Genomic DNA, 144,179 nt, shown 5'->3' with positions numbered 1-144,179 from the left:
ACTCCTCTGTGCCTCAGTTTACTCATTTTTATCAATTTCTTTTTCAGTCTTGTTCCTTTATCTAGTCCTAATCCTAGAACGAGTCATCTACACTTGCTGCTTAGAATTCCTTAACTCCCATTCTCTCCTGGACCCCATCCAATCTGGCTTCCATCCCCTCCACTCTACCGAGACTGCTCTCTCTAAGGTCACCCATGACCTCCTTCTTGCCAAAGCCAATGGCTCCTACTCCATTCTAATCCTCCTTGACCTCTCAGCTGTCTTTGACACTGTCAACCATCCACTCCTCCTCCTCACCTTATCTCACCTTGGCTTCACAGACTCCGTCCTCTCCTGGTTCTCCTCTTATCTCTCTGGCCGGTCATTCTCGGTCTCCTTTGCAGGCGCCTCCTCCCCCTCCCATCCTTTAACTGTTGGAGTTCCTCAAGGGTCAGTTCTTGGCTCTCTTCTGTTCTCCATTTACACTCACTCCCTTGCTCTCACGGCTTTGACTACCATCCCTACACAGATGACACGCAGATCTACATCTCTGCCCCCGTCCTCTCCCCCTCCCTTCAGGCTCGCATCTCCTCCTGCCTCCAAGACGTCTCCACCTGAATGTCTGCCCGCCACCTAAAACTCAACATGAGCAAGACTGAGCTTCTCATCTTCCCTCCCAAGCCCGGTCCTCTCCCAGACTTCCCTATCACCATGGATGGTATGACCATCCTTCCCGTCTCTCAGGCCCGCAACCTCGGTGTCATTTTTGACTCGTCTCTCTCGTTCACCCCACACATCCAATCTGTTACCGAGACCTGCCAGTCTCACCTTTACAATATCGCCAAGATCCGCCCTTTCCTCTCCACCCAAATGGCTACCTTACTGCTACAGGCTCTCATTATATCCCGGCTAGACTACTGTGTCAGCCTGCTCTCTGATCTCCCTTCCTCCTCTCTCGCCCCACTCCAGTCTATTCTTCACTCCGCTGCCCGGATCATCTTCCTGCAGAAATGATCTGGGCATGTCACTCCCCTTCTTAAACACCTCCAGTGGTTGCTTATCAACCTCTGCTCAAAACAAAAACTCCTCACTCTAGGCTTCAAGGCTCTCCATCACCTTGCCCCTTCATACCTCTCCTCCCTTCTCTCTTTCCACTGCCCACCCCGCACGCTCCGCTCCTCTGCCGCCCACCTCCTCACCGTCCCTCGGTCTCGCCTATCCCACCGTTGACACCTGGGCCACGTCCTCCCGCGGTCCTGGAATGCCCTCTCTCCTCACCTCCTACAATCCAATTCTCTTCCCCTCTTCAAATCCCAACTTAAAGCTCACCTCCTCCAAGAGGTCTTCCCAGACTGAGCTCCCCTCTTTTTCCCTCTGCTCCCTCTACCCCCCCTTCACCTCTCCACAGCTAAACCCTCTTCTCCTCCCTTGCCCTCTCCTCCTCCCCCTCTCCCATCCCACCCCCTCAGCACTGTACTCGTCTGCTCGACTGTATATATCATCATCACCCTATTTATTTTGTTTATTTTGTTTAATGAGATGTACATCACCCTGATTCTATTTATTTGCCATTGTTTTTATGAGATGTTCTTCCCCTTGATTCTATTTATTGCCATTGTTCTTGTCTGCCTGTCTCCCCCAGTTAGACTGTAAGCCCGTCAAAGGGCAGGGACTGTCTCTATCTGTTGCCGACTTGTACGTTCCAAGCGCCTAGTACAGTGCTCTGCACATAGTAAGTGCTCAATAAATACTATTGAATGAATGAATAGTCCATATTTTGCAATTTCTTCTATTCATCTTCCCCAAAAGTTTAAATCATAATAAGTTATGGTATGTGTTAAGAGCTCACTATGTGCCAAGCACAGTAATAAGTACTGGGATAGATACGAGATAATCCATTCCTATATGGGGTTCAAGGTCTCAGTAAGAGGGAGAAATGGATATTGAATCCCCATTTTACAGATGAAGGAACTGGGGGACAAGGAAGTGAAGTGACTTTCCCAAGGTCATGCAGCAGGTATGTGGTGGAGCAGAAACCAGAACGCAGGTCCTCTGATTCCCAAGCCCATGTTCTTTCCACTAGTTCTTTCCACTGCTTCTCTAACATGGCCTCAGAGGGTAGGGTTCTGTCTTTTACTCCTGTTATTTTTCTCTCAATTCTGAATATAATACCTTTCATTCAATAAATGATGATAATGATGTGAAAAAAACACAGGACTGGGAGTCAAGGTGACCTGGATTCTAATCCTGGTTCTAACAATTTCCTATTGTATGATTTTGGGCAAATAACTTATTTGTGCCTCAGTTTCCTCATCTGTGAAATGGAGATTGAATACTTAATTCTTAATGCTTAATATTAAATACTTATTAAATGGTGGTATTTGTTAAGCGCTTACTATGTGCAGAGCACTGTTCTAAGTGCTGGGGGATACAAGGTGATCAGGTTGTCCCACGTGGGGCTCACACTTTTAATCCCCATTTTACAAATGAGGGAACTGAGGCACAGAGAAGTGAAGTGACTTGCCCACAGTCACACAGCTGGCAAGTGGCAGAGGCGGGATTCGAACTCATGACCTCTGACTCCCAAGCCCGGACTCTTTCCACTGAGCCACGCTGTCTCCCTCCTACTTATGTGGGAGAGGGATTGTGTACAACCTGATTATATTGTATCTAACCCAGTGGTTGACATATAGCAAGTGTTTAACAAATACCACTATTATTGTCAGTATTGTGATTATTCTTATGCCTATTAGTATTACTGTAAGGCATGAAGAATTAAGTAGAAACGGGAAACTAAGAAAGAGCTGAGGAAACATGGCCTTTAAACATATCTTACATGTGTTTTCTATCAATCTTACATGTGTTTGTTTTGTATCAATACTGGATACAATCATAGAACTGCCAGCTCTGCCACTTGTCAGCTGTGTGATTGTGGGCAAATCACTTAACTTCTCTGTGCCTCAGTTACCTCATCTGTAATATGGGGATTAAGACTGTGAGCCTCATGTGGGACAATCTGATTACCCTGTATACCCCAGTGCTTAGAACAGTGTTCTGCACATAGTAAGCACTTAACAAATACCAACATCATTATTATTATTAGAACTGTACCTGTTTAGAAAGTTGAGGGCTTCTTAAAGGATAAGCATATCAAACAAAAAGAAATTATGCTATAAAAATTTGACTGTCAAATTCCATGATATTGCTTGTGGTATATGGGGTGAATTTTAAACTCAATTCAGTCATGTGAATACCAAGGCTACTGGAAATTCCACTTGATTGAAAAACCAAGAAAACTTCACATTCTCGAGGGGCATCAGTGAATGAATTATATTTAATTCAATTATTTTCATATAAATAGATGACACTCATTCTAAAGAATATGATGGAGCTTGAACTGAATTCTACTAATTAAATAGTTTAAACCAATACAATGATTTTTTGACAAAGGAGTAGCATTTTTAATATTAGTGACGCTTATTGGAGCCCAGTTTGTGTGGTGTACTGTACCATACATTGGAAAGTTCAGAATAAAGAAATGATGTTCTCTATCCACAAGGAGCTTACATTATAACAGGGAAGAGAAACATAAAAGTATTTACAAAGTGCTCAAAATAAAACAGGATTTCACACAACACCTTCCCTCATGCACCTCAACAAGAACCAATACTCAGTTCATCAGAGTGTTGCTTTCTTCTTGGAATACCCATCTTGGAATTAAGCAGTATACATATGAGCAACCAAGTGTCCATATTCAAGATTTGGGGAAGGTATGTTTCTCTTTGAACTGCAATCATGTTGCAGGGAAATTCACAACTTTATCTTTTCCAAAATATCTGTACCTTTTGTCATTTAAAGAATGAATGAGTCAATGTTCTATGGTGATGTGACAAGAAATTTCTTTTATGACTTTGCAACGGTCCAAATGGCTAAGTGGAATGCTTTATAAAGCTTGGAAGGTAAAAATGTTCCCATCAATTTAAGAAGCCTGGAGTTTCCTTAATGCCTTTTTAAGAAAAGAGTCAACGGCCTTTTAAAACAGAATAACAAGGGCAGATTACTTATCTGGAAAATTCATCCATTTTTCTTATTCAATATAAAAATAATTTTGCACTTGGATTTGCAGCCTTTATTTACCCCTCCATCAGCCCCACAGCACTTAAGTACATATCCATAATTCTTTGTTTATATTGTCTGTCTCCCCCTCTAAACTATAAACCCGTTGTGGGCAGGGAATGTGTCTACTAACTCTGTTTTATTGTACTCTTCCTGTGCTCAGTACAGTGCTGTGCACACAGTAAGCTCTCAATAAATACCACTGGTTGACTGAGTGATTTTTTTTCATGAAGTCCAGATGCTAATGGTTTTGGGGTTGCTTGCTTCTTTTCAGTTTAGAGTAATAAATTACAAGTCAAGATTTGTTCTGTGTGGCTATGAGGTTACTGGAAAGAGCAGATTCCTCCAGCTGCAGTTCTTAAAAGAGCAAGACTCCACAAGCTATTTCCCTTTGCAATAGGAAATGCCTACTTCTTGAGCAAGAACTAATGGACGATATCATTGCCCAGATTATTCTAGTATTAATAATAATGGGAGACCATTAAGAGGTAACTTCAGTAGAGGGGAAAAAAGGAGGGTGTTTTGGTTCCCCCCGCTCCCACTCACAGGAATTGTTCCTGGACCTATTTTGGTAAGCTGTAAAATGATTTCAAAGGGAGAGAGAGAGAGAGAGAGAGAGAGAGAGAGAGAGAGAGAGAGAGAGAGAGAGAGAAAGTAGGTCAAAGTGCACCGACATCTATTTTCAATTATTGAGACACGCAGCCAGATTCAGCCAGAATTATCTGAGACCTGGGGAATCATAATGAGAATAACTTATAGGCAAATGTATTCCCTATAGGTTTAAAAGGAAAATGAGAACCTAACTTTTTATTGCCAGTTAAATGAAATGTGCAGTCTTTTTCCCCTTTTAAGGTCAAGTATGCAGGATTTTGGAAAACAAACCATAAAAACATGATTAGAGTGAGAAAAGGAAGCCATTATTTTCTTCAGTCATAAAGAACGCACGTCGTTCTATCAATCTAACGTATCTCTGTAAGAGCTCTGGCAGCATGTGGCAAAGCTTAAATTGCAAATCCAGTATTTAAGGGAGAGCGTGGATTAAAAGAATATTGCAGTGAGTTGGGGAATATTCATTTGGTTTAGATTATCTGCACTGCACTGCCCTTCATAATGTCCGCTTAACTGTATATCTATCATTGCATATGCCAGCAGTCTATGCAGAGAGACATCGTTTACTGCGAGCCCTAAATCAAATCCCAAGGGAGGTGGCCAGAGGACTAAATGTCCTTGAATTAATTTGCCCAAATACTGACTGGGAGTGTGCAGTTTCAGAGAATACAGCACCTTCTTTGGAAGGCTTTTAAAGATTTTATTGTGGTCTCCCGAACATCCAGGTCAGTGAAGTTCAGGGCTACCATGTGCCTAAAACAGTCCTCTGCCCTCAGTAGGCACCCCATACAGGGACCTGCACTTAAGTGTCTAGCACAGCACTATGGTAGGGAAGAAGCATGGCCTAGTGGATAGAGCACAGGCCTAGGAGTCAGAAGGACTTGGGTCTTAATCTTGGCTCCACCACTTGTCTGCTATGTGACTTTGGGCAAGTCACTTAATTTCACTGTGCCTTAGTTACCTCATCTGTAAAATGGGGATTAAGACTCTGAGCCCCATGTAATGTGGGACAGGGACTATGTCCAACCTGATTAGGTTGTATCTACCTCCAGCACTTAGAAAAGCATTTGACACATAGTTAATGCTTAACAAATACTATTATCATCGTCATTATCATTTGTCCAATCAAACATTCTTCATTCAGTAGGAATTCAATACTGTGAAGACTGTGAGCCTTATATGGGATAGGGACTGTGTCTGGCCTGATTAACTTGTACCTACCCCAATGCGTAGAACAATGCTTGGCACATAGGAAGCATTTAACAAGTACCATAATTATTATTATGAATTAATGATTAAGCCAAAGATAAAAAGAGGTGCCTTCTAAATGCTATCAACAGCTTAGCCTGCTGTAAGATTGAAATGAAAATTATTAAAAAAAAAATTCAGAGGAGTAGCTTGCCCTAAATCTCATTTCTATCCTTAAAGAGACAGATCCAATACTCTGTCCGATTTTCAACAACAGCTGTTAGCTATCCGTCTTATTAGGGACAGTTATGCCGCTGATATATTACCGCTGGAGCAGCTGGATCAACTTGAAACCAATTTGAAAAACATGTTTAGAAAAGCTTAGGAAATGACCCGGAACAATATAAATACTCTGTTTTCCACGCCAGAAGTCCCTGCAGCCACCTTGGCCTCAGGCTATTCTGGGAGGGTTCACTTTGGAAACAACCACTCAGATTCCGGGTTCTCACTCCGGTGGAGGGAGAATCAAGGCCTCCCTAGCCAATCTGTCTTCTTGGTTGTGCAGCTCAGGGCCAGAGGAGAAGATTCAACATTCAGAGCAGCAGTCTTCCTCACATTCCTGACCTGTGCTGCTGAGAAGTAGATCCAGAATAAAGCAAGGGTTCCTTTAGACTATTGGGCATTTGCATCTTCCTGGGAATAGAGGTTGTAAGCTTGCTGTTGCCAGGGAATGTGTCTGTTTATTGTTAAAATGAATTCTCCCAAGTGCTTAGTACAGTGCTCTGTGCAAAGTAAGCACCCATTAAATACAATTGACTGGCTAGTACCATGCCAGTACATTTCCCGAGACTTAAAATCATTTGATATTTGACCCAATTTGGACTCTCAGAGGTCAGCGCATGATAGAAGTTACTGTTTCCCCTTCATAGAAGTGTTACCCACAGTGAGCTCAATAAATCTTCAACATCTATAGTGACCCTATGGCTAAGGATAAATTTCTGTGCATGTGTGTGCACATGTGTGTGTGTGTTTTTGTGTGTATGCATTTGTGTGTGTGTGTGTGTGCCCATGCACACATGCTCTATTCTGGAACATTTAGGCCAACATTGCTTTAGGCAAAGGTCACAGAGCAGATCTTACTCTCAGAAGCCAGCTCCGTGTCCATGGCAGCCGAGGAAAACCCAAGTTTCAATCAAAAACAACCTGGATCCAGATTCCTTCTAGACATCAGTGGAAGCAGTGTCTGCCAGCAGAATAATAAATCACCCAAAATTGATTCCTTAAGGTCAATCATTGACAAATCCCCTGGCAAGTAGCCACACATCAGTGGCAGTCTGATGATAGAGAGGAGCAGCATGACATAGTGGATAGAGCATGCGCCTGGGAGTCAGAAGATCATGAGTTCTAATCCCCACTCCCCCATTTGTCTGCTGTGTGGCCTTGGGCAAGCCACTTCACTTCTCTGTTCCTCAGTTACCTTATCTGGAAAATTTGGATTGAAACTGAGAGCCCAGTGTGGAACAGGGACCGTGTCCAATCTAATTTGCTTATATCCATCCCAAAGCTTAGTACTTTGCCTGGCACATAGTAAGCACCTAACAAATATCATAATTATCATCTGTATTTTCCACGAGACAGATCATAAACCAGAGGGGCTAGAGAAATGGCAGAACCTCTGCCTAGCATCAGGCTGGACGTCGGTGGTGCAGGAGATAAAAATCTCACCTTCTGGAGCCTAACCCGATGATAGCGTTAGAGACCCCCGACCCAGATTGAGAAGGGGAGTGGGGGGCTTTACTGAAATGGCCTGCTCCCTTTCATTCAATGGGTTCCAGGCACAACTGCAATGGCTGGAGCAAGCAACCTTGATAGTTCTTTCAATCATATTTATTAAGTGCTTACTGTGTGCAAAGCATCCTACTAAGTGATCATTCCCACAGATGCGGTTTTAGATGGGCTTTGGAAAATGCAGATAGTGGAATTACTAAATCTATTACTGAGAAGCAACGTGGCCTAATGGAAAGAGCAGGAACCTGGGAATCAGAGCACCTGGGTTCTAATCCCCGCTCCACCACACGTCTGCTGTGACCTTGGGCAAGTTGCTTAACTTTTTTTTATTTTTTTTTAATAAGTGCTTACTATGAGTCAAAGACTGTTTTAAGCGCTGGGGTAGATACAAGTGAATTAGTTTGAACACAGTCTCTGTCCTGCATGGGGCTCACAGTATAAATAGGAGGAAGAAAAGGAGAACTGAGGTGCAGAGAAGTTAAGTGACTTGCCCAAGGTCACACAGCAAACATTTGACAGAGCCGGGTTGAGAATCTAGGTCCTCGGATACCCAAGGTCTGTGTTCTTTCTGCTAGGCCATGCTGCTTCTTCTCTGTGTCTCAGTTACCTCATCTTTAAAATGTGGATTAGAGCTGTGCGTTTCATGTGGGACATGGACTGGCTATGACCTCTTCACCTTTAATCTACCCCGTGACCTTGTACAGTGCCTGGGACATAAAAATGGATTGTCAACAGCTTACTTTTAGTTCTTTGTCTCTCCCCATCTCTACACAATCAAAGGGGTTTAACAACCAGGTCTTTTGGTCCTAAATGACTTGTAACAGATGAAGACGGCCCAGTAGAGGTCAAGCTGACGGGATTTCGTTTGGGATGCTGTGAGCTCTGATGTATCTCCTGATTGGCCACTGTTGAAGCCAACTCACAGTTGCCTCCAGTGGACAGACAGCCAATGCCTGGTTTTCCACTGCTTGACTTAGAGTGCCATCCCATGCCTTTCTCTTCATCTAAAGCCCTGCTGCCTTGAGACCAGCCCTGCGAAAAGGGGGCCAAGAGCATAAAAAATGGCCTGAGAGGCAAAAGGTATATTGCAGCAGCCTCTTCCTGCCTATGGAAAGCCAGGTTCCAGGTAATAGAGTACTTCTCCCAGAATCCTCTGGGATGGGCAATAGTGACAGGAACACTTGAAAACTAACCAGAGGCAGAGGTATTGTCTGAGTTCTTAGTTTGACGGTCCTCCTGGGTATTTCCTGAGATCTCACTATAAACAGCAGTGACATTCCTTAAATGTTTGTCCTGTAGTTAGCTGAAGAAGAAGAATAATAATGTTGGTATTTGTTAGGCGCTTACTATATGCAGAGCACTGTTCTAAGCGCTGGGGTAGATACAGGGTAATTAGGTTGTCCCACATGAGGCTCACAGTCTTAAACCCCATTTTACAGATGAGGGAACTGAGGCACAGAGAAGTTAAGTGACTTGCCCACAGTCACACAGCTAAGTGGCAGAGAACAAGGATCATATTCAGCAAGTACCTCTTAAAGTGGGTATTCAACTCGGACTCTAAGAGATTCATTGCTAAAATGGAGTCTGGGAGTGCCAGACTGTGGTCAATAGAAATAGCCTGGTAGTTAATAGAAAAGGAAAAGGTTAAGGAAGGAGGTGTCTCTTATTTATTCATATTAGTACCTCTAAACCCCTCTAGATCATAAGCTCCTTGTGGGCAGGGAACATGTTTATAGACTGTGTTGCACTCAACTCTCTCAAGCACCTTATACAGTGCTCTGCATACAGTAAGCACTCATTAAATGCCAATGATTGAAAGATCATTGATTCCTTTTTCCTGTACAGTTCTGTTTCCTCAAACCTGGGTATTTCCTGAAGGATAGTGGTATTCATTCATTCAATAGTATTTATTGAGTACTTACAATGTGCAGAGCACTGTACTAGGCGCTTGGAACGTACAAGTCGGCAACTGATAGAGACAGTCCCTGCCCTTTGATGGGCCTACAGTCTAATCGGAGGAGACAGGTAGACAAGAACAATGGCAATAGAGTCAAGGGGAAGAACATCTCATAAAAACAAAGGCAAATAAATAGAATCAGGGTGAAGTACATCTCATTAAACAAAATAAATAGGGTGATGAAGATATATACAGTTGAGCAGACGAGTACAGTGCTGAGGGGGTGGGATGGGAGAGGGGGAGGAGGAGAGGGAAAGGGGGGAGAAGAGGGTTTAGAGAGTGGCATTCTCCGTAAAGTCTGGTTCAGAGGCTGGGAAGTTCAAAGCAGGAGCTGAAAAGACATGCTGGCTGTTTTCTCTCTGAATTTGGGTTTGCTCAACAAGGGTAACACTTGCCTCTTGAAGAACGAGGTCCAGGACCTGTCAGTTTCCAGGCAACGAGGCAAGGTTGGGGTGTATGCTACAACTCTCAATCAAAGTCATGCTAGAGGTCAAGGCTGAGGGAGGACCTGGGAAATGGGGTGTGGGGAAAGAGCTCTGAACATCTAGTTAGGGGTGGATGGGCAAGGTGACTCATCATCAGAGGTATTTATTGGGTTCCTATTGTGTGCAAAGCACTGTACTAAGTGCTTGAGAGAGTACAGAGTTGGTAGGCACGTTTGGCAGAATTTGTGGCTCAGTGGAAAGAGTGCGGGCTTGGGAGTCAGAGGTCACGGGTTCGAATTCCAGCTCCGCCGCTAGTCAGCTGTGTGACCTTAGGCAAGTCACTTAACTTCTCTGTGCCTCAGTTACTTCATCTGTCAAATGGGGATTAAAAAACTGTGAGCCCCATGTGGGACAACCTGATCACCTTGTATCCCCCAGCGCTTAGAACAGTGCTTTGCACATAGTAAGTGCTTAACAAATACCACAAGTTAAGTTATGAGTTTATAGCCTAGAGGGGAATTTAGTCATTCAAAACCTTTTCTATCCACTGACAGGACATCTGGCCGGATGGGGGTGGCAGGTCAAGCTGGCACTGAGCCAAGGTCATTAAGTTTGGCTAACTTAGTTCAGAGGGTTCCCCAGTTAAGCACTGAACTAAATACTGGGGTAGATACAAAATCATCAGGTTGGATACAGTCCCTGTCCACAAGGGGTTCACAGTCCAAGTAAGAGTGACTAAGATTTAATCCCCATTTTAAGATGAGGAAAGTGAGGCACAGATAAGTTAAGTGACTGCCCAAGGTGACAGAGCAGCTAGGTGGAAGAGTCAGGATTAGAATTAAGGTCATCTGACTCCCAGGCCCTAGCTCTTTCCACTGGATCATGCTGCTTCAAATCCCATAAATTATTCATTGTATTTATTAAGCACTTACTGTGTGCAGAACTCTGTACAGAGAACTTGGGAAAGTACAATGCTACAATAAACAGTGATATTCCCAGCCCACAACAAGCTCACAGTAAAGAGAGGGGAAGATAGACAACAATACAAATAAATAAAATTGCAGATATATACATAAATGCTGTGAGGCTGGAGCAGGAGGGAAGAGCAAAGGAAGCAAGTCAAGGCAACGCAGAAGAAAGTGGGAGATAAAGGAAAGTGGGGCTTAGGCTGGGAAGGCCTCTTGGAGGAGATGTACTTTCCATAAGGCTTCGAAAGGGTGGGGAGAGAGAGAAATTGTCGGATTTGAGGAAGGGGCTGCTCCAGGCAAGAGACAGGACATGGGGTAGGGGTCTTCAGTGAGACAGATGAGATCAGGGCAAAGTGAGAAAGTTAGTGCTAGAGAAGTGAAGTATGGAAGTATGCGGGCTGAGTTGTAGTAGAGAAGCGAGGTGAGGTAGGAGGGGGCAAGGTGATGGACTGCCTAAAGCCAGTGGTGAGGAGTTTTTGTTTGATATGGAGATAGAAGGGCAACCACTGGAGATTTTTGTGGCGGGGGAGAGAAATGACCTGAATGTTTTTGTAGAAAGATGATCCGGGCAGGTGATCAGGAGGTTGGGAGGTCAGCAAAGAGGCCAATGCAGTAATCTAGGTGGGATAGGATGAGTGACTGTATTAATGTGGTAGAAGTTTGGATGAAGAGGAAAGGGCAGATTTTAGCAGTTGTGAAAGTGAGACTGGACAGGATTTGGCCATGGATTGAATATGTGGGTTGAATGAGAGGAGTCAAAGATAATGCCACGCTTATGGACTTGTGAGATGGGAAGGATAGTGGTGCCATCTACAGTGTTGGGAAAGTTCCCCTTTTTCATATTTTTTCCTTCTTCACCATGTTGCATGCCATTCCCTCTAGATTGTAAGCTCATCATGGGCAGTAAATGTCTCTAGAAACTCCCAAGCACTTTGATCAGTGCTCTGCACACATTAAGCCCTCAATAAATCTGATCGATTGATTGATGCCATCCCATCAGTTAACTCAGAACCTTAATAAGCTAATGCTTCCATCACTTAGAACTATTCTCTCACTCTGACAGCTCTTCTCTCAATTATCATCACTTTATTTCATTTTGCCCCCATTATACCATAAGCTCCCCGAGGGCATTCAAACTGGCACAGCTGCTCAGTACACAGTAAGTGCCCAGGAAAGACGGGCGATGCTGCTGCTGGTACAAACCCTGCCAATTTGTAATCTGGGTCTCCTCTCTTTCTGAGGAAGCTTGGGCCAGGCTGAGGCCTCTGCACACAGCTCCCAGTCCCGGGAGATAGAAACAAACAAAGAGGATTTAATTCTTTGTTTACCTTTCTCTTCACTCCTGCCGCTCTCTATTTAACTTCTCCTTCCCTTAAGGTTTAAGGCAGCCAAGTTGCTGAGAGAGTGGTCCCTGCAGGCATCTGTATGCAACCACAACCAGAGTGGAATCACCCAGGGTGACACCCCCTTGAACCAATCAGTTAATCAGTGGTATTTGAGCCCTTGCTAGGTGCCAAGCCCTTGCTAGGTGCCGAGCCCTGTCCTAGGTGCTTGGGAGAGACATGTTCCCGTCCCACAATGAGCTTACTATGGGTGGTAAATTCAGGGCCTGGTCAGTTTGGAGTCCCATTTTTGTTAAAATTGTCCATGGTGGGCTGGCCTCAGACCAAATCTGGTTGTAATTTCACAATCTGGCCAATTCAGAGCCCCATTGTTGCTTTTCTCCCAACCTTCATGACTGGCTTCCTACTCCACATGACAAGGATTCCCCCTCCCAATCTTTAGAGCCCAGAGCCATGTGCCCTACTTTCCTTCAGAAAAACATATCCTACACAAGAGATGAAGGGTTTAGCAGACAAAACTGGCATTTTAGGAAGGGAAATCCTAAATTAAATGTGGTATTTGTTAAGTGCTTACTATGTACCAAGTACTGTACTAAGTGCTGGGGTAGCTACAAGATAACCAGGTCAGACACCACCTCTGTCCTACAATATAAAAAGGAGGGGAAAGAGGGATCCATCCCCATTTTACAGATGAGGTAACTGAGGCACAGAGAGGTTAAGTGACTGGTTCAAGGTCACACAGCAGGTTGAACTGGGACTAGAACCCAGATCTCCTGATTCAGCACTGATATCTCTCATAGTGATATTTGTTAAGTGCTGACTATGTGCCAGGACTAAGCAATGGGGTAGTTACAAGATAATCAGGTTGGATTCCCTCCGTGTTCTACATGGGGCTCAAAGTCTTAATCCCCATTTTACAGATGAGGGAATAAGGCCAAGAGAAGTGAAGCAACTTGTTCAACGTCATACATCAGACAACTGATGAAGCTGGGATTAGAACCCTTGTTCTGACTCCCAGGCCTGTGTACTTTCCATTAGGCCATACTGCTTTAATTTAAAGACTTATTGGTAGAATTATGTCTACTAACTCACCTTCCTGTTAAATATAAAACTGCCAATACACCCCTGTCAGGCAAGCTGCAGAAATAAGCACTCATCTCCACAACCTGCATGCACAGTCAATCAACCCTGAAAACTTCCACAACATGCGAGTCTGAGGATGGAAACAGCAGTACTTTATAACATGGTTTCGGGGGAGCTAGCCTTCTGACTCTTCAACCAGCAACGGAAACATGAGTCTTCCAGGCTCCCACTACACACAAACCCCTCCCACATCTTCCCTCCAGATATTCCATTCGATTTAACAGTCAATTTATCTTCCCATCTTCAAAATCCTAGTAAAATCATGTTCTTTCCAGGAAGCCTTCCCTGACTAATGGGGATGATCATGGCGATGATGGTATTTGTTAAGTGCTTACTATGTGTCAAACACTGTTCTGAGCTCTGGGGTAGGCACAAACTAATTCATTCATTCAATAGTATTTATTGAGCGCTTACTATGTGAAGAGCACTGTACTAAGCGCTTGGAGTGAACAAGTCGGCAACAGACAGAGACAGTTCCTGCCGTTTGACGGGCTTACAGTCTAATCAGTTTGGACAGAGTCCCTGTCCCACATGGGGTTCACAGTCTTAATCCCCATTTTACAGATGAGATAAATGAGGCACAGAGAAGTGAAGTAACTTGCCCAAGGTAACATGGCAGACAAGTGGCAGAGTTGGGATTAGAACCCAAGTCCTTCTGACTCCCAGGCCTGTGCTCCATCCTCTAAGTCATGATGATGTTCCTACTGATAATGCTCTCAACTCTTCCACCAGATTTTCCCTCCAGCCAATTGTAGACATTCTCATCCTCAAAGCACTTAGACTCTCATCCCACCCTCACAGCACTTTTGTGCATCTCCTTCCATTCAGTTGCTTCCCCTTCAAGACTGTAAGCCTGATGTGGGCAGTGATTGCCTCTCTTTATTGCTGAATTGTACTTTTCAAGCACTCAGTACAGTGCTCTGCACACAGTAAGCCCTTAATAAATATGATTGAATGAATATATACTAATACATTAATTCATGGGGCTTAGAGTCTAAGGAGGAGGGAGACCAGGTATTGAATCCCCATTTTACAGATGAGGGAAGAGATGCAGAGAAGTTAAAGACTTGCTTAAGGCCACACAGCAGACAAGTGGTAAAGCTGGAATTAGAACCAGGTCTTCTGACTCCCAGTCCCATGCTCTCTCCATTAGGCTGGGTTACTTCTCATAATACACAAAAATGCTAAGTGAGGATGTTAGGTTGACACAACCAGATGTTAATAGGGAAGGGTCGGGGAGCTTCCCAGAAGAGGCGGTATTTTAGGAGGGCTTTGAAAATGGGTGGTATTGTGCTTTGGTGGATTAGTTGTGGGAGAAAGTTCTGGGGGGAAGAGGGGAAATAGAATGAGTGAGGGGTCAGATACAATGCAGTTGTGAGTGGAGTACAGTTTGACAGTGAGCTTGGGAGGAATGGAAAGTATGAGTAGGAGAGCCATAAAGAAGCTTTGACCCTTCAATTGCTCTAAAGGCATTCAGATGGGGCTGAATCTTGAACCACCGCCTCTGTCTTCCAAAGGACAGTAAGTGCTAAATAAATATGATTGATAAATCGACTGATTGACATACCGGGATTTTATTTTTGTCAGTCCTTGCACCATTGGACAATATAATGCCCAAGAAGTGAAATTTGTGGACAAAGTTCAACTTGTCACTCCTTAGCTATGTAAAGAGTTTGCCAAGTACAAGCTGATAACCTCCTTCTTCTTCAGGCTAATTGCCCATCCATAGCACTCCGCTAACTCTGAGAAACATATCCTAATCAGTGGCATATCTTCTTGGGTGTGTGCTTTTAGAACTCATTTTTTAGATAAAGGAGTTCCTGGAACCATGATTCAAGTATTTTCAATGATGCTATTGAATCTGTTGAGCTGAACGAGATCTGAATCATAGTCTAAGGCCAGTTTGCCGAATTTCTCATTTTGTCTTTGAGCATGACCGGTTAGTGTAGCAGAACAGGATAAAAGAATCACTGGAAAAAACAGAGGCAGCAGACCATCAAAGGGTATTAAGCTTTTCACACAGTGCTCTGCACCCAGTAAGCACTCAATAATTGACTGAATAATTATATTTTATATAATTATAATTATAAGGTCCATTATAATAACTGACCATTGACTGAAAGGGTCATGAGAAGAACAACACAGAGAAGTAGAGAGAAAGAGATGAAGCGGCATGGCCTAGTGGAAAACGCCCAGGCCTGGGAGTCAGAGGACCTGGTTCTAATAATAATAATAATGATATTTGTTAAGTGTCTACTATGTGCCAAGCACTTTCTAAGTGAATGGGAAGATACAAGGTAATCAGTTTGTCCCACATGGGGCTCACAGTCTTAATCCCCCTTTTACAGATAAGCTGAGGCACAGAGAAGTGAAGTGACTTGCCCAAGGTCATACTGCAGACAAGTGGCGGATCTGGGATTAGAACCCATGTCCTCTGACTCCCATGCCGGTGCTCTTTCCACTAAGCCATGCTGCTTCAGCTCTGCCACATACCTTCTGTGTGACCTTGGGCAAATCACTTCATTTCCCTGTGCCTCAGTCCCTCATATGCAAAATGGGGATCCAGTACCCTGTTCTCCCTCCTACTTGGACTATGAGCCTCATGTGGGACTTGATTATCTTGTACCTACCCCAGAGCTTAGTACAGTGCTTGACTCTCATAGAAAGTAATTAACAAATACCAATCTGTGTGCAGAACCCTGTACTAAGAACTTGGGAGACTACAATATAACAGGGTTGGTAGACACTTTCTCTGCCCTCAAGGACCTTACAGTCTAGGGGATGCCACGATTATTATCATGAAATGGACAGGTAGGGAGGATGTGAAATCTCAGCATGAGTGACAATCCCTGTCTGTTCGATTATGGTTCGATAGAGAAGCAGCGTGGCTCAGTGGAAAGAGCCCGAGCTTGGGAGTCAGAGTTCATGGGTTCGAATCCCAGGTCTGCCACTTGTCAGCTGTGTGACTGTGGGCAAGTCACTTCACTTCTCAGTGCCTCAGTTACCTCATCTGTAAAATTGGGATTAACTGTGAGCCTCACGTGGGACACCTGATTACCCTGAATCTACCCCAGCGCTTAGAACAGTGCTCTGCACATAGTAAGCACTTAACAAATACCAACATTATTATTATGGTGATTATGGAATGGGGTTCCATCCCATTGCTCTGAGAAGAGAGAGGAGCAGGGCAAATTTGAGAGGGGAGGAGCAGACCTGAGGAAGCTTCTGCCCTGCCCTGCCTCAGCCTCTACTTTCTCTGTAGCCTAGGTGTGCTGCACTGAATGGGTTTCTTAAGACCCCAAAGCATCCAACTGGTCTCCCAGAACCAAGAACAATCTCAGAACACCAGGAGGAATGGTGAAATAAAGTAGAGAAAGAAGTGGAAAGAAAGAGTAGAAGAAAAGAGTGGAGAGCAGGAGGCTGTAACATGACATAGCTGTAAACCGACTAGGGCTCGCACTCCCCAAGTGAGACCTTCATTGGTGGTCTGAACTGTGGGTGACCCTCAAGGCTCTGTTCTGGATCCCCCAACTCTTCTACCCTGCACTGACCCTCTGTTGGAGCTCATCATTCTCAAGACTAAAGTGGTTTTTCCAGTGCTTATAACTTCAGCTACCTCCCCTATCTATGTGAAGCAGTGTGGCTAGGTGGATAAAGGCCTGGGAGTCAGAAGGATTTAGTTTCTGATCCTAGCTCCCTCACATGTCTACTGTGTGACCTTGGGGAAGTCACTTCACTTCTCTGTGCCTCCATTACCTCACCTGGAAAATGGGGATTAAGACTATGAACCCTATGGGAGACAGGGACTGTTTCCAACACAATTACCTTGCATCTGCTCCAACACTTAGTACTGTGCCTGGCACATAGTAAGCGCTTTGAAAAAATGCCACAATTATTATTATGTGGATGACTCCCAAATCTACTTCAACCCCTCAAAACTTTTCCTGCCTCTAGGACAGCTCCAGAACTATGACCCATCAGGTTCTTAAAATCAATAGGGAAAAATATGAATACCTAACCTTCCCTCCTAAGCCTATTGCACCTTCCTTTCTCAACAACATGTCCCCACTTCCTGACCCAGAAGCGTACATCATTGACTCCTCTCTGACTTTCACTTCCCACATTCAGTCTGTCTCTAAATCCTGCTGTAGTTTTCCTCTGTGATATTTTCAAGATCTGCCCCTTCCTCTCCACAATTGCAACTATCCCCTTAGTCCAAGCCCTGATCAACTCTCAGCTAGATTACTGCATTAGCCTCCTTAATGGTCTTCCTGCTTGAAAATGAGTGAATAGTCTAAAGGGGGAGGCAGACATTAAAATGAAGTACATATATGTACCTAAGTGATGTGGGGCTGATGCTGGGGTGACTCTCAAGTGCTTTAAGGGTACAAATCCAAGCACAAGGGTAACACAGAAGGGAGAGGGAATATGGGAAAGAGAGTCTAATCCAGGAAGGCTTCTTGGAGGAGTTATAATTTTAGTACATGCCTAGCTTTTCTAAATTCTCAGAAAAAAATACATAGGTGAGAATTAGACTTGGTCCCTGGCCTTTCAGGGTAACACAGTCAAAAAATCAGGTGGGATTGGATTTGGTGATAGGCACAGTAGGAAAGATGATGTAATATAAAAAGAGAACGACCTAAAAGACAATGGTTAGGGTCCAATAGATCCAGTAGCTGTCCTGAGGTCTAGCCACCCAAGTCATCAGGGGCCCAATGCCATTGTCTTTCCTACGTTCTGAAAGTTGGAGAAGCTCCCCACTGCTGCACCTTCAATCCCCAAAGTTGTCACATGCAAATGATGCAAAATCCAACTCCAACCAAGTCCTCACACTTAGCTCCTCAAACGCCAACCTACTCACTGTACTTCGATTTTGTCTGTCTTGACTCCAACCTCTTGCCCACGTCCTCTCTTTGTCTTGGAACTCCCTCATTCACATATGACAGACCACCACTTCCCTCACTTTCAAAGCCATCCTCAAATCACAGCTCCTCCAAGAGGTCATCCCGAACCCCTCATTTCCCGTACTCCCTTTCCCACAGTAATAATAATAATAATAATAATTTGTGGTATTTCTTAAGTGCTTACTTCTGCATCAACTATGCTTTCCTCAGATCCGTACCATTTAAGCCCTTGTCTGTCTCCCCCGCTGGGCTTAAGCTCCTTCTGAGTGAGGAACATGTCTAACCAACCCTGTAGTATTGTTCTCTCTTCCAATTGTTTAGTACAGTGCTCTGTATCCAGCACTCAATACTACTGATTGATATATTCCAGGCCTGGGCAGCATTCTGTCCATTTTCAATCACTCTCTTATTGCTCAGAAGGGATTTTTCTTCCTACCCCAGTGTAATGTCAATATCCCTTTCATTCCTTGTATGCTGAGATGTGTCTTCTTTGGAAAACTAGCCAGGTTGTATTTACCAAATTAAACTGTAACAAGCTCTGTTCTTCAACTAGGGGTCCATTAGATTATGCAAATGCCTTGCTTCTGTTCTACTCTCCCAAGCACTTAGGACAGTGGTTAGAACTCAGTAGATATTCAAAGAATGATCCACTGATTGCTTTACTGGTTTATTGATTCAACTGCTTTGCTCCAAGTATTTCATACCAGTGCATTGGACCCAGGAAACACTAAATAAATACCATTATTGTGGCAATAATAATTATGGCATTTGTTAAGCACTTATTATATGCCAGGCACTGTACTAAGCACTAGGGTGGATACAATATTATTAATACTACTTCTTTGCCCTCTGCACTGCCAACTCCCCCTGCCCAAGTCGTTAACTTTTAGGATGTTTATAGATTATCCTTTTTTTTAATTCATTTCCAGAGGTGAAATTCCTACAAGACACTTCCCAAACTCAGATGAGGGAGTTAGAGGACCACAGGATTGAGTCTCTGTAAAGATAAATTACAAAGGTGAGAAGCTTTTTTCTTCCCATGCATTGATGTTTCTTTTAAATGTGACATTGGAGGAGACCAATCCTTGATGAAGAAGATTTAGAATCCAATTCACTGTACTGAAAACCTCTTATTTGAATTTTTGTAACTAAATTCATTATTCTTATGCTAATTCCTATAGAACCTTCTTTTCTGACAAACCATCTCTATTTTTCCTCTCATAAATCAAGCTGCTAAGTGCTAATAAAGCAAGTAATAAAAAGGTAAATGGCCTCTATATTAATCTTAAGTGGTGCCACATGGAATATGATTTTAAAACTACATTCTCAAATTACATAGGCCCCTTGAGGCTGATTGTCAAGGCTGTTATGCATTAAAAAATTCACTCGGATTCTGCCATATAACTTATAACATGCCCATTTTATTTTTTAGCTTTGTTCTAAAAGATTTTTAGCAAAATGTATACTAATGAAAAGTGCCTGATTGACAGCTCTGAGGAACCCTGTTTATACACAGAATGAAATGGGGGGAGGAGGGACTATATTCTACCAATATACTTGAATCCTGTCCCAGAAAATACATATGCTCTTATTCCTGCCTCCCTACCTGCCAGTTCATAAGTTTCTAGGTATTGCCAATTTACAATTATTTTGAAGCAGAAACATTAATCTGAATTGAGTTATTTTTTCCATAGGCTACAGAACAACCTTCCCTTCTTCTAGCAATAGCTGAGAGTGGCATGTTTTACAATGTCCTTTATACCTTCAGGACTCATAAATCAAAGCGCAGGCCTGAGAATCAGAGGATCTGGTTTTTAATTTTGACTCCTCCACTGGTCTACTGTGTGACCTCGGGAAAATCATTTAACTTTTCTGCACCTCAGTTTCCTTATCTGTAAAATGGGGATTAAGACTGGGAGCCCCATAGGGAACAGGGACTGTGTTATCTTGTATTTACCCCCAGTGCTTAGTACTACCTGGAATATATTAAGTGCTTAACAAATACTATTATCAGTAGTAGTAGCAGTAGTAGTAATAGTATTAGTAGTATTAGTATTATTAGTATTAGTATTATTAGTATTAGTATTATTAGTATTAGTAGTAGTAGTATTGAGAAGCAGCGTGGCTCAGTGGAAAGAGCATGGGCTTTGGAGTCAGGGCTCATGAGTTCGAATCCCAGCTCTGCCACTTGTCGGCTGTGTGACTGTGGGCAAGTCACTTAACTTCTCTGTGCCTCAGTTCCCTCATCTGTAAAATGGGGATTAAGACTGTGAGCCCCATGTGGGACAACCTGATTCCCCTATGTCTACCCCAGCGCTTAGAACAGTGCTCGGCACATAGTAAGCGCTTAACAAATACCAACATTATTATTAGTAGTAGTAGTAGTAATAATGATAATAGGTTACTGGTACTACCCCTTGCAATTTGGAAAATGTCACTTAGAAAACTGAAATAACTGGATGAATTTCACACAACATTTTCAAGGCAGAGACTACATCAATACTTCTCATTCCGTGTTTTGTTGCTTAAAGCCCTCTATACAATAAATAATAATGCTTGTGGATTATTTGTCAATCACAAACTATATGCCAAGCACTGGGCTAAGCGCTGGACTGCATTCAGTGCAATCAAATTGGTCACAATCCCTGGTCATCCATTGGGCTCACAGTCTAAGGGGGAGGGAGACCAGGTATTTTATCCCCATTTTGCAAATGAGGAAATTGAGGCTCTAACAAGATAAGTGGTACTTCCAAGGTCACATTCCATGAGAAGCAGTATGGCAGAGTGGATAGCGCTCAGGTCTGGGAGCCAGAAGTTCATGGGTTCTAATCCCGGGTCCACTACTTGCCTGCTGTGTGACCTTGAGCAAGCTACTTAACTTCTCTGGGCCTCAGTTACCTCATCTGTAAAATGGGGATTGAAACTGAGAGCCCATTGTGGGACAGGGACTGTGTCCAACCTGATTTGATTGTATCTAACCCAGGGTTTAGTACAGTGTTTGGCACATAGTAAGTGATTATTAATAATAATAATAATGCTGGTATTTGTTAAGCGCTTACTATGTGCCAAGCACTGTTTTAAGTGCTAGGGTAGTCACAAGGGAATCGGATTGTCCCACGTGGGGCTCACAGTCTTCAACCACATTTTACAGATGAGTGAATGGAGGCACAGAGAAGTTAAGTGACTTGCCCAGAGTCACACAGCTGACAAGTGTCGAGCTGGGATTAGAACCCGCAACCTCTGACTCCCAAGCCTGGGCTTTTTCCACTCAGCCATGTTGCTTCTCATGCCATTATTATTATTTTCATTAGTAGTAGTATATGAACCACCCCCAAATCTACTTATCCAACCTTTATCCATCCGGCAATCCCAAATATCCTCTTTCTCACAGGACAACTCCACTTGGATGTCAAACTCAATATGTCTGAAACAGAAGTACTTGTCTTTCGCCATAAACCCATTCCTCCTCCTAACTTTCCCATCTCAGTAGATAACCCCATCGTTCTCCTTCCCCCAGAAGACTGCAAACTCAATGAAATCCTTGCTTCTTCACTGCCCTCTCCATCCTTCCTACATGACATCTGGACCCGCCCCTTCTTCTCTGCCCAAACAGCTACCAACCTGGTTTAAGTTCTAATCACCACACAGCTAACCCCTCTATTATGTCAATCTCCTCACTGGTCTCTCTGACAATCCAGTCTTCTCACTATACCTCGAGCCCATCTATCTCACCACCAACCTCCCACTTCTGTTCTGCCTCTGGCCTGGGATGCCCTCCCTCTTCATATCTGACAATTACTTCCCCCTTTTCAAGTCTACTGAAGGCTTATCTCTTCCAACAGGTCTTTCCTGACTAGCCCAATTTTCCTTTTCTTCCACTCCCTTCTGCATTGCACTGACTTGCTCCCTTTATCCATGCCTCCTCCATCCCCCACAGCATTTAATAATGTTGGTATTTGTTAAGCGCTTACTATGTGCAGAGCACTGTTCTAAGCGCTGGGGAAGATACAGGGTAATCAGGTTGTCCCACTTGAGGCTCACAGTTAATCCCCATTTTACAGATGAGGGAATTGAGACACAGAGAAGTTAAGTGACTTGCCCACAGTCACATAGCTGCCAAGTGGCAGAGCCGAGATTCGAACCCATGACCTCTGACTCCCAAGCCCAGGCTCTTTCCACTGAGCCACCCTGCTTCTCAATGCATATACCTGTAATTTTATTTATTTATATGAATTTCTGTCTCCCCACTAGACTGCAAGCTCATTGCGGGCAGGGAATGAGTCTGCTATATTGTTGTATTGTACTCTCCCAAGCACTTGTATATGGTAAGTGCTCTATAAATATTGACTGACTGACCTTAGCCTTGTCTTTTGCTGTCGATTCCATGGACACATCTCATAGAACACCCCACCTCCATCTGCAATCGTTCTGGTAGGGTATCCATAGAGTTTTCTTGGAAAAAAGAAAGTGGTTTACCATTGCCTTCTTCCACAGGGTACACTCAAGTCTCTGTCCTTGACTCTCTCCCATGTGGCTGCTGCCCAGCACAGGTGAGTTTTCATTTGTAGCAGATTGCCTTCCACTCATTAGCCACTACCTAAACTAGGAATGGAATGGACAGGTCTCTGCTTGACCCTCCCTCCCATAGCTGAGACTGATAGATTACTGGAAACTCTCCAGGTGCATCCTGAGAGAGAACTGATTATAGTACAAGATAAGAATAGTAATAGTGGTACTTGTTAAGTGCTTACTATGTGTCAAGCACTGTTCCAAGCACTGGAGTAATCAGGCCAGACACAGTCCCTGCCCCATATGGGAATCCCAATCAAAGTAGGACAGAGATCAGGGAATGAATCCTCATTTTATAGATGAAGAAACTGAGTCACAGAGTAGTTAAGTGATTTGCCCAAGGTCACACAGCAGGTAGGTGGCAGAGCCAGGATTAGAACCCAGGTTCTCTTAGTCCACTAGGCTATGCAGTTGCTGCCTGAATCATCTTCTGAAAATATTGGTCACCACCCATCTCCCCATTCCTTAAAATCCTCCACTGGCTTCCTGACTCCTTCTGTATCAAGCAAAATCTTCACACAGTAGGCTTCAAGGGGTTCCACCAATTCACCCCCACCTAACTGCTCTCATCAACCACTCCTTCCTGTCTCGCTCTCTTCATCCCTCCCAAGATAACTTCTAACTGAACCTCACTCTCAACTCAACCATCTCTATTCCTTTACTTCTTCTGGCTTGGAATGTCCTCCTTCCCCAAGTCTGGCAGACCACAACTCTCCCTGTATTCAAAATCAGTCAGTCAATTGTATCTTTCATTCATTCAGTAGTATTTATTGATTGAGCGCTTACTATGTGCAGAGCACTGTACTAAGCACTTGGAATGTACAATTTGGTAACAGATAGAGACACTCCCTGCCCAATGACAGGCTCACAGTCTAATCGTATCTATTAAGTACAGTACTCTGCACAGAATAAGTACTAAGCATTTGGGAGAATACACTATAACAATAAATAAACACATTCCCTGCCCACAATGAGATTACAGTCTAAATGGGGAGACAGACTTTAATATAAATAAATATATTACAGGTATTTACAGAAGTGTTAAGGGGCTTGGAGAGGTATTGAGTAAAGGGATCAAGTCAGGGTGACGCAGAAGGGAATGGGAGAATAGGAAAGGAGGGCTTAGCCAGGAAAGGCCTCTTGAAGACAGTATGCCTCCAGTAAGGATATGAGGAGGTAGAGTGTACCAGGCAAAAGGCAGAATGTGGGCAAGAAGGCGGTGGCAAAAAGGATGAGATTGAGGTACAGTGAGAAGGTTAGCACCAGAGGAGTGAAACTTGCAGTCTGAGTTCCTACTTAAAACTTCAGTTCCACAAACAAGCTGTCCCCAATTAATTGCCAGCATTCCAAGTCACTTAAACTAATCATTTAACACTAGCACTCATTTACTTATTTATTCCCATCCTTTAACATTTAGGTATATGTGCTTAGTCAATCAGGTTGAATTATTTAATTTATTTACTCTATTTGAAAATATATTTATATCTGTCTTCCTCTTTAGAATATAAACTCCTACTGGGCAGGAAATATGTTACCTCTTCTTATTGTAATACCCAAATATTTAGAACAATACACCTGTAAGTGCTTAATCAATCAATTTAGAGAATGTTTATTGTGTGCAAAGCACTATCCTGAGCATTTGGAAGTGTTAAATACAGTAGAGCTAGTAGGCATGATCCCTGCTCAAAAGGACTCTATAGCCTATAGGAGAAGACAGGCTCTGTTGACTCTGACTATTGACTCTGTTATACTGTACTCTCCAAGAGTATAATACAGTGCTCTGCACACAGTAAGTGCCAAATAAATATGAATGAATGATTGACAAATTAAAGACAGGGGAAATGGCAGGGAATAAGGATATGTATGTTAGTACCAGAAGTTGAGGGTTGGGATGTCTAACGAGTGCTTAAAGTAATTCTACAGCACTATACTCTCCCAGGCACTTAGTACAGTATTCTGGACACAGCAAATACTCAATAAGTACCATTGATTGATTGATAAAGTGTCCAAGTAGTAGAGCTTCTATAGACAGCCAATGTAGCTAATCAGCTGACAGCTCCTTGAGTAAGTTGTCTACACCCACTGTCTCTAGTTCCTCTTCTCCACTTCTCTCCTTGGAACCCCTGAAATCTGACTTCCATCCTCTTCACTCCACAGAAACCACCTCTCAAAAGTCACCAATGATATCCTTCTTGCCAAATTCAATGACCTCTATTCTAATCCTCCTCAACCTCTCAGCTCCTTTCAACACTACTGACCACCTCCTTCTCCTGAAAACATTATCCAACCTTGTTTTCATAGACACTGTTCTCTTCTAGTTCTCTTCCTAGATCTCCAGATGCTCATTTTCAGTCTCTTTCTTGGACTCCTTCTCTGCCTCCCACCCCCTAAGAGTGGGAGTCTCTCAAAGTTCAGTTCTGAGTCCCCGTCTATTCTCCATCTTGTACACCCATTCCCTTAGAGAACTCATTCGGTCCCTTGGCTTCAATTACCATGTCTATGAGGATGTTCCCAAATCTGTGTATGTAGCCCTGATCTCTCTCCTTTTCTTCAGCCTCACATTTCCTCCTGCCTTCAAGACATCTCTTGTTGCATATCCTGCCAAAACAAACTTAACATGTCTAAAACTGAGCATCTTATTTTCCCACCCAAACTCTGTCCTCTCCCTGACTTTCCCTTCATGGTAGACAGCACCGCCATCTTTTCACAAGCCCATAACCTTGGTGTTATCCTCGACTTATCTCCCTCATTCAACCCATATACTCAATCTATCACTACATCCAGTCCATTCAACCTTCACAACATCCACTAAAACCCATCCAAACTGCTACCATGTTACTCCAAGCACTTATCCTATCCCACCTTGATTACTGTATCGGCTTTCTTGCTGACCTCCTTGCCTCCTGTCTCTCCCCAGTATAGTCCACGCTTCACTCTGCTGCCTGGATTATTTTTCTACAAAAACATTCAGCCCATGTTTCCCCAGCTCTCCCGAACCTCCAGTGATTGCCCATCCACCTTTGCATCAAACAGAAACTCTTTGCCATCAGCTTTAAAGCATTCAATCACCTTGCCCATGCCTATTTTTGCTCCTCTAATACCAACCTACTCAGTGTACCTCTCATCTATCTCACAGCTGACCTCTCGAACATGTCCTGCCTCTGTCCCAAAATGCCATTCCTCTTCATGTCTGACAGATGATCACTTTCCCCACCTTCAAGGCCTTACTGAAGGCACATCTCCTCCAAGAGGCCTTCCCTGACTCAGCCCTCATATCTTCTTCTACTCCCTACTGCATCACCCTCACACTTGGATTTTCACGCTTTAATAATAATAATGATAATAATAATAATAATGTTGGTATTTGTTATGCACTTACTACATGCAGAGCACTGATATAAGCACTGAGGTAGACACAGGGTAATCAGGTTGTCCCTCGTGAGGCTCACAGTTAATCCCCATTTTACAGATGGGGTAACTGAGGCACAGAGAAGTTAAGTGACTTGCCCGCAGTCACACAGCTGCCAAGTGGCAGATCAAGATTCGAACCCATGACCTCTGACTCCCAAGCCCGGGCTCTTTCCACTGAGCCACGCTGCTTCCCCTATTTATTCACCCCTCCCTCAGCCCTATAGCCCTTATGTATATATCCATAATTTATATAAATGCCTGCCACGTATCTATCAATTCTGTTACAGTGTACTCTCCCAAGTGCATAGTACAGTGCTCTGCACACAGTAAGTGTTCAAAAAATACAATTGATTGATTTTTAGACTACCTGTAAGGTTTGTCTCAGCCCTTCAGCTTTCCAAGAGGTTTTGACCTACCTTTCCACTGTTTTCAACCAAGAAACAAGTCCCTCCCTCTGATTCATAGGAAAGACAAAATGCCATTATTACTATCACTCCTTCTCTATGAGCCAAGTCAACAGTATCATCAACTGCACTATTCATTGAGTTCTGCTGCCTCAATTTTTAATTTTTAATTGGGATGAACAGAGCTCTGGGAGACAAAGAGAGAGTGTCTTACCTGAGAAGAAAATATTAATCAGTGGTATTTATTGAGCACTTACTACGTGCAGATCACTGGAAGTTACTTTACAACATCCTCAAACATAAATATGGGTAAACAATGTTATCCAAAATATGAGGTTTGTTCTTACTCCTAAGAAATCACAATTTGAGTTAAGCATTACTGGGCTATATAGCAAACTGGAGGAATTGTAGATATTCTAATACAGAAAGTTAGTACCCAAATCATGTCATTTCAATCTTGGTCTCTAGTTCATTGAACTTCTCAAATGTTTTACTGCTAAAGCAACTGTGTTCCATTCTACACACTTGATTCAATCACTGAACCTTCTTCCTATATAAGGACCCCCAGCCTGATTTATTCATTCTTAGTGTTTAGATTATTCATAAATCTGTGGAAAATGGGGCCATTGGTAAAGATCAGAAGGCTAGAAGTCAAAAGTATGAGTTAATAATCATCTTAGAAAGGTCACATTTTAGTGACCGGTTTTCTCCATTGCCTTTGGGGTTAGAAAGAAAGGAGATTATCTCAACAAAAAGGTTACCATTTACTCATGGAAGAAGAATTTCCTGACCATGCAGGGTTAGAGACTGAAATGTGGAAAAACAGAGGCTGGGAAATGTCTTTAGGAATAACAAATCTTCCCATCTGCCTGGGATGGCTTTGAGCAGCCTTGTAAATAAATGCCTTATAGCCTCCTGAGGGACAGGAATGTGACAAAAATCACAATGGTGTATTCTTTCCCAGTGCTTGTATAGTGTTCTACACACAGTATGTCCTTAATAAATACTATTATTACTATCACTACTACAGTGTCATGACAGGGGTATGATTTGCGTGAAAGTTGTGCATTTGATCTCCAAGGCTGTACAGGTGCCCTAACAATTCTACCAACCACAAAGCAAGGGGGTTGAATCACTCTCCTACTTGGAGACACCTTCCCTACCTCCTCCTCCCCTTGCCCCGCCCCCCAAGTCAGGATACAATCTACACATATCCCTAGACTGTGCCCACCCCAGCACCCCCTCGAGTAGTCATGGAGGTGGGCCCAGACAGGGAAAGAAAATTAAAGTACTCCTTTCTCCTTCTTAAAATTGTATTTATTATTTTTCCTTTCTTTTCTTTATTTTCTATATTCTAAAGATTTTACTCTAGAGGTGAGATGGAAGTGGAAAAATGAGGGGTGGAGACAGGCAGGAGGAGAAAATAATTAAACTTGTCCTTGTTTTTAATTGAAAAATTTTCTTCATTCTTTTCATTTCTTTTTGTTTTCTTTTATTTTCTTTATTCTGAAGGTTTTACTCTGGAGGCAAGATAGAAGTGGAGAAATGAAGAGTGGGGACAGGTAGGCAGGTGGAGAAGAGAATTAAAGTAATTTTTTTTAATTTTTATTTTGTATTATTTTCTTTAGTCCAAAGAAGCCAGAGTTGGTTTAGAAGACATCAAGATCAGACATTAGAGTAGATGGTCAGAATAATGAACAGATCTGGAACAAAAAGACCACTTTAATTCATACTGTTTAAAGTAGGACATTAAAATTTACAACTATCTTCTCCAGCGCCTTCGATATTGTTCGGCACAAACTGATATCTGAGTGACTCATGTTTCAGAAAGAAATAATAATAATTTGTTATTTGTTATTGTTAAGTGGTATTTGTTAAGCACTTACTATGTACCAAACACTGTTCTAAGTGCTGGGATAGATACAAGGTAATCAGGTTGTCCTATATGGGGCTCACAGTCTTAATCCTCATTTTAGAGATGAAGTAACTGAGACTCAGAGAATTGAAGTGATTTGTCCAAGGTCACACAGCAGACAAGTGTTGGAGCTGGGATTAGAACCCACAACCTCTGATTCCCAAGCCCGTGCTCTTTCCACTAAGTTGTGCTGCTTCTCTGCAGACGGAGTCCAAAGCAAGTGATCTCCTTTTAATTCCCAAGTAACAGAAAATGGGAGAAGCGCATGCTTTGAATATTGGTCAATTCTCTCTCACAAACAACCCTTGCCTCCATGTTAACCCACTGAGGACAAGTCAGAAGACCATCAGAATTATAAGTAGATCTGAAAAAAAAAATAGGACTACTTTAGTTCTCTTCTCTGACTGCCTACCTCCCCACCCTGTTTCTTCACCCCATCTTATCTCTGGAGTAAAATTCTTCTTCTGGGGTCCCAGATCATCTCACAAACAGCAGCTTCCACTTCGCCCCATCAGGTTACAGGACCACAACAGGCAGAGTCAAGAGACCCTCCTCGGCCTGGGAGCTGGGCCCATCTGGATTGCATCATGTGACTTTCAGCTCAAATTCCCACCTTCCCCCCTCGCCTCAACCCACACACACCCAAGCCTCAGAAACTGCAGATATTTTTTAAAACTTTTTGTATTCTCTCAAGAATTTAGAACAGTGCTCTGCACATAATAAGTGCTCAACAAATACCATTGATTGATTGATTGCTAACCACTTACTATGTATCAGGCACTGTCCTAAGTTCTGGGGTAGATACAAGTTAATCAGGTTGGACACAGTCCATGTCCCAAATGGGGCTCACAATCTTAATCTCCAATTTTGTAGATGAAGGAACTGAGGCACAGAGAAGTGAAGTGACTTGCCTTAGGTCACACAGCAGACTGGTGGTAGAAAAGGGATTAGAACCCAGGTCTTTCTGACTCTCAGGCTCAGGCTCTATCCACTACGCCATGCTGCTTCTCTTTTCGGGGGATGACTCCATAAACAGATGCTTAATGTGATCATCCAGAAGGATCATGACTCATTAACATATCATAAAATGAAGTCCAGAAAAATGTCACAAAATCACTATTACTAATAGCACCCAGTTACTTCACCATATCTCTTCCCTCAAGATGAAACTGAATTAAACCAGTATTCTCTATTACTTGCTCAGGATTGACTTTGCAAGTCTCCAAACAAGTAGACAAAGAACTGTTGGCAAGAAGAGGAGAATACGGGGGGCAGGGAGCTGGACTTAAATGACCTCTTGAGATCCCAAAAGGTCACTCTGGCTTTAAGAGTACTAGCAGCCAGTGTTCCCTGTCAGTCATTTATATTTATTGAGCTCTTACTAAGAATACTCTACTATGTGTGAGGCTTCATACTAAACAATTACAAGATAATGGGCTTGGATACAACCCCTGTTCCACATGGGGCTCACAGTCTTAATCCTCATTTTACAGGTGAGATAAGTGATACACAGAAGTGAAGTGACTTCCAAGCAGCACAAAAGACAGGTAGCAGATCCAAGATTAGAACCCATGTCCTCTGACTTCCAGGCCCACACTCTTTACACTAGACGACGCTGCTCTTAATGGAAAGAAGTCCTGTTTCTCCTGGCCTCCTGCTTCCTCAGAGTTGTCATTTTCTCTTGCAGCTGGTCTATCTGGTCTGTCTCTTGGATGCGCTCCCACAGCTCACAGCATCTTTGAAAGCTTCCAGGTTTTTTTTATCACCTGGCTTCCAGCTATCTTATGTTAGCGAAGCCTGGAATAGCTGGAGCTGATGTTAGTCAGGCCCACATTCAGATAGCCTCTACTCTGCTAGGCCTGAGGCATGTGCTGGGAAGAAGCAAAATACTAAATTGAAATAAAGGTTTTCAGGAAGGAGACCCAATCCAGTGAGCGCAGGTCAGAGAAGCCGAATTCCAACAGCTGTGCCAGGCTATGATTTCTGGACAACCAGGATTCTATGCAGGGATGGATTAGAATGGATTAGGGTGTTCCTTCCATTGTTAGCAGATGGAGGAGCAGAGGGATGCCTTAGAAGCAGAATGTTGTAGTGGCAAGATCCCGGGCTTGGGAGTCAGAGGACGTGGGCTCCAATCCCAGCTCCGCCATTTGTCTGCTGGGTGATCTTGGGTAAGTCACTTCACTTCTCTGTGCCTCAATTATAAAATGGGGATTAAGACTGTGAGCCCCCCATGGGAAAAACTGATTACCTTGTATCTACCCCAACTCTTAGAACAGTGCTTGACACATAGCAAGCACTTAAATACTATAATAATAATTCCCTGGAATTCAATCAATCAAGACTGTGAGACTGTTGTTGGGCAGGGATTGTCTCTGTTGCTGAATTGTACTTTCCAAGCACTTAGTACAGTGCTCTGCACATAGTAAGCACGCAATAAAAATGATTGAATGAATCTGTGGTATTTCTTGAGCACTTACTGTGTGAAGACCTTAGAACAGTGCTTGGGAAAGCACACTAAAGTAGGGTTGATAGACGTGTTCCCCACACCGAGCATACAGTATAGTACCAGGTCTGCTTATTCCTTCCCACCTGATGTTCTGCTCTTGAAGACTTTTAGGGAGCATTACAGGGGAAAGAGGGATCAGAAACATCTTTAGGGTGAAAGATTATGAACTGCCATTTGGGTGAAAGGAGGAATCCTATTTCCTTGTTTATTGCTCATTTAGATGAATGATCTAGGTTGAAACCCAAGGAAGTTCTGAATTCCCCCATTCCTGCCGATGTTTAGAGATCTAACAATCAGTCAATCAGTAGTATTAACTAAGTGCTTATTCTGTGTGGAGCACTGTCCATAACCCAGTCCACAAACTTCTCTCCTCTAATTCCAGCCTAATCATTGTACTTCAATCTCATTTTATTTTACCACTAACCCTTGCCCACATTCTGCCTTTCAATTTCCCCACCCCCCCTTCATATCCAACAGGCTCCCCATCTTCAGAGCCCTACTACAATCACATCTCCTCCAATAATAATAATAGTAATTAGTACTAGTAGTAGTCATCATTATTATTATACCTGTTAAGCATTTACTGTGTGCCAAGCACTGTCCTAAGCACTGGGATAGATACAAGTTAGTCAGGTGGGACAGAGTCCCTATCTTTCTTGGGGCTCAGACTAGTAGGAAGGAGTAGAATTAAACCCCCATTTTTCAGATGAGGTAACTGAGACACATAAAAGTGAAGTGATTCAGCCAAAGTCACACAGGAGACACAGGACAGAGCTAGGATTAGAACCCAGATCCTCTGACTCCCAGGCTCCTGATTTTTCCACTACGTCACGCTGTTTCTCAAGGGGTCTTCTGTGATTTAACCCCTCATTTCCCAACTCTATTCACCATACCCTCTACATCACCTATAAACCTGAATGTGACCGTCATCCCCATCCCCACAACACTTACACACATATCCTTTTACTCTGCCATTTCCCTTTTCCTTACTCTATTTTAAGGTCTGTTCCTCTTCTAGACTGTAAATTCCTTGTGGGCTGAAAACGTTAACCTCTATTGTATTCGCCCAAGCACTGCTCTGCACACAATAAACATTCAATAAATACCATTAATTGATTGATTGATGACTAACTTCCCTGAACAAAAATATGCCTATGTAACCAGAAAACAGGAGTTGTCATGATTAAGTCACTAAAATAAATCAACTGTTTCTTGGGTGCTCACTGTCATGTAGCTGCTATTTCTTCTTTTCCAACTCCATGGTTACTAAAGAAAGGGTCTGCACCAATTTTTCTCAGATTGTCCAGGGCTTAGAACAGTGCTTGGCACATAATAAGCACTTAACAAATACCATTATTATTATTGTTTTATTGCTCTGAGAGCCCTGTTAAAAAATTCTTGGTCCGTCAATGGGTGTGATTGTTTAAAACGGAATAGATCATAAAAATTACATAAACACATGGTTTGGGATGCCAGTTCTTTTTCCCGTCACTGATTTTCCCTGCTTTCCCTACAACACTGCATTTACCAACATGAACCTATGATTATTTCATTTCAAAAGTCAGAAGGCTTTCAAAATGGTCCTCCGAATGGAAGGGGTAAACATGTGGTCAAACCCCACAACTGGGATGGAGATGATGAATGCATTTCAGCTGTCATTATTTGGTTAGCATGGTCCAGGCTGGGTTTGCATTGCCAACAAGAATCCTCCATAGATCTAAATGATTGGAATCCTGAAGCAGCTGTGGCCTAGATAAAGTAAACAGGGTTACTGTCTGTCTCCCAGATACCAAAAAACAGGGTTTCCTTAGAGGGCCAGTTTCTTATCTGGTGCTCTGTTTCAAAATTGCTCATCTATACATGGAAACCTCTTTGAAACTAGTGAGATGTGCCAGTTTGCATCAGCCTCATAGCATTTCCTGCTGCCTTGAGGACATGTCTACTTGGATGTTCCACCAATACCCACACTTAACAGGTCCAAAACAGAACTCCTCATCTTCCCACCCAAACCCTGTTCTCCCCCTGACTTTCCCTTCACTGGAGACAGCACCACCATCCTTCCTGTCTCACAGGCCCATTACCTTGGCATTTTCCTTAACTCATCTCTCTCATTCAACCCACATATTCAATCTGTCATTAAATGCTTTTATTTCAACCTTCACAAAATCATGAATGTTAATTGAAGCACTTATTCACTCATTCATTCAATCAAATTTACTGAGTGCTTACTGTGTGCAGACCACTGGACTAAGCACTTGGAATGTGCAATTCTACAACAGATAGAGACAATCCCTGCCCAACAATGGGCTCAGTCTAAAACTTATCCTATCCTGCCTTGATTACTGCATCAACCTCTTTGCTGACCTCCCTTCCTCCTGTCTCTCTCCACTGCAGTCCACACTTCACTTGCCTGCCTGGATCGTTTTTCTACAAAAACATTAAATTCATGTTTTCTCACTCTTCAAGAACCTCTAGTGGTTGCCCATCCACATCAAACAGAAACTCCTTACCATTGGCTTTAAAGCCCTCAATTACCTTGCCCCCCCGACCTACCTTTCCTGGTTACTTTCCTACTACAACTCAGCCCACACACGTCACTCCTAATAATAATTAAATAATAATTATGGTATTTGTTAAGCACTTACTCTCTGCCAAGCACTGTTCTAAACTCTGGGGTAAATACAAGGCAATCAGGTTGTCCCACAGGGGGCCCACAGTCATAATCCCCATTTTACAGATGAGGTAACTGAGGCACAGAGAAGTTAAGTGGCTTGCACAAGATTACACAGCAGAAAAGGGGCAGAGCCAGGATTAGAACCCACGTCCTCTGCCTCCCAAGCCCATGCTCTTTCTACTGAGCCATGCTGCTTCTCTAATGCCAATCTACTCACTGTACTTCAGTCTCATCTATCTTGCTACCAACCCCTCACCCACAACCTGCCTCTGGTCTGGAATGTACTCCCTCTTCATATCCGAAAGACTGTAACTCTCCCCATCTCCACAGCCTTATTAAAACCATATTTCCTCCAAGAGGCCTTCCCTGACTAAACCTTGTTTTCCTCTTTTCTTTTTTTTTAATGGTACTTGATAAGTGCTTACTATATGCCAAGCATTGTTTTAAGCTCTGGGGTAGTTACAAGTTAATCAGGTGGAACATTATCCCCATCCCACATGAGTTCACAGTCAAAGTAGGAGCAAGATATAATTCCCATTTCACAGATGAGGTAATTGAGGAACTGAGGAAGTTAAATGACTTGTCCAAAGTCACACAGGAGACATGTGGCAGTATCTGGATTAGAACCCGAGTCATCTGACTCCTGGGTCTGTGCTCTTTCCACTAAATCATGCTGCTTTTCATTTATTTATTTATTCATTCATGTAAATGTCTGTCCCCACCTCAAGACTGTAAGCTCATTGTGGGCTGGTAGTATACCTACCAACTCTGTTATATTGTACTCTCTAAAATACTTAGTACAGTATTCTGCACAAAGTAAGCATTTGATAAATGATTGATTGAAAAGGAACTAGACTTGTCCAAAGAGTTACTGTGAATGGCTATTTATCTGTATAATATTATGAACAATGACATTTCTGGGTCAGAGCAATACTCTGTCTAAAAGACTACTGTGTCTCTAACAGTAACCATTTTTCACATGGATCCTCATGATTAAGAATAAGCCATATGGCATTAGTATATGGCTCATCTAGATTCTAAGTATATTGTGGGCAGAGAACATGTCTATCAACTCTGTTATATTATTCTCAACCAAGTGTTTAGTACAATGCTCTGTAAACAATAAGCACTCAATAAATATGATTGATCAATTAGTAATTGTCTCCATCTACATACCTCTAGACTGTAAGCCCATTGTGGACAGGGAAGTTTTGTTTATTTTTATAGTGTACTCTGCACACAGTAAGTACTCAAAAAATACCATTGACTGAATCAATCAAGGACATCTTCATCTTCAGTGCCTTTACTGAACACCTGCAGTTCCTACCATTTGCATCAAGTGTTTGGAAGAGCACAGTAGATTTAATAATCCTTGTCCTGAAAGTGGTAAAGTCTTATGGTAGCAACAGATAGGAGAAAGAAGGTAAAAGGGATACTTATTTCCCCAAGCTTTATAAAATCTTCTAATGCTTTGGGTCTTCACAATTTCTTGTGGTAATAAAATTCATGTGCTTACCTCCACAGGACAAAAAAGGGGTGGCACTTTATCAGGATTTCAAGTGATGCAGTGAATAATGATAACAGATTTTCTCTGTCCATGTAGGAACTACAGACACAGGAGCCTCAGGAAGGGAAACCTTTACCAACCTCTGAGACGGCTTTAAAGGTCTGTGAAATAGCAAGAAGATTGGAAACATGTAAATGCTCTAGATTAGCCATGTGACCTAATGGAAAGCACATGGGCCTGGGAATCAGAAGACCTGGGTTCTAATCTAGCTCTGACACATTCTTACATACATATCTAAATTATATTTTATAAATCACTTATTCATATTAATGTCTGTCTCCCCCTCTAGACTCTAAACTTGCTATTGGCAGGGAGGGTGCTAATTCTGTCATACTGTACTCTTCCAAGGCTCTGCACATAGTAAATGCTCAATAAATACCATTGATTGATTGACCATTGATTGATACCTGCTCTGTGACCTCAGGCAAGTCACTTAACTTGCCTGTGCTTCAGTTCCCTCATCTGCAAAATGGGGATACAATACCTGTTCTCTCTCCTACTTAGACTGGGAGCTTCATGTGGGACCTGACTATCTTGTGTCTACCTCTGTGTTTAATAGAGGGCTGGTTACACAGTAACAAATACCACAACTTTTATCTTTAACAATATTTTCCTGGTTCTAATTCTTCTTAAGGAGAGAAGAGTAAATTTCTAGAGAATATCAATCAATTAAATGGTATTTATTAAGCACCTACTGTATGCAGATGACTATACTAAGTGCTTGGGTTAGTACAGTTAAGTAAATAGGGGAGATTGACAGACACAAGCAATTCACAGAAAGGTGGAGGGGGTGAAAGGAATGAACACTACAGCTACTGAGAATCAATAAATCAACCAATCAATGGTATGTATTGAGGATTTACTCTGCAGAGTACTGTACTGAATGCTTGGGAGAGTATAGTACAAGAGAGTTGCTAAACAAAACCTGCCAACAGATGAGTTTACAGTCTAGAGGAGTATATAGATACTAATATAGATTACAGGATCTGTACATAAATGCTATGGAGCTGAGAATGGGGTGAATATCAAGTGCTTCTGCATAGGTGATATGGAAGGATGAGGGAGCAGGGAAGATGAGGATTTATTTGGGGAAAATCTCTTGAAGAAGATGCAATTTTAATAATGCTTTGGAGGTGGGGAGATAGACAAGGCACAATGAGTGAATTGATATTTGAGGAGTAAAGTGTTCCAGCTGGGTTGTGATGAGAAATCAGTGTGGTAAGGGGAAGAACTGATTGAGTGCTTAAAAGCAGACGGTAAGGAGGTTCTGTTTGATGTGGGGATGAATAGGCAACCACTAGAAATTCTTGAGGAATGGGGATAAGATAATTAAAGGAAGATAAGTAGATAAATAAATAAATGTAAGGTAGGATAATAGAGAAGATATACAAATTCTAAAGACCATTGTTGAGAAGCAGCGTGGCCTAATGGATAGAGTGTGGGCTTGAGAGTCAGAAGGACTTGGGTTCTTATCTCAACTCTGCCACTCATGCTATGTGACCTTGGTTAAGTCACTTAACTTTTCTGGGCCTCAGTTACCTCATCTATAAAATGGGGATTAAGACTGTGAGCCTCATGTGAGACAGGGACTGTGTCTAACCTGATAACCTTGTAACTACCCAGTGTTTAGTCCAGTGTCTGGCATGTAGTAAGTGTTTAGCATACCACAATTATTATTATTGTTGTTGTTATTATTTATTATTATGGAAATGACCTGGGAAGGGAGAGTCAGGTGTTGGTGAGTTAGATTTGGAAGTCACCTCCATAAAGGTGATAACTGGAGCACTGTCAGCAGAGGAGGTAAGAAGTGGAAAAGGAACCAGAAAAAGAGGCTGAAAAGAAGCAATAGAACCAGTAGAAGAGCCAGGAGAGGACTATGTTAGTCAGCCAATTGTATTTATTGAGTGCTTAGTGTGTGCAGAGCACTGGAGGAAACAATATACAATAAACACATCTCCTGCCCACACTGAGCTAACAATGGAGAAGGGGAGTAATAGTCTAGTAAAATCATAGTTGGATAGTGTTTCAGAGAGTAGGGAATGTTCAAGGGAGAAGTCATGGAGGATTAATGTTCCTAACCCAGCTCTGCCACTTGTCTGCTCTGTGAAATTGGACAAGTCATTTCACTTCTCCATGCCTCAGTTACCTCATTTGTAAAATGGGGATTGAGACCATGAGTCCACCTGGGACAGAGACTGTGTCCAACCCGATTTGCTAGCATCCACCCCACTGATTAGTACAGTACCTGGCACATAATAAGCACTTAACAAATGTCACAATTATCTTAAATTTTGTCAAGGAAGAAGAGGTGAGAAGCGGGGTTACCTAATGGAGAGAGGCTGGGCCTGGGTATCAGAAGGACTTGGCTTCTAATCCTTTCTCCATTATTTTTCTGCTGTGTGACCTTGGACAAGTCACTTAACTTCTCTGGGTCTCATTTTCCTCATCTTTAAAATGGGGATTAAGACTGTGAACCCCCTGTGGGACATGGACTGTGTCCAACCTGATTAGCTTGTATCTACTCCAGCACTTAGTAGGTTGCCTGCCACATAGTAAGCTCTTAAAAAATACCTTTTTTTAAAAAAAAAAAGAGATACAGAGTCAACCTCTCCAGGAGAGAATGTGTTTCCTAGGATGAAGTAGCCAGGACTTTTCAGAATGTTGTCAAGGATATAGGGGAGGTGGCTGTAGAGTGTAGCCCCAGAGGTATTTAAGGGTGGAACTGGACTCTGTAACACCTCTCCTCCTCCCCTCCCTACCACATGACAGCTCACTCCTTGGCCAGTGACAAAGCATTCTCCCGCCTACGAGTGTGGGGTTAGTGCAGCAGAGAAGGAGGAAAATCTCTTTGGAGTGATGTCTCCAGCAATCTAAAGTTCTAGTGGAGCCAAGATAGTGTGTCCTAGCAGAAAGGACACTGAAGAAAGAGTCAGGAGGTGTAGGAGGTGTAGGTTCCCTGCAGTCCAGAGAAGCAGCGTGGCTCAGTGGAAAGAGCATGGGCCTAGGAGTCAGGGGTCATGGGTTCTAATCCTGACTCTGCCACCTGTCAGCTGTGTGACTTTGGGCAAGTCACTTAACTTCTCTGTGCCTCAGTTACCTCAGCTGTAAAATGAGGATTAAGACTGTGAGCCCCACGTGGGACAACCTGATTACCTTGTATCCTCCCCAGTGCTGAGAACAGTGCTTGGCACATAGTAAGTGCTTAACAAATACCAACATTATTATTAACTTCCACCAGAATTCCTGGTTGGGATAGACCTGGTGGCTAGGGTATTGTCTCCTCCTTCCTTGCCCATCAGGAGCATCAGCTTGTGGCCACACAACTGCAGCATGGTGGACAGGAAGCCCAGCCCTTGTGGTTCCAACGAGCTTCCTCTCCATAGACACTTCTTGGAGATGAAACCTAGCCAATCAGGCTCTCTTCCCTGTTTCACTTTGGAATTTTGGGAGAACCCTGGGAGGGAACTGAACCCTAAACCTTCACCTCGATTCTATTTAGTTGCCATTGTCTTTACGAGATGTTCTTCCCCCTGACTCTGTTTATTGCCATTGTTCTCGTCTGTCCGTCTCCCCCGATTAGACTGTAAGCCCGTCAAAGGGCAGGGACTGTATCTATCTGCTGCCGACCTGTTCATTCCAAGCGCTTAGTACAGTGCTCTGCACATAGTAAGCGCTCAATAAATACTATTGAATGAATGAATAAACCTTACTGGAGGAGATGTTTGGTCTTCGGTGAACCACCCTGCTCCCAAGATGCATTCAGGAATTGTGGCAGGTCAACCAGTTGTGTGTCAGTGTCCTCCATGATTGACCATTCAGTGGTATTTATTGAAAGCTTACTGTGTGCAGAGTACTGTACTATACTTTCTGACTGCTGCTGCTCTCACTGGTCATGTAAGTTTGATTTGTTTCTCTGGTTGCCATGCTCTTTAATTGGAAACTTCCTTGGAGGCAAGTTATTCTTAAAATTTGTGTTCGGAGTTCTTCCTGGAGCCCGGCCCACAGGGAGACAGTGTAGCAACTTGGTCCAAGCTCATCTCAGCTGCCATGGGTGTGCCCACCACCCTCACTGAGAAGCAACATGGCAAAGTGGATGGAGCACAGGCCTGCGAGTCAGAAGATCATGGGTTCTAATCCAGACTCTGCCACTTGTCTGCTGTGTGACCTTGGCCAAGGCACTTCACTGTGCCAGTTACCGCAACTGTAAAATGGAGATTTAGACCATGAGCCCTATGTGGGAAAGGGACTGTGTCCAACCTGATTTGCTTGTATCCACCACCAGTGCTTAGTACAGTGCCTGACACATAGAAAGTGCTTAACAAATGCCATAATAATAATTATAATTATTATTATTTATTCTCCTCAGAATTGCAGATCATTGACTTCCTCAGACATTTCCAATCTAGGTCCTCTCTAACTCCATCCTGCTTGTCCTCTGTTGTACTCTCCATCTCTTATTGGATTCTCCAAGCACTTAGCACAGCGCTCTGTACACAGTAGGAGCTCAATAAGTACCACTGAGTTATGAATAGATTGTCCTGAGAGGTCTTTACAATACGAAAGAAACAAGTTTAAGGGTCTATGCCATCCATGAGACCTGAATCTATAGCCTGTGGGTAATGGTCAATCCTAAGGGGTTGAGTGACAAGTCTTTTTCAAAGAGATGTTGTTCTTTAAATAACTATACCACTGTACTTTTGGCAATACCAATAAAAGTAGAAACTTCAAACTCATTGTGGGCAAGGAATGTGTCGACCAACTATGTTATATTGTACTCTCACTAGCATTCTGTACAGTGCTTTGCACAGAGTAAGTGCTTCATAACTACTACTGATTGATGCTTCATGCACAAAAAATTGGCGAGTCCCAGTCTAAGATGCCATTAGCAACCATAATAAACTCTTACTGTACATAGTAGAACTGGGCCATCTGCAGCTTTAATATATCACCCAGCAAAATTAAATTTCACCGGACGTGAGGTGCTTCATGCTTCTTTCATGAGGAAGGAGTAAAATATGTTTTGTAGCATAGCATCTGTGCTTTTAAAATCCCAGCCACATTAAATTGGCATAGAGGGATTTTGATTAATGGTATTCTTCATCTCTGGGAAAAAAATGATTGAACACCTACCTTTTCACTCAGTCCATTAGACTATAATATCTATAAAAGCTTTGTGTTGGAGAAATCATCTCTCCCCATTTCCTCCCTCTCTCTGGTCTTTTTGTTTATTTATTTCTCCTTAATCATAAAGCTAAAATGGAAAGAGAATGAATTTCTAAAAGTCTACGTGCTATTATGGAGCTTTGTTAATTTCTTCTAAGCACACTTTGGTGCTCTCTAATTGGAGTGACTCCCACGTGCTCTGTTTTATAGCTCATTCCTCCAGGTAGAGACAATGCCAAATCCCCCACCGGAAGGCCCTCAACATGTAGGAAGCACAGGAAAAAACAAGAACTAAAGAACTCCTTAGGGCCTGTTTCTCTTGGCAACACAAGGAAATCTCTTGGTGAATTTATGATGCCAACATTGGAAGTACCCACAGGCAAAAGGGACCTGGCATATGTGGACATCAAGGTCATGTCTGAACCAGGAATTGGCATGATTCCCAAATGGATGTTTCAGTAAATTCTTTCATTTTAGCCCAATTCACAACAGGGTCAAACGCATGTTCATTTTGCCTGGACCATACTGACCATTCCCAACCTCTGAACCTGCCCTGGATCAGTATGACAAGCAGCATTTCCAGTATTTCCAGATGTTTCCAGTCCCATTCCCTCATCCTGTTGCTGGCCTAAAATGCTGTCAATCATGGACCAATCAGGAAACACAAGTAAGGAAGTTCCTCTAGGCCTGCTGCCACATGGACCAAAAACCAGCTCGCCACTATTATGGCAAATTGTAGTGAATTGTGATGAAAAAAATATAGGAGTGTATATGTCCCTTTCACTGAATTGAACACTAGACTGGGATCTAAACAATTATAATGTTCCAGGGGACAAAAGTAATCCTCTCAGACTCTTTAAACTTTCCCAACTGCTCTTTGGTTTTCTGGCAGCAGTTACTACCTGAAACAAGTGATTTTTAAAAACCCGTTCCTCCTACTAAGAAGGTCTAGTATTTTTATTATAGTATTATTACCAAGTTTAGAAAGCATTTATCTACCTCTGTTGGTCTCTGGGAAAGATAAGGGAAGTCTTGCCCTAGATTCTTGGTCAGAGAAGCTAGCTGAAAATAGAAACCTGAGAGACAGGAAAGAGATTACAACCCCTCCAGTGCCCTTGAAAACCCAGAATGACAAAATTGGGAGGGTTTCATAGGTTTAGTAAGCTTGGCTCTGTGTCAGCACCTAAATACAACTTTTAAAATATATTCCTCTAAGTCTTGTGGGGGGAGAGGGGAGAATCAATCAGTGTTATTTACTGAGGGCTTACTGTGTATAGAGTGCTGTACTAAGTGCTTGAGAGAGTACAACATAACAGAGTTGCAGGACAAGAGTGTTTTTGTCAAGGTCTCTAAGAAAAATGTCATTCAACCCCAGCCAGCCTTGATCTGCAGTCCGTTAGCTGCTGCAGGCCCCCTGAGCAGAGAGGGTCCCACCAGGCAGGGGAGCAGGAGCACAGGGGGGGGGGGGAAGAAAGCAGCTGACAAATCCTTCCGTGTCCAGCATTCTGCACTGGCCACCAGAGAAAGGGCCAATGTTCAGTGGAAAACTCCTTCGTCCACATTTGTTCTTTCCTCGAGAATTTGATCCTCACCTGCTCCACCCTGTCTGAAAACCTGGAACTTATCTCACTACTGATTTTATTGAGGCCAGAGGTCAGCTCATCCCTCAACTCCCTATTTTCAGCATCGATCCATTGATTGATTGATTGATCGAGTAACCAAGGTCTGGGTTTTCAAAGGTAAATGGCTCTCCCACCATAAAGAAGAGGGAAGACGATTCAGTCAAGGATGCATTTTCCCAAGAATGAGATAGCCTCATTGGCTCATAGCAGACAGGCTGAAAATGACAATTGTGAAGCTTTTTGGAGTATTAGACACGTAAATATAATGTATATGTCATTCTGCTTCCAGACAGGAAGACTGGAGGTCGTTACTAGTAAATGACAGTAAATTGGACCAGATGCCAGGTAAATTTGAGCAGCCTTTTAGCTGCATGTCTCATATTCACATGCTCATTAGTATCTTCATTTTTAGGTGTATAACTCAAGACTTTCAATAAAGCACCTAGGAAAGAGAAAAATGGAAAAGGCCCTCCGTAGCAGACTACTGATAGAGGGAGGAGAACCTGGAATCACAAGTGACAGAGTGATTCGGTGACAGCTTAGAGTTTTGTCGAGAAATCATTCTGGCACTTGTGAAATATGAAGCCTTTTTACTTTACCCTGAATTGAGCAATTATCAGATGAAGCCTCCGGCAGCTCCCAGAAGCCCTCTCTGTGTTGGCCTAAGCCTCATGAAAAGAAAAGTGGAGGATATGAAAAGGGATCCTCTAACTCAGACTTACCGGCTATCAACCGATCCCAGAAATCCAGCTGTTAAGGTGTAAGGACAGCAGAGCAGCTATACTGAGAAAAACATTGACTTCGCCACACTGTGTAAATTATTCAAGGCTGATCTTTGACTCCTTAGGGTGTCTTACAGGGCCTCAGTAAACCACAAATGAGAACCAAGTTAGTCTAACAGATTCCCTGATCAATTTTCTGCTACTCAGGTCAAAACCTCCCAGCTCTCCATTTCACATCACAACTGTGCATAGCATTTTTATACATTTTGTTTTATGTATTGAATTATTTAAACTCACTCCCCCTTCAGTAAATTAATTTTCATCTGTCTCCCTATTAGTTAACTTCTTGAGGCACTAACATGCCTTCAACATCTGTTGTACTCTCTGAAGCACCTAATATAGTTTTCTGCCCACTGTCGGTACTCTATGAGTACTCAGGAGAAGCAGCGTGGCTCAGTGGAAAGAGCACGGGCTTTGGAGTCAGAGGTCATGAGTTCGAATCCCAGCTCTGCCACTTGTCAGCTGTGTGACTGTGGGCAAGTCACTTAACTTCTCTGTGCCTCAGTTACCTCATCTGTAAAATGGGGATTAAGACTGTGAGCTCCACGTGGGACATCCTGATTCCCCTGTGTCTACCCCAGCGCTTAGAACAGTGCTCGGCACATAGTAAGCGCTTAACAAATACCAACATTATTATTACTATTATTATTATTAATTGATTGCTTTTTGACTTATCAATGATATTTATAAAGCACTTACTGTATGAGGAGCACTATTACTACAAAGTATAATGCTAACTGTGGTATTTGTTACACACTCATTATGTGCCAAGCACTGTACTAAGTGTTGGAGTAGATACAAGATAATCAGGTTGGACATAGTGCCTATCCTGCATGGGGTTCACAGTCTAAGTAGAGGTAATAGGATTTAATCACCATTTCACAGATGAAACTGAGGCACAGAGAAGTCAAGTGACTTGCCCAGGGCCATAGAGCCGACAAGTGGTAGAGCCAAGATTAGAATTCAGGTCCTCCGATTTCCAGGCCTGTGATCTTTCCACTAGTACAAGCAGTGTCCCAGAAATGCAGGTGCTCATGTGGAAATATATGATCAAAAACATCTAAGCAAAATCCAGGCCCCTCTGAGATCCATAGCTACTCTTTTGTTCTGCATTGCTGCCGGTTTCTTCCCCTGTAGTGCATCTATTCTGAGACTACACATCTTAACTTAATCACACCTCAGAAGTTATTGGAAGAGCCCATCAAGTGAACGGTCATTTTATTCCTTTGATCTGCCTGTTAAGTGGCCTGTTTAAAACCACTCATTAAATGATTATGCAATTTGATGAAGCCAATATATATTCTCTTGGGCCCTCAAACAAATGTTTAAAGAAAATAAATGGCTTTACCCACACCCAAAAAAACTTTCTGTTCATATGCAATCATGCTAATCACTGTGAGAATTCAAGCATCCAGATTCCACAAAGTTCTGCCAAACGAGAATGCGGGCATGGCCAAAAAGATTATTTTTCCCAGGGCAGCTGGGAGACGGGACTAGCAGTTTCTGGCTCCCAAAGTTTAAATCCAGCCTACATGGCATTTCACCAGTGATTTGAGGTTGGCTTAGTTCTCACTCTGTGTGTGGGGGGGGGGGGGGAACCCTTAAAGATTTAAACCCACAAGAATTTTCTACCAATATGCCAAAGACATCCAAGTCCTCCTGGTCCATGTAGACAGGACCACAGTTTAACTTATGTTTATTCTTCCTTCGCTTAGAGGAAAGAAGAGCTTTGCCCTTAAAGGGGCCATGTGAAATCTGACAAAGCAACTTTGGGGAAGTTGGTAATTTAAGAACAGGAATTTCAGAGGACTTGCAGATGATAGAACCAGAGAACTTTCTCACAAATGGAAATGTAGCAGGCTTAACTTGGAGGGGCCCTGAGAGAAGTAATGATCTTTTCCCAGAAGAAGAGAATAAAATTATGGTGGCCTATGTGGCTTTATACAGTTCTGCTCACAATTATGCATTAGACAATTTACCCCTTGTCGATGAGCTTCTAAACCATGCTGGGCTGCTGCAGCTGGAGAAATGAGTACATGCTGGTTTTTCTTCTGTTCCTTTTCTTTCTTTTTTTTTTTGGTAAACAACAAACAACAAAAATTTCTCTATTTCTCTTTTGTGGAGTTCCTTGTTCCATCCAGGAAGAGGCAAGATGGCACAGATGAACAATTTGTCCAGTGCTTTTAAAAAGGCCTCCCTTCATTGATCGGCCTTATTCTACAAGCTGCTAGTCATAAAATCAAGGCAACAGATGGCCCACCTAAATTTAATTTGCTATCTGATCTATCCTCGTGCTGGCCGTTTTGTGAGGCAGATATGGACCATCTATCTGATGCCATTTGAAAAAACAAAACCACCCTTAGAACAAGTTCATCAGATGAGGTGACTTGTGCCCATTAATCTGGTATGTAAACCCTCTTCATTGTGTTATCGGCTTCCCAACAAGTAGCAGTCAAGAATGGAATGGAAACAGTCAAGAGCCCTGGTATTTCATGATATTCAGAACTTGTGTGGTTAACGGCAGCCATTGGGTACTTGACTGATTTGAGAAAGGTATAAAAACAATCTTAATCGGTCTTCCATTTATTCTGTGCTTCCTGGTGTTCCACCACAAAATGCCATTTGCCTCCATCTGATAATTTCTTGTAATCATCCATTTGTGGTGGGGGAAGGGATTTAGCAGGCTAATTGCTACATGAGTTCAAAACTCCTTGTGTTGGGGAAAGCAGGGCTCTGAAACTGACTGGTAATTCCAGAATCTGCCTGATTTCAGTCAGGTGGAAATCGAGTCCCTTATGAACAACTAGAAATGTAAATCTCATGGACCTCCTTTCCAGCTGTTTCATGTAGGGCAATTTACCACCCAAAGACAACGTAGCATTCCACTGACAGAATTCACATGTGATCCTTCAGAAAGCTAAAACACACTGGACTGACACTTTAAATCCCCATATGGCTCAAATACCTCAAATGAGAGCATATAAGGATGAGATTGACTGCCACAGCTGTCTTCTGACTGTGCACAGATAAATTCTAATGTCCTCTGGTCAGAGAAGGGGAACCCCGACCCATTGGAACCTTTTCTTTTATTTTAAACAGTATTTAGGTCCCCCCTCAGGGTCACACCTGGAGAGTTCACAGGACTCTACCAATCTCGACTACAGGAAGGAGAATCAGGCAGAGACATATCCATTCCATTCCTAGCTAGCAGTGGCTAGCAAGTGTTAGGCAATCTGCTGCAAGTCAAAACTCACCTGTGCTAGGCAGCAATGGCATGGGAGAGAATCAAGGACAAAGACTCAAGTTTTCTGCGTGGAAGGAGGCAATGGTAAACCACTTCCATATTTTTACCAAGAAAACTCTATGGCTACACTACCAGAAGGATTGCAGATGGAGGTGGGGCATTTTGGGAGAGATGTGTCTGTGGCATCACTATAGGGTTGAGGACAACTTGATGGCATAAGACAAGATTTGTTAAGTGCTTAATGTGTGCCAGACACTATACTAAGCAGTGGGATAGATACAAGATAATCAGGTTAGATGCAGTCCATGGCCCACATTGGACTCACAGATTTAATCCCCATTTTACAGATGAGGTAACTGAGGCACAGAAAGTTAAATGAGTTGTCCAGGGCCACACAGCAGACAAGTGGCAGAACCAGAAATAGAGCCCAGTCCTCCTACTCCCAGGCACATGCTCTCTCTACTAAACTACACTGCTTCATTTAATGTCTAGTGTACACTTAGATTGTATAAATCCATAGATAACTTGTCTTAATAGCATTATAAGACTGAAACACACACATATTCCAAAAGACTCTAAACATTTTAGGAAGGGAATGTGTTTGCCAATTCTGTTGTGTCACACTCTCCCAAGTGCTTACTACAGTGCTCTGCACCTAGTGAGCATTCAATAAATACCATTGATGATGAAATCCCAAGTTTTTTCAAACTGGGAACACAAACATGCCCATTCATTAGTTGGAATCAACATTCTTAAATGGCATTATTGATGGCATAATCAATCTTCTTAGCGCTTGCCTTTGGAAACTAACTTTAAGACTGAACCAAAATGAAGCAGAGTCCACTGGAGCTGTTCAAAGTACAACGAATAGTTTGGGGAAGGAAAGTATCCAACAGGGAAAATCAAATAAAATTCCAGCTCATCAGCTTTTATAGTCAAACAGCAGTATAGAATACTGGGCAGACAAATGGCTGTCCTTGAATTCCTTTTAAACCAGTAACTTGCAAACCATGGGAAAAGATTTTTTCCCCACAGCTGCACTAAGCTTTGAAATTTGACCTCTGTGTCTAAAAAACCTGGACTTTCTTTCTAGCTGAGTTTCCTTCTCAACAGGTAGCAACACTGGTATGCCAACATGAGTTATAATTTATTCATTTAGGTATTCTTTCAAAGCCAAAAGGAAATGAAAAATCTGTTTTGAAATCCAGACTCTCCCACTGCCTGAGACCACTCAGTTTAAAAGAAAAAAAATACATCCCTGAAAATGATGGGAAGTTAGAACACGGTCACTTAGACTCAAAAAGCTTTCTAGGAGATGTTAAGCCCTCTCTCCTGTCTTGACTTATTGCCTCTCACAAGGGATTCAGGCTCAGTTAGAAGGTATTCATAATGCCTGTTTGGTAGCCTGCTGCTGTCTAAAAGAAGCAGCATAACCAATTCACTCTTGACTACCCATCCTACACATGCTAATCAATCACAACATGCCTGCTATTTTAATTAGCTCAAAAATGCCAAGCAGAAGAACATTTGCAGTTTCCAAATAGTTTGCATGATTAAAGATGCTTTTCTTGTCACAATAAAGAAACTCAAACTGATGAGTCAAATGTGGAGGGTTGATTGGAAATAAGTCTGTGTTTATCTCCGGATTCTTCAAAATAAATGTTCTACAGTTCAAAAGCCAAGTGTGATTTCCCCCATTCTGGCTCCTACAGCCAAGGAAGAAAACATGTTGTGAGAGTGTAAGAAAGCAGTCTGAGACTTGTTGGATTGTAGAGAGAGTAGAAAATTTCAAAATTTACTTGAAAAATAAAATCCAAGGTACACTTTCTCATTCCTGACAGATTCCCTGACAAATTGCAGGGCCACAAAATGCACTCCATACTTTCTATGCATATGAAAAGCAGCATGGCCCCGTGAAAAGAGTGCAGGCCTGGGAGTCAGAGGACCTGGGTTCTAATTCCAGCTCTGCCATGTACCTGCTATGTGACTTTGGACAGGTTACTTAACTTCTCTGTGCCTCAGTTCCCTCCTCTGCAAAAATGGGGATTAAATATTTGTTTACCCACCTACTTAGATTGTGAACCCTATGTGGGACCTGACTATCTTGTGTCTACCCCAGCATTTAGTACAGTGCTGGACACAAAACAAGAGCTTAATGAATACCCCATTTAGTATTATTATCATTGTTGTTATTATTATTACTATTACTATTGTTGTTGTTGTTATTATTATATGCTCTGCACCATCCAACCACTGGGTCATCATAGCTCAAGAACAAAATATTCCAGGGCCCCTTGTGTCCAGATTTCTTCCATAAGACTCCTGTAGTTTTCCATATGAGTTCTCTCCCTTTTTTTTTTAATGGTATTTGTTAAGTGCTTACCACGTGCCAAGAAATGTTCTAAGTGCCAGAGTAGATACAAGCTAATCAGTTTGGACACAGTACTTGTCCCACATGGGACTCAGGGTCTTAATCCCCATTTTACAAATGAGATAACTGAGGCACAGAGAAGTTAAGTGATTTGCCCACGGTTACAGAGTAGACAAGTGGCAGAGTGGGAGTTAGATCCACAGGCCCATATTCTATCCACTAGGCCACAATGCTCTCCCATGAACACTGAATGGACAAGAGCTCACTGGAGTTTCTGAAATATTTTTCCTGGTCTATTGATAATACCGTTGTTGGGTAAGGATTATCCTATTTGTTGCCAAATTGTACTTTCCAAGCACTTAGTACAGTGCTCTGCACACAGTAAGTGCTCAAAAAATATGATTGAATGAATAATAATGACAATATTTGTTAAACACACATGTCAAGCACTGCTCTAAGCGCTGGGGGAGATAAAAGCTAATCATGTTGGATTAGCTAATCATGTAGGTCCATGACCCACATGAGACTCACAGCATTAATCCCCATTTTACAAATGCAGTAACTGAGGCACAGAGAAGTGGAGTCACTTGCCCAAAGTCACACAGCCAACATGTGGCAGAGTCGGGATAAGAACCCAGGTCCTCATGACTCCCAGACCTGTACTCTATCCACTTAAAACACGCTACTTCTCAATGTCCAGGTGGCGAAGTCATAGACACAATTCATTTCCTTTTTAGTTCCGTGCCTCTTCTAATTGATCAAATAATACTCTTGGGTTCTAAAGAGACGAACTGTGAGGCTGTGCTAGCCTTTTCACAGTACCAGCCTCCTTATGTTCCCAAAATCAATGCTGATGCCAGATTTTCTTCCTGAATTATTGCTCAGCATAAACTTCTCCACTCCTCTGAAATTCTCATCTTCCTCCACCTCAAACAAAAACCCCTTACCATTGACTTTTAGGCTCTCCACCTGCTCTCTCCTTGGTTCTCTTCTCCTACTCTTCCCCAGCTTGAACTTTTTATATCCTCCCTTGCCTAACTTCCAACCCCTCCTAAAATCCCACTTCCTATAACAAACCTTCTGCAACCATTCATTCAATAGTATTTATTGAGCGCTTACTATGTGCAGAGCACTATACTAAGCGCTTGGGATGAACAAGTCGGCAACAGATAGAGACAGTCCCTGCCGTTTGACGGGCTTACAGTCTAATCGGGGGAGACGGACAGACAAGAACAATGGCAATAAACAGCGTCAAGGGGAAGAACATCTCGTAAAAACAATGGCAACTAAATAGAATCAAGGCGATGTACAATTCATTAACAAAATAAATAGGGTAACGAAAATATATACAGTTGAGCGGACGAGTACAGTGCTGTGGGGATGGGAAGGGAGAGGTGGAGGAGCAGAGGGAAAAGGGGAAAATGAGGCTTTAGCTGCGGAGAGGTAAAGGGGGGATGGCAGAGGGAGTAGAGGGGGAAGAGGAGCTCAGTCTGGGAACGCCTCTTGGAGGAGGTGATTTTTAAGTAGGGTTTTGAAGAGGGAAAGAGAATCAGTTTGGCGGAGGTGAGGAGGGAGGGCGTTCCAGGACCGCGGGAGGACGTGACCCAGGGGTCGACGGCGGGATAGGCGAGACCAAGGGACGGCGAGGAGGTGGGCGGCCGAGGAGCGGAGCGTGCGGGGTGGGCGGTAGAAAGAGAGAAGGGAGGAGAGGTAGGAAGGGGCAAGGTGATGTAGAGCCTTGAAGCCTAGAGTGAGGAGTTTTTGTTTGGAGCGGAGGTTGATAGGCAACCACTGGAGTTGTTTAAGAAGGGGAGTGACAGGCCCAGATCATTTCTGCAGGAAGATGAGCCGGGCAGCGGAGTGAAGAATAGACCGGAGCGGGGCGAGAGAGGAGGAAGGGAGGTCAGAGAGAAGGCTGACACAGTAGTCTAGCCGGGATATAACGAGAGCCCATAGCAGTAAGGTAGCCGTTTGGGTGGAGAGGAAAGGGCGGATCTTGGCGATATTGTAGAGGTGAAACCGGCAGGTCTCGGTAACGGATAGGATGTGTGGGGTGAACGAGAGGGACGAGTCAAGGATGACACCGAGATTGCGGGCCCGAGAGACGGGAAGGATGGTCGTGCCATCCACGGTGATAGAGAAGTCTGGGAGAGGACCGGGTTTGGGAGGGAAGATGAGGAGCTCAGTCTTGCTCATGTTGAGTTTTAGGTGGCGGGCCGACATCCAGGTGGAGACATCCCGGAGGCGGGAGGAGATGCGAGCCTGAAGGGAGGGGGAGAGGACAGGGGAGGAGATGTAGATCTGCGTGTCATCTGCATAGAGATGGTAGTCAAAGCCGTGAGAGCGAATGAGTTCACCGAGGGAGTGAGTGTAAATGGAGAACAGAAGAGGGCCAAGAACTGATCCTTGAGGAACTCCAACAGTTAAAGGATGGGAGGGGGAGGAGGCTCCAGCGAAGGAGACCGAGAATGATCGGCCAGAGAGGTAAGAGGAGAACCAGGAGAGGACAGAGTCCGTGAAGCCAAGGTGAGATAAGGTATGGAGGAGGAGGGGATGGTCGACAGTGTCAAAGGCAGCAGAGAGGTCAAGGAGGATTAGAATGGAGTAGGAGCCATCGGATTGGGCAAGAAGGAGGTCATGGGTGACCTTAGAGAGAGCAGTCTCGGTAGAGTGGAGGGGACGGAAGCCAGATTGGAGGGGGTCTAGGAGAGAATGGGAGTTAAGGAATTCTAGGCATCGATTGTAGACGACTCGTTCTAGGATTTTGGAAAGGAAGGGTAGTAGGGAGATAGGACGATAACTGGAGGGGGAAGTGGGGTCAAGAGCGGGTTTTTTTAGGATGGGGGAGATGTGGGCATGTTTGAAGGCAGAGGGGAAGGAGCCCTTGGAGATTGAGTGGTTAAAAATAGAAGTTAAGGAAGGGAGGAGGGCAGGGGCGATGGTTTTAAGAAGGTGAGAGGGAATGGGGTCCGAGGCGCAGGTGGAGGGGGTGGCACTTGCAAGGAGGGAGGAGATCTCCTCTGAGGATACTGCAGGGAAGGATGGGAAAGTAGGGGAGGGGGTTGGTGGGGGGGAGGGGAGAGGCGGAGGGGTGACTTTGGGGAGCTCAGACCTGATCATGTTGATTTTCGTGAGGAAATAGGTGGCCAGATCATTGGGGGTGAGAGATGGGGGAGGGGGAGGAACAGGGGGCCTAAGGAGAGAGTTAAAGGTCCGGAACAATCGGCGGGGGTGATGGGCATGGGTGTCGATGAGGGAGGAGAAGAAGCTAGCAACAACCACGAAGCCATCTCAGGGAATATGTCTGTTAATTGTTGTATCATATTCTCTCCAGCACTTAGTACAGCACTCTGCACACAGAAAGCGCTCAATAAATACGAGTGACTGACTGACTCTAGCACTTATGTAGGTATTTATTCATGTCCAGTATTTTTATCCTCAGCACTTGTGTATTTGTGTATATTCAATTGTACATTCCATTATTCATTCTAATCCCACTATTTGTAAATATTTTTTTATGACTGTCTCCACAACAAGAACGTAAGCCCTTCGCGGGCAGGGATCACATCTTGAGTATCTGTCATGCTTTGCCAAGTGCTCTGTGCTATGTATTACACCCAGGGGGCACTCAATAAATATGATGGATGGATTGAGGTGTTGGGGGTTAGATTGAAGGGTAAATGATGAGGGGGTCTGAGGAAAAAGGAGACAGACTAGTGTTTCCTCTAGACTGTAAGCTTGTTGTGGGCAGGAAATGTGTCTGCCGTTGTACTGTACTCTCCCAAGCACTCAATACAATGCTTGGCAAGTAGTAAGCGCTCAGTAAATATGACTGAATGAATTAATGAAGGGATAAAACAAGAAATGATTATGAGTGTTTCACAGGTCTCAGCAACTTGGCTCAGTTGCTCCATCTCTGACTGACAGCATTTCTGACCACATTGCCAGCATTCCTGATCCCAAATCTCATTTTAGTTCATTTCTGCAGGACCAGTCTTTGCCTGGGAAAAGCCTACTCATGGGGTTAAGGGTCCCCCGCAAATGATGGAGATGCCATCCTGGGCCTCACCTTCCACCAGTGTGGAAAATAGGACACGTCAGAGGAAGGCGCTTAGCCAGTGCAAATTACCCTCCTGGGAAGTAAAATGCTTTTAGCCCTGATGGTGTTCCCTCCAGAACATTCAAGGTCAAACCAGAGGATGTTTGCTCTGGGGCCACAGGTGCAGAGAGTGAGAGATAAACTGCCCAACTTTCACCAGGTTAACAGTGCTGCAAGGCCAGAAAGGTCATCAATCATGCCTTGAGTGACACAGTCTCCTGAGGAAAGAGGAAAGTGAATGGGCTGGGCTATAAAAGCCAGCGAGCCCCGTTGGTCGACGTGCAAAGGAGCAACATGCTGGCCCTGCTGCTGATCCTCGCCACCGCTGCCTTGGCTTCGGCCAACATTTCTGCTGAAAATTTCAATGGGTAAGACTGCAATCCTTAACTGGAGGGGGCCTTCTCATTGCCTGCCCGAATGAACCATCCCAATCAACTGGTAATCACCTGGCCTATTGAAATGAGAGGACCTGGGTTCTGATCCCAGCCCTACCACTTGCCTGCTATGTGAGTTTGTGCAAGTCACTTATATTCTCTGTGCCTCAGTTTTCCCATCTGAAAAATGGGGATTCAATACCTGTTCTCCCTCCTACTTACAATGTGATCCCCTTGGGGGAATGTGTCCCACCTGATTACTTTGTGTCTGTCCAAGCACTTAGTTCAGTGCTTGGTAAATAATAAATACATGAAAAGTGCTTAGAGAAGCAGCATGGTCTAGTGTAAAAAGTATAGACCGGGGAGTCGGAGGATCTGGGTTCTAATTCTGGCTCAGCCAATTGCCTATTGTGTGACTTTAGGCAACCTACATAACTTTTCTGTGCCTCAGTTACCTCATCGGTAAAATGGACATTGGGACAGGGGATATTGTGTGGGACAGGGACTGTGTCCAACCTGAATATCTTGGTCCCATGTCAAATCTATCTTGTATGAGAAGCAGTGTGGTCTAGTGGCAAGAGCATGGGCTTGGGAGTCAGAGGTCATGGGTTCTATTCTATAATAATTATAATATTAGAACAGTGCTTAGAACAGTGCTTTTTTTCCAGTGGTATTTGTTAAGCACTTACTATGTGTCAAACACTGTTCTAAGCACTGGGGTAGGTACAAGTTAATTATGTCCGACACAGTGCCTGTCCCTCACAAGGATCACAGTCTAAGTAGGAGGGAGAACAGGTATTTAATCCCCATTTAAAGTTGAGGAAACTGACACATAGGGAAGTTAAGTGAGTTGCCCAAGGTCACACAACAAGCATTTGGCAGAGCTGGGACTAGAACCCAGGTCCTGTGACTCCCAAGCCCATGTTCTTTCCACTAGACACACTGGTCCTCATGTGCTTGACACAGAGTAAGTACTTAACGGATATGATTATTATTGTTACTGTTACTATTTTTATTAAATGTTCCCTTCTATTTGTGCTGCAAACCCTGTTCCTGTAGGGAGAAGGTGTTCCGGGTGAATGTCCAAAATGAGGAGCAGGTGAAATTGATCAATGACTTGGCCAATACCATGCAGGTAAATGACCATTTGGTGTTTCTACCTTTTCTTTTATCCCTACATTAAAAGCCTAAGTAACAACCTCATTCTCATAAATCAAATGAAAGTATGGTACAGTGTGGCCCAGATGACCCCAGATTATTTGAGCTTACCCAAATTGGGCATTGCCATAAAATCACTGAGGCTATAATTGAGTCCTACATTTTTTCATAGCTGATAGCATCATGCCTTGCTGTTTAAATCAGTCAATCTGTGGTAATTACTGAACCCATATTGTATGCAGAGCATTGTACTAAATGCTTGGGAGTGTACAATATAATAGAGTTGGTAGATACAACTCCTGCCCACAAGGAGTTTGCATTGTAGAGGAGGAGACAGGGATTAAAATAAATTACAGATGAAATGATGAGTCAAAAGATATATATGTATGTTGTGGGTTGTGGTGAGTATCAAAGTTCTAAAGGGATCCAGACCCAATTTCATAGACAATGCAGAGGTGAGGGGAAATAGAATGGGGAAATGAGGATTTAGTCTGGAAAGGCCCCTAGAAAGAGATAGGATTTTGGGACGGCTTTGAAGATGGAAAGAGTTTTGGTCTGTCAGATATTAAGGAGGAGAGAATTCCAGGCCAGTGGGAGCACACGGGCAAGGGCTTGGCAGTGAGACAGACAAGCTAGAGATACAGTGAATAAGGTTGGCATTTGAGGAGTGAAGTGCGTGGACTGGGTTGTAGTAGGAGATTAAGGAAACAAGGTTGGAGCGGGAGAACTGGCCAAGTGCCTTAAAACCAATGGTAAGGAATTTCTTCTTGATGTGGAGATGGATAGATTTTGAGTAGTGGTGAGACATGGATGTAATTTTTTTTTTTTTTTAGAAATACAATTCAGGCAGCAAAGTGAAATATGGATTGGAGAGGGGAAGGGCAAGAGGTATAAAAGTCAAGTATGTCTGAAAGCAAAAGTCAAAAAGGTGTGGATCTGGAAAAGATCCAGAGAGGCAATCGGATCCAGTGGTCTGCCTCCAGGTAGGGGACAGACTATATGACCCCAGAGAGAGGGGCATCAGTCTTCCTTTAAAGATCTCCAGGGATGGTGACCAAGACATTTTTCCCCATGTCACTCCTGAGCTGTCTCTTCTCCAGGCTAAAAACCCTAATCACTTTAACATTTCCTCGAACCAGTTTCCACTTTTTAAAATAATTTTGGAGGCTTTTCTTCAAGACCCTCTCTGGTTTCTCTAAACCCATGGAAGCAAGCAGAAAAACTTCCCAATTCTTAGGTCAGGTGGGTAGAGCACAGGTCTGGGAATCAGAAGGACTCGGGTTCTAAACCTGGCTCCGCCATGTGTTTTTTGGGGGGAGGGGTTCATTTCTTCCCATCAGCTCTGTGGCTGCCAAGATCACTGGTCAGGAAAGTAGAATTATCTGTAGGAGGATGCCTGGTATTTTTAATTATCTGGAGAAGCGGAGGGGGTCTGCACTGACAATCATGCAGTAAGGAACAGGCACTATTCCTGGCTCCCGCTCCTTAGGAATATATAAATCCCAAGAAGCATGGATTTACATCGAGAAGCAGATTGGCCTAATGGAAAGAGCACAGGGCTTGGTCAGAGGACATGAGTTCTAATCCCATCTCTGCCAATTGCTTGCTGTGTGACCTTGGGCAAGTCACTTAACTTCTCTGTGCCTCAGTTACCTCATCTGTAAAATGAAGATTAAATCCTCTTCCCTCCTACTTAGATTGAGAGCCCCTTGTGGGACAGGAACTGTGTCCAAACTGATAAACTTGCATGTACCCCAGCGCTTAGAACAGTGCTTGATACATAAGTAAATGCTGAACAAATACCATTTTAAAAGACAAAAAAAAACCCTTTACAGGCTCCCAAGTGGACCTTTAAGGAACAAATGCTCCTCTTTTGCACTTTTCAGAGTGATATTGTGAGGAATAAACAAGTTATACAAGTAATATATGGACATGAAGCCCAGGAGAAAATTGTAGCTGGTTTCTGGGGTCCAGTGTTCAGGAGCAGGCCAGGTTTGGGGGGTGCCCAGGACAAGAGAGTGAAATTGAAAAGGAGGAAAGGCTTAAGGAATAGAAGTTCCTTTGCGCCTGCGGGGTCCTGACTCTCCCAGCCGACCCTGGAGACCAAGCTCTGCTCCTAACCAGGCCTGGCTTGGATCCCTTGCTGTTGTTGTAGCTAGAGATTGAGCCAATTTAGAGAGCACTTGGGAGTGCTCCAGGGAATGCCTCCAGAGTCATTTAAGAAGTGTTCATTAGCTGCGGGGTATCTGTTACAAGTCAAAACTATGGATTGTTGTAATATTTTCAATGTTCCAGTGCACTCGTGTAAGTGACCCCTGTAAGGCTAATTCAATAAGTTAGTTAAGTAGAAGGCCGATGAACTCCCTACGGCTGTCTAGGACAAGCCCTGGGATCTTTGATGGGCAGGGAATTTGGAAGTGAGCCCCACTCCCTCCAAGTCTCTTACTCAGACTCAGCCCAGCCAGCAACCTCCACAACCACAAACAACCCAGCTACCACCTAGTTATTATTATAATGGTCTGGAAGTCTCTCCCCCTCCATATTTACCAGCCACCACTCTCCCCACCTTCAAAGGCTTGTTAAAGTCACATCTCCTCACGGCGATCTTCCCCCTTTAAGCTTTTCCCCTACTCCCTCTCCTTCTGCATCATCTCTGCTCTTGGGACTGCTCTTTTTGGGAATTTGGTATTCATCCCACCCTCAGCCCCACAGCACTTATGTACTCTAAGTTATTTATTTATATTAATGTTTGTTTTCCCCTCTAGACTGAAAGTTCCCTTTCAGAAGAGAATGTGCCTGCCAACTCTGCTAAAATAATAATAATAATAATTTTGGTATTTTTTAAGCACTTACTATGGGCCAAGTACTGTTCTAAGCACTGGGTAGATACAAGGTAATCAGATTGTCCCATGTGGGGCTCACAGTCTTAATACCCATTTTCCAGATGAGGTAACTGAGTCACAGAAAAGTTAAGACTTGTCCAAAATCACCCAGCTGATAAGTGGCAGAACAGGGATTAGAATCCATGACCTCTGACTCCCAAGACCGGGCTCTTTCCACTGAGCCACGCTGTTGTATTCTTCCAAGTGCTTAGTACAGAGCTCTGCACAAAATAAACATTCAATGAATACCATTGATTGATAGATAATGGTATCTACTAAATGCTTACTACGCGCTGAGGACTGTGATCCAAGATAATCAGATCAGCTACAGTCTTGATTCTAGTCAGGGCTCACAATTTTAGAGGAAAGATAAAAGTTATCTCCATTGTACAGATGAGGAAATCAATCAATCTTATTTATTGAGTGATTATGGTTTACAGAACACTGTACTAAGGCTTGAGAGAATGCAATATAACAATGTAACAGACACATTCCCTGCCAATAATGAGGTAAAACTCTAGAGGTGGGAACAGACATTAATATAAATAAATTACAAATATGTACATAAGTGCTGTGGGGTGAGGGTGGAGTGAAAGGGAGCAAATCAGGATAATGCAGAATAGAGTGGGAGAAAAGGAAATAAAGGCTTAGTCAAGAAAGTCCTCTTGGAGGAGATGTGCCTTCAATAAGTCTTTGAAGGTGGGGAGAGTAATTGCCTGTCATATGTGTACAGGGAAGGCGTTTTAGGCCAAAGGCAGGATGTGGATGATGAGATTGAGGTACAGTGAGCAGGTTGGCATTTCAGGAGGGAAATATGCCTGCTGAGCTACAATTACTAGGAGAGTAGCAAGGTGAGGTAATCAATCAATTAATCAATCATATTTACTGAACACTTACTCTGTGCAGAGCACTGTACTAAGCACTTGGAAAGTACAATACAGCAATAGAGACAATCCCTGCCCACAACAGGCTTACAGTCTAGGGAGGGGAGGCAGACATCAAGCAAACAGGCATCAGTATAAATAAATAGAATTATAGATAATACGTTTATATATGTGTTGTGGTGGGAGAGAAAAGGGAGCAAGTCGAGGGGAGATGGAAGGGAAGCGGAGCTAAGGAAAGTTGGGGCTTAGTCTGTTAAGATCTCTAGAGGAGCGAAGTGTGTGGGCTGGGATGTAGAAAGAGAGAGGGAGGTGAGGTAGGAAGGGGCAAGGTGATGGAGAGGTAATTGAGTGCTCTAAAGCCAATATGAGGAGTTTTTGTTTGATGTGGAGGTGGATGGGCAACCACTGGAGGTTCTTGAGGAGTGGGAAACCTGGACTGAATGTTTTTGTAGAAAAATGATCCCGGCATCAGAATGAAGTATGGCCCGGAGTGGGGAGAGACAGAATGCAGGGGGGTCAGTGAGGAGGCTGATATAGTAATTAAAGTGGGATAGGATAAACGCTTAGATTAACTTGGTAGCAATTTGGATGAAGATGAAAGAGTGGAAACTGAAGCACTGAGAGGTGAAGTCCCTTGTGTAGGTCAGTGACAGAGCTGGTCTCTTGATTCCCAGCCCTGTGTTTCATCCGCTAAGCCATACTACAAACTCAACTGGAAACCTCACCTTACCAGCCCCAGTAGCTAGGGGGGCTTCATTCATTCATTCAATCATATTTACTGAGCGCTTACTGTGTGCAGAGCACCATACTAAGCGCTTGGAAAGTACAGTGCATCAATAAAAAGAGACAATCCCTGCCCACAACGGGCTCACATTCTAGAGCGGGGAGACAGACATCAATATAGGTAAACAGGCATCAAGATAAATAAATAGAATTATAGATATATACATAAGTGCTGTGGGGCAGGGGCGAGGCGGAGCAAAGAGAGCAAGTCGTGGTGACGCGGAAGGGAAGAGGAGCTGAGGAAGAGGAGGGCTTAGTCTGGGAAGGCCTCTTGGAAGAGGTGTGGCTTCAGTAGGGCTTTGAAGGAGGAAAGAGTGGTTGACTGGTGGATTTGAGCAGGGAGGGTGTTCCAGGCCAGAGGTAGGACGTAGGCCAGGGGTCAATGGCAAGGCAGGTGAGAATGAGGCACAGAGAGAAGGTTGTGCCAGAGGAGCAGAGTGTGCAGGCTGGGGTGTAGAAGGAGAGAAGGGAGGTGGGTAGGAAGGGCCAAGGTGATGGAAAGCTTGGATGAAGCCACAAGGAGAAGGGGATGGTCGAATATGTCAAAGGCAGCTGAGAGGTCTAGGAGGATTAGGATAGAGTAGGAGTCATTAGATTTGGCAAGAAGGAGGTCACTGGTGATCTTTGAGAGGGCAGTTTAGGTGGAGTGAAAGGGACAGAAGCCAGATTGGAGGGGGTCCAGGAGACAGTTGGAGGAGAGGAATTTGAGGCAGTGAGTGTAGATGACTTGCTCCAGGAGTTTGGAAAGGAAGGGTAGGAGGGAGGTGGAGTGATTACTGGAGAGGGCTCTGGGGTCATGGAAGGGGTTTTTTTAGGATGAGATTAGTGAAGAGCAGAGTCAAGGATGACACCGAGGTTATGGGTTTGTGAAACAGGAAGGATGGTTGTTGCCATCCACAGTGACGGGAAAGTTCAGGAGAGGACAGGGTTTGGGAGGGAAGATGAGATCTGTCTTGGACATGTTGAGTTTGAGGTGGTGGGAGGACACCCAGGTGGAGATGTCCTGAAGGCAGGAGGAGATGTGAGCTTGGAAGGAGGGAGGGAAAGAGAACAGGGAAGTATATGTAGATTTGGGTGTCATTTGGGTGATCCTTGAGGAACCCCTACAGTTAGGGGATGGGAGGGGAGGAGGAGCCCCTGAAAGAGACAAGAATGAATAGCCAGGGGCTTCCTGATGCCAAAGGATTCATCAGCTCTGGAATGGGATCAGCATAGTTTATTAGCTGTTCTGTGTACTTAGATCCTGTGTTAGTTTTCACTCTGTTTTCATAGGCGCTTTAAAAATATCATACAAAATTAGGCAGCATGCCTGGCTGTTTTGCAACACAGATCACACAAGAGAATTGAAGCAATAGTTAACTTTTTGATGCAAGGAATTTGAGGTGAGGATGTTATATCTACCACATTCTTTAAGAAAAGACTAATTCATGAGTTCTGAATTTTCAATTGTCCTAAAAGGTTTCTGGTGCAGATCTGGGGCTAAGGAGGAGAAAGGTGCTGTAGTTTTCAATGTGAAATTCAGGTTATTTTGAATGTCTTATGACCTACTAGTTAAACAGATGTAAGGTTTGCTTGACAAGTTATATATGCACTGTTGTTTCCTCAGATAACTGAAAAAAATGAGCAGTTAACTCAGCAAATTCAGATTGAAAAACTATATCTATTCACTTCTATTCCTTCCCTAATGGCAAAGCACCCAAAGCAAATAAACTAAAGTTATATCATTTATTCACCCTCCATGCCCACAGACTCATTTGTGATGTAAGAAAGAGCTATGCAGAATTTGTCTTTCTGGGATAGTCTTTTTTTATGGTATCTGTTAAGTGCTTAATAGGTGTCAGACCCTGTACCAAGCACTGTGGTAGATTCACGCCAATCAGTCCATATCCCACATGGGGCTCACAGTGTTAACTGTTAATAATAATAATAATAATGTTGGTATTTGTTAAGCAGAAGCAGCGTGGCTCAGTGGAAAGAGCACGGGCTTTGGAGTCAGGGCTCATGAGTTCGAATCCCAGCTCTGCCACTTGTCAGCTGTGTGACTGTGGGCAAGTCACTTAACTTCTCTGTGCCTCAGTTCCCTCATCTGTAAAATGGGGATTAAGACTGTGAGCCCCACGTGGGACAACCTGATTCCCCTATGTCTACCCCAGCGCTTAGAACAGTGCTCGGCACATAGTAAGCGCTTAACAAATACCAACATTATTATTATTATTATTAAGCGCTTACTATGTGCAGAGCACTGTTCTGAGCACTGGGGTAGACACAGGGGAATCAGGTTGTCCCACGTGGGGCTCACAGTCTTAATCCCCATTTTACAGTTGAGGGAACTGAGGCACCAAGAAGTTAAGTGACTCGCCCACAGTCACACAGCTGACAAGTGGCAGAGCTGGGATTTGAACTTCTGACCTCTGACTCCAAAGCCCATGCTTTTTCCACTGAGCCACACTGCTTCTCTAATTGGGAAGCAGCTTCTGCTGCTGTTAATTGGGAAGCAGTGTGGCCTAGTGACAAGAGCACGGACTTGGAAGTCAGAGGATGTGTGTTCTAATCCTGGCTCCACCACTTGTCTGCTGTGGGACCTTGGGCAAATCACTTCACTTCTCTATGCCTCAGTTACCTCATCTGTAAAATGGGGATTAAGACCGTGAGCCCCATGTGGGTCAGGGACTGTGTCCAACCTGATTACTTTGTATCTTCCCCAGAGCTTAGAACAGTCCTTGGCACATAGTAAGTGCTTAACAAATACTATTATTATTATTATTATTATTATTATTAATTCCCATTTCACAGATGAGGTAACTGAGCCACAGAGAAGTTAAGTGACTTGCCCAAGGTCACCCAGCAAGCAAGTGCTGGAGCTGGAATTAGAACCCAGGTCCTCCTAACTCCTAGGGCCATGCTCTATCCACAAGGCAGCAGCACTGCTTCTCAAACGGTCCCTTGATAGTGAACGTTAAGCTAATACCTTTCCACCCCAAGAAGCAGCAGAGAAAGAACATCATTTCCCTTTCTTTCAGATTGATTTCTGGAAACCAGATTCAGTTGTCCAAGTCAAACCTGACAGCATTGTGGACTTCCGTGTGGAAGCTGCCCACGTCTCCACTGCTGAGCGATTTCTGGAGCAGAATGGATTCAACTACAGGTAAGTTGATACCCAAAATTTATTTTGTTTTGAGAAACACACAGTGTCATGAAGTGGATGCATTCTCTCTCATGATAACTGTCCTATGGGGTAGCAGACTCCCTGTGTGGTCGGCTGGGTGATGATGCAGATGAAACAGGAAGATTCAGGAAACCAATATTTTGTCAGAACCTGAACCTGCATGGAAAACAGCATGGATAAAGCATGAACTTGGGAGTCAGAAGGACCAGGGTTCTAATCCCAGCTTCACTGCTTGTCTGCTGTGTGACCTTGGGCAAGTCACTTCACTTCTCTGTGCCTCATTTACCTCACCTGTAAAATGGGAATAAGACTTGGGAGCCACATGTGGGACAAGGACTGTATCCAACCTGATCAGCTTGTGTCTACCATAGCACATAGTATAGCACATAGTTTGATGGTATTGATGCCTGACTACTTGTTTTGTTTTGTTGTCTGTCTCCCCCTTTTAGACTGTGAGCCTGTTGTTGGGCAGGGATTGTCTATCAGTTGCCGATTGTACATTCTAAGTGCTTAGTACAGTGGTCTGCACACAGTAGGTGCTCAATTGACTGAATGAATGAAAGTCCCTGGCACGTAGTAAGCTCTTACCAAATACCATAAAAAAATAAGAAAAAAAAACCCACCCCCAAAGTTTTTCGCCAGTCCCCAGGCCATAGAGTGTTTAGAGGTATCTCGAACTCTGCTGATTCCTCAAGATGCAGCAGCCATCTGTCCTGCCCCCATAAAGTGATTTATGTGAAAAGAGAGTATAGCTCTGGCTCCCTAAGACTGAATTTTTCATCTCCTGTGTATGGGAAGAAGCAGGCAAGTAGAAACCCCAGAGTCTCTCCTCTTTGGTTAAGAGGTTTTGTGTGGGCAGGAACCTCACATCCCGGGAAATTCTAAACCAACACTGTGTGTTCAGTGTGGTAGTAAGTAGAAGTAACAGAATTACTAGAAGAAGCAACAGTAGATAGTAGAGCTAATTGTATCTACTGAGCAAAATGGTATTTGTTAAGTAATTAATATGTGACATACACTCTACTAAGCCCTAGGATAGATACAAGATAATCAGATCCCATATGGGGCTGGCTCACCGCCTACGTAGGAGGGAATCGAATCCCCACTCTGTAGATGAGGGAATGAAAAGTTAAGCGACTTGCCCAAGATCACATAGCAAGTAAGTGGCAGAGCTGGGATTAGAACCCAGGTCCTCCATCTGCCAGGCCCATGTTCTTTCCACTAGACAACACAGCTTCTTTAAATGGATTTGAATGTTTTGTTGTTTTTTTCCAGATTATCTGTAGAGTAGATACAGTGTATGATCTAGTTGTAGTGTATGTATCCCATTGCTTATACAGTGCTGGGCACTTAGTAAACCCTGAATAACATTAATAAGTATTATCATTATTATTAAAGAAGATGGGTCATCTCTGTCTCTGCACACCTTCATGAGCACCTTAGTGGCCAAGCAATGAATTTGACCAGTTTATAGTCTCTGGGCCTGCACAGTGAAAAACATCTTGCCTACTGCTCAGTAATCCCTCTCTTTCATCTGGGTCCCTTGGAGTGCAATTTTTAACCCCAACAGGCTAAATTAAGCAGGCAGATCTTTGTTAAAAAAAAAAAAAAAAAAACAGAATTTCTTTAGGAAGTCTTGCTTTTGGCTCTTGGATCAATAGCGCTCTGTTCCTCACTAGTGAATTCTGGGCTCAGAGTTTCCTTGGGGCATGGGAGGAGTCGTTGGGTGGGCGAGGCCTCTGCAGCTTCCAACAGTTGACCCAAGTTCAGGCCCAGATTGTCAGATAGAAGGCATAAACCTAGAGGATGTCCTCGAAGGGTTTCATCAGCCCGTCCTTGGGGTGGCCGGAGAGGATACCATCCTTTGATGTGTTGCTACAATTCTCTGACATGACAGATGAAACCACTTGGATTGTTTATTATGCTGCCTGGTGGAGCAAACCCTGCCTGGCCCTCTAATTTTGCGTTCTAATTTTTAAGTACCAACCACCAAGGACAAAATGTTCTTTCTTCTTCCCAACTTCCTTTCACACAGATGAAGTATAAGGGTGCGGGAACTGTGGGAGCTATGCCCAGACCCAGGCATGAACCCACCCGCCTGGTGGGCTCCCCACCCCTTGAAGACAGTTGTCATTCAATGGACTTAATGATAATAATAATAATAATGGCATTTTTTAAGTGCTTACTGTGGGTGAAGCACTCTTTTAAGCACTGGGGTAGATACAAGCTTAATCAGGTAGGACACAGTCCCTGTCCCACAAGAGAGCTCACAGTCTTAAATCCCCATTTCACAGAGGACGCACAGAGAAGTGAAGTGACTTGCCCAAGATCACACAGCAGACACGTGGCAAAGCAGGGATTAGAAACCAGGTCCTTCTGACTCCCAGGTCCATGTTCTATCCACTAGGCCACGTTTGACCATATTGGAAAAGCTGGTTGGCAGTTAGCATTTCATTATTTTAAAGCAAGACAAGGACAAACACAAAGCAAGAGATTAAAATCAAAATCCCAGCTCTTCAAATCCAAAACCATTTTAGTCCAGTAAATGTTGTGTGCAGTTTAACTTAATTTATATGATCCAAGGTATTTATTTTAGAGTCTCTTAACCTTAGTCTCATCACCCAATCAGGAACTCAGAGGAGAGTTGTGTAACCTGTGAATGTTCAAGAAATGAGTGTCTTACCAGTTCTATTCTATTGTAGTTTCCCAAGTGCTTAGTAATGTGTTCTGCGCACAGCGAGCACCCAATAAATACCACTGATTGATTGAGTGAATGAGTGTGGCTAACATCACTCTTTTACCAGAGTTCGTGTCAAAACCCAGATGACATCATGGACCCCCCCAGTGGATTGATTCCCAGGGGGAAAAAATCAATGGTATTTATTGAGTGCTTACTGTGTGTAACATACTGTACTAAGCACTTGGGAGAGCAAAATATAAAGAGTTGGTAGACATGTCCCCTATCCACAGCAAGCTTACAGCCTAGAGTTGGAGACAGAAAATAATATAAATAGATAAATTATGGCTATGTACTGTGGGGCTGAGGATTGAGTGAATATCAAGTGCCTAAAGGGTTCAAATCTAAGTTAATAGGTGATGCAGAAGAGAGTGGATGTAGGGGAAAAGAGAGCTTAATCAGGGAAGGCCTCTTAAACCTCACCTTTACTGAGCTCCCACTGTGTGCAAAGAACTGTAAACAGCACTTGGGAGAGTACCCATTAGCTAGTCCCTTAGGGTGGCTCAGCCTCAGTTTCCTCACCTGTAAAATTGGGACCAAACACTTGTCATACCTCCCTCTTAGGCTGTGTGCCCAAGTACACCACCGAGTAATTACCTAGTAGCTAAGCTACACTGGTGCTAAAGTCAGAAAGAGAGTCCTGGACTGGATGGTCTGTGAGGCAGCCAGGCAGACCACCTAAGCCAAGATTTGAAGAAACCAATGGTTAATTATCCATCTCTGGGGTTAAGAATGGACCATCCAACCCCAGAAATGCAGCCCATTCCAGATATCCATTCCCAGAATGATACAGGGGGGAACTCAACTCCTCAAAGTGTCTGGACCAAGAAAGCCCCAACCGACACTTGCTCCTCACCAGAGCCCAGCATTCCACAAGTCATTCTCAGTGGTGGGATGGGGGATGGGGGGAGAGAAGGGAAAGAATCCCTATGGGAATCTCTCAGCTCATCAGAATCAAGGGCAGGAGGAAACTTGATGCTGTTTCAAATGGGGCAGCCGCCAGTAGGTTGAATTAATCAGTCACTCACTTTCAGGGTCGGATCAAGGAAGAAAGTTGCCTGTTTTCACACCAGTCATCTCTGAGACCAAGTATTTAATAGAGTTCTCTGTGCCTAGTAAGCCCTCGATAAATGATTGATTGATCGATTGCTACTCTACCACAGGGTTTTGATCCACAACCTGCAGACAGTACTGGAGGCTCAGATTGACCGCCAGGGTCGGGCGGCAGGGCACGGCTATGAGAAGTACAACACTTGGGAAGAGGTAGGAAGGGGAAAGTTCTCCTTGTGGGGTGTCACCTGCTTTGGGAGATGATCCGACTCTGCCCTGACCCCCCCGCCCCACCCGGGGTGGTTTCTTTGCAGATCGAAGCCTGGACCCAGCAGATATCTGAGGAGAACCCAGAGCTTGTGTCACGGCTTGTGATCGGCACCACCTTTGAAGGGCGCAACATGTACGTCCTCAAGGTAATTGTCAGGAATAAGAATTATAACCATAACGATAACATCTATTATATGCTTACTAGGTGCCTTGATACCTCACCTCCCTTCTCTCCTCCAGCCCACCCTGTACACTCCGCTCCTCTGCCGCTAGCCTCCTCACTGTGCCTCATTCTCACCTATCCTGCCTCGAACGCCCTCCCTCCTCACATCAGCCAAACTAACTCTCTTCCCCTCTTCAAAGCCCTACTGAGAGCTCACCTCCTCCAAGAGGCCTTCCCAGATTGAGCCCTCCCTTTCCCTCTGCCCCTCCTCCCCTCCCCATTCCTCCTACTCCCTCCCTCTTCTCTACTCCCTTCCCCTCACCACAGCACTCGTGTATATTTGTACATATTATTTATTACTCTATTTTATTAATGATGTGTATATATCTACAATTCTATTTATCTATTTTGATGGTATTGATGCCTGACTACTTGTTTTGTTTTGCAGTCTGTCTCCCCCTTTTAGACTGTGAACCCGTTGTTGGTCAGGGATTGTCTCTATCTGTTGCCTAATTGTATATTCCGAGTGCTTAGTACAGGGCTCTGCGCACAGTAAATGCTAAATAAATATGAATGAATGAATGAATGAATGAATAATCCCTGTCCCACGGGAGACTCACAGCCTAAGAGGGAGGGAGGTCAGGTGTTTTGTCCCCATTTTACAGCTGAGGAAACTAGCTCTCTTGATCCCATCCATCTTTCCAAAAGCAACTCTCCTCACCTTGCCGCCCTGTCCTCACTTCCCACTCTCGACGATCAGGTCTCCGCTCTCAACTCCACCCTCTCTACTCATCTCGATTCTCTCACCCCCCTTTCCCTCCGCCGCTCTCACTCCACTAACCCACAGCCCTGGATCACCTCCTCTGTCCGCCTCCTACGCTCCTATGCTCGAGCTGCTGAGCGCTGCTGGCGAAAGTCCCAGCACCAAGCCGACCTTACACACTTCAAATTTATCCTTTCCTGCCTTAACTCTTCCCTCTCCTCCGCCAGGCAAAACTTCTTCTCCTCCCTCATGGACACCCATGCCCGTCACCCCCGCCGATTGTTCCGGACCTTTAACTCTCTCCTTAGGCCCCCTGTTCCTCCCCCTTCCCCATCTCTCACCCCCAATGATCGGGCCACCTATTTCCTCACGAAAATCAACACAATCAGGTCTGAGCTCCCCAAAATCACCCCTCCGCCTCTCCCCTCCCCCCCCACCAACCCTCTCCCCTACTTTCCCATCCTTCCCCGCAGTATCCTCAGAGGAGATCTCCTCCCTCCTCGCAAGTGCCACCCCCTCCACCTGTGCCTTGGACCCCATTCCCTCTCACCTTATTAAAACCATCGCCCCTGCCCTCCTCCCTTCCTTAACTTCTATTTTTAACCACTCAATCTCCAATGGCTCCTTCCCCTCTGCCTTCAAACATGCCCACGTCTCCCCCATCCTAAAAAAACCCGCTCTTGACCCCCTTCCCCCTCCAGTTATCGTCCTATCTTCCTACTACCCTTCCTTTCCAAAATCCTAGAACGAGTCATCTACAATCGATGCCTAGAATTCCTTAACTCCCATTCTCTCCTAGACCCCCTCCACTCTGGCTTCCATCCCCTCCACTCTACCGAGACTCCTCTCTCTAAGGTCACCCATGACCTCCTTCTTGCCAAAGCCAATGGCTCCTACTCCATTCTAATCCTCCTTGACCTCTCTGCTGCCTTTGACACTGTCGACCATCCCCTCCTCCTCCATACCTTATCTCACCTTGGCTTCACGGACTCCATCCTCTCCTGGTTCTCCTCTTACCTCTCTGGCCGGTCATTCTCGGTCTCCTTCGCTAGCGCCTCCTCCCCCTCCCATCCTTTAACTGTTGGAGTTCCTCAAGGATCAGTTCTTGGCCCTCTTCTGTTCTCCATTTACACTCACTCCCTCGGTGAACTCATTCGCTCTCACGGCTTTGACTACCATCTCTACGCAGATGACACGCAGATCTACATCTCCGCCCCTGTCCTCTCCCCCTCCCTTCAGGCTCGCATCTCCTCCTGCCTCCAGGACGTCTCCACCTGGATGTCGGCCCGCCACCTAAAACTCAACATGAGCAAGACTGAGCTCCTCATCTTCCCTCCCAAACCCGGTCCTCTCCCAGACTTCCCTATCACCGTGGATGGCACGATCATCCTTCCCGTCTCTCAGGCCCACAATCTCGGTGTCATCCTTGACTCGTCTCTCTCGTTCACCCCACACATCCTATCTGTCACCAAGACCTGCCGGTTTCACCTCTACAATATCGCCAAGATCTGCCCTTTCCTCTCCACCCAAATGGCTACCTTACTGCTACGGGCTCTCGTTGTATCCCGGCTAGACTACTGTGTCGGCCTTCTCTCTGACCTCCCTTCCTCCTCTCTCGCCCCGCTCCGGTCTATTCTTCACTCCGCTGCCCAGCTCATCTTCCTGCAGAAACGATCTGGGCATGTCACTCCCCTTCTTAAACAACTCCAGTGGTTGCCTATCGACCTCCGCTCCAAACAAAAGCTCCTCACTCTAGGCTTCAAGGCTCTACATCACCTTGCTCCTTCCTACCTCTCCTCCCTTCTCTCTTTCTACCGCCCACCCCACACACTCCGCTCCTCTGCCGCCCACCTCCTCACCGTCCCTCAGTCTCGCCTATCCCACCGTCGACCCCTGGGCCACATCCTCCCGCGGTCCTGGAACGCCCTCCCTCCTCACCTCCGCCAAACTGATTCTCTTCCCCTCTTCAAAACCCTACTTAAAACTCACCTCCTCCAAGAAGCCTTCCCAGACTGAGCTCCTCTTCTCCCTCTACTCCCTCTACCACCCCCCCTTCACCTCTCCGCAGCTTAACCCTCTTTTCCCCCCATTTCCCTCTGCTCCTCCCCCTCTCCCTTCCCATCCCCACAGCACTGTACTCGTCTGCTCAACTGTATATATTTCCATTGCCCTATTTATTTTGTTAATGAATTGTACATCGCCTTGATTCTATTTAGGTGCCATTGTTTTTACGAGATGTTCTTCCCCTTGACTCTATTTATTGCCATTGTTCTTGTCTGTCCGTCTCCCCCAATTAGACTGTAAGCCCGTCAAACAGCAGGGACTGTCTCTATCTGTTACCGATTTGTACATTCCAAGCGCTTAGTACAGTGCTCTGCACATAGTAAGCGCTCAATAAATACTATTGAATGAATGAACCCTAGGGGACTTGCTTGTAGCTAATAATAATGGTGGTATTTGTTAAGCACTTACTTTGTACCAGGCACTGTACTAAGCGCTGGGGTAGATCCAGGAAAATTGGGTTGGACACATTCCCTGTCCCACATGGGGCTCACAGTCTCAATCCCCATTTTACAGATGAGGTAACTAGGCGCAGAGAAGTGAAATGGCTCATCCAAGGTTACACAGCAAACATGTGGCGGAGCTGGGATTAGGACCCATGACTTTCTGACTCCCAAGCCCGAGCTCTAACCACTATTTTATGCTGTTCCCACACTCTCCCAAGTGCTTTAGTACAGTGCTTTGCACATGGTAAGCACTCAATAAATACAATTGAATGAATTACACAGCAGTTCAGTAGTGGAGCTGGGACTAAAACTCGAGCCTTCTGACTCCTAGCCACTGCTTAGTGGAAGTGCTTCAGAGTGAGGGATTCTAATTTATTGGCATTCATTTCTTTACTCCGCATCCTTCCGCTTCTCCCTCCAGTCTCTATCCCTCCACCTCCACTCATATCATATGTTGGGCTCTTATTGCTCTCAATTAGATTGATCCAAAAGGAAAAATGCCATAAAATGGTGAGCATTCCAACCCATAAATTCAGCTCCATCCCTGCAAGCCATGTAAATGATAATCTACCTTGATGAAATTGTCTCTCCCATCTGGTATTGCCAAACCCTTTCCCCAAAGAGATCCATAAACTTCGGTCTATCAGATAACATTCTAAACTCTACCAACAATTTGTTTGTGTCTTCTCGAAATGTCATTTCTGTCATCTAAGACTAATGAGCAAATACAGTTCCCAAGGATTAAGTGTCAGGAGTGGGAGGGAAGGAAACTTTCCTGGAAGTTGGGTAGGAGTCATTAATACCTGCAGTTGTCTTAGCTGTGTCAACACATTATAACATCATAGAACAATTAAGAGACATCCCCTGGAAATATGATCTTGTCAGCCTCAGTAAAAAGAAAAAGCAGCATGAGCATCGTTACCATCTAGGGTGTGAGATTGCTTCTTTAGCATTATGTTTTCATTAAATCAGTCAATCAGTGGTATTTATTGAGCACTTACTATGTGCAGAGTATTGTACCAAGCTCTTGGGAGACAACAGAATTAAGTACTGTCCTAAGCACTGGGGTAGATACAAAGTAATCAGGTTGTCCACGTGGGGCTCACAATCTTCATCCCCATTTTACAGATGAGGTAGCTGAGGCACAGAGTAGTTAAGTGACTTTGCCCAAGGTCACACAGCGACAATTGGCAAAGTCAGGATTAGAACCCACAACCTCTGACTCCCAAGCCCGTGCTCTTTCAAGGCCATGCTGCTTCTCGGTAGAATTGATAGACACATTCCCTGTCCACAGTGAGTTTACAGTCTGGAGGGAGACAGATAGTAATAAAAATAAATAAATTATGACTATGTACATAAGTGCTGTGGGGCTGAGGGTGGAGTCAATACCAGCTGTCCAAAGGGCAGAGATTCATGTGCTGCTGTCGAATTTCCCCATGTGTCTGTTTATTGTATTGTACTCTCCCAAGCGCTTAGTACAGTGCTCTTCACAAATTAAGTGCCTCAATAAGTATGACTGACTGACAGGTGGAGTGTTAATCTCAGGCTGCTCACTCGCGTGTGTTTTCTACCTTCTGTTTGGAATAGGTTGGCAAAGAAGGAGTGAATAAGCCTGCCATCTTCATGGACTGCGGTTTCCATGCCAGAGAGTGGATCTCCCATGCCTTCTGCCAGTGGTTTGTGAAAGAGGTCAGTGAGATGAGCAATGAAGTGACTGTGGGAAGGAAATTCCTAAGATGGAGGAGGAAAGCATTTTGTGGGCTAAATTAAATCTTCAAACACAGACCAAATTGATAGGAGTTGTCCACTGCAACTTCCTCCAGCCCTCTTTTCCGAGCCTGGTCACAAGCTTCTTACCCATCTTCCTTCCACTCCCCTCTGCCATTAAGAGATGGAATGGAAAATGGCAGGAAAGATGAGGAGGAGGAGGAAGCAGAGGAAGATTGAGAAGCAGAGGAATGGGAAAATGCATCCATCAGAACAGTAACCTGATCTAGTCAACAAACAGTACCTGAGTGTTGACTAGATGAAGTAAGCAAAATCAATATTTGCAAGAAAATAAAATTACTCTTCCCAGGAACCCATTCAAAGCTTTGACTTCCCCAGTTGTCCTCTTCCAATTTTGTTTTAGAGAGATCTCCACAAGAAATACTGAAACTCTTGTGCTCTTGATTTGTAAGCATATTATAATTCCAATTAGCAACACACAACATCACTGAGAGTTAACCATCTGCACCAAGAGATTAGTAGGTCCTATATCTCTATCCTTACAGAGATAAGATAGGATAATCAAGTATCCTTTAGAGCATTTGCAAATGAATCCAGACACTTTAAAGCAAGTTTATTACACTATCTATTTTTTTGTGACCAATAAGAAGTAATTATGGACTGGGTCATATATGGTGTTGTGTGCCTGAATCAATGTTTACTCCAAAAATTGAATAGTGAGAAGATGAGTAGATTGTTTTCAGTCATTCTGAAGATCAAACAAGAAAGCTTGAGGCAGAGATTAAATTTGATTAATAGTGCAGAAAACTGTCCTAAGCATTAGAGTGAGTACAACAGCAGCAAATGATATATTCCCTGCCCTCAAGAAACTTACAATCTAACAGAGAAGAAGGACAAAATACATTTTCAAAAAATGGAAGCAGGAGAAGAAACCAGGACAAAATAGGTAGTAGCGTAAATATGTCAACATGAAATATCAGAATAAATAATATTCAATTATTTTCAATTGAATATATGCAAATGCATATATTCTGAAGATAGGAGTAAATACATGAGTGCTAAGGGTAACTGTAATAATAATAATATTAAATGTGGAATTTGTTAAGCTCTTACTACGTGCCAGGTACTGTACTAAGTGCTGGGGTAGACACAAGGTGATTGGCTTGGACACAGTCCTTGTCCCACATGGGACTCACAATCTTAATCCCCATTTTACAGACAAGGTAATCTAGGCACAGAAAAGTAAAGTGATTTGCCCAGGGTCACAGAGCAGACAAATGGTGCAGACTGGATTAGAACCCAGGTCCTTCTGACTCCCATGCCCGGGCTCTGTACAGAAGTCCACAATACAGCTTGAGATGTTGGAAATTAAGCAGAGAAGTCTTCCTGAAAGAGATTAAAATTAACCTCATTTAAAGCCAAAAGAAAGGGAAATTCAGGCCAATGGGAAGGATCAACTGTCAACCTGAACAGTTGTTCACAATGCCTTGGGAGGCGATTACTATTCGTCAGTGGATACAGGTCAATGTGGCCAGAGGTTGGAGTTGTCTGGAGAAGACCTAAAGTCAAGGACATGAGAAATCTATGCTCACATTGTGCTTTCCCAAGAAAACCCCAGACCCTCTACCCCTTCACCACAGAAACAGAGGGGTTCTTGCTCTTGTTGTCTGGAAATAACCAGCTTGCTTCATGGGGATTTCTAGGAAGGAGACCAATTCCATAACAAATTATCTTCGTGGAAGACTGCAAACCTCAATGGCTCTTTTGTGGGTGTCTGGTACTGTCTATTCTGCCATCTCTGTTATTTTTGCTCCATATTGCGAAGTACTCATCTCCTCACATGGCTTTACCATCTTTGCAATAACACCCAAATCCACCTCTCCAGGCCTACCTGATTCTCTTCCTTGTCATACAATATTACATTTCCTCCTGCTTCAGAGAACCTCCACCTGGCTGTCTCATCATCTCCTTAAATGTAACCCACTGAAACCTGAACTCCTCATTTCCCTCACACTTCCCACCCATCTCGCACTTGTAGCCTCCCTTTTCAGTCAACCACCCCATCATCCTCTCGCCCCTAGGACTGCCTTTAACTCCCATCTCACTTGCTGCTCACCCAATCTTGTGAATTCTTCCTGCAAAACGTACTCTGGATCCACCCATTACCTCCCCACTCCTCAGCTTCGGCCCTAGGACAGGATGTAACCACAATCCAAGTGGATGATTGCAACAGCCTCTGTGCTGGTCTCCTGGCCTCCAGTCTCTCCCCTCTCCAGCCCATCCTATACCTCGCAATAAGGGTTGAGCTGATCATCTTTTTGGTCATCTTCCCAAACCCTTGGCCATGAACTTCACCTCCTACAGCGTGGCTCAGTGGAAAGAGCCCAGGCTTGGGAGTCAGAGGTCATGAGTTCGAATCCCGGATCTGCCACTTGTCACCAGTGTGACTGTGGGCAAGTCACTTTACTTCTCTGGGCCTCAGCTCCCTCATCTGTAAAATGGGGATTAAGACTGTGAGCCCCACGTGGGACAACCTGATTCCCCTGTGTCTACCCTAGCGCTTAGAACAGTGCTCTGCACATAGTAAGCACTTAACAAATACCAACATTATTATTATTACTTTACCTAACTGGGCCCTTCTCCCACTTCATTCCTCTCCCATTTCCAAACCATGGCCCACAGCATTCTCCCTTCCAGGAGTAGCCTCCACTTTCCACTTCATCAGACCACATTTCCCTCCCCCTTCCAAGCTCTAATAAAAAGCCAATCTTCCTACAAAGCCATCCCAGATTAAAACTCACACTCCCCAACTTTGGACCCACCAACTACTCTAGCTAACCTGAACTGAGAGACTCGTAGTAGCATTGATATTACTTACTCAGAGAAGGATCATAGCCTAGTGGAAAGACCACAGGCCTGGAAGTCAGGGGACCTGGGTTCTAATTCCAGCTCTGCCACATATGTGTTGTGAGACCTTGGACAAGTCACTTAACTTGTCTATGCCTTTTTCACCTCATCTGTAAAATAAGAATTATGCCTGTGAGCCCCATGTTGGACAGGGACTTTGAAGAGATTCCTTGCATTTATTAAGACTGTGAGCCTCAGTAGGCATTCAGTAATCACCCCTAACTGAGGGATTGATTGAGTTTCAGTATAGGTGTCATTTCAAAGGGTACAAGGGGTGGATGGGGTAATTGCCCCCTTAGCTATTGAAGCTGGATTACCTGTCTTGTTTACCCCAAATCACTAACATGACTTGAGCTTCCCATCAGGGTTAAAAAGACTCCATATTTGTCTTTCTACCTCAAAACTTAGGACAGTGCTTGACACATAGTAAGCACTTAAATACATTTAAAAAATCTTCCACCTTCCCCTAATATCCTTAACCACTTTTCACTCTCACACTCAAAATGAAAAGTTAATGTCTAAAATAGTTCAGTGATCTTTGTAGATGTCAACAGACATTATTTTGAGGTTAGAGAAGAAGTGTGGCCTAATGGGTAGAGCATGGACCTGGGAGTCTGAAGGACCTGACTTCTAATCTCGGCTCCACCACTTGACTGCTGTGTGACTTTGGAGAAGTCACTTAACTTTTCCGCGCCTCAGTTACCTCCTCTGTAAAATAGGGATAAGACTTGTGAGTCCCATGTGGGACATGGACTCTGTCCAATTCAGCACTTAGAACAGTGCCTGGCAGATTGTAAGTGTTGGTTTTTTTACGGTATTTGTTAAGCACTTACTATGTGCCAGACACTGTTCAAAGCATTAGGGTATTTACAAGGTAATCAGATGTGACACAGAAACATGTCCCACATGGCGCTCACAGTCATTATTCCCATTTTCAATTATTCCCATTTTCCAGATGAGGTAACTGAGGCACAGAGAAGTGTGCCCAAGGTTACACAGCAGATAAGTGGCAGATCTGGGACAAGAACTCAGGTCCTTCTGACTTCCAGGCCTGTGCTCTATCCATTAGGCCACAGTGTTACTTAAACACCATAAAAAAGTTATTTTAAATTGTATATTGTGTATTTATTTTAGATCATGTTAACAGAGGCCTGTATATACTGGATGAAATGGTTTCCACTCTATCCATAATTTCTTTTCTGTCTGTCTCCCCCACTAGACTGTAAGCTCCTTGTGGGCAGGGAATGTGCCTTCTAATTTGCTAAATTGTACTCCCCAAGTGCTTAGTACAGTGCTCTGCACACAGTAAGCACTCACTAAATATCACTGATTGATTGACTGAATGATTGTTCACCCCAAGGGGACTTGCCCACCACTTTCAACCTTGGTCAGTTTGTGGAAGGCTGAAAACAACAGCATGGGAAGTAAACCACTCTTTCTGATGCCTCAGTAGAGGAGACCAGAATCTGCCCTTTAAAATGGAACCCGACATTGTGCTGGCAACTGCACTGCCTTACTGAGCATCCCCTTAAAGGGCCTGTCCTCCCACCCACCTCCCACTGTTTCTGGACTAGTGGTCCTATGGTGGCGGACATTCACTTGGATCTGCATGTTCCTATCGCCATCTCTAGGCTGTGAACACCTATGGAACTGATGCCCAGATGGCCAATCTCCTCAACAACCTTGACTTCTACATCCTGCCCGTGGTCAACATCGATGGCTACGTCTACACCTGGGAAAAGGTACATCCCTTCCCTCTGCCCCAAAGTGTGTTAGTTGGAGCAGGAAACAACTGGGGGTGGGGGAGTTCAGATTGCCCTAATCTGAGATGCTCTCTCTGTTTCAGAATCGCATGTGGAGAAAGACCCGTTCCACCTCTCCTAACAGCAGGTGCATTGGTACTGACCCAAACAGAAACTTCAATGCTAAATGGTGCAGTAAGTGTTGCCCAGGGGCTTCCTGGCCATTTCTAATCAAACGATCAATGGTATATGTTGCATACTTACCATGTGCGGGGCTGTCTACCAAGCCCTCGAGAAAGGACAATACAGTAATGTTTCCATTTCCAGTCAATTGATCAATCTACACTATATATTGAATGCTTACTCTGTGCAGAGCTCTCTACCAAACACTTGAGTTGCCAAATACAACTGAGTTGCTAGAGATGATCCTTGCCCTCATGGAGATGAAAGTTGAAGCATAGTCAACTATAGAGAAGCATTATAGAGAAGCAGCTTGGCTCTGTGGCAAGAGCCCGAGCTTTGGAGTCAGAGGTCATGGGTTCGAATGCCGGCTCTGCCACTTGTCAGCTGTGTGACTGTGGGCAAGTCACTTCACTTCTCTGTGCCTCTGTTACCTCATCTGTAAAATGGGGATTAAGACTGTGAGCCCCACGTGGGACAACCTGATTCCCCTGTGTCTACCCCAGCGCTTAGAACAGTGCTCTACACATAGTAAGCGCTTAACAAATACCAACATTATTATTATAGTCCTTGTCCCACAGGGGCTCACCGTCTAAGAGGGATGGAAAAACAGGTATTTTAACCCTATCTCCTGGTTCCCAGTCCCATCCGGATTCCTTCCACTAGGCCACACTGCTGCCCTAATAACAGTAGTATTTGTTAAATACTCACTATGTACCAGGCACTGTGCTAAACAATGGGGTAGATACATTACAGTCAGATAAGATACAGTTCCTGAACCAGACCTTTGTGGGTTCACAGTCGAAGCAATAGGGGAAGAACACATTTTTGATCCTGATCCGTTGCCTCCCTGGCTTCCTGACTCTGACTCTCCACTTTCTGCAGCGATGGGAGCCTCCAAGTACCCATGTGATGACACTTACTGTGGGTCACACCCTGAGTCGGAGAAGGAAACTAAGGCCCTGGCTGATTTCGTCCGAAGCAAGCTCTCCTCCATCAAGGCCTATTTGACCATTCACTCTTATTCTCAGTTGCTACTCTTCCCCTACTCGTATGGCTATGATATCCCAGAGGATTTCGCTGAACTGGTAAGGAACCCTTACTTACTAAACAATCCTTTGTCCTGTCAGGGAAATCACATCACTGGTCTAGTTCCTTCCAACACTAGAAGAGAAACCTTTAAGCAATTCCAAGAGTTAGGTCAGTGTATCGGCTGCTGGTTTGGGGGGAGAGAAGGCATTCATTATTCCCACTTGATATGGAAACTCAGGTTAGCTGGAAAGGAAAATGATACAGATATAACTATGAAGAAGCACTTCATAGAAAGAGGACACAAAGGTCGTAGTATAGAATAAGCACTTAATGTGCATCAAACACTGTTCCAAGATCTGGGTTAGAAACAAGATAATCAAGTTGGCCTTCCCAAACTGAGCCCCCTGCCCTTTCCCTCCTATCCCCCTTCTCTGCCCTCCCCCACCACCCTCTGCTCTTCCCCCTTCCCCTCCCCTCAACACTGTGCTAATTTGTATATATTATTTATTACCCTATTTATTTTGTTAATGAGGTGTACATCTCACCTATTATCTATTTATCTTGTTGATGGTTTTTTTTTTGTTCTACTTTGCTTTGCTGTCTGTGTCCCCCATTTAGACTGTGAGCCTTCATTGGTCAGGGATTGTCTCTATCTGTTGCTGAACTATACATTCCAAGTTTTTAGTACAGTGTTCTGCACATAGTAAGCGCTCAATAAATACTATTGAAATTGAACACAGTCCCCGTGCCACATGGGACTGATAGTCTAAGTAGGAGGGAGTACAGGTATCGAATCCTCATTTTGCAGATGAGGAAATTAAGGCCCAGATAGGTGAAGTGACTTGCCCAGGTCACACAGGAGGTAAGTGACAGAGCCAGGATTAGAATCCAGATCCTCTGACTCCCAGGCCTGTGTTCTTTCCACTAGGCCACGCTGCTTCCACAAGACTAGTCTGGCTGGGCAGTTCATTCAATAGTATTTATTGAGCACTTACTATGTGCAGAGCACTGTACTAAGCGCTTGGAATGTACAAGTCAGCAACAGATAGAGGCCGTCCCTGCCCTTTGACGGGCTTACAGTCTAATCAGGGGAGACAGACAGACATGAACGATGGCAATAAATAGAGTCAAGGGGAAGAACATCTCATAAAAACAATGGCAAATAAATAGAATCAGGGTGATGTACATCTCATTAAACAAAATAAACAAAATAAATAGGGTGATGAAGATATATACAGTTGAGTGGATGAGTACAGTGCTGAGGGGGTGGGACGGGAGAGGGGGAGGAGGAGAGAGAAAGGAGGGAGAAGAGGGTTTAGCTGCGGAGAGGTGAAGGGGGGTAGAGGGAGCAGAGGGAAAAAAAGGAGGGGAGCTCAGTCTGGGAAGGCCTCTTGGAGGAGGTGAGCTTTAAGTAGGGATTTGAAGAGGGGAAGAGAATTTGATTGTCGGAGGTGAGGAGGGAGGGCATTCAGTTGTCTTTGGATATAATAAAAACTGGTGCTAGAAAGTATTTGGGGGAGTTCAGTAAGCTCTGGTTATATTGTGGTTTCACGTGGAGTAAGATTGTTTGTCATGTGTAGGCATTATTTGCTCCTTATGTTTGTGTCAGCTGTGCCACCCTTGAACACTGAGAGCCATACTACACAGAGTCCCAGTGCAGAAGGACCGCCATATCACTCTACTAGTCCAGTTTCTCTGGCCTCCAGCTTCACCAGTTCTCACTCCAGAAACCATTTGAGAGACTCCCTGTTTTGAGTCCCCTCTCTTCTCGGGGAACACGCCTGTCCTTCCCAAAGGCTGCTTACTTGGTCGATCTGCTACGCTTCCAATGCGTAACTTCTCATTCATTCAATAGTATTTATTGAGCGATTATTATGTGCAGAGCACTGTACTAAGCGCTTGGAATGTACAAATCGGTAACAGAGATAGTCCCTGCCCTTTGACAGGCTTAAAGTCTAATCCCACTCTCTGAATAGGCAAACCACACCGAATAGCAACAGGAGTTTGGCACATTTGCTTAAAAAGTAGCACATGAAGTTAATATTTGACAATAATATATTGAACTGATGAGGACATCCAAACCTATTAGCTGGGCCAAAAAGACCCCTCCAGGGCCTAAATTAGCCAGTTTGTCTTTCTGTCAGATCAAATTACCTAGATAATTGCCACATGCCACTTTGCTTTGGGCCACCCAGACAGGTAGTAGTGAGCGCGCCAAACCACACCCATTCTTCAGAGCGGTTCTGGACTGGAATGGAAAAGGAACAGGTGCAGGCTTCATTTCAGGAGTAATAAAATGCAGATAGTTTTAGATTCTCAAGAAATACCTGGCTTCCAGAAGCGGGATGGCAACTCCATGAAAGGGCAGGGAAGAGGGAAATAAACAGAGAGCAGTTTCATTCATTCATTCATTTAATCATATTTATTGAGCACTGACTATGAGCAGAGCTCTATACTAAGTATTTGGGAGAATACAATACAACAATAAACAGAGATATTCCCTGCCCACAATGAGCTTACAGTCTAGAGAACTGTATGAGTCAGCAGATGCCATGAATCCATTAAATTATTATTATTATTATGGTATTTGTTAAGTGCTTACTTTGTGCCAGGCACTATACTAAATGCTGGGGTGGATATGAGCAAATCAGGTTGAACACAGTCCCTGTCCCACATGGGACTGACAGTTTTAATCCCCATTTTACAGATGAGGTAACTGGGGCATTGAGAAAGTGATTTACTCAAGGTCACACAGCAGATAAGTGGCAGAACCAGGATTAGAACTCATGATCTTCTCACTCCTAGGCCCATGCCCCTGCTGCTTCTCTATCACTATAATATTACTATACAGTTTGGCAAACCAAATCAACGTGGACCTAGAATGTCGATTCAGCTGCAATGAAATTGCAGATAACACTTGGGGTTTTTTAACTATTCATACTTCTTAAGGCTAAATGTTAACTCTAACCCTGTAAGCATTCTAATTCTGTAAGCAGCATGGCCTAGTGGAAAGAACACAGGCCTGGGAGTCAGAGGACCTGGGTTTCAGTACTGGCTCCAACACTTACCGGCTGTATGACCTTGGACAAGTCTCTTAAATTCTCTGGGCCTCAGTTTCCTCATCTGCAAAATGGGGATTTAGTGCCCGTTCTCCCTCTTATTTAGACCATGAAGGACCTTACTATCTACCCCAACACTAATAATAATAATAATAATGTTGGTATTTGTTAAGCGCTTACTATGTGCCGAGCACTGTTCTAAGCGCTGGGGTAGACACAGGGGAATCAAGTTGTCCCACGTGGGGCTCACAGTCTTAATCCCCATTTTACAGATGAGGTAACTGAGGCACCGACTACAGTACTTGCACATAGTAGGCCCTTAACAAATACTATTATTATTAGAATTATTATGAGAATAATATGAAAATCAAAATGACAATGAAAAAGTTACCCTTGTCTCCTCCAAGAAAGACAGAGAGCTACACTTGATCAGAAAATCTCTTTTAGTGGTACTTTTCAAGGGGGCATTTGCCAGAAACTCAGAGGAAATATTGTTTGTTGGCTCTCAATATTTCTGCTCTCAAGCTGTGCAAGAACAAAGTGTTCCACAAGCAAGGAGCTCATTATTCTGCTGGTTAAAGAGGGGCTTGAGAGGTCAGGCTGTTATAGCAAGATGAAGCTTGGGATGTCTCAGATGAACCTGCCCTGTCCATCGGGCTTAACTGTGTAGCTAGTTAAAAACTAGAATAAAAAGGAAAATGCAAACAGAGTGGGTCCATTCCTCTGCACTGAAGATCCTTATCAATCAGTTAAGCAGTCATATTTTTTGAACACTTACCATGTGCTGATTACAAAACAAAGAGCTTAGGAGAGTATAATGTAACAGGGTTGATAAACATATGCTCTGCCCACAAGGACCTCACAGTCTAGAGGGGGAGACAGACATGAATATAAATAAATAAATAAATAAATAAATAAATAAATAAATAAATAAATAATGGATATGGACGAAAGTGCCATGGGGCTGAAGAGGGGTGGATAAAAGGTGGAACTTTAAATGCAAGTGTGATGCAGCAGGGAGAGGGAGTAGGGGAAATGAACGTGACAGTGGAAAGAGCACGGGCTTGGAAGTCAGAGAACATGTGTTCTAATCCCAGGTCCGCCACTTGTCTGCTGTGTGACCTTAGGCAAGTCACTTCACTTCTCTGTGCCTCAGTTACCTCCTCTGTAAAATGGGGATTAAAAGTATGAGCCTCACATGGGACAATCTGATTACCCTGTACATACCCCAGTGCTTAGAACCATAATTATTATTATTATTATTAAATGAGGGCTTATTCGGGGAAGGTATCCTTGAGGAGATGTGATTATAATAAGGCTTTGAAGGAAGGAAGACCAATCATCTGTCGGATATGAAGTTCCAGGCCAGAAGCATGAGGCAGGCAAGAGGTCAACAGTGAGATAGATGCAGTGAGTAGGTTGGTGATAGAGGAGCAAAGTGAGTGTGCTGGGTTGTAGCAGGAAATCTGGGAGGTAACATAGGAGGGGCCGGGGTGATTGAGTGCTTGACAGACAATGGTGAGGAGTTTCTGTTTGATGCAGTGGTAGATGGACAATCACTGAAGATTCTTGAGGAATAAGGAGATGTAGGCTGATTGTTTTTTTTAGAAAAATTGATCTGGACAGCAGAGTGAGGTATGGACTAGAGCGAGGAGAGACAGGAGGCAGGGATGTCAGTGAGGAGACAGATGCAGTAGTCAAGGCAGGAAATAAACACTTGGATCAACATGGTAGCAGGTTGGATGTAGAAGAAATGGCACTTTTTAGGGATGTAGTGAAGATAGAACTGACTAGATTTTGTGACAGATTGAATATGTGGATTGAATGTAAGAGATGAATCGAGAATAATGCCAAGGTTATGGGCTGGTGAGATAGGTAGGATAGTGGCCTTGTCTACAGTCAGGAGGAGGACAGGGTTTGGGTAGGAAGATGAATGTATCTATTTTGGACATGTTAGTTTGACCAGCTGTGATGTCCTGAAAGCAGGAAGAAATAAGACACTGCAGAGTTCTGGACTGGAGATGTAGCTTTGGGAATCATCTGTATAGAGGTGGTAGTTGAAGCCATGAAAATGAATTTTGCAAGGAAATATGAGTAGATAGAGAATAGAAGGGGACCTAGACCTGAGTTTTGAGAGACTCCCACAGTTGAGGGATGGGAGATGGAGGAGAAGTCTGTGAAATAGACTGAGAAAGAGCAGCCAGAGAGTTAGACAGGAGGAGAACCAGGAGAGGGTGGTGTCAGTAAAGCCAAAGTTAGATAATGTTTCCAAGAGAAGAGCTGATCCACAGTGTGGAAGGCAGCTGAGAGGTAGAGTAGGATTGGGATGGTGTAGAGGCCATAGGCTTTGCAAGAAGACCACCGATGACCTTAGAGAGGGCTGTTTCCATGGAAACCAAGTTGGATGAAGTTAAGATGAGACTGGAGGAGAGGAAGTAGAGGCACTGGTAGCCCATAAGGCACTCTGGGAGAAGCAGCACTTCTCACAGACTTATAGGGGGCAGCTTAAAACTCAGCAGCCTGAGTGTGCACCTGTAAAATAGCCTTGAACACAAACATTCCCTGGGGATTTGAGTCCCAGCTTCTACCCAAGTGCCAGGTGGGCTTCCTAGTGAAGAACTTTAGACCTTGGGAAAATTGAGGATCTATGTTATTTAATCTAAATGAATAGGTAAAATATCCATTTTGGCATCAGTATATATACCTAGCCAAGTTCCACCTGAATGAGAACATTAACTTTAACCAGTTTACTCTCAGCCAGGTAGAGCTAAATGAGCCAGAGCTAAATCCTGATCTCAGAACTGGCTTTTGATTTGCTTCTAAAACTTTATTTTTCAGCATTTTTAACTACTTACTATGTGGCAGACACTGTACTAAGTACTGGGGTAGATAAAAACTAATCAGATTGGACACAATCCATATCCCACATGGGGCTTACAGTCTTAATCCCAATTTTATAGATGAGGTAACTGAGGCACAGGGAAGTTAAGTAACTTGCCCAAGGTTACACGATAATCAAGTGGTGGAGTCAGGATTAGAACCCAGGACCTTTGACTACCAGGCCCATGTTCTTTCCATTAGGTCATACTGCTTCCCAGAGTGTCCTGTAGGCCTCCACCATGTATTTTTTTCCAGGGTAATATTCATTCAATCACATTTATTAAGCACTTACAGTGTGCAGATCACTGTACTAAGCACCTGGAAAGTACAACTGGGCAACAAATAGGGACAATTCCTACCCAACAGTGAGCTCACAGTCTAGAAGATACCAGCAGGTCTAGAATGAGCTTCTTCACAGGATCAGTTTCTAGACACATTCTCTATACACTGATCATCTAGGATCCTGAGATCAATAAGTATAAAAATAATTGTAGAGTAAGCAAAATAATGAAATGCCCCCTTCCACCCAGGTTTTTCACTACCCAGTAAAGTGCCAATAACTCACAAGATAGGGGTTAATAGGATAACCAGTTTGTGTCTGAAGTCCATGGATAAATTCCCACCACCTGTGAGCCAGTGAGACTTTCTGCTAGCAAATGCCTCCATTTAAAAACAAGATAAACGGAGGTTAAATGATAAGGGTCAGCTCTCCATTAATACTGCCCAGACTTGTTTTTGAAGATCAGCATTAGCAAACTCAATGAAGACTGGTCAATTATCAATTGTATTTATGAGAACTTATTATGTACAGAGCACTGTACTGAGCACTTGAGAGAGTACAATATAACCCAGGTGGTAGGCATGTTCCCTGCCCATAACAAGCTTACAGAGAACCAAAGAGAATCCTAGTCCTCCCCAAACAGTATCCATAAATCATCCTCCAAAGACAAAAAAATACATACCCTTCAGAACCTTCATCTTATCTCAGATGGGTTTTTTTTACACTGAACAAATCGAGGAAAATGTGCCTGACATTACTGATTCTTTCTGCAATGTGATAAGAGAGGTGAATGAATATCAAAACTTAGTTCCCATCAGTATTAATGTGCTGGTTCAGTCTCTAACTTCAGAAATTAACTGCGGGAATAAATAGAACAGAACATCTTTCCTATCAGGCAGGAGATGCTTTGTACGATTGATAGGAACATTGGATATGGAAAATACTGGAATCCGCATTTGAGCAAGTTAAGCAATAGAAGAGCTATTTCAATATTTTAAGTATGGCAAAGTAGAGTATCATGGAACTTTATGGATTTTTTTCAGTCCCTGGAGAATGCCAATCTGTCTTGTCTATAAATCTACTAATGGAAATGTAACTATCATTTTTTTAAGCATGAATTTTTCTGGTCAATTTTTAAGCTAAGAATATATTGTTGGAACTGAGCATAACCATAAGATCTACATACAATAAGACCAACTGAATGAAGGTGTCCCCATCTAGAACATCCCTGCGAGCTCTGATTGATTCAGAGATGACTCAATTAGCTGAGGTGATTAGCTGAGAGGGTTAAGCCATGAGATGGACAGGACCTGAAACCAAAATGAAAGTTGGACTCTAGAAGAGGAAAAAAGTAAGGAATTAGAAATGTCAGGACAAGAAGAAGGGAACTGGGGAGGTTGGACATCCTGGAGCCATCAGGACAACTCTAGAGAGAAGAACCTCAGAGTTGGAGTCAGGGAAGCAATGAGCAGCACCAGGCTCTGTTGAGGGAACAGGAGAACTGTTTTAATTTTAATTTTAATTTTGGCACAATGAATCTGGAGCAAGAGGAAAGCAGGATCTAAAAACCCAGACATAGACCAGGTAGTTCTGCTTGTGTATATATAACTCTATACATAGAAAGCTGGTAGGGAGGACCAGCAATGACCCAACCTATAGGCCTGAAGAAAACCCACCCCTTGCAGCAAATGAACCTACTCTATGAGAAGCAGCCGGGCATAGGGGATGATGGGGCATGGGCCTGGGAGTCAGAAGGACCTGGGTTCTAATCCCATCTCCACCACTTGTCTGCTCTGTGACCTTGGGCAGGTCACTTAACTTCTCTGTGCCTCGGTTACCTGATCTGTAAAATGGGAACTAAGACTGTGAGCCTCACGTGGGACAGGGACCGTGTCTAAACTGAGTAGCTTGTATCTACCCCAGCTTTTAGAACAGTGCCTGGCACATAGGAAGTGCTTAACAAATACTATTATTATTATTATGTGGCAGAGAATCTGGGAGTAGGACAAAATTAGCCCTGCAACTCATGGCCTCATGGGCTGGGTTGAGGGAGGAGTGGGTTAAGAGCATAATTATATATCAGCAAGTACTTCTACTTGTCGACTCCCTCCTCCACACCTCTGCCCACACTGGGTGTAGGTGACTTCCCTGGGGCTCTGTGCCCCCCAGGATAGCTGTCCTTTGTATTTAAATATGGCAATTCTTTCATTCATTCATTCAATAGTATTTATTGAGCGCTTACTATGTGCAGAGCACTGTACTAAGCGCTTGGAATGAACAAGTCGGCAACAGATAGAGACAGTCCCTGCCGTTTGACAGGCTTACGGTCTAATCGGGGGAGACGGACAGACAAGAACAATGGCAATAAATAGAGTCAAGGGGAAGAACATCTCGTAAAAACAATGGCAACTAAATAGAATCAAGGCGATGTACAATTCATTGACAAAGTAAATAGGGTAATGAAAATATATACAGTTGAGCGGACGAGTACAGTGCTGAGGGGATGGGAAGGGAGAGGGGGAGGAGCAGAGGGAAATGGGGAGGAAAGAGGGTTAAGCTGCGGAGAGGTGAAGGGGGGGTGGTAGAGGGAGTAGAGGGAGCAGAGGAGCTCAGTCTGGGAAGGCCTCTTGGAGGAGGTGAGTTTTAAGTAGGGTTTTGAAGAGGGGAAGAGAATCAGTTTGGCGGAGGTGAGGAGGGAGGGCGTTCCAGGACCGCGGGAGAACGTGGCTGATGGACTGAGATCCTATCCATGTGAGTGAGAGTCGCTGAAAAGACCTGTGTGTGGCTGATAGGTCATTCCATGCCACACGCAAGGAAAGGTGGCATCTTGCCTTGATGATGCACTTACAACTTGATTTTACTCTGTATGGTCCATTTCTCAACTGGTCCAGCCCCAGCCAGTCCCTTACAGAGCAGCATAGGCACTTAGGTCTAGTATTTGAATTCTAAGCACCCAGCCACCCTCCTCCAAGTTATATGGCTCACAAGCTGCACCCATGTTCAGAAGCGCCTGGGAGGACACTGCAAAAGGCCATGGACCAAAATGGTAGGGAGATTCAGGATCCCAAAGAGAAACACTCTAGATGTGGTAGACTTGAATGGTCTTCAGGAAAATGGTACTTATGATATCATTAAGTTAATCTGTGTGCCCGGTACAATACACCATTATCATCATCATCAATGATATTTATTGAGTGCTTACTATGTGCAGAGCACTGTACTAAGCTCTTGGGAGAGTACAGTACAATAATAATGGACACTTTCCCTGCGCGCAACAAGCTTGAAGTCTACAGGGGAGAAGACACACATTAATATAAATAAATAATTTATATTATGTAATTTATAGTGAGATATAATGTATAATATATAATATTGTTTAGGGTATATAATTTATTAATAATACATATACATGTGTGCATACTGTTTCTTCTCTAGAGCTTCTTAAATGTATACTTGCCTTCAGATTTTTTTCCTCTTTCTTTCCCTTCCCTTGTCTTCCCTTTTTTTTTCCTTATGGAATTTAAGTGCTTACTAGCTGTCAATCACTTCTAAGCAATAGGGTAGATAAAAGTTAATGAGGTTGGACACATTTCCTGTCCCAAATAGAAATCACAGTCTAAGAGGGAGAACTTGTATCGAATCCCCATTTTGCAGATGAGGCAACTGGTACACAGAGAAGTTGAGTGACTTGCCCAAGGTCACACAACACGCAATTGACAGAGCCAGGATTAGAATCCACGTCTTTTGAACCCTGGGCCTGGCACTTTCCCTAGTCCATACTGCTTCTCACTCATATGTATGTGCTCTCTATCTTTCTTTTTCTTCCCTTTCTTAAACATTTTTCTCCTTCCTCTTAGTCTCTATTCACATCTTTTGCCCTCTTTCTTTCTGTGTTTCTCCAAATGTCTTTTGTGTGTCGGTTTCTCTAGGTCACTATCTCTCTGTTTTTCCTGACTCTTTTTGGTCATGTCTTTAGAGGCTCTGCTCCCTTTCACTTTGCACGTTGAAATAATAATAATGGCATTTTTAAGAGCTTACAACTGCCAAGCGTTCCAGTAGATACAAAATAATCTGGTTAGACAATGTCCCTGTCCCTTCATAAAACTCACAGCCTATGGAGGAGAGAACAGGTATTTAATCTCCATTTTGTAAATGAGGAAGCTGAGGCATAAAGAAATTAAGTGACTTGCCCAAGGTCACAAAGAAGGGTCATGATTAGAATCCAGATCCTCTGACTCTCAGGCCTGTACTTTTTCCACTCAGCCACATTGCTTCTCTGTGAAAAATACCATCATTTTACTATTTTAAAATAGAACTAGAGGTGGAGGGGAGAATGAACCTAGAATTCCACACTTCTAGGGAAAGGTGAGAAATGAAGTGAACGTGGGATGGGGTTTTGAAGTCCCTAATGGAGAGAAATCAGCCAAGATAGGGAAATTCAGGGAGTACTGAATTGCCTGGGACAGATATGATGCTTCTTGCCTCCCTTGAGAGCCTTTAAATGGAAGATTGAAGTTGTGTGCTCTGTAACACTTTTTTCAATGGTATTTGTTAAGCTCTTACTATGTTCCAAGCACTGTTCTAAGCATTGGTGTAAATACAAGATTATCAGATTTCACACAATCCCTGTCCCATCTTGGGCTCAAGTCTAGGTAGGAGGGAGTAGGATTTAATCCCCAATTTACAGATGAGGAAACTGACGCACAGAGAAGTGAAGTGACTTGCTCAAGGTCATACAGCGGACAAGTGGCAGAGTCAGGACTAGAACCCAGGTCCTAAACCATGATGCTTCTCACGCTGCCCTCGTCCAGCTCACAATCGCCATGGCACTTTCTGTAGGAGCTAAGCACTGAGATACAAGTGTTTGCAACACAGCTCGTGCAGAGACCTGGTCTGCCCAGACAACTAGTTTGAGGTTTAAAACATTTCCAGTTAAATCCAGGGAAAGATTAGGGTTTGGGCCCCCCTGGGAGCAACTTCAAACTTTCAGGGTCCTGCCTCTAGTCTGAAAGCTCCTTGTGGGCAGGGAATGTGTCTGTTTATTGTTCTATTGTATTCTCCCAAGGACTTAATACAGTGCTTTGCACACATTAAGTGTTCAAAAAATATGACTGACTGACTGACTGCTGTCTCACACTGGTGAGCCTGATATGGGGCATTCATTCAATCATATTTATTGAGCACTGACTGTGTGCAAAGCACTGGGCATGGCCTCACTCAGAGAGGGCAGCCTGGGGAACTTCCACGTGGGAAACAAAGTGTTAGGATCAATAGTAGTAAAGGAGGAGAGTCACGGAAAGGAGGAGAGTCACGGGAAGAAAGGAGAGTCACTGGGTAATCCCTGCCTAGCGTTGTTCTCTGAGAGGGGCTGTCTACCCAGTTTTTAGTCTGTTCTACCAGAAGTGAGGGTTTCAACTCTGGCAGAAATCACTTCCTCACATAGCTGCACCAGAGGGCCAATGCTACTGGCTTAAGTGGTACCTCGGAGCATCATGAGGCAGGACGTCTCTGTTATGACAGCTGCCGGAAGGCTTCCTCTCCCAGAGAAGTTGCACATTTAAAAATACCTCGAACTCCTCTCCGTCTCTCAACTGGGCCTTGACCAGGTCACGAAGGCAGCAGGGAAAGGTAGGGGGAAGGTGATGGATGTAGTCTGGGGTTGGGAGGATCACTGTAATCCACCAGCAGGACAGGGATTTAAACTTACATTTGACTGCAACTTGTCAAGGTCTTTAATTTCATTTCCCTTTAACACACATTGATCAAAACGCTGCATGAATGATTTGGATGAAAATATTTGGGAGTTTCGTAGACCCTAGAAACTCTAGAGAAAATGGCTTGAGCTGTTCTACAGTTCCCTCCTGAGAGAGGGTCTGCCCATCCCAATTACTCAGTGTTATTTAATGTTTATTTGGAAGTAACATGGTGTGTATCAGTGTGAATTTGTTTTGTCGGCTTGGCGCCTCCAACTAATTTAGCCTTCCCTGTCCCTGGAGGTTCAGAGACCAAAACTGGAGTGAATCCTGACTAGCCAAAGGAGAAAGTGGTTACAGTCCCACCCTTCCACCCTGACAATCATAGTGGAAACACCCCAGGCTTGGGAGTCAGAGAGAGTGGGTTCTAATCCTGGCTCTGCCACTGATCAGCTGTGTGACTTTGGGCAAGACACTTGACTTCTCTCTGCCTCAGTTACCTCACCTGTAAAATGGGGATTAAGACTGTGAGCCTCATGTGGGACAACTTGATTACCTTGTATCTACCCCAGCGCTCAGAACAGTGCTTGGCACATAGTTATCACTTTACAAATGCTATAATTATTATTATTGCTCCTACCAAGCCTGACAGCTCAATCAATTAATCATATTTATTGAGCACTTATAGTAGGGTTGTAGGCTTGTAAACATTTGGGAAAGGGTAATAAAACAGAATTGGTAGACATGTCCCCCGCCCACAAGGAGCTCACAGTCTAAGCTTCTGCCCTTCCAAGCAAAACGCAGCATTAGAAATCAATCAGTCTGTGGTATTTATTGAGCACTTACTGTATGAAGAGCACTGTACTGAGTGCTTAAGAGAGTACAGTATAACAGAGCTGGTAGACATATTCTCTGCCCACAGTGAGCTTACACTCTAGAACTCCCCTGCACCCTTTACCCTCCCGATTTTTCCACGAGAACACCTTTTGTCTACTGTAAACTCTAGGGTTGGGTCTATACTGCTATGTGTATACCTTGTCACTGAAACTACTCTTGTGTTGCAAAATGAACAGAGCTCTGAGACAACATCCTCTGGCAGTCTCTGGGTGTCTCAGTGCCCTAGTTAAAGATGCAATTTCCATTCCACTTGGACAAGGAATGAACCTAGTCCTAGTAGTAATAACAATAATAATAATAATAATTGTGATGTTTGTTAAGCCTTTTACTATATGCCAACCATTGTACTAAGTGCTGGGAGAGATACAAGATAATCAGGTCCCTCATAGAACTCAATCTAAGTAGGAGGGACAACAAGTTTTGAATCCTGTTTCTGCAGATTAAAGACCCAAGGCTCTGAGCAGTTAAGTGACTTGGCCAAGGTCACACTGCAAACAAGTGGTGGAGTTGGGATTAATAATAATAGTAATAATAATAATGGTATTTGCTAAGCACTTACTATGTGCCAAGCACTATTCTAAGCACTAGGGTAGATACAAGGTAATCAGGTTGTCCCACTTGGGGCTCACAGTTTAAATCCCCATTTTACAGATGAGGTAACTGAGGTGCAGAGAAGTTAAGTGACTTGCCTAAAGTCACACAACTGATAAGTGGCAGAGTCGGGAATAGAACCCACGACCTCTGACTCCCAAGCCCTTGCTCTTGCCACTATGCCACGTCGTCTGATTCCCAGGCCTATGGTCCTTCCACTAGGGCATGCTCTGTCTCACTAGTTCTCTCCGGATACAGTGTGGAAGGCTCAATCCTTTCACCTCTCAGCCTGAAAATTTCAGTGTCTGCAATGGCACTGAATGCAGGGGTCAGCTCCATCCCTGTACTGGATTACTGGATCTTAGCAGCACTACTGTGCCTGCTGTCTTCTCAGTTAATGGTAGGGAAGTAGAATGGCCTAGTGGAAAGAGCATGGGTCTGGGAGTCAGAGAACCCGGGTTCTAATCCAGGTTCCATCACATGATTTTTCTGTGACCTTGAACATATTACTTCTCTGTGCCTCAGTTACCTCATCTCCTAGTTAGACTGTGAGCCCTTTGTGGGACAAGGACTCAGTCCAACTTGATTAACTTCTATCTACTCCAGCGCTTAGACCAGTACTTGGCACATAGTAGGCAGTTAAGTGCCATAATTATTATTATTATTGTTATTATCGAGATTCCCTCCTAGTTCAGGTTGCTGCGGTTCTGCATGGAAAGGTTGAAATGCTAACGTCCCGACTCAGCCCAGGTGAAGGAGCCATGATGCAGTTGATTTGTTCCATGTAGTTAGGTCCCAAGTTGGACTTTATTGGCCTCAATTAGCGGATCTCTATGGAGCAAAACAAGCGAGACCATTTCTATGTCTTTCTCTCCCCTTGGGCAGTGCAGACACAGTCCATGGCTCATTGCAAAGGCAAGCAACTCCAGCCAGAAGAAGCGAACAAGTTCTAAGCAGCCTGTTCTCAGTATGCAGTCCTGGTAGACATTTAGGGAGAGGCAAATTGGAAGCCAGTCTTGATTTTCATACAAACGTACCAACTCTAAAGTTCAGATCAAAGCAGGCAAGTTAAGGGAGATAAAACGATCCCAAGTGTGACCTTTGGTTATGCCGGGGGACTGAGATGCTGAAGAAGACTCGAGTCAAATTTCAAACGACAGCAATCTCCCCATTCGTGAATCGAAGCAATGATTACAACGCATACTAAATTCCCCTGGATTAAGCAATTTCTAGGAGTTCAGAAATAGGTCAGAGAACAGTATTGCTCCAAAGTGACAAAAATGCAATTCAAAGTTCTGCAGCTGAAGGGGAAAGAAGATCAGAGGAGATGCCCTGAGGGGAGGGGGAAGGGACACTGCAGGAAGTTCACCTGTGGAGAAGAGGAGAGGGCAGAGGAGCAGGGACTCACACAAAAGGGAACATGAGGCCCGCCTTTGATGGATGGCAATGGGGAGAGAGAGTAGACAAATAGCAACCATGCTATCCACTTCAGAAAAATGCTTCTGAAGCGGCACATGTCTAGAAAGTGAGGTGACTGGTTTTGTGAGATGACACTAATGTGGTAGAGCTACCTGAAATCCTTCTGGAATTGAAATCTACATTGCAGAAGGTCTTGGCTATAAATGAGAAGCAACAAAGTTTAAGGACTGGGTGAAGTTCAGCTCTGTTTTTTTTCCTACGGTCACAGTTCCTCCAGCCCTTAGAGAGGAGAGCGAAGACCATTATCCGTAGCCTAGAAATTGGGGCACTGGGAAAGCGAGAGTCCCAGGCCTAGGTCCAAGGGCAGCCCTGAAACAAAATAATTTCAAAGGCTTTGGCAGGACGAGGGAGGGTGGAGGGAAGTTTGGCATGTTTAAGTCATTGACTACATTGAAGTGGATTAGGCTCAGTACCCCATGACTTTCCTCTAGACTGTAAGCTCCTAGTAGGCCAGGAACAAGTCTACCAACTCTGTTATATTGTATTCTGTCAGGCTCTTAGTAGAATGCACTGAACACAGACAGTAACGTTCAGTGGATATCACTGACTGATTGATTGGTTGAATCCTAGGATGGAGAACTGGCTAGCTTCATTGACTTTAGCCTTAAATGATTTCCACTTACTAACTTACTAAACCCCTGCCATTTTGCTCTTCAGTACAGTGCCCCAGTCTATGTGCACACGTCAGTTATTCTACAGCAGAATGAAATGCTGTGGTTTTTATGACTAGACTGAATTCCAGCTGATTCTCTAGAATAAACAGACTGAATTTCCCCAAAGGCCTGTTTGGGCTATGATTTTTGAATGAGTTATTTGATTATGAAACCTACTGAGATTTCTAAGTGTCCCATCATCTTCTGTGGAAATAATCTGTGGAGTTGGAGTTAAGTATCTGAGTGATCTTTGTCTTACTTAAAGAATAAGAATAAGATATGGCTGCTACCAAAATGTGTAATAACCTGGAAATGTTTTCTCAATTCTATTCACTTCAACATTTTAAAATCCACTGCTGAAAAAGTCCACATCTTAAATATGCATAGCTCTAAAAGGAAAAATTTATTAGATGGAAAAGAAAGGGAAATGGAATGGCCTAACCTAACCATTAGGGCAGCTGTCTAGGAGGGCAAACATCACATGATTCCTCCAGACTTTTTTATTATTATTATTGTTGTTGTGATTATTATTACTATTATCATATTTGCAAAGTGCTTACTTTGTGCCAAGCATTGTATTACACCCTGAGATAGAAACAAATAATCAGGTTGAACACAGTCCATGTCCCACATGAGGTTTGCAGTCCAAGTAGGAGAGAAAACAGGTATTGAATTCCCATTTTACAGAAGAGGAAACTGAGGCACCGAGAAGTTAAGCAACTTCCCCAAGGTCACACTGCAGGCCAGTAGCAGAGCCAGGATCAGAACCTAACTCCTCTGACTCCCATGCCCATGCTATTTCCATTAGGCCACGCTACCCTGTCAGAGCCAGAATCCCAGGCTGGTCAAACCAGTATTGGCAATGCCCATGATGCTCTCATGGTCTTAATTTTCTTCACTAATTACTTATTGAGTTATGTACTGTCCATCTGAGGGATTCACCATAGACCTAAAATTTCTAAATTGAAAATAGTTTTGCCTGTCAGGTGAATCACCTTCTTATTCATTCAATAGTATTTATTGAGCACTTACTATGTGCAGAGCACTGTACTAAGCGCTTGGAATATACAATTCAGCAACAGATAGAGACGATCCCTGCCCAGTGATGGGCTCACAGTCTAATCGGGGGAGACAGACAGCATAGCAAAACAGAACGAAACAAAAACAAGACAACATTATCACAATAAATAGAATCAAGGGGATGTATACCTCATTAACAAAATAAATAGGGTAATAAATAATATATACAAAGAAGCACAGTGCTGAGGAGAGGGGGAGGGGAAACGGGGAGGAGCAGAGAGTGGGGTGGGGAGGGGAAAGGAGGGGGAGCAGAGGGAAATGGGGCTCAGATGAGGGGCTGAGCCCCTCATGTCTTTTCTAATCCCCGAGTTGTCATATACCAACCTTGGCTACAACTTTACCTCATTTTTCTTACATCTCCAGTTTCTTTTCATAAAGTTCTATGCTGAAAATATCTCTTGTCCCAATAGCAATCCCTGCTTTTCCCTTCCCACCGGGGACCACTTAAACTTCATCAAATCCATCTTGCCAAACTAAACCTTGGAACACAACAGACGTTGCTGTTTCATTACATCAGCTCATGAGGTTTGAAGTCGTTCAAGATGCCTGTATCTCTGCTTCACCAGGGTAGAAAAGGGCAAAAGTAAACTCAGGTAAAAGACGCAGATACACGAGCATTGTGGCTTGTGCTCTTTGAGATTCCCAGGCAAACCTCCCTCACTCTCAATTCTCCTCCCTCTGACCCACCACCCATTTCTTCCCCTCAACCAGAACGCCTCTCCCTGACAGCTCTGTCAAGCTCTGTCCTTCCCATTCAGAAACATCTGAAAAACATGAAGCATTTCCTGACTAATTCTCTCACTTTCCTGCTCCTATCTGCAATCACCATTTTCGTCTCTATCAATCTACTTGCCTGTTATTGGTTGATTTATTCACTCTTTCTATTATTGATAGCTATCATTTAAATTAATTTTCTCTTTTAGCTATGGTAGGTTAGTTCATTTATATCTACTGCCCCATTAAGTTGTAAACTTTGCAAGGGAAAGAATCATGTCTTTGCTTCTTGAATATATTACCCCGGGGCCTGGTACATTGATTTGCACCTTGTAGGCATTCAATAACCACTGCTGCTACTGATACTGATATTGATAAGGGGGATAGAAGTGAGAGGAAAATGAGTGGTACAATGACTCAAACTCTGGATAAGAAATAGAGATGGATTCCCAGCCTGGTTCCATTATCAACTTCATAAGACCTAGAATTTTTTTTAATAGTGTTTGTTAAGCACTTACTATGAATCAGGCACCGTACTAAGCACTGGGGTAGATACAAAATAATCAGATTGGACACAGTCGATGCCCCCCACACGGGGCTCACAATCTTAATCTCCATTTTACAGATGAGGTAATTCAATCCCAGAAAAGGTAAATGAACTGCCCAAGGTCAAAGAACAAACAAGTGACAGAGTCGGAATTAGAGCCCAGATCCTTAATAATAACAATTATAATTGTGGTATTTGTTAAGCGCTTACTATGTGCCAAGCACTGTTCTAAGTGCTGGGGTAAATACAAGGTAATCAGATTGTCCCACGAGATGCTCACAGTCTCAATCCCCATTTTACAGATGAGGTAACTGAGTCACAGAGAAGTTAAGTGACTTGCTTGACGTCACACAACAGACAAGTGGCAGAGGCAGGATTAGAAGCCACGACTTCTGACTCCCAAGCCTCTGCTCTTACCACTAGGCCTTGCTGCTCCTCCTATGACTTCTAACTCCTAACTCCTTCTAACTCCCAGGCCTGTACTTTGTCCACCAGGCCACATTGTTTCTCTTAGGCTATGACAAATTATTTAATCTCTATTTCTTCATATCTAAAATGAGAATAACACCTGCCTTTGCCTTTCATGGGGACACTGTGGGGCAAAAATGGAATAAACAATGGGGAAAGCTATTGAGAAAATACAAGCGCTCTAAAAATTCAAAATGTTATTACTACCTGATGATCCTGGGCCTCCATTTTACCAGGTAAAAGAAAAAGATCTTTAGACATTGACCTTTGTCCTCCTCCTCTTCTTTGAGCTGAGGTCAGGGGAATTAAGGTAAGGGAGATAAAAATCTTGGAGCTTCTTGACAAAGAGGTACTGCTTAGGTCTAGGAATACGGATGGGACTTTAAATAACCAAAGGCCTAACCAATTACCTTTGCGTTCCTTGAGGGTAAAGATCATGTCTTCTAACTCTATTGTTCTCACCCGAGTGCTGAGCACGGGCTCTGCACATCATGGGTGCTCAGTAAGTAATAAATTATTGTTTTTAATTTGTCTTTGTCCAGAACGCCCTCGCTGAAGCTACTGTGAAAGAGCTGGCTACACTTTACAGCACAAAGTATGAGTATGGACCTGGAGCAGAAACTATCTGTGAGTCTTGGTTTCCATTCACCCTTCACAGCACGGCACTTTCCAACAACGCATTGGGCAGTTCCATAGCCCCTTCTTCCTGGCAATTCAAACCATCTCTGAAATCTTGTCAGTGGGTGGCCCTAATTCTTCCCAAGTGACTAATCACATTTTGATTCAGAAACCCAATACGGTTTAACCATCTTTAAGCTACTCACCACTGCTTCCCACAGCCACCGATGTTATAGAAGGAAGCTGTCTTGTGGAGAGTGCAACCCCCTACCTATTTGACGTCCAGTTTTCATTTAAGTTCTACTTTGCCCTCCACTTGATTTTATATGGGCTTTCCCCCTTTCCTTCCTGTCCCTCCCAAGGCTGGTCATTCTGGGCGTGACTGAAATGGACTCTGCCAATTTCTTTCACAAAGATCACTGTTCTTTCAGGATCAATTATAAAAACTGCACTGAGGGTTCAGCTGTGTTTCAGAAGCCAAAAATTATTCAAGCCTTGGCCCTCCCCAGAGTTTAGAGTCCTCACTAAAGCCCACACTTGCTTTCATTAAATCATATTTATTGAGTGCTTTCTGTGTGCAGAGCACTGTACTAAGCTCTTGGGAAGTACAATTCAGCAACAAATAGAAACAATCCCTGCCCACAATAGGCTCACAGTCTAGTCTAGTCTAGTTTCGAGCGCTCCATGTTCCCCAGAGCATAAAACAAAGGATTTTCCCAGAAACCAGGCTTTCAGAATAAAGCAGTTTTCATTCAGAATTGAGATTACACTGGCCATGGAAAGCCAAACCCTGACAGTGGTCAATGGCCTGAAATACAGTCTACTGGTGTTAACACATCTGGTGACATTAGAAAATTGCAGCACCCAGTTCAGGGTTCTGCACACAGAGGACTCTCAGTAAATTCTTGCAAGTGAATGAGTGTACAAGGAAATGTAGGAAGGGGGCCAGGAAAGGTATACCAGACTTGGAGAAACCTTGATTTTTTATAATGTTTGAAGGAGTTCTCTTTTATTTGTGTGTCCTCTTGTTTCAGACCCTGCTGCGGGAGGCTCTGATGACTGGGCTTATGATCAAGGCATCAAATATTCCTTCACCTTTGAACTCCGTGACAGGGGCTCTTACGGCTTTAGCCTTCCTCCATCGTTGATTAAGCCCACCTGTGAAGAAACCACCCTGGCCGTCAAATACATTGCCAATTACGTACTGCAGCACTTATACTAACTTAGAAGCAATTTCAATGCCAGATTCCAGCTCCTCATTCCACTTTTGAACTTGTGTTTCTGCTTTCCTTGATGCTTTTGAGCTTTTTGACCTTTTTAACACACCTCAGAACTAATGGAGCCATCTGAGTCTTTTGCTGTTAATCACAAATAAAAACGAGTCACTTCCAATTTGAAAAATTGATAGAACATCTGTTTCTTGGGGAACCAGGATGAATAGATGAATACGTAACGCTGCACTTTTTAACTCTGGCTGGTTCCCAGCACCTGGAGGAAATTTCAAGACTGTGTTGTTACGCTAGAAATCTGGGATGTACATTGCACAATACATAGGCTGGGTGTAAGGAACAGTATAAAAGGAAATGGCAAAAGCATAAAGAATGGGGCAGGACAGAGGTTCTAATTTTAACCTCCTAGTCAGATGGTACAAAAGAGAGGGAGAAGAAATTTGATAGTGGTGGGAAATTGTAATCCTCCTCAAAATAGAAGAATCATCACATAACAGCTTTGGGCATATTTTCAACATTTGAGAAATAATAAGTAATTAATGTTCAATAAATGCCATTGAGTGTGATTGATGGATAATAATTTTGGTATTTGTTAAGAACTTCCTATGAGCAAAGCACTGTATTGGACCTTGGGGTAAATAAAATATAATCAGACCAAACATAATCTCTATCCCACTTGGGGCTTAAAATTTAAAGAGAGGGAATGGGCAGAACAGCTTTCTAATCTATATTTTAATAATAATAAAAAATTAAAATGGTATTTGTTAAGCACTTACTATGTGCCGAGCACTGTTCTAAGCTCTGGGGTAGACACAGGGGAATCAGGATGTCCCACGTGGGGCTCACAGTCTTAATCCCCATTTTACAGATGAGGTAACTGAGGCACAGAGAAGTTAAATGACTTGCCCACAGTCACACAGCTGACAAGTGGCAGAGCTGGGATTCGAACTCATGACCTCTGACTCCAAAGCCCGTGCTCTTTCCACTGAGCCACACTGCTTCTCTATTTTACAGATGAGGAAACTGAGGCACAAAGAAGTTACTTGCCCAGGGACACACAAGAGGCAGATGGAAAGCAGGAACCCAGTTCTCCTGACTCCCAACTCTATCCTTTCCCCTAACTGACTGTATTTTATGACTTTCCAACATGCTCGGGTACTCCCTTTCCTAAAAAAAAAACGCCTCCCTTGATCCTACAGATCTCTGCAGTTATCGCCCCATCTCCCTCCTACCATTCCGCTCCAAACTACTTGTCTATACCCACAATGCCCACCTCCTCTCTTCTAAATCTCTCCTTGATCCCCTCTAGTCTGGTTTCTGCATCTATCACTCCAAGGAAACTGTCCTCTACAAGGTCACAAGTGAACTTCTTCTCCATCCTCGATCTCTCCTCCTTGATCTCTCAGTGCCTTCAACCTTGGCTTCACTGGCACTGTCCTCTCCTGGTTCTCCTGCCATCTCTCTGGCTGCTCATTCTCCTTCTCTTTTGCAGGCTCCTCCTCTGCCTCCCACCCTCTGTGGAAGTCCCTCCAGGCTCAGTTCTGAGTCCCCTTCTATTCTCCATCTACACCCACTCCCTTAGAGAGCTCATTCACTCCCTTGGCTTCAACTACCATCTTTATGTAGATGATTCTCAAATTTACTTCTCCAGGCCTGACCTTTCTCCTTATCTGCAGTCTCACATTTCCTGCTACCTTCAGAACATCTCAAATAGGATGTCCAGCCAGCACCTCAATCTAAATATGTCCAAAATAGACCTCCTTATCTTTACCACCTTCCTCCCTCTGTTCTGGAACTCCATCATCCTCCATATATGCCAGGCCACCACTTTCACCACCTTCAAAGCCTTATTCAAGTCACATCTCTTCCAAGAGGCCTTCCCCAATTAAGCACTCTTTTCCCTGACTCTCTCTCCTTTTTGTGTCCCTTGCACACTTGGATTTATACCCTTTAAACACTTGATATTCACCCCACTCTCAGCCCTACAACACATATCCCTAATTTATTCATATTAATGTCTGCTCTCTCTCTCTCTCTACTAGACCTTAAGCTTGTTGTGAGCAGGGAACATGTCCATCAACTTTGTTGTATTGTACTCTTCCAAGCACTCAATAGAGCTCTCTGCATGCCATAAGCTCTCAGTAAATAGAAATGATTGGTTGATTGACTTAGAGAAACAGCGTGGCTCAGACGAAAGAGCCCGGGCTTGGGAGTCAGAAGTCATGGGTTCGAATTCCAGCTCCGCCGCCTGTCAGCTGTGTGACTGTGGGCAAGTCACTTCACTTCTCTGTGCCTCAGTTACCTCATTTGTAAAATGGGGATTCACTGTGAGCCTCACGTAGGACAACCTGATCACCCTGTATCTCCCCCAGCGCTTAGAACAGTGTTCTGCACATAGTAAGCACTTAACAAATACCAACATTATTATTATTTTAAAATCTCAGAAGTGAGACTCAAAATCAACTAAACACCATAAAATGTACCTTGTGAACAGAAGAAGCCTTATCCTGTAAAATCTGGTCAGAGAGATTTCTCTGGAAGGTTTTTCCTGTAAAATCTGGTCAGAGAGATTTCTCTGGTTGTGTTAAAGCAGGTTAAAGAAATCCCAACTGTACGGAGAAATCTTGAAAATCTTGACAATCCGTAATTGATTCCACTAATTGTCCACTAGATGGTGGCAGTGCTACTTCTAAACTCTGGCTAACACATTCATTCATTCATTCAATAGTATTTATTGAGCGCTTACTATGTGCAGCCTCACTCAATGTTTTCTAGGTCCAGTAGCATGACTTGAATAAAATAAAAGATTCCCTAAGGAGCTGACTCCTGAGAGGGAGGTGAAAGTTCCCCAGGAATCTTGAGTCTTGACTCCATGAGGGAAGAAAAGGGTGAGACTTGCCCCATTCCATTTTAGTCAGTGAGACCTGCATGGTCTGGGTCAAGTGAGTAGCTTCAAAATCCTTGGCCCAGTGGAATTTAATGGGCAAGAGGAGAAAGAAGAACGATAGGAGAAGAGAAGGAGGAGGAGGAGCAGGAGGATAAGGGGAAGGAAGAGGAGGTTGAAAATCTGAAGAGGAAGAAGAAATGGAAAAGAAAAAATAGGATTGACGTATAAGAGGAAGAAAAGGAGGAGACAGCCTGAATTTACTCTGCAAAATACCATGCATTTGAGGAAATGGAAGGCAGAAAGATAAGGTAGAAAGAAGTACTATTAGTTGAAGGTACTGGTCATTCAGTTAAGCAAGGTTTAAAAAATTGACTTCTAGTGACTTCTCAATATTTCTAAAATCTACCTCTTCCTTTACACCCCAAGTGTTATCATATCTCTCCTTAACTACTGCATCAGTCCACTGCCCTCTCCACCTCCTGTCTCTCCCTTCTTCAAAACATACTCCATTATGTTGTCTAAACCATTTTCCTAAAATAAAGTATCAACCCATATCTCTCCCCACTCCTCATTAACCTTGTATGCCAGTTCACCTCCCCATCAAACAGAAGCTCCTTTCCACTGGATTTAAGTCGTTCAATCAACTCGCCTTACCTCACCAATCTCCTTCTACAACCCAGAACACTCACTTCGCTCCTCTAACATCAGCCTTCTCATTGTACTTTGATCTTGTCTCTCTTGCTGCCTCTCTGTTGCCCAAAACCTCCCTCTGGTCTGGAATTACTTCCCTCTTCATGCCACTCTAAAGTTCACCTCCTCCAAGAGGCCTTCCCAGACTGAGGTCCCCCTTTTTCCCTGTGCTCCCTCTACCCCCCCTTCACCTCTCCACAGCTAAACCCTCTTCTCCCCCCTTTCCGTCTCCTCCTCCCCCCTCCCGTCCCACCCCCTCAGCACTGTACTGGTCCGCTCAACTGTATATATCTTCATCACCCTATTTATTTTATTTATTTTGTTTAATGAGATGTACATCACCCTGATTCTATTTGCCATTGTTTTTATGAGACGTTCTTCCCCTTGACTCTATTTATTGCCATTGTTCTTGTCTACCTGTCTCCCCCTATTAGACTGTAAGCCAGTCTAAGGGCAGGGACTGTATCTGCTGCCGATTTGTACATTCCAAGTGCTTAGTACAGTGCTCTGCAATAGTAAGCGCTCAATAAATACTATTGAATGAATGAATGAATCTTCAAAAATTTATTAAAACCACATCTCCTCTATGAAGTCTTTGATGATTATTTCCCCTACCCGCCCACCTGTCTGAGTCACCTAAGCACTTGGCTGTGTTTCCCTTGAGTATTTTGATTTTCACCCCAGCTCCACAATAGCAATGTAAATATCCTTATACTCCCCTATTTCCCCTATCCATAATTTACTTTATTGCCTGTCTTCCCCTGTAAAATGTAAGTTCCTTCTGGGCAGGGATCATGTACACTAACTTAATTGTGTTTCCCAAGAAGCTTGTACAGTGCTCTACTCAAGTAAGCACTCAATAAATGTCATTGACTGATGGACTGAGAAGAGTAGAGTGTGTGGTCTGGGTTGTAGTAGGAGATCAGAGAGTTAAAGTTGGAAGTGGAGAGCTGATCGAATGCCTTGAAGTCATTCGTAAGGAATTTCTTTTTGATGCAGAGGTGGATGAGCAACCACTGGAGGCTCTTGAGGAGTGGGGAGACATGAACTAAATGGTTTTTTTAGAAAAATGTTGCTTAAGTAGCAGAGTGAAGTAGACTGAGGAGGACAGGACAGGACAGGGACAGAAGGCGGGGTGGTCAATGAGGAGACTGATACAGTAATTAAGGTGGAATATGCTAAGTGCTTGGATCTGGAGTGAGATTCAGAGTGTGAATGTCAAGGATCTTGTCCTCATCAGCACCCACCTGACAAGAGAGAAGCAGAGTGGTTTATTGGAAAGAGCCCAGGCTTAGGAGTGAGAGGTCATGGGTTCTAATCCTGACTCCACCACTTAACAGCTGTGTGACTTTGGGTAGTTACTTAACTTCTCTGTGCCTCAGTCCCCTCATCTGTAAAATAGGGATTAAGACTGTGAACCCCACATGGGACACCCTGCTTACCTTGTATCTACCCCAGCTCTTAGAGCAGTGCTTGGCACCTAGTAAGCGCTTAACAAATACCATCATTATTATGAGAGAGAGGCCCTAGACCATGTACAGTGTATGGTGGATAAAGTTACAAGGTGTGAATATCCAGCTGTTTTGACTCATCAAAGGTCAGACTGTATAAATGGGGTGGGGGAGGTGTAAGAAATGGCTGAGGTGGCTGCCACTTGAGATCCTGTTGTAGTTTTTGGAAGTCACTCTGTCAGTGAGATCTGCAGTTTCCTGAAACATGCATTCCTCCTGGATGGCAGATACTGAATGCAACTATGACAACTGCCTGCTGAACCCAAGTCTGGGGATCCTCAATTTACCTACTATGTGACCTTGGGTAAGTCACATATCTTCTCTCAGCCTCATCTACAAAATGGGGGTTCAATACCTGTTCTCACTCCTTCTTAGACTGAGTCTCATGTGGGAAAAGGACTGTGTCTGACCTGATTAACTTGTATCTACCCCAGTGCTTAGAACAGTGCTTGACATATAGTAAGTGCTAAGCAAATACAATAAAAAGATGACTACAAGACAGTGGTGATCAGTGAAAACATGAGCATCCTCCTTTCTCTCTTTATGACATAAAATAGTTATCTTGCTCTTCTCCAGACAACCAGGGGATCTGAATCTTGTATGTGGGATACTGTGGCAGACTCCACTTTTTTTTTAAAAAAAAAAAAGGTATTTTTTAAGTGCTTACTGTATGTAAGCCTTAGGGAGGATGCAAGTTAATCAGGCTAGAGTAGATAAAGGCCTGTCCAAAATGGGGCTCAGAGTCAAATAGGAGGGAGAACAGGTATTGAATCCCAATTTTACAGCAAAGGAAACTGAGGGAAAGAGAAGTTAAGTGACTTGTCCAAGGTCACACAGCAGGAAAGTGACAGAGCCAGGATTAGAACTCAGGTCCTCTGACTCCCAGGCCTCTGCCTTTTCCCCTGGGCCATGCTACTTCCAATCAGATTCTCAGTCAGATTAATTGAAAGATTAAGAAAGAAAGCCACTTCCAAAATAGTTGCTCCAGGAAGACCCAGAAATGAAGTTGTTGCTGAGGAGATCATTCCTGATATATATAAAAATGGCCATCAGGATGATCTAAGGGGAAAGAAGAAATATAAAGCTTCTGGGCCTTTTCATCTGAGTCCCAGTGGCATTTGCTCTGACTCCCACTTGCCACTTTGAAAGGTAAAACATGTGTCATCCTCTTGGGGCTTCTGAGGTGTTTTGGACCTGCTAGTTCGATTCATTGCTGACTGCTTGAATTTTTGTTTCAAAGGGAAAAAGTTCTTCTCATGAAGACCCAGAATGAAAAGCAGGCTAGCTTCCTAGAGACTTTAGTCATGATAACTGAGGTAAAGTGGCATTTCATTTTGATCTGGGGTCTGGGGATGTTTACTTCAGGATGATCATCCCCCTGTTTTCAGACCAACACCCAGGTGGGTACCGAGGGCCAGACCCCCTCAGAGAGGGAAGGAAATGATTACCCAAAGACGTGGTTTATCCAGAATTCTTTGATTCCCTTGGCATTTCAATCTTTGACTTAATCTTAGTCATGAACCCATGTAAGAGGCCTCCACATTGTGCTAATGGTGATGATATAACTCACCACCATTTATTTTTGCAGCTTGTCTTCTGGTATCTCACTTCTGCTCATCACATAGTTGTTGACCCAGAGGTGGATTTGGCAAGTCACTTAAATTATCTGTGCCTCAGTTCCCTCATCTGCAAAATTGGGGTTCAAAACCTGTTCTCTCTACTAATTAGTCTGGGACCGCTATGTGGGACCTGATTATCTTGTATCTTCCCTGGCACTTAATACAGTGCTTGGTACATAGTATATACTTAACAAATAACATTATCAGTAATAATACTAATAATAATGTTGGTATTTGTTAAGCGCTTACTATGTTCAGAGCACTGTTCTAAACGCTGGGGTAGACACAGGGGAATCAGGTTGTCCCACGTGGGGCTCACAGTCTTAATCCCCATTTTACAGATGAGGTAACTGAGACACAGAGAAGTGAAGTGACTTGCCCACAGTCACACAGCTGACAAGTGGAAGAGCTGGGATTTGAACTCATGACCTCTGACTCCTAAGCCCGGGCTCTTTCCACTGAGCCATGCTGCTTCTCTTGTACTATTAATTAGTACTATTAATACTATTATCATGTTAGTTAAAATGAGTCAGTGGCTGTCCAGTCTTTCTTGAAGCAAAATCATTCATTCATTCATTAAATAATATTTATTGAGTGCTTACTATGTGCAGAGCACTGTACTAAACGCTTGGAATGTACAATTCGGGAACAGATAGAGACAATCCCTGCCCAATGACGGGCTCACAGTCTAAACGGGGGAGTCTAAATCAAACACCTTATGAGTCTTGACTGAAACGTCAGAGGTGGCTTGAACACTACAAATATATTAGGAAATCAATCCATAGATCAATTTTGATAAGCAAAAAGGAGGTAAAGACTGTTTAATCCACCATTATACAGTTAAGCCTTTAAATACTGAGGGTTACAATTGTGGGAAATGTTACTAGGCAAGATTTTTATTTCAAAGATCTTTTAAAAAATAATTAAAATATATTAGTTCATCCTGTCATAGCACAACTATTTTAGGTGTGATTCGATAGAGGAACTCAGTGTCATAATGCAGCCATGAATTAGCTATAATGGGACTGGGGTGCACAATGGTTACCCATGGAATGACTCGACTGGAACACTAGTTCAGGAGCATTGTGTAGGAAATGTCTATAACTGCTCAAAGTTCATTGTTTGTAGTAAACATATGGCAACACTGTAAACAGTTACAATTAGTTCCCTATGCATATGCTCTACAGTGACTTGTAAACCACTTTTGAATAAGACACTCTGAGAAGCAGCGTGGCTCAGTGGAAAAAGCACGGGGTTAGGAGTCAGAGGTCACGGGTTCTAATCCCGGATCCTCCACCTGTTGCTGTGTAACTTTGGGCAAGTCACTTAACTCTCGGTGCCTCAGTTACCTCATCGGTAAAATGGGGATTAAGACTGTGAGACTCATGTGGGATAACCTGATTACCCTGTATCTACCTCAGCATTTAGAACAGTGCACGCCACATAGTAAGAGCTTAACAAATACCAACATTATTATTTTTATTATTAATTATTGGAGTCTTCCCCTGCTGTGCCCTTCTCTGGTGGATGGGCGGGGGGGGGGAGGAAGAGGAGGAGGAAGAGGAAGAGTGGTGATAATATTAGGAGTTGTAGTAGTAAAAAAAAATTGGTATTTGTTAAGCGCTTACTATGTGCCAAGCACTGTTCTAAGTGCTGGGGTAGATACAAGGTAATCTGGTTGTCCCACGTAGGGCTCATAGCCTTCCTCATATTACAGATGAGGTAACTGAGGCCCAGAGAAGTTAAGTGATTTGCCCACAGTCACACAGCTGACAAGTGGCAGAGCTGGGATTTGAACCCATGACCTCTGACTCCCAAGCCCATGCTCTTTCCACTGAGCCATGCTGCTTCTCAAGTACTAGGAGCAGTAACAGTAGTAGTTGTTGGAATGTATTAATTGAGTGCCTCAGATCAGAATTTCTTAAGCACTTATTATGTGCCGGCATTTTACTAAGTCCTGGGGTGGATACAAGTGAAGCGGGTTGGACACAGTCCAAGTGAGGCTCGTAGTCTTAATCCCCATTTTACAGATGAGGCAACTGAGGCACAAACAAGTAAATTGACTTGCCCAAGGCCACACAGCAGACCAGTAGTAATTATAACAACTTTAGGATTAGAACCATAATGGGATAACCTCCCAAAATGGAATGATGTGCCTTATTTCTAAGTTAGGGATCTGAGAAGATACCAATCATTAACATTATTACTAACTTTGGGTGGAAGTTAATTCTGGGGACCTAATTTCCCTTCTAAGTCACAAAAACAGAAAATCTCCCATTATCCCCTTTCCCCGACCAGGGAGAGGGAGAAACATGAAACCACAAAAACAAAGAGATGGCATTTTGATCTCCTTGGTTAGAATAGGACTGGGTCACCAGAAGGCAAGACTTAAAATCAGTCAATCAGTGGTATTTTTTGAGTGCTTACTGTGTGCAGGGCACTGTACTAAGTATTTGAGAGAGTATAATTCAACAGAGTTCATAGGCACTTTGTCTGCCCACGGTGAGCTTACAGCCTAGAGCGGGAGGGAGAGAGGTCAACATGTTAGGCAGGTGCATTGGCAAATCTGGGTCATCCCTGCCATGTAGGCAGAGTTTCCTGGAGATGGAGATCAACAGGATGTAAGGTTAGGCTGTGTCCTGGAACAGTCAATCTGTCGGTAGTGTCCAGTTGGCAATAAAGTCCTGCTCTCTTAAACTATGGAATCCTCTTCCCGTTCTAGGAAAGGTCTGCTGAAGTTTCGACCTAACAGCATGGTGCTGTGAGCAGGATCCTGAACACATGGTGGATCCAGACCCTGGATTGATTACCCAGTGAGGATGTGTGAGACCACCAGCTGTTCTTGTGTCCTGCAAACCTGGGTCTTGGACAATGAGTTTATGACCAAATGTATTGGGAATTGGGATGGGTCCTTAAGGAACATCTCAGAACAGCTCAGGAGGTAAGACAAGACATTGACTGAGGACCCAGGGGGCCCTCAAGAGGATGGCTGGGGTCTCCAAAAAGAGCCAACAGGCATCCAGCGTTTGTGGGCCAGTTTGCAAGGAGAGAAGGATTTTTTTTTTAAAGGCATGCATCACTGGAAGGAAGAAAAGGAGACAGTGTGACATCACCACCTCCAAAGGGAAGACTGGAACCCTCCAGGAGACTAAGGACTTTTTTTTATGATATTTGTTAAGTGCTAACTATGGGCCAGGTACTGTTCTAAGTGCTGGGGTAATCAGGTTGGACACAGTCCAAGTCCCACATGGAGCTCAAAGTCTTAATCCCCATTTTACAGATGAGGTAACTGAGGAATAGAGAAGTTAAGTGACTTGCTCGAGTTCACACAGCAGGCAAATGGCAGAGCCGGGACTAAAATCCAGGTCCTTCTGACTTCCAGGCCCGTGCTCTAGCCACTAGGCAATGCTGCTTCTCTAGCAGGCGGTCGCTTGTCAGTCAGTGATGATCAGGGAGTTGATGGCTCTGCAGTTACAGGAAAAGAGGGAGGCGAGTCATAGACTAGAAATATAACTTTGGGTAGCAGAGGAGGAGAGTAGAGATCTTCAGGGAACTCTAGCCCAAAGAAGTGATGGACAAGGGTCCAGCTCCCGGAATCCCGGTAGAAATGGGGAGCAGAGGGGGGACACTGTGCCCAGAGCTGCTGACAGCCCCCAGCTAAACTCCTTCCTGTGAGTGGTCTGGGGACTGTCCAGATGTAAGGGAAAATGAAGACAGGCCTCATCAATCAATCAATCATATATATTGAGCGCTTACTGTGTGCAGTGCACTGTACTAAATTCTTGGGAGAGTCTGACACACAATGTAACAGACACATTCCCTGCCCACAGTGCGCTTACAGTCTAGAGGGGGAGATGGACAGCAATATAAATAAATAAATTACAGATATGTACACAAGTGCTGTGGAGCTTGGAGAGCAAGTGAATAAAGGGAGAAAGTCATGGTGATGCAGAAGAGAGTGGGAAAAGAAAAAATGAGGGCTGACTCATTCTAAAACTCATAAGATCTGTATGACCACTCAGACTTGAATGTACAACTTGACCTCAGTCTCAGTTTCCATCAACCTTACCACAGCTCCAGAGGCTAGAACATCACCGGCAACCACTGGTAGGCCTGTGATGTGACATAGAATTACCTTCACCGTTCTCATTCCTGGAGACTAGATTTTTTCAGTCCAAAAACCTATTCCAGCCCCCACAAAGGGGGAAGGAGGGGGGAGAGAGAGGTGAAGAGGTAATCAAAAGTCAATCCGTCAATGGTATTTATTGAGTATTTACTCTTTGCACAGCACTGTACTAAGCACTTGGGAGAGTACACTATAACAAAGTTGGAAAATACATTCTCTGCCCCCAGGGAGCTTACGGGCCAGAAAGGGAGACAGACATTAATGTAAATAAATTGCAGATATGTACATAAGTGCTGTCAGGCTGAGGATGGGGTGGAAAAACAAATGCCCAAAGGATACAGAGACAAGTGCATAAATACAATTGAATGAGTAAAGCAGAAGGGAGTGAGGAAAAGTGGGCTTAACTGGGGAAGACCTGTTTGAGGTGATAGGATTTTAATAAGGCTTTGAGGGTGGGGAGAGTGATGGTCTGGCTTGTACGGAAGGGAACAGAGTGTCAGGACAGAGGGAGGACGTGGGAAAGGGGTTGGTGGTGAGATAGATGAGACTGGCACACAGTGAACAAGGTGACACTAGAGGACTTATATATGTGGGCTGGTCAGTAGTAGGAGATCAGTGAAGTAAGGTAGGAAGGGTCAAGCTGATTTAGTGCTTTAAAGTCAATGGTAAGGAGTTTCTGTTCAAAATGGAAGCAGATGGGCAACCACTGGAGGTTCTTGAGGAGTGGGGAGACATGGACTAAACAGTTTTTTAGAAGGATAATGTTTCAGTATGAACCTAGAGTCCAGACTAGGCTCAGGAGGGACTCCTGGATAATCGGGCCTGCCTCTTTCACATACTGGCAGAGGGAGGGCAGTCGGAAGCAGTACGGGAGCTCACCAGATTACTGTTTGCTATCTGGTCACTGTCATCTGGGGGTGCACAGATGCTCTCAGACCCAGGGGAACTCTGGATCCACCACTTGTCTACTCTGTTACCTTAGGTAAGTCACTTAAATTCTCTGTGCCTCAGTTACCTCATCTGTAAAATGGGGATTAAGACTGTTAGTCCTATGAAGGACAGGGATTTTGTCCAAACTGATTAACTTGTATAGACCCCAATGCTTAGTAAAGTGCCTGGTACTCAGTAACCACTGAACAAATACCATGACAAAAAAAAACCTCTCAGACGAGGTCAACCAATACCTACAAATGCCTGTGAGGATTTGAACAGGTAGCCCACCGATCCCTGAGGAAAAACCAGTCTGGTTCTCCCAGGATTGGGCCCTGACAGTGGGTCCTGCCAGCCAGGGTGGGCAGAACTTACTCCAGGCCTGGAGAGATATTCTGCCTCCTGCTTGCCAACATGTTCTCCAGGGTAAACAAGAAGCCACAGGCAGAACTTGTGCACCAGCATATGTCTGCAGCCCTGGACCAGTCTCAGACCTGGCTCCAGATCTACAAAATTCAGGGGTGGAGCAGAGACCATTTGTTCTTTCATTCAATCATATTTATTGAATGCTTACTCTGTTCAGAGCACTGTATTAAGTGCTTGGGAGAATACACTAGAACAATAAACAGATACTTTCCCTGCCCACAACAAGCTTACAGTCTAGAGGGGGAAACAGCCATTAGTATAAACAAATAAATTACAGATATGTACCTAAGTCGTGTGGGTTTGGGAAGGGGGATGAATAGAGGGAACAAGTAAGGGCAATGCAGAAGGAAGTGAGAGAAGAGGAAAGAAGGGCTTAGACCTAAAGCCCTCTTGGAGGAAATGTGCCTTCAATATGGTTTTGACTTGGGGGGGGCAAGTAACTGTCTATCAGATATGAGGAGGGAGGGCATTCCAGGCAGAGACAGGTTGTGGGCGAGAGGTCAGTGGTGAGATAGACTACCCCAACCCTACCGTGGTAAGATAGAGACCCTCCAGGAGCAACTTTCCCAACTGACTCAGGCATGGGAAAAAGGCTGAGTGGGGCCAGAAAAGTCTCTCATATCACCTTACAGGAGTTGGATCCCAGCATCCCCAGGGGTACCTGCATCATGATAGCAATGAACAGGGCAGGAGAAGGCTGCCACCAGAGTGAGAAGGTCCCAGCAAAGGGGACTTTGCCAGGCAAGTGGAATGCTTCAAGAGAGGGATTCCAAGAGCAGGGAACAGTCTGTGACAGTCAGTTAAGATCATGTTGGAGTAGATGGGGTGGGTTGGTTGGGGTAGGTGGGGAAACAGGGTTCCCCCTTGGGCTGCCCAGCACCTGGAATCAGCACTGAGATATCCACTCTGCTTGACTATGGCTTACTGGGGGGCGGTGGTGGGCAGAATCCAGGGGTGCCTTAGATCCAAGGAAGGGGAACGGGTCTTCCTTATTTTTTATGGTATTTGTTAAGCACTTACTATGTGCCAGACAATATACTATGAGTCCCTGTCCCATGGGACTCATATCTCAATCCCCATTTTACAGATCAAATAACTGAGACCCAGAGAAGCAAAGTGACTTGCCCGGGATCCCACGGCAGACCATAATAATAAGAATTATGGTATTTGTTAAGTGCTTCCTATGTACTAAGCACTGGGTTGGATAAAAGCAAATCAGGTTGGACACGGTCCCTGTACCACATAGGACTCAATCTCCATTATAAGATGAGTTAACCAAGACCCAAAGAAGTGAAGTGACTTGCCCTCGGTCACACAGCAGACAAGTAGAGAAGTGGAATTAGAACCCAGGTCCTTCTGACTCCCAGCCCAGTGCTCTACTCATTACGCCATGCTGCTTCTCAGTAAGTGGTGGAGCCGGGATTAGAAATCAGATCCTTCCCAGTCCCGGGCTCTATCCACGAGGCCATGATCATTGATATCGGATCCTCCCTAAACTCACGACCCCTTCCCCAATTCGAGCACAGTGGTAGGAAAGGGAAGGGAAGGGAACTGTGTGTGGGGACAGTGACTAACAATCTCGTTGAGCTTCCTTTCCAAGTTGCCATTACAGCTGGCCCTTCAACACTACCCGTGAACTGGACAAGAGTGTGTTTGAATATCCAGAACAACAATAGCATTCTAGGGATGAGGCTTCTTGGCAAGGGATGGGTTGACTTACCCAATAATAGCCTACTGTGGGAAGGGGACAACCAGGAAGGAATGATGATAATGAGGCTTACTCAACCACAGCTTTTGACACGCTCTCCTCAAAGGTTCTCCATAGTGGATGGGAAGACATAGGATCCTGAGCAAGGGAAGGGACATAGGATCCTGAGCAAGGGAAGGTTCTAAGGCCGGAGATTTAGGGCCAGTCTCTGAGGTACAGATTGAGGGAGGTCACCCATGTCCACTCCAATCATATAAAATTCCAGAGGGGCAAGGGAAATCATCGCCAATCAGAAGGGCTGTGTCATTTCCAGCTAGTCCCCTGTACATGCTCGCCATGTCCCTCCTCCCCCACTCCTCCCTCCCGCCCCTTCCTATCCTCCCCTTCCCCTTCCCCTCTCTCTCTCAGCTCTTTCCCGCTCTCTCCTCTGTCTCCTCCCCCTTCCCCTCCCCCGCCCTAGAACCTCACTTTACCAGCGCTACCCTTCTTCCCCCTCCCCCTACTCTTCCCCCCACCCTTCTCTCTTCCCCACCCCCTCCCCATCCCAGTCCTCCTGTCCCACCGCCTCCCCTCATCCCCCTCTCCCCGTCCAGGGCCCCGCCACCTCCTTCCCATCCAAACCCTCCCCTCCCCCCGCCCTTCCCTCTCTCCCCCCCCTTGCACCCACAGCTACTTTCAAGTGTGGCCTCTGGAACCCCCGCTCTATTACAGGTAAGCTACCTTTCGTCCATGACCTTTTCCTCTCCCGCTCTCTCCTCCTCCTCACCCTTTCGGAAATGTGGCTCTCTCCCGAAGACACGGTCTCCGCCGCCACTCTCTCCGGCGGAGGCCTCTCCTTCTCCCACTCCCCCAGACTCACCGGTAAGGGAGGAGGCGTCGGCTTCCTCCTCTCACCCTGTTGCCGCTTCCGCACTATCTGTCCTCCCCCCTCCCTCTCCTTCCCCTCCTTCGAAGCCCATATCATTCGCCTCTACCCGCCCCTCCAGATACTTGTCGCTGTCATCTACCGCCCTCCCGGTCCCACCTCCGACTTCTTCAACCACCTTGACCCCTTTCTCACCTTCCTTCTCTCCTTCTCTCTGCCCACTCTGATCCTCGGAGACTTCAACATCCATATGGATGTACCCGACGACTCCTCTGCCGCCCGCCTGCTATCCCTCCTCGACTCTGCCGACCTCCTCCTCCACCATACCGCACCCACTCACCGACTCGGTCACACCCTCGATCTCGTCATCTCCTACCGCTGCACTATCTCCTCCCTCACCAACTCAGAAATCCCTCTCTCTGACCATAACCTTCTCACCTGCCTCATCTCTCACACTCCCTCTCCCTGCAAATCTTCGCTACTGCCCCACAGAGACCTCCGCTCTCTCGATCCCATCCCATCCCATCCGTCTTTCCAAAAGCATCTCTCCTCACCTTGCCGCCCTGTCCTCACTTCCCACTCTCGATGATCAGGTCTCCGCTCTCAACTCCACTAACCCACAGCCCTAGATCACCTCCTCTGTCCGCCTCCTACGCTCCTATGCTCGAGCTGCCGAGCGCTGCTGGCGAAAGTCCAAGCACCAAGCCGACCTCACACTCTTCAAATTTATCCTTTCCTGCCTTAACTCTGCCCTCTCCTCCGCCAGGCAAAACTTCTTCTCCTCCCTCATCGACACCCATACCCGTCACCCCCGCCGATTGTTCCGGACCTTTAACTCTCTCCTTAGGCCCCCTGTTCCTCCCCTTCCCCCATCTCTCACCCCCAATGATCTGGCCACCTATTTCCTCACGAAAATCAACACAATCAGGTCTGAGCTCCCCAAAGTCACCCCTCCGCCTCTCCCCTCCCCCCCACCAACCCCCTCCCCTACTTTCCCATCCTTCCCTGCAGTATCCTCAGAGGAGATCTCCTCCCTCCTCACAAGTGCCACCCCCTCCACCTGCGCCTTGGACCCCATTTCCTCTCACCTTATTAAAACCATCGCCCCTGCCCTCCTCCCTTCCTTAACTTCTATTTTTAACCACTCAATCTCCAAGGGCTCCTTCCCCTCTGCCTTCAAACATGCCCATGTCTCCCCCATCCTAAAAAAACCCGCTCTTGACCCCACTTCCCCCTCCAGTTATCGCCCTATCTCCTTACTACCCTTCCTTTCCAAAATCCTAGAACGAGTCGTCTACAATCGATGCTTAGAATTCCTTAACTCCCATTCTCTCCTAGACCCCCTCCAATCTGGCTTCCGTCCCCTCCACTCTACCGAGACTGCTCTCTCTAAGGTCACCCGTGACCTCCTTCTTGCCCAATCCAATGGCTCCTACTCCATTCTGATCCTCCTTGACCTCTCTGCTGCCTTTGACACTGTCGACCATCCCCTCCTCCTCCATACCTTATCTCACCTTGGCTTCACGGACTTCGTCCTCTCCTGGTTCTCCTCTTACCTCTCTGGCCGATCATTCTCGGTCTCCTACGCTGGAGCCTCCTCCCCCTCCCATCCTTTAACTGTTGGAGTTCCTCAAGGGTCAGTTCTTGGCCCTCTTCTGTTCTCCATTTACACTCACTCCCTCGGTGAACTCATTCGCTCTCACGGCTTTGACTGCCATCTCTACGCAGATGACACGCAGATCTACATCTCCGCCCCGTCCTCTCCCCCTCCCTTCAGGCTCGCATCTCCTCCTGCCTCCAGGTCGTCTCCACCTGGATGTCGGCCCGCCACCTAAAACTCAGCATGAGTAAGACTGAGCTCCTCATCTTCCCTCCCAAACCCGGTCCTCTCCCAGACTTCTCTATCACCGTGGATGGCACGACCATCCTTCCCGTCTCTCGGGCCCCCGATCTCGGTGTCATCCTTGACTCGTCTCTCTCGTTCACCCCACACATCCTATCCGTTACCAAGACCTGCCGGTTTCACCTCTACAATATCGCCAAGATCCGCCCTTTCCTCTCCACCCAAACGGCTACCTTACTGCTATGGGCTCTCGTTATATCCCGGCTAGACTACTGTGTCAGCCTTCTCTCTGACCTCCCTTCCTCCTCTCTCGCCCCGCTCCGGTCTATTCTTCACTCCGCTGCCCGGCTCATCTTCCTGCAGAAATGATCTGGGCCTGTCACTCCCCTTCTTAAACAACTCCAGTGGTTGCCTATCAACCTCCGCTCCAAACAGAAACTCCTCACTCTAGGCTTCAAGGCTCTACATCACCTTGCCCCTTCCTACCTCTCCTCCCTTCTCTCTTTCTACTGCCCACCCCGCATGCTCCGCTCCTCTGCTGCCCACCTCCTCACCGTCCCTCGGTCTCGCCTATCCCGCCGTCGACCCCCGGGCCACGTCCTCCCGCGGTCCTGGAACGCCCTCCCTCCTCACCTCCGCCAAACTGATTCTCTTCCCCTCTTCAAAACCCTACTTAAAACTCACCTCCTCCAAGAGGCCTTCCCAGACTGAGCTCCTCTTCTCCCTCTACTCACTCTACCATCCCCCCTTCACCTCTCCGCAGCTTAACCCTCTTTGCCCACCTTTCCCTCTGCTCCTCCCCCTCTCCCTTCCCATCCCCTCAGCACTGTACTCGTCCGCTCAACTGTATATATTTTCATTACCCCATTTATTTTGTTAATGAAATGTACATCGCCTTGATTCTATTTAGTTGCCATTGTTTTTACGAGATGTTCTTCCCCTTGACTCTATTTATTGCCATTGTTCTTGTCTGTCCGTCTCCCCCGATTAGACTGTAAGCCCGTCAAACGGCAGGGACTGTGTCTATCTGTTGCCGACTTGTTCATTCCAAGCGCTTAGTACAGTGCTCTGCACATAGTAAGTGCTCAATAAATACTATTGAATGAATGAATGAATGAACATGCTCCATTATGACTCTTAGGAAGTCCATTCATACCTGAAGACTCACCAATGACTATCCTAAACTTCATCGGGTCACTCCACCATTGGCCCCCGTGGTAGCCAAAGTCTGGAAGATTCTGGGCCAAATACTCCAGTGAGCAGTGTGGTTTTCAATGATAGACACATCTAATGGATTCTGGGCAAAACATCTAAAGGAAGGCAGAGAATCCAAAATTGCTTTTATGTAGCAAAGGATCCAGTGGCATCAAACTTGGCTGCAACCCAGCTTTCACACCCTCTTCCATCAAGCCCTGAAAGAGATTCTCCAGGCCTGCCCCATCTTTAAGTGAGCACAGTATGTTGAGGATATTATTATGTGGGAAGAATAATGATATTATTATGTGGGACATATCATTATATTATTATTATTATTGTATATTACATTATATATTGTGTGTCTATTATTATTAATTATATTATTATAAAGGGTATTATGTGGGAGTAATATAATAATATTATTATATTTGGGAAGACACAAAAGAAGGATGCCTCTCACCGACAGGCTTGCTGTTTGGAACCCTAGCAGCTACTGGACTGAAAGCCAATGGGGATGAAGCTCAACTAGTTGTTTGGGAGACTAATACCCAGGTGTCCAGATCAGATCGACCTGACTCAGGACGCCCTCCTAAAGGCCCTGCTAATCCCCAGCTAATCTATTAGAGAGATATAGTCTCTGCTTGGCCCAATCAGGGTCCTTCAAGGCTTTATTCCAGATTGCAGCAGGCTGGAGGGTCTCATACATTCCGTACCCCAAGGGAACACCCTGAAAGTCGATACAGGTTAGGATAGAGTAAAGTGGATTTGTCAAAGAAAAAGTCTTTGATGGTCTTGAAGAGTGCAGTCGTAGTGCAGCGAAGGGGATGAAAATAAAAAGGAAGGTCAAGAAAGGAATTGGAAGGAGAGGAAGTGGAGGCAGCAGGTGCTTGGACAGGAACTGGAATAAGGATATCATGCATTAGCTGGAGAATAGAGTGGAATCCAGAGAATATTTTTTTTTAGGATACAGACAACATGAACATGTTCGAAGGCAGAGGGGAAGGTGTCATCAGGGAGTAAGTGATTGAAGAAGGCAATCAAGTTGGTAAGGAAAGTGGGCACAAGTGTCTTCAGAAGGTGAGAGAGGGAGGTAAGAGGGGATGGGGAGGAGGAGGAAGAAGACATGAGCATGTTTGAAGGCAGAGAGGAAGGTGCCATCAGAAAGTAAGTGATTGAAGATGGCAATCAAGGAGAGGAAAAGAGTGGAAACAAGTGTTTCTAGAAGGTGAGAGGAGATGAGGAAGGAGGAAAAAAGTGGACATGAACATGTTTAAAGGCAGAGGGGAAGTTATCATCAAAAAGTAAATGGTTGAAAATGGCAATCAAGGAGAGAAGGCAAGAGGGCACAATTGTCTACAGAAGGTGAGAAGTGATGGGGAAGGAGGCAGTGATAGAGAGGATAGATTTCAAAAACCAGTGGGAGATATCCAGCAGAGAAAGGTGGACAGGATGAAAGAAGGGATTTAGGAGTGGGAGCCAGCTGCGGAGACAAGGGGAAGCCTTTGGGGAGTTCATTCCTGAATGTTTCAATTTTTTCAACAAGGAAATGGGAATAGCCATCAAGGGTGAGGAAGGTGGGGATGCTGGAGGCAGTTAAAGACCTGGATTACTTAGGCTGGCTACCCAGTTGCACCTGATGGGGAGGGGAGGGTGTTTCTGGAGAAGAAAGGAATGGGAGATTGGATGTCTGCCAGGCAGGAGGTCTACTGATGTCCATCTTGATCCCTGAAGGCCCCCCCTTCTGTTTCCCAGCAGGGGCAGGAATCAGGCAAAAGCAACAAGAAGCATGTGCAGTTTTGGGGAAGGGGATAAGCAGCAGTGGAACACTTCCAACTGTGGCTTCAGGATTGAGAGGAAGGAGGGTTGTGATGAAATGATATCATTAAATAATGTGAAGCAATGATATCATGTGAAAGGCCCTTCATAATCATAAAGCCCCTAGGTCCAAGGGGTCTTAATCCCAGGTGTCCTGAGCAAATGACTCTTTTGTACATTGTGGAAAGGAGAGGAAAGCTAGGACCCTTATGAGATCAGAGACGCCATTGGTGGGAGTGGACGTATAAAATACAAATAGGATTTAAAGAGACTCCCACCAACGAGGATCAGAAATATGTCAGAATCCTTTTTACTAATCTCAGTAGTACCCAACAACTTCCAGCTCCAGTTCTAAGATGCTTTCTAGCCAAGAGCAAGTGTCTCTGCCGGTGAAAAACAGTACACTCAGCACCCTGGACCTCTCTATAAATGGACATCAACCTATTTTTGTCTTTTGGGAATAGCGTTTTACTGACCTGTTCTTGGGCCCACATATGCAAACAGCAGTCACATAAGCAGGGTGGAATTTTAGTTTTCAATGGGATTACGAGAAAGAGAAAAAAGTGAAATGGCTGGAGTTTGGTTCACCGAACCCTCTCATAATGATATAGCAAATCTGCTTATGTCTGCATTGCAAACTCTGCCCTTTCTGTGGAGAAAGAGATATGTACTCTAACTTCAGGAGCCAGCGATTAGTCCACGACATTTAAGTTTAAGGGGGTATAGAGATTTCAACCAGGCATTGATTATAAAAGGGGGAAGAAAAGACACACAGTATAGCTCTTTGACTACCAATAATACCCATAATTTAGGTGTGAATGAATCAATTCCATGGCAGCCTGGTTCTTTTACTTGCTGGTGAATACAATGAAGGTTTTTTTTAATGTTGTTTTTCACTACTGCACCACAACACCGGCCTCCCCCAGTCCTCATCTTTCCTCTCCCTTTCCTTCTCACAGCTCTTTTAAACTTCCTTCTCTGAACCAAAGTTCCCCCTACCCCTCCCTCACCCCAGCTCCCACCAGGCTAGCCTCTTGCCCTGCCCCTTGTCTACAATTGAACCTTTCCCAAGTGACTTCCTTTTTTCCTTCCCTAGTCTTGCCATGTTCCCCTGCACTTTCCCTACTGTGAAAATGACTCCCTTGTGGATTAATAATAATTAATAATTGTGGTATTTGTTAAGTGATTACTATGTGTCAAACACTGTACTAAGCACTGGAGTAGATAAAGATATAGTCCCACAAGGGACTCACAGTCCAAGTAGCAGGGAGAACAGATATTGAATCCCCATTTTACAGATGAAGGAAGTAAGACACAGAGATGTTAAGTGATATTTTCAAGGTCAAACAGCAATCAATCAATCGAATTTACTGAATCCTTACTGTGTGCAGAGCACTGTACTAAGAGCTTGGGAGAGTACAATATAACAAGAATTGGTAGATATGTTCCCATGTGGTGGAGCTGTGATTAGAACCCAGGTCCTTTGACTCTCAGGCCGATGCTCTTTCCAATAGGCCAGGCTGCTTCTGCACTGCTCCTCAAACTGAGGAGCTGGGACAGGAGGAGGCAAAGGAGGAGACTTGGAAGGGTTGCTACCTCCCTGCCTCTGTTCTGCCCCCTCTCCCCCATGACTTTGGGTCCACGGAGCAAACTGTGAGGGACTCAGGCAGCAGGAAAGATTCTGAGGTATTTGCAGAAAGATGAATTAAATTTAAAAAAATAAAGCCATGAGAGGCCAGTTTGCTAATGGGCACTTTGCCACCTGGCATGAGGAAGCCACAGGGAAAGGGAGGGTTGGTTTGGTGTTACAGAACACTGGGGAAGGAAGGGTGCAGGGGGAGCCATGGAGATAGAAGTTTGAGAGAGGAAAGGGAGGACGCAGCAAATTTGGATATGAGGTGGGGCGGGTGGGGAGGAGCATGGTGGAGAGAAAGTTATAAGGGCACTAAAATGGAGGAGGCAAAGATGAGGATGTAATATGAAGAAATTCCTAACATGGGTCCTCAAAAAATATAGGATACAACTGTGCCAGGCAGCTGCCTAAATATCTACTCTTAATTACTATGGAAAACTGACCCCAGCCACAGTAACAATGTTACAACGGGAAAGAACCTTTTGGAAAAGTTAACAGTGGCCCAAACAAAAACCATGGCCCAAACCATTGTCAAGGCACTACCTCGGCCCAACTAACTAGGAAAGAGCAAGTCTGCCTCGTGCTCTATCTCCTAGGTGGCATGGAAACAATGTGACCTCATGGATAAAACTCGGGCCGGGGAGCCAGAGGACCTGGGTTCTAATCCCAGTTCTGCCACTTGCCTGCTGTGTGACATTAGGCAAGTCACTTAACTTCTCTGTGCCTCCGTTTCCTCAACTGCATAATAGGGATTCAGTACCCACTCTCCATCCCACTTCAATTGTGAGCCCTGTGTGGGACAGGGACTCATCTGACCTGATTAACTTGTATCTACTCAAGTGCACAGAACAGTGCTTGACACATAGGAAGCGCTTAACAAATACCACAAAAAAAAAAAGACCTGTTCCCAAAGGTGATCCATGAAATGTAAAAATGTGCTTGCCCTCGTTTTCTCTCACACAGATTTTTTGTGAAATTTTTTTTCCTAAGCCGGTTAGGAAATAGAGGTGACCTAAAGTGAAGATTAAGGGTGGGTCAGCTGCTGACACAGGACTGTCTATTTCACATTCCTAAAGGTAATTTAGTTAAGCATGTGTGAGCACTGTGGCATCTGAAGGTGTTTCCAAACAATAGCAGACAAGTGGCCATGGCAGGTGGCCAAACCTATTGGCAGAAACATTCCCAGACACTGCTTCTTCCCTTGGGGCAGAACTGTCAGGCTGAGATTGTTCCTTAGACTTTCTGCCCCCCAGTAAGGCATGGAAGGGTTGTGAAATTGTGCAAACTTGGTATTTTCCTGTTCGAGATTGTTTTTTGGGCAGGCCACCAGGTTGGCCTGAGAGCGCATCCGGTCTGCTTGGTAGTCCCAAGTCCTCACCCCTCACTGTCAGCCTAACCCCCAGAGTGGTGGGAACATGGAAGAAAGGGTTAGGAGAAGGAAAGTCAGAAATAATATCAGTCAAACATGTAAATGAACTAGTGTAGTGTTCCCCAGAATGCTGGTCATGACCACACAACCTCTCTTTTTTTTTTGGTATATGTTAAATGTTAAGCTATGTATTAAGCACTGGGGTAGATACAAGCTAGTCAGGTTGGACACAGTCCCTGTCCCACATAGGGCTCACAGTCTTAATTCCCATTTTACAGATCAGGTAACTGAGGCAGAATTTAAATCATCTGCCCGAGGTCACACAGCAGACAAGCAGTGGAGCCGGAATTAGAACCCAAGTCCTTTTGACTCCTAGGGCCACGGTCTATCCAGTGTTGCTTTTGAGGATCCTGTGCAGACACAGACCAATTGTAGAATTTCCCACAAAGCCCTGCTTAGTCCTAGTAGATACATCTTAAAATATTCCTCTAGGCCAGGAGCATGAAGCCTCCACCCGCCCCACTACCTGATCTCCATGATGCCCATGTTACCTGGCTTCTGAAGGCCACTGACTTGCTCAGGGGTGAATGAGGGTGGACAGAACTGAGAGATGATTGAAGAAAGAAAAGAGAGTAAGGAAAATGGCAGGAGATGCAAGGAGAGACATGGGGAGAAGAGACAAAAAGAGCATGAGGAAAGAAGGGGGATAAGGAGGGAGGGCATCAGAAAATCCACCTTAGTTCCCTGTCACAACTGTTCTCCTGCTCTCTTTCATGTTCTCATCTCTCATTTTTCTCAGGCTCCGAAACAAACTCGGTCACTGAAACTTCATCAATTTTGGAGACCATTTCATTTGTGAGCTAATATTTTCCATCAACTGTAAGTTTTCAAACTGTATTTCATTCACTCATTCAATCATATTTATTGAGCACTTACTGTGTGCAGAGCTCTGTATTAAGCCCTTAGGAGAGTACAATATAAGAATAAACAGATACATTCCCTGCCCACAGTGAGGTTACAGTCTAACAGGGGAGGCAGGCATTAAGATAAATAAATAAACTACAGAGAGGTGTATAAGCATTGTGAGGCTGGGATGGGGATAGAATAAACTTTATGGTAGCTGTGCCTTGTTTCCTCCTTTTTGGAGAAAAAATATATCCCGGAATAGTAATTCAGAATGATCTCCTCCCCCTTAAAGTCTATCCATTAACTTCTGGAGATGAAAAGTTTGGTGAAAATCATTTTCTTCCTCTTATTTTGCTTTGGCAAGGGCTAGCCTTAGAGAAGCTATTAGAGATAGGGGCCGCACAGCATTAAACTCCTTATCAAGCTAAAGCCTGCAGAGTAGATGTAGTCACTAACTCTCTCTTTAGCTCTGAGATCCAAACCAACTCCAGGTCCAGTGTGAAGAGCTCTCAAGGCCCCTCCTCAAAGTCCTCCCCTAGAGTGAAAGTATCGAGACTGTAAGCTCATCTCTAGACTGTAAGGTCATTGTGGGCAGGGAATGTGTGTTATATTGTTATATTGTACTCTCCCAAGTGCTTACTACTGTGTTCTGCACACATTAATAAATATGACTAATTGATAACCAGGAGTCAGGATTCACAAGTTGTAATCACAACTCTATCACCAGCATGATGTGCGACCTAGGGCAAGCCACAACTTCTCTGTGCCTCAGTTTCCTTAGCTGAAAAATGAGGATAAGACACCTGCTCTCCCTCCTTTTTAGAAGGTGAGATAGCCCTGTGTTGGATAAGGACGGTATCTGACCTATCTTCTATTAATGCCAGAGCTTAGCACAGTACTTTGGCACACAGTAAATGCTTCACAAATATTGTTACTTTTAAAACAGACAAACTCAACCACCAGCTGCTATAACCCAACAAGCTCCCACTGTTTGACTACAACAGAGGTATAAAGGAGAGGCTCCCCAGGAATGAAAGATAGATGACAGCAGCAGCCCTGGGCAAGTTTTTTTTTTTTAATGGTATTTGTTAAGCACTGACTATGTGCCAGGCACCGTACCAACTGCTGGGTTATATACAAAATAATCAGGCTGGACATAGTCGTTGTCCCACTTGTCCCACATAGGGCTCAAAAGTTTTAGTCCCCATATTACAGGTGAGATAACTGTGGCACGGAAGAGTTAAGCGACTTGTCCAAAGTCACACAGCAGATAAGTGGAAGAGCCAGAACTAGAATCCAGATCCTCTGACTCCTGGGCCTGCGCTCTTTTCTCTAGGCTATGCTCCTCCATGGTGATTCATAGTAGCCTCAAGAAAAGAAATTACAACAGGAAATGCAGAAGAAATGTCACGAGTATGTTCCGGAACCCAATTTCAAGCCCTGAAGCAGAGCTGTGGAATGTTGGGAAATCCCAACCAGAGCCATTTCCCTTGGAGGGCAGAAGTGAGAGATGGAGTGCCTTTTTAGGAGCTAGGGGGAGAGCAGGGAGTAGAAGATGTCTCCCTCCCTGCGGACAAAGAGGCAGGACCACAAAAATGACACCCTTCTGAGCAGCAAATGGACACAAACCAAAGCAGTGGTGCCCAACTCAACATGTCTAAACCTGAGCTCCTTATCTTCCCTCCCAAACCGTGTCCTCTCCCTGACTTCCCTATCACTGTGGATGGCACTACCATCCTTCCAGTCTCACAGGCCCGCAACCTTGGTGTCGTCCTTGACTCAGCTCTCTCATTCACCTGACACATCCTATCCGTCACCAACACCTGCTGGTCTCACCTTCACAATATCACCAAGATCCACCCTTTCCTCTCCATCCAAGCTGCTATCGTGCTGGTCCAAGCTCTCATAATATCCCAACTGGATTATTGTGTCAGCCTCCTCTCAGATCTCCCTTCCTCCTGTCTCTCCCCGCTCCAGTCTATTCTTCATTCCACTGCCCGGATCATCTTCCTACAGAAACACTCTGGGCCTGTCACTCCCCTCCTCAAAAACCTCCAGTAGTTGCCTGTCAACTTTTGCACGAAACAAAAACTCCTTACTCTTGGCTTCAAAGCTCTCCATCCCCTTGCCCCCTCCTACCTCATTTCCCTTCCCTCTTTCTACTGCCCACACCACATACTCTCCTCCTCTGCCTCTCACCTCTTCACTGTCCCCCGTTAACGCCTTTCTCGCCATCGACCTCTGGCCCATGTCCTACCGCTGTCCTGGAATGCCCTCCCTCCTCACATCCACCAAATTAACTCTCTTCCCCTTGTCAAAGCCCTACTGAGAGCTCACCTCCTCCAGGAGGTCTTCCCAGACTGAGTCCCCCTTTTCCTTCTGCTCCCCTTCTCTCTTCCCCCCCACCCTCTGATCTTCCCCCTTCCCCTCCCCTCAGCACTGTGCTTATTTGTATATATTATTTATTACCCTATTCATTTTGTTAATAAGGTGTATATCTCCTTGATTCTATTTATGTTGATGATGTTGTCTTGGTTTGGTTTGGTTTTGTTCTGTTTTGCTTTGCTGTCTGTCTCTCCCATGAGCCCATCATTGGGCAGGGATTGTCTTTATCTGTTGCCAAATTGTACATTCCAAGTGCTTAGTACAGTGCTCCGCACATAGTAAGCACTCAATAAATACTACTGAATGAATGAATGAATGAATGAATGTGAAAAGGGCACAGTCTTTTTGGCCATGCCAACACAAATAGATAGCAAACCCTTTTAGCAATAATGACAAGTTTGATTCTGAATGAGAGAGAAAGAGAGAAATAGAAAGAGAGACAGAGAGTGGATAGGCTATCTACCAAAATATCACCAGGTTGAATCTGTTCCTGTTTTATGTGTAGTATGTGGCACTGAAAAGACTACTGACTTGAAGACATATGATGAAACAGACAGCTGAACAATGAACAAGCCACTTACAGTGCCCCTGAATATATGAAACCCCCATATCTATTCAGCGATATAATTATTGAGAGCTTTTTTTCCTGTTAAGAAGCAAATTCTGGTGCCTCCAAATGGGTAGATGATAAAGACTCAGTAAGTGTTCAGCAAATCTTAAAAGTCAACAGCAGGAGAACAATTTCTACGCAAGAAAAGTATCCGAGGAAGGAGGTTTTCAAAAGTTAATACAGGTCAACTTGCTATAGCTCTTAATTTGTCATTATTCTGAGTGGACTTAACAATCAAGCATAGTTTTAGTCTTTAATGTAGAAAAAATATGTACTGTTGCCATAAGAGGAACTTTCACTTGAAAAGTAAAGGGATTCGGAGAATAAGATCTTATCCCAGCTTCACCACTTCCTTGCTGGATGGCTTTAGACAAGTCACTTAACTTCTCGGTGCCTCAGTTTTCTCACCCATAAAATGGGGATTCAAGACTGGTATACAGAACAGAAGTCAGCTCTGAGTTCCACAGTGTATTTTGCAAAGCATAAAATTGATCAAAATGAAGCTGCATAAGCAGAAGCTGTAAAATCATGAGACTTTCTTATTCACCTGGAAAATTATGTTTTACTTATGCCCGACAAGCTTTTCAGATCTGCAATACACTGAGAACATTATGTACAGACATTTAGAACTCCGTATCTGCTTCTGCTTGCCTGAAAAAAATAATTTATTGCCAAAAGGATTTATTCAGGTGACAGCTAGAGCTCTTGTTACCAAATGAAAAATATAGTCAGATTTGAAAAGAATAAATGGGCTGGCTGCACCAGGAAAGTAAAATAGACTTATTACTTGAAGCAGAACAAACCCATTATGAAGTCTGGTTGAGGATAGCATTGGCTAGGAATTTGACAGTCAGCATGGTTTCTCTTCAGGTCATATCTACTCTTAGCTCGGTACTCAAAGACAAAGGAGTATTTGATCCAAAGATGGTAAATCCAATCTACTGGTGAGCTTGAATTTGGGACTGTAAAATATAAGCATTAAATAATCAATTAAGAGATATTTCTAAATGGAGATTTAGTGAAGCAAACTCAGGGAGAGACAAAGAACTGTAATTCTAGATATTAATAGTAACTGGAATTCTGGATACAAAAATAATAATGATAATTATGATATTTGTTAAGTGTTTACTATGTAACAAGCACTACAAGCAAATCGGGGTGGACACAGTCCCAGTCCATGCTGGGCTCACAGTTTTAATCCCCATTTGTCTCTCTTTATTGCTGTATTGTACTTTCCCAAGAGTACACTGCTCTGAACAAAGTAAGTGCTCAGTAAATATGATTCAATGATGAATGAATGAATGAATGAATGAATCTCCCTCCTACTTAGACTGGAAGCCCTGTGTGGGACAGGGATTTGATTAACTTGTATCTACCCAAGAACTCAGAACAGGGCTTGACATATAACAAGCACTCAACAAACACCACAATAATAAATAATTAAAGGTACCCATTTTACTTCTTGCTCTGAGTCTGACCTTCAAAGGGGCTATGCTTGGTTCCTAAACACACTTAAAATTATGAAAAGAGGACATAGCCCCCATTATTAAATGATCTTAGTTATCTTGGTCAACTGTAATTTTTTTTTAACTTTTTCTCATAAATTCTGTCCTGATTCCTGTTACCAGATAGAAGCAGCATGCCCAGTGGATAGAGCATAGGCCTGAGAATCAAAAGGATCTGGGTCCTAATCCTGGCTCTGCCACTTGTCTGCTGTGTTGACTTTGGTCAAATCACTTCACTTCTCTGGTCCCAAGTGCTCTCATCTGTAAAACAGCGATTCAATACCTGTCCTCCCTCCTACTTAGATTGTAAACACCTTGTGGGACTTGATTATCTTGTTTCTACCTCAACACTTAGTACAGTGCTTGGTAGGTAGTAAGCACTTACCAAATATCACAATTATCATTATTATATTTATATGCAGAATACCAGTTATCATGAATATCTAGAATTACAGTTCTTTGTCTCTCCCTGAGTTTGCTCCACTAAATCGCCCTTGAGAGATAGCTTTTAATTGGCTCTTTAATGCTCATGTTTTACAGTCCCAAATTCAAGCTCATCAATAGACTGGATTTACAATCTTGGGATCAAATACTCCTTTGTCTTTGAGTACCGAGCAAAGGGTAGATATGACTTGGTCTTACCGGAGACATACATAAAGTCACCCTAAAGAGAAACCATGCTGACTGTCAAATTCCTAGCCAATGCTATCCTCAACCAGACTTCATAATGGGTTTGTTCTGTTTCATGTAATAAGTCTATTCTCTCTTCCTGGTGCAACCCATTTATTCTCTTCAACTCTGACTATATTTTTAGTTTGGTAACAAGACCTCTAGCTACCTCTTAACTGAATGAATCCTTTTTGGCAATGCATTATTTTTTTCAGGAAAGCAGAAGCAGACTCGGAGTTCCAAGTGTCATATGCGTAAAGTTCTCAGTGTATTGAAGATCTGAAAAGCTTTTCAGGCATTAGTAAAACGTCATTTTCCAGATGAATAAGAAAATCTCAAGGTTTTACAGCTTCTGCTTATGTAGCTCCATTTTGATCAATTTTATGCCTTGCAAAATACATTGTGGAACTCGGAACTTACTTCTGTATACCAGTAAAGCTGTACTTTCACTCTGTAAAATGCTATATATATTTCCATATACACTTTTGTTCCAAATAATATATACATTCCTTTGGGAAAATTCATACTGTGCCCCCTTTTTGTATACTGTATGCCTCAACATTTGTAAATTTACCATATGGAGTTTCACCTATTTGCACTCAGTACAGTGCTCTGCACACAGTAAGAACTCAGTAAATACCACTCATTGATTGAGTTTGATCCCATACTCATGACTATTTGTATAACATGCCACCTGTATTCCTGGCCACCTTCTGGAGTGCTGTGGGTAAAGGGGGACTTTTATGTGACTCTGAGTGTGAGGCACAATAGATCCATCTACCACAGATGAGCCACAGACTGTGTAGTGCCCATACAGGAGCTTTGGAATGTTTTGGTTAAAGGAAGTATTTATTTTTTTAATAGTAATGTATGCAGATTTATTGAGTACTTACTGTGTGCAGAGCACTGTACTAAGGTCTTGGGAGAGTACAATATAACAGACACTCTCCCTGCCCACAAAAAAACAGCCAAGAGGATTATAGAGGTTTAGGGGGTTTCCCTAACAAATCCTCTGTGGCTACCAAAGGACTACTATAATCCCATATAATTTTTGGTCTGACCAACTCTACACATTCATTCATTCAATCATATTTATTGAGCACTTACTGTGTGCAGAGCACTGTACTAAGTGCTTGGGAAAGTACAAAACAGCAATAAACAGTGACATTCCCTGCCCACATAATCTTCCATTCTAAACAAGTTGATATACAGATTCTTTCAGAGTGGGAACCATGTCTTTTTTCTTCACTGCAACCTCCCAAGTATTTAGCACAGTGCTCTGCACACAGTAAGTGCTCAGTAAATACTTCCGATGGATGGATATATTTCATGCTTTCTTCATCTTTCCAACCTCCATCCCTTAGGGCTATTGCATGTTTGCTAAGCAACATTTAATCCCAAACAACTCTTCTCCTTAAAGCTGACCAAAACAGGGCTTGTTTCCACTAGATAAAACAGTCCAGAAGCAAAGGTTGAGACAGTTCCCTCATCCCCAGACCAAACTTCTGAGATTGTAGACTACAATCTATCGCCAGACACATCTAACCCATCTGAGGTGGAGAGGGGTTTTAGGAGCAGGGCAGAAAGAACTTCTATCCCTGAAGAATCACCAGGACCCTGTATCCACCATTCTACACCCTACTTTCCACCCACCAACCCTCTCCTCACCCACCACTATGTCCTCCACCCTCCCAAATGGAACAGAGCTAAGCTGAATGAAGACATAAGGCCTGTTCGCATGGTGAGCATTGAGAAACTCCTCCATAGCCCTAAAACAGTCCAATCTCCTTCTCTGGAAGGGAGAAGGTCAAGATTCACCATTCAATCTCATCAATCTCATTCTAATTGACTTTCATTTTTAAATGGAGTCCCTCAGTGCCCTGCTCCTTTAACCCTGAGCTATAAAGATATTTCAGATAAGGAACATCCACATTAGTTTTGGAACTAAGTCAGAGTGACTTGGCATCTGTTGCGTGCTGTCAGTGTTAATTTATAGCAGCTAAAGGCTTTATGCCGCAGTTACAAGTTGGCTGTCACTAACAGAACTCATGGCAATGTACTCTGGAATGAACATTTTCTAAAAGTTTTGCTCTCATTCAAATTTCCTCGCAAACTTTTCATTAATGTGCACTGGCAACTTCGTGGCAAACTATTTCCTTGATCAAATGAAACATAGCATGAGCAGAAGAACTGACTTTCTAACAGAATCCCCATAGTATTGTATACTCCAGAGAACACTACTCTCCAACTTCGAAATTCATGACATTAGACGGTAGTTTATTCTGTGAGGCGCATGGGTCTCCACCATGTCTTCTGGTAGAAGAAGAAACCCTTTATTGTTAATTCCCTCTAATACAATGAAATCTCTGGGCTCCCAGTGGACCAAAAGTACTTCAAGGTTTATTTGTAAGAGTGTCATAAAAACAAACATGCTGTAGGCTTTTCAGAACCATATCCTGCCTGACTGTCAGGCTCTTTGGCTCAGAAGTGCACTTGAGTAAGAATAGGCTGATAAACAAGTGAGTCTGTGGCTTACAGAATAGCAGCTCTGTTTTTAGCTAAGACAAACACTGTCGCCTGTCTCTCCTTTAAATGAAAAAACAAGGAAATGTTCTAGGCCCCAGCCAACTGTTCAAGAGGTATTCAGTCGGTCTGTTCTCAATATTCTCCCCATTTACTGATCCATCCAAAATTGCCTCAATCATGTGAAGCCATTTCATTCATTCATTCATTTATTCAATCGTATTTATTGAGAGAAGCAGTGTGGCTCAGTGGAAAGAGCCCGGGCTTGGGAGTTAGAGGTCATGGGTTCCAATCCCTGCTCTGCCATTTGTCAGCTGTGTGACTGTGGGCAAGTCACTTCACTTCTCTGTGCCTCAGTTACCTCATCTGTAAAATGTGGATTTACTGTGAGCCTCACATGGGACAACCTGATTGCCCTGTATCTACCCCAGCTCTTAGTGCTCTGCACATAGTAAGCACTTAACAAATACCAACATCATTATTATTACTATTATTGAGCACTTACTGTGTGCAGAGCACTGTACTAAGTGCTTGTAAAGTACAATTCAGCAACAGATAGAGAAAATCCCTACCCAACAATGGACTCACAGGCTAGAAAGGGGAGACAGACAACAAAACAAAACAGGTAGACAGTAAACAAAATGATATACATAGGAGAGGAACATCCTTTTCAATCTATCGCTGGGTCTTATTGAGCACTTACTGTGTGCAGAGTATTGTTCTAAGTTCTTGAGAGCACAAGACATCAGAGTTGGTGGAAACATTCCCTGCCCAAAAGGATCTTAAGTCTAGAAGGGGAGACAGATGCTAATACAAATTATGGATATGTACGTAAGTGCTGTGGGGTGAAAGGTGGGGGGGATTTTTAAACACTCCTTATCATCGACTTTAAAGCATTCAATCACCTTGCCCCCTCCTACCTTACCTCACTAGTCTCTTACTAAAACCCAACCAGCCCACTTCATTCCTCTAATGCCAATCTACTCACTGTACCTTGATCTCCTCTATCTCTCCACTGACCACTAGCCCACATCTTGCTTCTGGTCTGGAATGTCCTCCCTTTTAACATCTAACAGATTTTCCCCACCTCCTAAAGCTTTATTGAAAGCATCTCTCCTCCAAGAGGCCTTCCCTGTCTAAACCCTCATTTCCTCTTTTCCAACTCCCTTCTGTGTCACCCTGACTTTGCTCCTTTTACTCACCACCCCACCCTCAACCCCACAGCACTTCTATAAATATGCACAGTTTATTTATATTAATGTCTGCCTCCCCCTCTAGACTTTAAGCTCACTGTAGGCAGGGAATGTGATATATTGTTGTGTTGTACTCTACCAAGCACTTATACAGGGCTCTGCCCACAGTAAGCACTCAGTGAATACTATTGATTGATTGACTTAGTGAATAAATTCTTAAAGGGTACAGATTCAAGTTCATAAGAGACACAGAAGGGAGAGGGAGTAGGGGAAAAGAGGGCTTAGTTGGGGAAGATCTCTTGGAGGGGATGAGATATTCAAAAGTGGGGAGAGTGATGATTTGTCATATATGAAGGCAGAGGAAGTTCCAGGTCAAAGGGAGGACATAGGCAAGGGTCAGTGGTGAGATTGATAAAATCAAGATACAGTGAGTAGGTTGGTGCTAGAAGAGTGAAGTGAAAGGACTGCGTTGTAGTAGAAAATCAGCAAAGTAAGGTAGGAGGGGGCAAGTTGATTGAGTGCTTTAAAGCTGATGGTAAGGAATTTCTGTTTGGTGCAGAGGTGGATGAGCAACCACTGCACATTCTTAAGGAGCACGGAAATGTGGACTGAAGTTTATTTAGAAATATGATCCTGGCAGCAGAGTTAAGCATGAACGTGAGTGGGGAGAGACAGAACACAGGGATATCAGCAAGAAGGCTGATGCTGTAATAATACTAATAATGGTATTTGTTGAGTGCTTACTATGTGCCAAGCTCTGTTCTAAGAGCTGAGCACTGCAGTCAAGGAGGGATAAGATAATTGCTTAGAACCGTAGTAGCAGTTTGGATGGAGGGGAAAGTGTGGCTTTTATTGATGTGGTCAAGGTAGAACAGAGGATTTGGTGACAGATTGAATATATGGCTTGATTGAGAGAGATGAGTCTATAATTCTATTTATTTATATTGATGCTATTGATGCCTGTCTACTCGTTTTGCTTCGTTTTGTTGTCTGTCTCCCCTCTTCTAGACTGTGAGCTCATTGTTAAGTAGGGATTGCCTCTATTTGTTGCCAAATTGTACTCTCCAAGTGCTTAGTACAATGTTCTGCACACAGTAAGTGCTCAATAAATATGATTGAATGAATGAATGAAAGATATTGCCAAGGTTATTGACTTGTGAGCCTGGGAGCATGGTGATCCTGTTTGTAGTGACTGGAAAATTATGGGGAGGACAATAATAATAATAATAATCTTGGTATTTGTTAAGCACTTACTATGTGCAGAGCACTGTTCTAAGCACTGGGGTAGATACAGGGTAATCAGGTTGTCCCATGTGAGGCTCACAGTTAATCCCCATTTTACAGAGGTGGTAACTGAGGCACAGAGAAGTGAAGTGACTTGCCCACAGTCACACAGCTGACAAGTGGCAGAGCTGGGATTCGAACCCATGACCTCTGACTCCCAAGCCCGGGCTCTTTCCGCCAAGCCACAGGTTTGAGTGGGAAGATGAGGAGTTCTGTTTTGGGTATTATAAGTTTGAGTTGTCAGCCAGTCATCTAAGTAGAGACGTCCTGAAAGCAGGTGGAAATGTGCAACTGCAGAGAAGAGAGATCGTGGCTGGAGCTGAAGATTTGGGAATCAGGCAAGTAGAGAAGAGAGTTCAAACCATGATAGTGAATTAGTTTTCCAAGGGAGGGGGTATAGATGGAGAGTAGAGAACCCAGAACTGAGTGGGAGGTAGAGGAAGAGCCCAAGAAAGACACTGAGGAGGGACCAGAGAGATAGGAGGAGAAGGGGGTGATCGACAACGTAGACAGCAGTTGAGAGGTTGAGGAGGATTAGTATAGAATAGAGGCAGTTGGATTTGGCAAGAAGAAAGTCATCGGTGACCTTAAAGAAGTCAGTTTCCTTTGAGTGAAGGATCAGAAGTCAGATTGACTGGGGTCAAGAAGAGATTTGGAAGAGATGAAGTGAAGGCAGCTGGAATAGACAACTCTCTCCAGGAGTTTAGAGAGGAATCGTAGAAGGAAGAGGTTTCTGCTGAACACATTCCAATACTACTGCTTACTGTATGCAGAGTACTGTACTAAGCGCTTTGGAGAGTACAATATAACAGAGTTGATAGAAACACTCCCCACTCACATCAAGCTTACAGTCTAGAGCTGGAGACTGACATAAATATAAATAAATATTAGTCTTATAAACTATGCATGCGAATGTGGTCACAAGCAGTTAAACAAGTGATTGTTCACAGTCTGAATAAGGAATTGTGCCCTTTTGGATTAAAGGGTCCATAGAGGGAAGGAAAAAGAAGGTAGCATACCTAAACTCTGCTCTGCCCATAGCAAGGGCTCAATAAATATAATTGAATGAATGAATGAAATGCCAGTGATTGATCGATTGATTGATTGATGATGAGATCCTATCTGTGTGTCCAAGTGTGGCTGAATAAACCAGCACATAGCTAGCCATCCTTTCCACATTTTGTGAAGGTAAAAATGGTCCCTACCTCTGTTTTTTAACCTCTCCAAGTGCATTCCCCCATCCTTTATCCCTGGAGATATTTTAAATAAACACTGATCTGCCTTGGAAGATTTAGTCACTCACCTGTACGGAGGCAGAGAGCTGGGAAGATGGCCTCTTAAGGTCTCTTCCAACTCCAGGATTCCTCATTTTATAATGCAGAAAGATGATGAGTTCAGGCTTCTGTGACTACAGTTGAAACATTCTGGATTTGTAGCCTTTATTCACCCCTGCCTCAGCTCCATAGCACCTATGTATCTATCTATAATTTATTTATTGTAAAGCCGGTCTCCCTCTCCCTCTCTGTAAATCCGTTTTGAACTGGGAGTGTATCTACTCACTCCGTTATATTGAACTCGCCCAAGTACTTATTACAGTGGCCTGCATCGATAAATGCTCAGTACTACAATTGATTGATTGAGATATAAAAATACACCTCAAGTTATCCTTGCTTATGACCTCCAAATTTTCATTAGCTCGATCCACGCTTCCCTAATTAACTTTTTCAACCTCACCCACACTCCCTGGCGAACTTCTCTATTAGTGGCTTCATCTTCATATTTGAAGGGCAAATACATAAGTATAAACAAACACATACATAAGTATCGTGTCAGACACTCAGTGGTCTCAGAAATCTAAGAAAGAGAGCCGGTGCCACAGGTCATTTTAATCAATCATATCTGTTGCCTATTTGTACATTCCAAGCGCTTAGTACAATGCTCTGCACATAGTAAGAGCTCAATAAATACTATTGAATGAATTTATTGAGTTCTTCCTGTGTGCAGAACACTGAATTAAGCCCTTGGGAGGGTACAATAAAACAAAGTTGTAGGCACATTCCCTGCTCACAGTGAATTTACAGTCTAGATGGGGAAATAGTCATTAATATAAAGAGATGGATTATGAATAAAACTAATAAAAATATTTAGTCAGTGCTATGTGCCAGGCACTGTACTAAGTACAGGAGTAGATATGAGGTAATTGGGTTGGACACAGTCCCTATCCCACATAGTGCTCACTATTTTAATCCCCATTTTACAAATGAGGCAACTGAGGCACAGAGAAGGGAAGTGGCTTGCCCAAGGTCACACAGCTGACACATGGAGGAGTTAGAACCCAGGTCCTTCTGACTCCCAGGCCCATGCTCTAACCATTTTGCCACACTGCTTCTGGATATGTACATAAATGCTGTGGAACTTTCCTCTCAGGATCACACCTGGAGAGTTACCAGTACTCTACCAGTCTCGACTATGTGAGGAAGAGTGAAAGAGAGGCATATCCATTCCATTCTTAGCTTGGCCAGTGGCTAGTGAGTAGAAAACAATCTGCTACCTGTCAAAACTACCTGTACGGGGCAGCAGGAGCAGGGGAGAGAGTTGAGGGTGGAGACTCAAGTTTACTGCCCAGAAGCAGGCAGTGGTAAATCACTTCTGTATTTTAACAAGAAAGCTCTATGGATACACCCACCAGAATGACTGCAGATAGAGGTGGGGCGTTCTAGGAGAGATGCACCTGTGGAGTCGCTGTGGGTCGGAGACAACTCGATGGCATACTACAAGACAAGACAAGCTGTGGGACTGAGGGTGGGGAGAATACCAAGTGCCCAAAGGATACAGATTTTCCATTCTTATTAAAACTCTTCAATTCCGCAGGATTCCTTCCGAATGTACACTCCTTGGGGTAGAAAATGTGTCTTATTACTGTTGTATTCTCGCAAATGCTTAATTTAGCACTAATTAGGCTCACAATAAATGCCTCCAATTGATTGATTGATTGTTCTGGTGGCTGTAAACACAGTCCTCAGTACTAATCCTGGCTCTGCCGCTTGTCTGCTGTGCACCCTCAGATAAATTACTTGATTTTTCTGTTCCTCAGTTTTTTTTGGTAACTGTAAATGGGGAATTAATACCTGTTCTTCCTAATTAGACTGTGAGCCCCATGTAAGACAGGTACTGTGTCTGTCCTGATTTACTTGTATCTACCCCAGTGCTTAAAACAGTGCTTGACACATATAAGTGCTTAATAAGTACCTTAAAAAAAGGGCTGAGGCTGCTACATTAGGACTACAGCACAGTGCTCTGCACCCAGGAAGTTCTCAATAAAAATCATCCTTTGATTGATGGATGAATGTCTGTCATGATGGGGGTCTATTTTAAATGTACAATCCTTCCCTTTGGTGTTCTGAATTGAAATCTACACCAACACAAATATTGCTCAGAATTTTTCATGAGAATCTAATTTATTCAGCACTTTCCAGAGCCCTGAACCTATTGACAGAGCCATGTCAATCAAACATTCAATCATTGATATTTATTGAGCACTTAAAGTGTGCAGATTGATTGACTAAAATTCAATAGAATTGGTAGGTGTGACCCCTGCCCACAAGGATCTTACAGTCTAGAGGGAAAGGCAGACATTAAAATAAATTACAAATAGGGGAAATGGCAGGGTGTAAGGATGTACATGTAAGCTCAGTGGGTCTGAGGGTAGAGAGGATAAGGCCACGTGTTCTAATCCTGGCTCTGCGACTTGTGTGCTGTGTGACCTTGGGCAAGTCACTTCACTTTTCGGTACCTCAGTTACCTCATCTGTAAAGTGGGGATCGAGACTGTGAGCCCCATGTGGGAGGGGGCAGTAACCAACCCCATTAGCTTGTATCCACCCCAGAGGTTAGTACAGTGCCTGGTACATAGTAAGTACTTAACAAATACCCTAATCATTATTACTATTATTACTTAATAATGCTAATATTTAATAATAATAATAGTATTTGTTAAGCGCTTACTGTGTACCAAGCACTGTTCTAAGGATTGGGGTAGATAGAAGCTAATCAGGTTGAACACAGTCCCTGTCCCACAAGGGAGTCAGGATTAGGTAACTGAGGACCAGAAAAGTGAAGTGATTAGCCCAAGGCCACAAAGCAGACAAGTGACAGAGCCAGGATTAGAGTCCAGGTCCTTCTGACTCCCAGGCCCATGCTCTTTCCACTAGACCACGCTGCTTCCCCCAGTTGATTAAAGGGTACAAATCCAAGTATTTAGGGGAGAGGAAGTAGGGAAAATGAAGATTTAGTAGGGGTAGTCCTCTTGGAACAGTTGTGATTTTAGGATGACTTTGAAGGTGGGGAGAGCATGGTGCTAAGGTCAGTGAAAACAGCCTAGAAGTCTTGGTGTTGCTGTCTGTGCTTTTCGTGTTGTATGTCACACTGCATAAGTCATACCAGCTGTGCTGCATTTATCTGTTATGAATCAGTGGCTGTGGCTTCTGAATGCCGTTGGGTCCCTAATCAGGCAGGAACCCCCTGGCATCAAGCAAGATGCAGAGCAGAGGAGGACAAATCTGTTACCGATTTGTACATTCCAAGCGCTTAGTACAGTGCTCTGCACATAGTAAGCGCTCAATAAATACTATTGAATGAATGCATGACCCTCTGCTACTACTCTGGTCAGGTCCTGCTACAGTCAGTTCCTCACAACATTCACCCTGCAATGACAACCCTCAACCATGAATTCCAGGGAGCAATTGTATTCATTTTGTTTTGTTTTTATGGCATTTATTCAGCACATTCTATTTGCCAGGAACTGTACTAAACACAGGGAGAGATTCAGATTGGACAGAGTTCCTTTCCTCACCTCCAGCTGCAGCTGCTTCCCTCCTTGGGCTCCAGTGAGTATGAGTGGAGGGGATTCTGATGAAGTGCAAAATATGGAGAGGAATATGTGGGGGAGGGGAAGGGTGGTGTTTTTGGCAGGCAAGAGGGGGTATGGGGTGGGACTTGGAAGGAGATTGGATATAGAGGAGAGGTAAGACCTCCTTGTGAGCATAGGTCATGTTTAAGAACAATATTGTATTGTATTCTCCCAAGCGCTTAGTACGATGCTCTGCACCTGGTAGGTCTTCAATAAATATGATTGAATCTACAGGGGAACAGTTTCTAAGAAAGGTTGAAAATGCCTGACTTAAGTAAAGGATTTCAAAGTTACACAGTATTAAGCTGCTTTGTTTTTTCATTTTCTTCTGATTTTTAATACCGTTAAATGCTTTACATCACCCTATGGAGATAGCTTTAACCTTTTTTCGACTCTGAAAGGGAACAAGCAGGCAAATATACAAGGAGCACATCCTTATGAAGAACCATTTTGGAAACCATCTTTCAGCTCATTGTCACAAAATCCATTAGAGTAGGACAGCTCTCAGCCCTGTCTGGGTTAAAGATCTCTCTGAAGGTTATAATTCGGTCATAATAATTTGCTCTCCCATGAAACTTAGCATAAAAGGCCTCCATCCAGAAAATAGGATTGGAAATGGATATATTATCATTTGAACTGCTCTTTGCACACTTATCATTCAATTATAAGCCATAAGTTCACTGGTGTCAAGAGAGGTTAAACAAGAAAAATGTAAAACAATTTTTGAAACGCGAGAGAGGGGAAGCTTCTGACATCTTCACGTTGCCCAATTGAACTATTATTGCAAAATATCTCTGGAAGATTCTCCCCACACTTTTCCCATCGGATATTAAACCTTACAATCCACTCTTCAACAACCTAGCAGAAAAGTCCCTAAGAGAAGTGTTTCATGTCCCTAAGACAGGAAAAACATTTCCTTATTAGGATAAAGTGTTGTTTTATAAGTCCCCACAGGGCCTGCTTTACAAATATTACATTTCCAAAGGCCCGATATAACCGACTTGCATGAAGAAAGAGAGACCCCCCTGACCTACACTAAAACTGCTTCCTGCTTTCTACTTGTTCTTCCTCTGGTGGGAAAGTTCCCATCCCAGTGGGAAAGAGAAAGATAGATGCAGGGCTCATTCATTCAATTCATTCAATCATACTTATCGAGTGCTTACTGTGTGCAGAGCACTGTACTAAGCACCTGGAAAGTACAATTTGGCACCAGATAGAGACAATCCCTACCCAACAACAGGCTCACAGTCTAGAAGGGGGAGACAGACAACAAAACAAAACAAGTAGAAAAGTACACATTCTTTTGGCGGGCTCCCCACAATCAGACAAACAGCCACTCAGCCTCCCCAAAACCCAGCACCAGCCTCACAGCACTTAAGTACATATGGAAACATATTTATTTATATTAATGTCTGTCTCCCCTTTTAGACAGCCAAATCACTGTGGACCGGGAATGTGTCTGTTATATTGTTATATTGTACTTTCCCAAGTGCTTAGTACAGTGCTCTGCACACAGTAAGCACTGAGTAAATGATTGATTGACTCCTCTGTGCCACTGAGGAGTCTCCATTCCATCCCCCTTTTCTTAAGCTCTCTTTCCTCCCCCATCTCGCCCTTAGTCACTCCCTTTGCTCTACCCCCCTCCCTGCCCCACAGCACTTGTGTATATATGTATATATCTATTATTCTATTTATTTATATTAATGCCTTTTTTACTTGTTCTGATATATATATACATATATATACATATATATCTAACTGTATTTATTTTTATTGATGAAATTGATGCCAGTTTATTTGTTTTGATGTCTGTCTCCCCCTTCTAGACTGTGAGCCCATTGTGGGCAGGGATTGTCTCTCCGTTGGTGAATTGTACTTTCCAAGCACTTAGTACAGTGCTCTGCAAACAATAAGCGCTCAATAAATATGAATGAATGAATGAATGAATGAATGAATGAATGAATGAATGAATGAATGAATGAATGAAGGCCTGCAGAGAGAAAGAGAAAAAACTCACAGCACCCTCCTGGTTCTATTTTCATTTGGAGTATTTGCATTGTCTTTCAAGGTTTCATGCATTCATTCAATCATATTTATCGAGGACTTACTCTGTGCAGAGCACTGTACTAAACGCTTGGGAGAGTACAGCCCAACACTGAACAGCCTGATGTGTCTTTCTCCAGTCCCTTCACTTATACTCTTAGACTGAGAGTCCTACTCCCTTCCTCCCCTGACCCACCGCCAGTGAGGGACCGGGATCACGTCTACTTCCCTCCTGGGTATTCTCTCCTAGCACTTAGTACAGTGCTCTGCACACAGCAAACACAGAATAAATACTAATTCTACTGCTACTATTACTACTTGGTTTTCAAAGCCTACAAATAATTTTCGCCCCTAATAGACCATTAACTTCTTGGGGGTAGGTAACCTGTCCTGCTACTGTTGCATTCTTTCCACTGCTTAGTACATTGTCTAGCACTCAGTAGAAGCTCAATAAATACCACTGCTTGACTGTTTGGTTGGATGATTAATGACTTTCAAAATGGGTGAGGACGCAGTGATGTCTGCTCTGGCTGGGATCTCAGAAATATACATTTTTTTGTGACCATCAGCTATAGCTGTCACCCAACCAGATCTCTTAGAGTGCATCTCTTAGAGTGCTTGCCACTTGACTAAGGGGGACCTGGGGAGAGAGTGTGGATGGCTCAACACACTCCAGCACCCCTACTCCGTAAGTAAATAAGGCACAGGTGCTGCTGGTGTTTCGACATCCTGTCCCCTCTGAACAACCCAGCTCTCACACTTCACTCCTGTAATGCTAACCTTCTCACTGTACCTCGATCTCATCCATCTTACCGCTGACCTCTCACCCCGTCCTGCCTCTGGCCCTCCCTCCTCCTATCTGACAGAGACTCTTCCCAGCTTCAAAGCCTTACTGAAGCCACTTGGCGTAGTGGATAGACCACGGGCCTGGGAATCAGAAGGTCATGGGTTCCAATCCGAGGGCTCTGCCACTTGTCTGTTGTGTGACCTTGAGTGAGTCGCTTCACTTCTCTGGGACTTATTTCCCTCATCTGTAAAATGGGGATTAACTGTGAGCCTCACGTGGGACAACCTGATGACCCTGTATCTCCCCCAGCATTTAGAACAGTGCTCTGCATCTAGTAAGTGCTTAACAATACTAACATTACCATTATTATTTAAAATTAAATCATTAAAGGCACATCTCCTTCAAGAGGCCTTCCCTGACTAAGCCCTCCTTTACTCTTCTCCCACTCCCTTCTGTGGCACCCTGACTTGCTCCCTTTATTTATTCCCCCCTCCCAGCCTGATAGTACTTATGGACGTACCTGTAATTTATTTATTTATATTGTCTGTCTCCTAGATTGCAAGCTCAGTGTGGTCAGAGAATGTGTCTATTTATTGTTGTATTGTACTCTCCCAAGCATTTAGTACAGTGCACTGCACACAGTAAGCACTCAATAAATATGCTTGAATGATTGAATGAGTGTATAAATATGATTGACTGACTGATCTGAATGGCAGAAAAGGTGCACTACTGAGTTTACATGGTACAATGTACTGGTGCCCAGAGATTCACTCACAACCATGGAAACAATCTTACCATTAGTGGTATTGCTCTTCATTTTGCTGCCCGGATCATTTTTCTAAAACATCATTCTGTATTAAAGGCAGTACTTACTCCTCTCCACATCAAGCTGAATGTTACCTTTAAGGCATTCTACCAGCTTTCTCCCTCCTACTTATCCCCTTCCTTCCCCACTACACCCCAACTCACATTCTACATTTCTCTCAATTTAACTTAGTCTCTGGGCCTCATTCTCATTTCTCCTACTTCTGAACTCTTTCCAATATCTCTCCTCCTCTCCTTAGGTCCAGAGTTCCCTTCTCCTTCAAATATATCACTCCACTTCTCTTCCCATCTTCAAAGCCCTTCTGAAATCTTATTCTCCAAAAGGCCTTCGCCAATCTCTATTCACCCCTAACTACTGCCTCAGCACTACTGAGAACCAAAGAAAATTCCATCCACCTCAATCTAACTTGTACAGTCACCTAAAATCTCTTTACCATCAATTCCTGGCCATCATCAAGTGTTCTCCCCATAAGTCCATTGTTTTTTTTTCTAAGTTCTACCTCCCACTTAGGAATTCCTTCCCTTGATTCCCTTTGAAAGATCCTCAGGCTACTCATCTAGATCTCTCTGCTCTCAAGAATCCCAGCAGAGGGACCAAATCTGACAGTAGTAAAATTGAATTGGCAGATGATTTACTTAAAAAGCATGATTTTTGACTTGAATCATACAGACAATCTCAATTCATCATGTTCATTTCATTTTTTACTCTGCTTTGCCAGTGTAGACCCAATCAATGAGAAGACCATAGAATCCTAGACCTTGGAAGAAATTTGAGAAGTCATTCATTCAATCAATCATATTTATTGAGTGCTTACTGAGTGCAGAGCACTGTACTAAGAGCTAGAATGTGCAATTCGGCAACAGATACAGACAATCCCTGCCCAACAACGGGCTCACAGTCTAAAAGGGGGAGACAGACAGCAAAACAAAGCAAGTAGTCAGGCATCAATACCATCAAGATAAATAGAAGCATAGATACACACACATGGTTAATAAAATGGAGTAATAAATAATATATACAAATATACACAAGTGCTATGGGGAGGGGAAGAGGATAGAGCAGAGGGAAGGAGTAGGGGGAATGGAGAAGGAGCAGGGGTAGAGGGAAAGGGAGGGCTCAGTCTGGGAAGGCCTCCTGGAGGAGGTGAGCTCTCAGTATGGCTTTGAAGAGGGGAAGAGAGCTAGTTTGGCGGATGTGAGGAGGGAGGGCGTTCCAGGCCAGTGGAAGGATGTGGGCTGGGAGTCGACGGCAGAACAGGCGAGAATGAGGCCCAGTGAGGAGGTTAGTGGCAGAGGAGTGGAGTTTATGGGGTGGGCTGTAGGAGGAGAGAAGGGAGGTGAGGTAAGAGGAGGTAAGGTGATGGAGAGCTCTGTATGTAGGTGATGCAGAAGGGAGAGAGGACTAGGGAAATTAGGGCTTAGTTAAGAAAGACTTTTTGGCAGAGATGTGAATTTTAGGAGGGCTTTGAAGGTGGGGAGAGTGGTGGTCTGTTTTACGCGAAGGAGGGAGGGGACAGGCTTCCAGGCCAGAGGGACGATATGGGCGAGGGGTTGGCAGTGAGCTAGGTTGGCATTAGAGGAGCAAAGTATGCAGGATGGGCTATAGTGGGAGATCAGGGAGGTAAGGTACGAAAGGGAAAGCTGATTGCCCTACGAGTCAGAGGGTTGTGAAGTGGCTTCACCACTTGTCTGCTGTGTCACCTTGGGCAAGTCACTTCACTTCTCTATGCCTCAGTTACCTCATCTGTAAAATGGGGATTGAGACTGTGAGCCCCACTTGGGACAGGGACTGTGTCCAACCCTATTTGCTTGTATCCACCCCAGCGCTTAATATAGTGCCTGGCATATAGTAAGTGCTTAACAAATATCCTAATTATTATTATTACTGAAGCCAATGGTTAAGACTTTCTGTTGAAGCAGAGGATTATTAAATATGGAAGTTTTTAAACTTGAGTCCAGAGCATATTAATCACATATTATTCACTGGTATATGTGTCATCCGGACGTGACTACCAGCTGCCACTGACCAACTCAACAGAAATCTCTCTGTTGCAGCCACCTGTCTCTGGATTGAGCCCTTTAATTCTGTTCCCTCCTCACTCTTATCCAACATTTCCACCCCTCTCACCTCCTTGTGCTCCTATCCTTGAGGCTCTCCTGTACTCCCCACCCTCCGTGGCCTGGCTTCCGGCCTGAAACCTCAAACCCACTTGACTTTGTATTAAATTTGCCCTCTTTCTTCCCCTATCTCAACAGTGATTATGTTTCAGGTCTCCCTCCCCAGGCCCCCCAAAGCCTCAAGGCTACAGGCACAGGACAAAACTTGGGTGGGTAAGGGAAGAGACACCACTCCTGTCTTTACCAATCCCTTTCCAGTGCTCTCCCACCCAGGGTCTCCCTCCCTGCAAATGATCTCATCCCAACCAAAAAGCAAAGCAACCTGGAGAGGATCCAGGCAGTGTGCACTGGAGATGAACAAGTGAGACAGTAACAGATGGAGGAGGGTTGGAGGACAAGCTTTTTCATAAAACTGGGGGTTTGGGGGAGGAGAGCTGGTGCATCAGAGACCAAGCCAGTGACCTGAGGAAACAGGAGCATAGATTTACAGTAGTAATAGTATTTATTGAGATCTTACCATAGGCAGAACACTATACTAGGTGATGGGGGAGGATACGTAGGTGAGAATTAGACATGATCCCTGTTTAAAGGTGGGTGGGAGAGTGAAGATGAGAACAAGCAATTTAGAGAAGGACGATGCAAGTAAAGAAAAAAAATGACACACTTAGGTAACAGCTTGCAGTGACAGGAAGGTTTCTGGTGTGCCATCCCTACCCAACTGTCATGAAACCCATTTTTCTAATTTGCAGATTGGCATCCGTCTGACTCTGTTAAAAAAAACTATGTAAGGAGACCCAGAATAGGATGTCCTACTTTGGTTCTATTTTTCTGCGATGGGAGGAAGGAATGAGGGAACTTACTGAACTAGTTTCTTTACCCTGGCAGTTTCCAGGAAAAATTTCACAGAAAATCTCAACCTATGATCTAATAATGCCTCACTGCTCAAAACAGCTCCCAGTGAAAAAAAAATGTCCCAACTGATATCATTTGGGAAATACGTTGTTCAGAGAAGAATTTAATATTTCCCAAAATAAGAGTCAGAAATTCTCCAACAAAACTGGACCTGGAAATAATCTGGTCAAAGAGTTTGTTTGTTTTGTTCTAACAGAAACCAAAAGAGACTGTAATAATAATAATATCAATTATTGTGGTATTTAAGTGCTTGCTATGTGCCAGGCACTATTTGGATAGATGCAAGATAAACAGGTCAGTCTCACTCCTTTTCCCAGATGTGGCTCATGGTCTAAGTAGGCGGAAAAACAGAAATTGAATCCCCATTTGCCAGATGAGGAAACTGAGGCACAGAGGAGTGAAGTGTCTTCTCCAAGGTTACACAGCAGGTAAGTGGCAGAGCTGAGATTAGAACCCAAGTCCTCTGACTACCATGCTGGTACTAAGCCCAATAGGCCACACTGTTCCTCACCTCTAATCTATTTAATAAGCGTCAACATACTCATTTTCAAAGAGTTTTTAACATCATCTCAAGGAGGACCTTCTGGATATTCCTACACAACTTAAGTTCTAGCATTCAAATGTCAAGATTGAAATTTCAAATTTCAAGAGAAGGAGCATGGCCTGGCAGAAAGCAGAAAGTCCTGGAAGTCAGAGAACCTGATTTCTAATCTCAACTCTGCCCCTTACCTGCTGAGTGATGTTGGGCAAGTTGCTTAACCTCTCTCTGCCTCAGTTGTCTCATCTATAAAATGGGGATTAAAACTGTAAGCCAGACATGGACTAAATCCAACCTGATTAGTTTGCATCTCCCTCAGCACTTAGTACAGTGCCTAGCACGTAGTAAGAGCTTAGCAAATACTGTTAAAAAAAATCATCAAAACATGGTGAAGACCTTCCAGTCTAGGAACACTTGTATGGGCTAGAGGTCAGCATGTCATTCTGTGGTAATAATAATAATAATAATAATAATGTTGGTATTTGTTAAGCGCTTACTATGTGCCGAGCACTGTTCTAAGCGCTGGGGTAAACACAGGGGAATCAGGTTGTCCCACGTGGGGCTCACAGTCTTAATCCCCATTTTACAGATGAGGGAACTGAGGCACAGAGAAGTTAAGTGACTTGCCCACAGTCACACAGCTGACAAGTGGCAGAGCTGGGATTCGAACTCATGAGCCCTGACTCCAAAGCCCGTGCTCTTTCCACTGCGCCACGCTGCTTCATAATAACATAATAATAATAATAATAATTATTATGGTACTTGTTGAGCATTTACTATGTGCTGTGCACTGTTCTAAGTGTTGGGGTAGGCACAAGTGAATCAATTTGGACACAGTCCCTGTCCCATATGAGGTCCACACTCTTAATCCCCATTTTATAAATGAGGTAACTGAAGCCCAGAGAACTTAAGTGACTTGCCCAAGATCACACGGCAGACAAGTGAAAGAATTGGGATTAGAACCCAGGTCCTTCTGACTCCCAGGCCCGTGTTCTGCTGAAAGAAGGGTTGGAGAGAAAGGGGAAGGACCAGGAGGAGGGCCGCTTTTTGGACTCCCAGATAGAACTGTGGCTTCATCCAATCAGACCTT

General features: G+C 44.0%; 1 protein-coding gene across 2 annotated transcripts; it reads left to right on the top strand.

The window, feature by feature from the left end:
- Positions 1–30,856: 30,856 nt before the first annotated feature.
- On the top strand, positions 30,857–97,419 carry CPB1 (carboxypeptidase B1). 2 transcript variants are annotated; one of them, XM_029069139.2, is made up of 13 exons: positions 30,857–30,890; positions 35,506–35,568; positions 52,911–53,118; positions 54,184–54,259; positions 61,852–61,976; positions 65,898–65,997; positions 66,099–66,200; positions 71,075–71,176; positions 75,754–75,864; positions 75,969–76,059; positions 76,930–77,132; positions 95,960–96,044; positions 97,070–97,419. In XM_029069139.2, exons 3-13 carry the CDS (start codon positions 53,045–53,047, stop codon positions 97,255–97,257), a joined length of 1,257 nt encoding a protein of 418 aa, XP_028924972.1. In that variant the 5' UTR covers positions 30,857–30,890; positions 35,506–35,568; positions 52,911–53,044; the 3' UTR covers positions 97,258–97,419. The 2 variants fall into 2 exon arrangements, with proteins under 2 accessions (XP_028924972.1, XP_039768324.1); XM_039912390.1 differs by lacking the exon at positions 52,911–53,118.
- The last annotated feature ends 46,760 nt before the right edge of the window (positions 97,420–144,179 follow it).

This window comes from Ornithorhynchus anatinus, chromosome 1, assembly GCF_004115215.2.
Source record: "Ornithorhynchus anatinus isolate Pmale09 chromosome 1, mOrnAna1.pri.v4, whole genome shotgun sequence".
NCBI classification, from domain to species: domain Eukaryota; kingdom Metazoa; phylum Chordata; class Mammalia; order Monotremata; family Ornithorhynchidae; genus Ornithorhynchus; species Ornithorhynchus anatinus.
The sequence above is the reverse complement of the archived record's forward strand: the minus strand, read 5'-3'. Positions and strand labels throughout refer to the sequence as shown.

Coding starts and splice junctions, on each gene's coding strand:
- CPB1 (XM_029069139.2), top strand. CDS start 53,045: ATGCTGGCCCTGCTGCTGATCCTCGCCACCGCTGCCTTGGCTTCGGCC. Junction 65,998..66,098: donor AGTACAACACTTGGGAAGAG/GTAGGAAGGGGA, acceptor GTTTCTTTGCAG/ATCGAAGCCTGGACCCAGCA. Junction 71,177..75,753: donor GCCAGTGGTTTGTGAAAGAG/GTCAGTGAGATG, acceptor CGCCATCTCTAG/GCTGTGAACACCTATGGAAC.